This window comes from Scomber japonicus, chromosome 5 (assembly GCF_027409825.1).
Source record: "Scomber japonicus isolate fScoJap1 chromosome 5, fScoJap1.pri, whole genome shotgun sequence".
NCBI classification, from domain to species: domain Eukaryota; kingdom Metazoa; phylum Chordata; class Actinopteri; order Scombriformes; family Scombridae; genus Scomber; species Scomber japonicus.
In genome coordinates this window covers 13,013,276-13,157,454 of record NC_070582.1, presented here as the reverse complement: position 1 = coordinate 13,157,454, position 144,179 = coordinate 13,013,276, and the positions used below count along the sequence as shown (strand labels likewise).

Here is a 144,179-nt window from a genome sequence, read left to right as displayed (position 1 = left end):
GCCAACAGGAGATGCCAGCAAATGTCGACTCACAGGTAGGGAAACCAAAACGGTCCTAATAAATATAAATATTATTACAGATTGTAGTTGTATCTTTTTATTTATATACTGTATATTCACTGTCATGCTCTTTTACTTGCCAGTATCTATTGGAGGACATGGCATGTGTAAGTAACCAAGCCAACCATTTCTATTTCCATGTTATATTCCTAGAAAATCTTCCAAGAATCCATGCATTTATGTAGCACTAATTACTCTTTGCCCTTCCTCTACCTCCTTTGTGCTTAACAGCAAGCCTTCAGAAGCTGCAGACCTCTGAGGATACAGTCATCACTGTGGATGCCAAAGCTGCTGGGAAAGGCAAGGTGACCTGCAAGGTGCTTACTCCACAGGGGATGGAGGTGGACATGGATGTGGTGGAGAATCACGATGGGACCTTTGACATTTACTACACAGCCCCTGAACCTGGGAAATATGTTATTACCATTCGCTTTGGGGGGCAGAACATCCCTAAGAGCCCCTTCCATGTGATGGTGAGTAGATGAGTATAAAAATAACTGTTACAGTTGAAAGTGTGTACTTAACTATGTGTGTTATATTTGTTGTGACAACTACTTCTATAGAACAAAATATGTTTCTGCTTTGACAGGCCACAAATGAGCCAGTTGCTCCCTGCGATACTGTGGATCCTCTCTTCCGTCCCGTTAACTTCCTCGTCCCCTTCATGCCCCAGCAAGGAGAAATTACAGGTGCGACAAACACCACTCATAGAAAAACAAAATCATGTGCATACACACATACACCTCTCAACAAAACCTCAAAAACCTCTTTTTTGGGTCACTTACATTTAACCACACTGTTGTCATTTCTAGGTGAGGTGCGGATGCCTTCAGGCAAGACTGCTCGCCCACACATTACTGACAATAAGGATGGTACCATCACAATCAAATACCAGCCCACAGAGAGAGGCCTGCATGAGATGGACATCAAATATGAAGGCAACCACATTCCAGGTCAGCAACACACCACTTTATACAGATGGGGAAGTGTTAAAAAACATGTCTTTATCTGATATATTCCTAGATGTTAGTGATGCAGTCTGAAGAATGTCTACCCTTTTCTGTTGATTTTACCCACTGTTCTTTAAAAATGACCCTACATGACTTTGAACTCATTTCTGTTTGTAAATGATTATTTCCTACAGGAAGTCCACTGCAGTTCTTTGTGGATGCTGTGAACAGTGGAGTGGTGACTGCTTATGGTCCAGGCTTGAGTTACGGCATGGTGAACAAAGCTGCCACTTTCACTGTGGTTACCAAGAATGCAGGAGAAGGTACAATAGCCTATTTTTTCCTGGGATAGTTGGACACAGTGGATTTGTTTTAATACAGGTAACCTTTATAAACTGCAGAAAAGTAAGAAGCTTGGACTTTTTTCTCCTGCTCAGGTGGTCTATCGCTGGCAGTGGAGGGTCCCTCTAAGGCTGAGATCACCTGTAAAGACAACAAAGATGGTACCTGCACTGTGTCCTACCTGCCCACAGCACCTGGAGACTACAACATCATTGTCAAGTTTGACAACAAGCACATTCCTGGCAGTCCCTTTACTGCTAAGATCACTGGTGAGGAAAACAATCACTTCTCCCATAGAAACCCTGAATCAGGTTTTAAGGGTCGACATACATCTAAACCGCCTTTTTTTCGTGTTCAGGGGATGACACCATAACCAGGACATCCCAGCTGAATGTTGGTACAGCAGCTGACGTGTCCCTGAAGATTGCAGAGACTGATCTGAGCTCCCTGACTGCCAGTATCAGAGCTCCTTCAGGCAATGAGGAGCCCTGTCTGCTAAAGAGACTGCCCAACAGACATCTTGGTGAGATTTCACCTGCCACATACACAAAATCACAGAAATTCAATAATAATGATAAGACCTTGGATTCATCTAATGCATTTAAATTTTCTGTGCTTGGTTTTTTTTCTTATGTACTTTTCCCTGTTATTTTTTTTCCCTCAGGTATCTCTTTCACCCCTAAGGAAGTCGGTGAGCATGAAGTGAGCGTGAGGAAGAATGGCGTGCACGTGGCAAACAGCCCTTTCAAAATTATGGTTGGCCAGTCGGAGATTGGTGAGGCCAGCAGAGTCAAGGCATTTGGTAAAGGCCTGGTGGAGGCACGCACTTTTGAAATGGCTGAATTCTTTGTGGATACAAGGAATGCAGGTAGGCTTCAGAAACAGGTTTCATGGTTTACGGCTAGATTTGTTGAAAAAAGCAACAAATATTTTTCCAACTTCTATCTGCTTCTCTCTTCCCTTTAGGCTATGGAGGTCTTGCATTGTCAATTGAGGGTCCAAGCAAAGTGGATATCAACTGTGAAGATATGGAAGATGGAACATGCAGGGTAACCTACTGTCCAACAGAACCTGGAAGTTACACCGTTAACATCAAGTTTGCTGAAAAGCACATCCCAGGTTAGAATCTTTAGCTTGGAAAATGTTTGAAGTCTTAAATAAATTACTTGATGTTTACTGAATATGCATTTGTGCCCTGCAGGAAGTCCTTTCACAGTGAAGGTCACTGGAGAAGGAAGGATCAAAGAGAGCATTACCAGGAAGAGGCAGGCATCTTCGATCGCTTCAGTGGGCAGCACATGTGGCCTTAATCTTAAGATCCCAGGTCAGTACAGAAGCCAGACAGAAGTAGTTACAGAATGGTCAAACAATTTTCCCTGTAATCTCACTGGTATTGTCCTTCCTGGCTACAGGAAACTGGTTTCAGATGGTTTCTGCTCAGGAGAGGCTGACCAGGACATTCACACGCAGCAGCCACACATACACCCGCACTGAGCGCACAGAGATCAGCAAAACCCGTGGTGGAGAGACCAAGAGGGAGGTACGAGTGGAGGAGAGCACCCAGGTCGGTGGAGGCGGAAGCCCCTTCAGAGATGTTTTTGGAGACTTTCTGGGTAGAGAGAGCCTCAGCAACTTTGCTGGCATCACTGCCAGACCTGAGGGTGAGAGTCCAACTTTGAACAACCCTTTTGATTTGTAAAAACCTGTACACATAAAACCTAATGTCATTGCAGTATTTCATTTTTGTAATCAACAATATCTGTTACTTGTCTTGAAAAAATGTCTTAATTGTATATAATTTGCTCTGTCTCACCAGTTGAGAGTGGCTCTCAGGCCATGACGGCTCAGGTTACCAGCCCCGGTGGGAAAACAGTGGATGCTGACCTAGTGGATGGAGGAAGCAGCACCTACAGTGTGCGCTTCATCCCTCATGAAATTGGACCACACACTGTCAACGTTAAGTACAGAGGCCAACATGTTCCCGGAAGTCCCTTCCAGTTTACTGTGGGACCCATGGGGGAGGGAGGGGCACACAAGGTCCGCGCAGGAGGTCCGGGCCTGGAGAGAGGTGTGGCTGGAGCACCAAGTAAGTTCATAAAAGTTAATAAAATATTTTGTGAATTGTTGATTCTCAAGATGAACCCTATGTAAAACCCACTTCCCATCCAATCTAATCTTTGTTTGAACTCCCCTAGGTGAATTTAGTATCTGGACCAGAGAGGCAGGTGCTGGTGGCCTGTCCATCGCTGTAGAGGGGCCAAGCAAGGCTGAAATCTCCTTTGAGGACAGGAAGGATGGTTCCTGTGGGGTCTCCTACATAGTGAAAGAACCAGGTAAAACCTCTTCCTAATTTGTATATTTCAGCAGAGCGTGTCCTTGCAGTCTATTTGTCTCTTATCTGTTCAATAATTTAGTGATTTTTCAACACTTCTTCAGTTCATTTGATGGTAAAAGGAAATAACATGTCTGTTTACCCAGGTGACTATGAGGTGTCAATCAAGTTCAACAACGAGCACATCCCTGACAGCCCATTCATCGTTCCGATTGCTACACTGTCAGACGAGGCCCGCAGGCTCACTGTCACAAGCGTTCAGGTAAGATAAGACACACACACACACACACACACACATAGAGTTGACAAAAGCCACATTCATTTGTTGCACAAAATTACCTAAGAAATAACAAATTCACTGTCACAAAATATCAGGGTTGAATAATACACTGCAATATACTGTATAGTGTATGAGCGGTTGTAGATATTTCCCTCTAATATCACTTTGCCCTTGAAGCGTAATTGAATACCAGTGTTGGAGCACTACCCAGAACTATAATACTGTGATGCTGGCCACTGATGAAGGGCTGGATTAACTGTCCCATGCTAATGTGGGGCAACACAAGCTGTGCTATGTGTGGGCTGTGTCAGTTAGTCTATGTAATTGTATTTTTGTCTGAGTGAAAGAAAGAAAGAAAGAATAGAGTGAGTGGAAGATAAAGACCCTTTAAAAGATACCTGTGACATCTTACAATATTGGCATCCCCACTTCACAGAGGCTTGTTTTATTTGCTTTCACAGTTTCTATTGCCAACAATACTAAAAGTATGTATTTTTAGTTAAGTGAGATGCCACTTCAGGGTCCTTGTCTACCACTAGAAGCAAGGTGTAGTGTAATATCAAACCAACATCTAAAATGTCACACTATCTCTTATGTCTGGTAGGACTGCTGTCCGCCTATAGGGCAAAAACACTAAACGCCTCGCAATAAACTCTGACCTTTTCTGCCTCTCACACACAACCGCTCAATCTATTCTCGTTCAGGCATGATGAGTCACACACTTTGTGTCCCCCGAGGCTCTGTCACACTCTCACACACACACTCACACACACACACAATGCACATACACACATATTCATATGTTTCTCTATCTTTTGTAGGAGAAGGATTTGAAGGTAAACCAAGAAGCCTCCTTCATGGTGCAGCGAAATGGGGCTCGAGGTGTGGTAGATGCCAAAGTCCACACCCCATCCGGCTCTTCTGAGGAATGCTATGTGACTGAGCTGGACAGCGGTATGCACCAACCTCACCTTTGTGGCACAAAGTGGAATTCAGAGGACAGTGCAATATTCAGAAAGTTCAAAGAAAGTAACATGTCTATTTATGTTTTCAGACAAAAGTGCAATCCGCTTCATTCCACGGGAGAATGGAGTTCACTCAATAGATGTTAAGTTCAATGGATGCCACATTCCTGGAAGCCCCTTTAATGTGAGAGTGGGAGACCCAGGGCTGATTGGGGACCCAGGCATGGTGACTGCACATGGCCCTGGACTGCAGGGAGGAATCACAGGTAGATATCACCCCACTGAATATTACTATTTTAGTTTAATTTCTGTTTTTAAACTTGAATTCAAAAGATGTCCTTTCATCATCTCTGTCCATTTTTTCACTGTCCCTTTTTCAACAGGTGCACCCTCAGACTTTGTGGTCAACACCTGTAATGCAGGCTCTGGGACCTTATCAGTCAACATTGACGGGCCATCCAAAGTCAAGATGGATTGTTGCGAGTGTCCCGAAGGCTACAAAATCATCTATACACCCATGGCACCTGGCAACTATCTCATCACCATTAAATACGGCGGGCCACAGCACATCGTGGGCAGCCCATTCAAAGCTAAAGTGACAGGTCTGGTTGACAGTCATTTTTGCATCTAGTGTCTTGATTATGAAACAAATGTTCCTCAGAAAGTGTTGAGGTCAAGAAAATGTTATGTCATCCTCACTCGTGCTGCTCAGTGTACATCTTACATAAAACTCTTTCTCTGGCAGTACAGGAGTAAATTCCCATCTCCACTTGCTGCCTACAAATGCCTTCTTTATATTAATGTAATATAGAAATGCTTTCAAGATTTGAAAGAACTCTCAGGAGTCCTGGAAGTTCACTTTATTTGAAAATGGCATGAAATATTTTCAAATTTGAGCTCAGGCACTAGTGCACTTCCTTGCACTTTTCTGAGGAGGGAAACTCTCCCCCTGAGCAGCAGCATCTTTGCCTCTCTCATCTTTGTCAATACTTAGTGTGTTATGTAATGTCTGGACTGAGCCATGATGACATAAGATAACCTTACTTTCTATCTATCTCTCTCTGCTGCAGGCACCAGGCTGTCAGGGGGACACAGCCTCCATGAGACATCTTCAGTCTTGGTTGAAACAGTTACCAAAACCTCCAAGTTGGGCGGTGCCTACAGCTCGTCCTCTTCTTCCACCACCTCGACCAAACTGACATCTGATGCCAGCAAGGTGGTTTGTCGTGGAACGGGGCTGTCCAAGGCTTTGGTGGGACAGAAAAACAATTTTACAGTTGACTGCAGCAAAGCAGGTGAGATCATCACCCACATAACAAAGTACACAGACAGATGTTATATTCATAGAGTACAACCATAAATCACACAAACATAATTTCTTCAAACGCTGTAGTTAAAGCACTATGAAATTGATATTTTTTATTTGTTGCTTGGGGGTCAATGGACCAAGCTGTAAATGCAACGTTGACATGTTACCACCTTATAAAAATTTTGTGACAAACGACTTTGTGAACAGTACCAGTTTACCTATCCAACAGCCAATAAGAAAATGAAGAATTAACTGGACATGTTTCTAGCCATCTGGCAGATGTAAATCTAATATTAACTCATCTTTTATCTCTATTTGGACTCTACAAACTACTAAGGGAAATATCTGGCAATTTATGTGCTAATTGCTCCATCAGTTCACCAGCTAATCACTAACGGCAAACATTAAGTAACCATTAACGTTACTTATATAACCACAGCAATGAGCCAATGGATGCAAAAGATTTTGCACTGCTGAGAACTAGAGGTTAAAATTCTTTGTGCGTTTGTCATTACAAGCGACCCCTTTCACATCACATATTGTCATTTAATGCTTTGTTAATGTGAACATTTTTATTATCTAAGCCTACACAACCACACACCTGTACAACCTTTGTACACCATGATCATAAAATTCCGCTCTCACTGTCCTCATCCAGGTACCAACATGCTGATGGTGGGCGTGCATGGACCACATACTCCCTGTGAGGAGGTGTACGTCAAGCACATGGGTAACAAGCTCTATAACGTCACCTACACCGTCAAGGACAAGGGCAGCTACACCGTCATCGTTAAATGGGGTGATGACAATGTCCCTGGGAGCCCCTACAAAGTGGCTGTACCCTAAAATAAACTGCACCAATGCCCGGTTCTCCTCCACTGGCCTACCACCTTTTTCTCACCACGTACACACATCAACCAAACTCCCGTCCTTCCTTTTTGCTGCTGCTCCTCGCTCTTCAACATGCACTAAAACCTGCAAAGACATTTGCTTTCAGTTTTCTTCATGACTGGTGTCTTGATGACAGAGTATCGATTGTGCCAAAGTTTTGTATTAACTACCAAAATTACATCTACAAGAATGGATTCACTTTCAGAGTGATGAAAGTGTAGATTATGAGTTTTTGAGTGACATTGGTTAAATGTTTTGCTCAGTAAAATTTCCCTTCTCCTCTCTGTTGTGTAGTAATCGAATAGTGTAATATGTGAAGCGATGTCAGAGTAATCAACAGTATTAAACAGTATTAAAGTGTGATACAACATGGTTTTGTATGGAATGAGAAATTTACTTTTTTGTTATATTAACCTATTTTTGGTAAGTCTTTGCAGACCTAATAAAGATTTTATTGCTAACTTTCCAGATGAAAGTGACTGAATTTATTGGATTCCTCACAATGCTGGAAGACACTAGACACTTGTTCAGCAGGAGGCATTTCTTACTTTCTAGATTTTCATAGTTTCATCATGCAGCTATTTATCGACTAATGCTGGTTCTTCCCTTTGAGCAACTGTGGATATTTTCAGTTGATCACAGATTGCCTTAGCTGAGAATCTGATCAGTATCAAATACTTCGTTAGATTTAAGGGCTTTCAATAGTTTGGTTTATAGGTTCAGATATTGAATCAACTATTGTCCTATTCCTTGAAATATATAAGACATTTACCATTGACATCAATTTAACATTACTGTATTGAGAAAATAGTCCGGGATACCCTCTCTGTGTGCTCATTTACATCTGTACTTGTCTAGATGCAATCACAAGATGGCAGCATAGTCAAGCTCTCTATATCCACGTCTCAAGCATATACGCCATAACAACATCTCCATTGTTCCCAGTGAAGATTAACTACACCATCCTCAACACAGGGGAGCCTGTGGAGCATTGAAACCAGAGGCATCAACTTCCATTGTATGTGTAATTAATCCTGCTGAATCAGAGATGGAACACAAGTGGTTTCTGTTGTGGCATCCATGGGTGGGGGGGTGGGGGGGTGGGGGCAGACCCTGCTGAGGCACAAATCAACCAGAAAGAGGGGAGGTTCAGCGTTTTGCTTATATGTGTTCTCATGCACACATAAATGGTCCCATGGTGAGTCAACCATCTAGCCTCCACAAGCTGACACACACTACCAGCACCACTACCATTCTTCACAGAGAGGAGCCTATAATTAGGTGCTAATTTTCTCTGGTTCCACTGTGACATGATGCTGGGGGCCATGGCGAGGCAAGACAGAGGGAGCGGGTGCATTTGATGAACAGTGGCGAGAACTCGACTTCGGACCATCTGGCCAAGTGGCTGGTGTTGCTCGCTGCTGCCCATGCTGACGTTGGGACCAGGGCAAGGGCCCACCCACGTCAGTCTGTCCTCCCCTTCCTGCTCCTCCAGACCGGGACCCAGGCGTCTGTCCACCACAACATGTTTATCTCGAGTGGCTGCCAAGTGAATCACAACTGTGTTCAGGATACAGCTCCTCTCAATGCAGACAGCAGTGATCAAGCAAGCAGAGAGAAAGAGAGAGAGGGAGGATAAAGAAGGGAGCAGGGGCAAAGAGAGGAGAAGAGAGTGTAGGAGGAAGAGAGGGAGAAAGATGGATTAGAGGAAGAGAATGGGATTAAAAGAATCCAGATGGAAGAATGGGAGACAGACAGGCACACAAACAAACAAAAAAACCCAGACAGACAAGCAAAAGTACATTTGAGACAACCTTAAAAACACACACTGCATATGAATTAATGGCTGCTCTAAATTCATTTAAAGCAGGCTAATACAGTGTATATCTCGCCTTTCAAAGCAATCATAAATGTTGGACTTTGTGAAATGGGTGATGAGTTATTAATTCTCTTCTAAAGGGGATCAATGGAGGGGTGGGGGGTTGCCACGGAGATGCCTCTGTTTCTCTTACATCTCTCTCAGCCCAATCCTCATTCACTGCCTCATTCTCTCTCACAAACACACACACACACACACAGACACAGACACAGACACACACACACACACACACACACACAAATCTGGATTATGTTAAGAGTAAAATTGTGTAGAGGCATGCCCCCAAAAGCTTTTGAAGTTGGTGCTCGCAGGGCAAAAATCTCATTCTCTGGCGTGCCCCATATCATGCTGACTCCTGCTCTGTTCTCTCTCTCAGTCTCCATCTATTCTGTATCCAGCCTCCCCCCACCTCCCTCCCTTACCCCAATTTAATTTTTCCTCCCTCCCTCTAAATTCCAATCAATCTAAGCCTCTGCAGATCCAGTGGTTTATTTCTCCTCTCACTTCTTCTGTCACCATGATCCTTGTCCCTAGTGCCTGTTTCTACCTTTGACCTTTATTTATAAATGCAGTCAGTCTCTTCAACTCACATGGAAATCCCAGCAGATTTGGGTCACAAGACACTGACATCTCTTAAAAGAGACATAAAAAAAACAAAACAAAAAATTCCATGGCTGAGTGAACAGACAAACAAACAGCTAAATGAATATTTGCACAAACAAATGGCCGCCCAGCTGGATTAATGAATGGACATGTAGAAAGAGTGGAGGGAGGGATTGTTGTAGAAATTCATCCATTCGCTTTCCATCCAAGCCTCTAGGCCCTGGTATGTAATTGCTTCATGCATAGTTGATACACTGCATAATCAACCAAATACACTAGATTTTCCTTGTGTTTATGCAAAAGAATGCACTTGCATTTGCAGGCCATTGGTGAAGTTTAGATTGCATGGGAGGTGTCTGATAATAGAAATACCCATTCATATCGGAGTGCTCATCTCTCTCCTTCAGAATGAACGGATACACATGGGACTGGTCAAAGGTATGCTGTTCTGTGGTTGAATCAGGACTATGTTGTGTTTTATTCATATAGAATAAATATGAAATATTCATACCAGTGTGTTGTTGCTATGTTTTCTTCTGTGTCTTTTACCTCTCATGTATACAATTACTGATTAGAAATCAGACGGACTACAGCCACAAATTGGTTCCCGTTGTGTAAGAGAGTAAAAACAATGCAAATGAATGAAAGGAGTTCCCACCGGACAACAGCGAAATGTGTTCATGCAGCATGCAAATGCATGAAGCATGAAGCTGGTCCAGCCTATCTCAACCCAGTACAGGCACGCTGAGCATGCTGCACTATAGAGATGGATGGATTTCTGTTGATGGAAGCCTCGAACGAGAGATGCATGCCAAAGACCACCCCAAGATAGTGTTTTCACACAGATGCCAAAAAAAGCAAGCAAACACACACAGGATCACACACATATTCTCCCATAGATATATACACACATAAGCTGGACCAGCCATTCATGCGCATTACAGGCACACACCGAGGCAGCACCACACACATGAAAAGAAACAGCATGATGAAAATGATTTGGCTTCATGAGGTGAATGAACAGCAACAGCCCAAGGCAAGTGAAATGACAGGGAAGGAAAGCCTTTTATTGTCAGTTTTAAATAACCGCCTAAATGCTATAAAAAATGTATGGCAGATCATTTATTGGAGCTAAATACAGAATAAACAGATGTCCTTATCTATGCCCCTCCTTGTCTTGCTCTGATAAGGGCTGGTCTTGGGTCTCTTACCTTGTTGGTTAAACCCATCATAACAAATCTGGGTGTCATTATGGACCAGGTGGTGTTGGTTGATCCTCAAGTGAAGCTTAAAACTAAAGAGACTGTGTTTTTATGGTTGTGGCTCCTAAGCTTTGGAATTTCCTCCCTTTGGATTTAAGATCTGTGGACTCTGTGTACACCTTTAAAAAGCATCTCAAGACCTATTTCTGCCAACATGCCTTTGTGTAATCTTTCTATTTTTATTGCGTTTTATGTCTATGTATATATGCTTTATTTCTTCTGTGAAGCCCTTTTTTGACGCCTCTGCTCTCGAAAGGTGCTTTATAAATAAAGGGACTTACTTAGGCTACATTATATCTTTCCTTTTGTATGTTTTAGTGATAGTTTTATTTATTTATTATTATTATTATCTATTTATTTATTTAGTTTTATTTCTGTGTCATGCCAAACATTTGGCCCATCCCACTGGGGGTTACTTGGATATTGCAACATGTGGAAAACTAAAACCAAAATAAAACACAAACAAGATAAACAATTAAACCAAACTAAATCCCAGATTAACTGTTCACATAAAGAACTGTTACATATCAACAGATAATCTCGATAAAGAGGTTTTTTCCATTTCTTGTCTGAAAAGTGTGTTAAACCTGCACTGCTGCACTATTTCTAATGGCCAACAGGGGGCGACTCCACTGGTTGTAAAAAGAAGTCTGAATGTATGGAAGTCAATGAGAAAATGACCCTACTTCTTACTTGATTTATTACCTCTGTAAACATTTTCCTAATGAGTTTTTGGTTTCAATCGCTAGTTTCAAGTAATCTTCAATACAGCACAATGTTAATGTTGTAAGTTATCCATTTAGAGTAAAATAGAGGATAAAGCAGGTTATGATTTGGGGCGTGGCTACCTTGAGATTGACAAGTCTACCACGTAACGTAAACATGGCGTAACCACAGATGCCATTGTATAGGCAAAGCTGTAGCTATGTCACAGTGTTTTCAGTTCGTGAAAGTTAATTGCAATGTTTTGGGCACCTAAAAAAAGTCTTGCTTGGCGTTTGGTTGTACGAGAGAACCTCCAAGGAGTTGGACTTTCAGTTTTCCCAGTAAGTACATTTTGTTTAAATGGTTTTAAGACTGTTAGACTGTTTAAGACTAATGCTAGCAGCAGGATAGCATTGGTAACATTACAATTAATCAACAGATTGTGAATGCCCCATGGTCAAACAACTTACATTGATGCCTCTGTACTCTTTGCTGTGGTTAACAAACGGAACAGATTGCATTTAGTCATAGTTGGAGTGCCTCTGGTCATAGGGTCCTCCCCTTGCTGTCTTCAAAATGTGGTCACTTCCGGCTCCAAAAAGCTAAACTGTCAATGTTCAAATTGCTAAACTTGAGTCTTCAAAACCCCTTTGGTTTAGCCCATATATTGTCAGCCCACTACATTTTGTGCTGGGAAAACAGATTCTCTAAACAAACCAATGTTCTTCATTATAAAAAAGCCTAATCAAAAAGATTAGAGTCACAGAACAATGTGCACACATCATTGGACCAAGAACCTACACATTTTTTAACATTGTTCTGTTTCTTACATACCAAGTAACCAATTCAAGAACAGCTAGCCTATACATATTATCCAACAAGCCTCACATGATTGTCATCCCATGTTCCCCTACTATAACTAACTTAGGTGCATATTTGTTCACACCCGTAACAATAGCACTGGTTTGCACTGATTTACATTTCTAATCCCCCCCCTAATAATTAAGCACAGGACCCACACAATCTTGAAAATTTTAAGGTATGTTTGGAAACTCATATCTTTCATATTTTTACTTATGCCAACGATTCCAACCGGAGTTCTTCTTGCTGATACAGCAAGAGCCTTAACACGTTTTATGAATCAATCAATCAATGTAGAAACTGAGATATTTATGAGTCTGCATAATTCAGCATATGTGATCCAACTTTAAACTGATAAGTGCTGCAAATAAATGAAGGACCTCAAAAGTCAATTATTTCAGTTTTCTTTTATTAATAAACAGTCTACATTTTTTACACCGTCCATTAGTGTATGAGAGCATCTGCTGCATTCTGTTTTTGGATGGCGATAGTACAGCTATGTTGTCTGCATACAGAAGAATATTCATCATTTACCTTCCAGACATTAGCCTACAGTTTAAATATTTAATTTATTTAGCCAAATCATTTATATAATTTTCAAACAATGTGGGGGTGGGGGTGGGGTGGGGGGAAAGCATCACCTTGTTTCAACCCTGATGAGGTTGGGAACCAATTTGCATGATACTCATTTAATCTTAGACAAGCTATGGGCTGACTATAGAGAGGTTTTGTAACATTTTCCATTCACTCATAGTCCGTAAGCTAAAAGATGCCCATTGATCTTATCAAAAGCCTTCTGAAAGTCAATAGCATTTGCATATTGACTTGTTTTCACTTATTTTTTGTTATAATTATAGACAATACAAAAATATTATCAAGACATGATGACCTTGACTTACAAAACTCATTTGAATAATTTTTCCCTTGATACAAGATGAGCCTCGCATTAAGTATGGAGGAATACAGCTTGTAAACTGTGCTCATTAGGCTGATCATTTGGGTCCTCATGTTGGGACTTTGGCATTGGATTTATAATAGATTTAAGCCACATTTTTGTGTTGAGAGATTCAAAACGTGTTTTCAATAATTCACACAAAATATCAAACAATTTGGGTTATTTAATATCTCATTTGGTACATTTTCAACTCCAGTTGCTTCTCCCAAGTTTGCTTTATTGATAGCCATTTGAACTTTAATTTTAGTAAGTCACTTATTAAGGTTGTCATTTACACAATATTCCTCTCTTAATATTTGGCTCTATATTATTACTTTTTCCTCAACCATACTATATGTCGTTATAATACTTACTATCAAAATCTTAAGTCTCACTGGAGAAGAGACCTTTAAGTGTCTCTCCCACTGATTAATTACTTCAGACAAACCAACCACATGATTGCCATCCCATCTTTCTTCAAGTTAACACCTGTGCTCTTTGAAAAGATTTTGAAATCTGCATCTTATGAATGATTATATTATCATAAAATGTGAACAATGATCTTAAATATGTATCTTATATAAAACGTGCACTGACTGTTTTTAAAGGCTTCTAAGAATTTCTTCCTTTCCATATGCTGACTTGAACTCAGAAACATATTTTCAGCTTTATGCAATGACTGCATTAATTCTTATTTCAGCAATGTTTCTTATTAACTAACTCCGTTTTAGGATAATGGTTATCTCCAGCCTTATTATCAACTTCCATTTCTTCTTTAATAAATTTGCAAAAGCTACTATACCAGTTATCTAGATGTTCTTGCTCTCTAAAATAGAATTATTAATCATTCTTCATTTTCAAAAAAGTTGATTGTCGTAAACCAGAAGATAAGAAGTTAGCTGGTCCTGCTGACTGCCTTTTTTTGTAGGAGAAATTATGAGACTGTCCTGAAGAGCTGCATAATGATGATATTCAGTCTTTATTTAACAACAGTAAAAAATGGTCTGCAACTCTACATGTTTCCCCAATTAGATCTATACAGTTTGCAAATTTAATTAATTGATATAGGGCTAATACTTCAAAGGAGTCACCAGTTTATAAGCATATATGTCATATGGTACAAGTACTGTATGTGGTCAAGCTCAGCGTTACACTTTCCAGATGTATTATTATCATTCCGAGGGCATAGCCTTCCATGAACAATTCATAACTTTGATTCTTTTAAAAATGCAATCATTGATTCTCCGTTCTTGTTTATAGAATCATCCAAGGAGGCTCTAGTGGGCCATCTTATCCACTTCTTTTAAGTAGTCATCAAAAGCACCTACCCTGCTGTTGAAATCTCCCTAGGCAAAAATTGCCCCCTAAACATAAATAAATTTCACTCAGGGGTGATTAAAGAAAAATTAAGCATCCTTTCACCATACTGACATTTCAAGTGACAGGTGGCAGGTAAAAACAAGCAGCATATATCCTAACTTTAAATGCAGAAATCTCAAACCCAGAATTGCGTCCATCTGTTTTTCTACGACATCAATTCTGTATTTCTCCTACAGATCATTCTTAACACAAGCCAACCTCCTTAAACCTTTGGGGCATTATGTTTTACTCTATTATAACTAAACTATTTATAACCTTCCAGGGTGATTACTTTGTCAGTAAAAGCAGATGCATCTCATTCAGCAAAGTTATGTCCAGTTTTAAATCATGTTGTACCGATCATCATCCTTTAGTTTCTGATTTCTTTTCAGTAATGCAACTTTATCTTGGACTGAGGCCAGCTGGATCTTGACCAGGCCTGGTTCATGACCTCTTGACCTCAGCCTCTCCACTGCATCCAGGCTTGGCATGGGGTCGCTCCATAGCTCCCTGAGAACAGTCTGGACACAGTCTTCTCCACCTGCTCCCTTTCCTCAAAAGACAGGCCAAAAAGCATTATGCTGGTTTCAAGACTGAAGTCTGTTGTAGCTGTTTTCCTTATGTTTTGTTCCATCTGCTCAATGTGAGCCTGATTGTCTTTTGACTCTGCGTTTTTGTTAGGGTTACTTTGCAATCTTCTCATTCATTGTTGCTTTGTAACTGCAGATTCTCCATCAAATGAATCATGCAGAGTAAAATTCTCCTTCTGAGAACTAATTTAATTGTATGAGAAAGGTGTGTTCACACTCCTTTTGTAGAGCAGCAGGGACATGTCAGGGGCAAAGTCCCCATGTCTCCATCTCTAATTGGAGCATATCCCTCTGCCCTGTCCCTATCACACTATGGGAGAGGTAGGATGCTGTGCTAATGGATAGCCCCCCTATGGAGTGCTTGTCCTTGATGTGCTGGGCTGACTGTGGCCCATGCTGAGGGTAGACTGCAGATTAGAGGCAAATCAGAAGATTTGTTTGTCCTCTCCAAGCAGGGCGGGACATTCAAGGAGAGAGACTAGCCATGTCTATGATGGAGTGGGTTGGACCGGTGCGACAGATGTGTGTTAGTGTGACTGATGTGTTCTGGGTGAGCAGGCTGCGCTGGGTCACCGACACCTGGAGAACGAACATAAGCCCGTCGAAGAAATGCCTTGGCATACTAATGCTGTGTTTGTTTCACTCAGAGTCCACATGGCAAAACGCTGAGCCAAAGGTAGCTTTTTGTGATAACACCTCTGGTGAAGATTTAGGAGAAGATAACGATGTTGTAATTACCTGTGCTAAATTGGAACTGTGGATGCTCAATGAGCTATAAACAAGGTTACGCTGGTCCCCTTGGGGTAATTGTTTCAAAAGCCTGCAACAGTCTGGTCCAGTGATGGCGAAATTGGAAGGGGTGGTATCCTGTAATTTCTCAGACCACTGAAGCATGTCCTGTGTGTGGGCTGAAACTCAGGCTGATTTGAAATGGCAGCATAACTTTTTGTTCCCTCTTACTGTAAGAATCAAAGTCACTGGTCTCAATCAGCTTTTAACCTATGATATGATAGGGGCCTGTGGGTCGTTGGGCATCACCTCCACTGCTTTTTACATTTCAGTGAATAGGCTGATTCCTATTACAGAATATTTCAACAGTCATGACCACAACGCCTCTATGAAAATCAGGTTGTATTAGAATTTGTGCACAGGTGGTTAAACTACGTTCCACCTCGTAGAAATAGCTCAGTTGAACAGAAACACATCCTATTTGATGCTCCTTGCAGATGGACCGTCTGTTAATATTAGCATAATGGCATTCAGAGCACACCCACAGAATTTCACTAATTCATTCCAGCATCGGGCCAAGCTAAATAATACTGCAACCCTTGAGCTTTGAAAGGGCGACATATTTCCAAATATTAAAGCAGATTGACTATTTACAACCAAAACAAGTGCTGGACTTAATTGTTGAATCTTAATACAAGCAGGCACAGCACTGGATGGCGAAATGTTATGTCCATCATGCAGGCTCGACCATAGGAAAGTCGTGGATTGATTGGTTAACCCTCTGATCTTGCTAGCTTACTCCTCAGCCCACATCACATCATGTAACTGAAATTCACAGCCATGGCCTTGCTTCTGTGATCTCTCTCCCTGATTAATCCTTCTCAGCATTTTGTCCTTTGTATCTAGCGGGGTAGCAGGGCTCACTGTAATGCATGCATCTCTGGAAGAGCCACAGCTAGTTTTATCAAAGTTTGATTATAATACAGTCTCCCTCTTTTGAATGTACCCACTGAACACTGGGCTGCCTCTAAGACTGAAAGATGAGAGGAATCATAATATACATGCTGCAGCAAATTGAGGCAGGGAATGTAATTTTTGACTGCTGTATGAGAAAATGGGATGGTATGTATCATTGCTGTGTGAGCAAAGTCACAAGATGCACTTAGATTAAAACACCCACACAGATGGACACACACACGTACATGTAGTTTTTTTTTTCCCACCAGGATTGCTTTAAAATGCATGCATTGCAGGCACTCTGTCTTCTCTGCCTGCTTGCAGCCATGATTAATAATGTGTTGCTTACATTATTTAGAATCTTTAAACTACACGCCTCTTTATTAACATGCATATTGCATTATCATATAGGTTCAGGCCACATTAGTGTCATGTTGGCCCATCACGGCTCCCGTGAATTTAATTAAGCATGTTGTCTTTTGTGTGTAGGAGATTGCTGCAGGCTGCTCATGAGGACATCGTGTCCAGGAATGTCATTAACGTTTTTTATGCATTGGACATCCTGCATCAGCTGTCATCACTCAAGGGTGGAAAGATAAAGATGAAGGGATGGAAAGATTGACTTATTGGAAAGTTCGGAAGACAGCCCGGCTGGCAGCAGTGATCACGACGGTGATTATTCCAAGATATCAATCCATGAACATTTAATGAAAGTCAGCTCTGTTCCATATCCAGGGTACTATAGTAACTGTATCAAATATCACATAGTGACATTTACATAGAGGATATAAGTTCATAGTGTGCTTATCGAAAACTTTAAATGCAATTTCTATGACCATATGAGTTAAAGGGACTTTCGCATAAAGAATATCTGATTGTGACTAAATTGTGAATAATCATTTTGTTTTTTGTTAACTGATCATAATTGAATGGCTTGGTAAATAAACCTTGACCTTTTAGATTTAGTCTGTCACTGCTGTTCAGCCTGGTACATCCATTGTCCAGCTAACATTGGTCATTGTGACCTTTGACACAATTGTACCAATAAAAGCGATGAATAGCTGATTGAGACATTGCTGATCATAGAAGAACAAAGGAACTAAGATTTCTTACCTTCATCAGTCAGCCACAGTGTAGAGTAAGATTTAATATGAGCTTTTTTCAGTACTCAGGTAATTACAGTACTAGTTTACAACTGGTTAATTTTTACTGCAAACCACTTAGTTTTGTACCCCCCTAGCCCCAGACATACACTCACACACACACACACTGATGTATATAACCACACCATTAGCTAGCCTGTATAGCTGTTACTGTTAAGGTAAAATAAGCCCTGTTATATTAGAACAAGAAGTGTTTCTTACCTGAATATTGTTGAGGTCAACCTCTGCGGTACAAAGTACTCCAAATTGCTCCAAATTGCCTTCACTGTGCTTATTTCAGCTGCAACAAGGTTATACTTGGATTTAGGCACTAATCATTTAACTAGATTTCACCTTTTATTTTGATCATTTAATTATTAATTAGGATACCAAACTTTTGGATGCATAATTTATGAGACTGAGTCAGTAAACTGGTTATATTTTTTAGGGTGGTGCCCTCGAGGTGGCTTCAGTCTGAATTCAATTCTTTTGTTCACATTAATTATGAATCATTTCTGATAACTAAAGTTAATCTGTATAAGCCTGTGATCTACATTAGTGTGAAGTTGCACTTTAACCTAATCCATCAAAAAAAACATTGATCGTTTTGATTCAGCTGTCAGTCTGTGTTTAAAAGGTTTGTTGATCAATGAAAGAGTCAGAGCAGTTTTATCAATCTGTGTTTTAAATTTCAGTGATGGACTAATCCTGTTTGGTTTCTGGATACTTTCAGATAGTGGATTGTATCTTTAAGGCTGCAAATTAAAAGTAAAATCTTATTTTAAAGATCTGTAATTGAACTAATTATTTTCCTAGGAATATTTTTGCTATTTTGACACCAATTATAGAAAAAATAGACAAGTTATGTTCAGTTGTCTGTGTTGAGCTTATGAGCAGTTCTTGACTTTATTTAAATACTATTAAATACTGTTTCTACCCAAATATTTATCCATCATTCATTTATTATAGGGAACATTAGTTTCCACTTGCCCATTAGCAAACTTTTGACCAACACTTTTGCAAGTTTAGCCCACTAGCTGTACAATCACTAAAGACTAAATGTTATTCTCGATATTAATTAACTGAAAGTGTAACACTGGAACACTTTCTCCATTTCCACTAATAAAAAAATAAATACAAATTTCAAAGTTCTTTCAAAGGACCTCCCAATGAATTCACAGTTACAGACCAGTTCCTTTCTATGAGACCCTGTAAAATGAAATGCTACCAAATTAACAATGGATCAGATGAGCACGTTTCATTTGAAAGGTGTCACAGACAGTTTTTCTGAGCTTCACATACGGTTTTAGAGCCTTTACAGCACAATACGTTATTACTACTGCTTGCTACATGCCTAGCACAGTACAACAAACAGGCCAAGCTCACAAAACAGATGAACATAGTGGAGCATCTAGAAGCTCAAAAGACAAAAAACTCCAATTAGAGTTGAATGAAATATTAGAATTACATTTGCCAGGTTGTCTTTAATGTGTCTTCAAATGGTTGTTAAGGTTTCTGTGTCTGCTGAATGTGTAAATAGGCAACAGTTTTCCATACATGATAATATATCAGTAATTTGTTTACAGCTCGTTCCATTGCCTCCAAGCAGACAAAAAAACTATAAATATTACCTCATCAATTATAATTCAGTTTCAGAATGGAGATAAGATGTTTTGTCCTACCAATGCCACTTACTCTTGTTTATCCTGTCATGGTAGCCGACTTTATAAGCCATAATAGCATGGATTAATTTGGTAATGTGATGTGGATCAACCTTGAAATTCACTTACAGCATCAGAAGCCTCATTATCATATATTGGCCCTATAACCAGTATTGTTTTGGGTTTTTTTTTACTTGATAGAGGAGGGGTTAGGGAGAGCTTACAATTATGCTATTATTCCCATTGTGTCCTGTTAGGCTAAATACTTCAAATCCAGCAGAAAAGACATGAATTAATCTGGTTCATTTGAATGGGATAATAAACCCTGTGTAATAAGCATTATATGGAAGTGAGTGGCAGCTTGTCTCTTGGCCTCTAGGTGTGTGTTAAAGAGAGAGAGAGAGAGAAGGGGAACATATGTGCTTTTGTATTGATGTGTATGCCCATGTGTGCGTGTGTTATGTTTATGCGTTTATGGATTTGTAACTCCAACGGGGGGGGGGGCGGAGGGGGGGTTACAATTTTGTCTGTTGTGATCCAGTCCCAGCTGTGTCTCATTAACTGCTGTCATTTTAATCCTCTTAGTCAAATCCCATAATTTCGTCCATCAACAAAAACATAAGCAACAGGGCAATGATTAAGCTACCCAGTTTCAGCCATTCACTATGGAGGAAGTGTAGATGGAGTCAGCACTAGTTCAGTAACGTCCACCCTGGTGTTATGTAAAACAATCGGGAGGCCTTTCCTTTAAATTTTCATTGACTACTTGGTGCAAAGCTACTGTTAATCTGGTTTGGACTCTGCAGAATTCTGGGAGCTGAAAGGATTTGTTGTTTATAGCTTTACTGTTCATCTGCGGATTCTCTGGGGAGGATGAGCAGTTCGGTTACATTACGTACACTCTGAATTCCTGCAGTCAAATTCTACTTTACCCATGTGAATTTATTTGAAAATGTATGACTGATTCAGTCTCTGCCTCCCTGTGGCCCGACAGTCCTCTCCCCTCTGTGATGAAAGCTATTTTCTTCTCTTTCCCCACACTGACAGCTGGTGTGTGCTCTTCACCAGCAACACTTCAGCTCAGACCAGCTCTAAGTATAGATCGCAGTCATCGAAAAAACCTATTTCTATGCTCTTGCTGCTATGTATATATATGTGCGACATTCTGCCGTGCTTTCTTTTTCCCCCCCGATGCAATTGCCTCTTTCTCTCCAAATGAGTCCGATAATGCTGCAATGCGCAAGCTCTTCAGGGTACATAAAATCCAACTTCTTTCGTGATGAGAAACTCGACATGATTGTCCAAATGTCAAGCTGCCCCCCGAGAGGCATTGTAATGTACACAGAGCTTGTGGTTGGTTTTAATTGTGACATTTATGAGATGTGGGAGAGTAACATTTGTGCTCCCTTTCTCCTGTGCCAAAGCTACCCAGAGGATCCTTTTTTTCCATGAGATTGAATCGACCATTAATTGTGGGTACAACTGGTGAATCCATCTGTCAGGTAGTATTTTCCCAAGCTGCAAATTAGCTTCCCTGGAAGCTGTTAGACTAGCTACGAGAGAGTTGCAGTATGTCTCTGCCCAGTGTATGGTAATACCACATTGTGTTGCCATAGTTTCCCATGATGCCTATAAAGTTCAAATCAACACATTGCAATTACCATCTATTCCTCGGTGTACGGCCGCCTGTAGTGGCTGCTTCCATCAGGAGAGTTAGGACAAGCTTCACTGCTTTATTCTCCCGTATGTCATCCCGGGCTGAAAAAGAAGATTAAATTGGTTCTGCTCAACTATTTGCTGTCAGCTAAAAGTATATGGTTCAGCCTCTGAGCCTCAGAGAAAAAGGTATCTTGCAAATCTGCAACCAAACACTCACTCAAAACAGAAAAAGGTGGTGTACGAGCACACATGCACGCTGATGCAGATTGTCACACACTACCTCGCAAAGACGTTCAATGGCAGATTCAGAAATGCATTTAAAAAAAGCAGTCATGAGATGCTTGCAGTTACTCATACACCAACATGAATACACACACACACAGTAAACAAGTACACAGTAAAACGCACAGACCACACAGTTAAGCATTAGTGGCTTGTCAGAAGTCTGTCATTTCTTGTTTGGAAGATGTGAGGGCGTAGGCCGGATTTGTGACCTTTGTTGTGTCTGTGAGGCGTGTTTCTCCCTCTTTGGAGAGGATGATTAATTTCTGTTATTTACATTACTGCCCTGAAGGCTCCTCAATAGGCCTCACACATTTGTCATTTCCACTGCACTGTTTTTCAAATGGAAATGAAATAGAATGTACAGCCTCCTGGGTCCGCCTCGCCAAGACTCTTTTAAGCAGAGAAGGTGCAGGAAAAAACTGTATTTGCTAATAATAAAACAGCCGTGTCAACATGGCGCTGCAGCAGTCACACAGTGCAAAGTCTTTTGGCTCGAGTAAACAACAATATAGTCTTGAGGTCTATGAGATGCTATGCTCTCAGTATTCCCACACGGCTTGCTTAATTAGAGCTCTGATTGGATGTGTACAGTCCATAAACCAGCCATAACACTGGTTTAATCCAGCTACAGATCTGCACTGCTTTTTTAACATTTGTTTTATAGACTGCGGGAACCATGACATCCGCAGATGTCTGTCTGTGTATAACCACTCATGCAGCAAGCACACACAGATCTTAGTGAAACACCTCGTGAATTTATGTTCACCCTGTTCTCACTTCCTCTTCTTCGTCTCTTCCAACAGTTCAGGGCTTATTTCTTTCACCTCCTGGGAGTGTGGCGATGGAGTAACAGAAAAGTGAGAGGAAGAAACAGCAAGTTAAAGGGAAGGTGAGAAAGACTTGAAGGTGTCCTGAGAGCATCGTTGCTTTATGGAAAACGCTGCTGCTAATCCTCCGAGTGTCACTGCTCTCTGCATCCTAAATAAGAACCTTCTTTATACGGTAAGTACAGACACTTCCCAAGATGTGACAATCTCTGTCCCTCCCTCCCTCTGCTCACACAGACTTGGAAGAACAACAAAAAGAAACAACTAAGAATCAGCTGCATGAGCCTTGCTTCATCATGACCACCATAAGCATTCGCCAGCTCAATTAGATGTTTCTATTACAAGGAAAAACAGAAGCACAAAATCACAGTTTTCATCATTAGTGCTGCTGAATTTCATTGAAATTATCTGATTGCAAAACAGCAGCCTCTGATGAACCATAACTGAGTCATGGTCATTTATGCTAATCAAACTACACACTACACACACCTCGTTCTGTGTTAAACAAACACTTTATTTTCCCAATGAGAAGGGCTGGCATTTGTTCCCGGGGGTTGTATTACTACAGCTGGCCTACAGCTATGATCATAACTTAACGTCTCCATAATGGGCTTGGCCCTCTGAGCAAGCTGACCTGTTAGGCTTGGGACTGCTTGACGGCTGTAATTACACATTTGAGCCATTTAAATGACCATGATTAGCCAGTAACAAGCTGAAAGAGTGAAAGGAGGTGATTAGACAACTGTGTGCTGATTCATCTGCCAGTGGGACAAACCCAACCACCACAGGTGAATATTTGTGTTACTTTACACAGTAATTGTTGCTCTAATGATGTTTATACTTGGCGTGCCTTACCATAATGACAATCTGAAATTCTAATAAACAGTAGCTTTACTACACTAATTTGGAGAGAAGGCACACCAAGGCACAGTGAAATGGAAGTACTTTCATGTTGCTCTGCTTGTTCAGGCAATCCAGAAAGTCGAAATCTATTTAATACCAGTGGTTCAGTTTGGGTCTGTCACCTTGAGTTTATTTCAGTCTCTTGTTTAATTTAACCACACGCTTGTGTTGTCAACGTAGCCCCTGAGCTACGCTCAAAGTCCTAGCACTGCCCTCTGGCATTTTTCTCCCTTTGCAGATAAAGAAACACATGGCTTAGCATATCAAAATATTTCACTTTAATGTGGCAGGTTTATTTATAGAACGGAGGATTTATAATTATTTTAGCATCAAAAGACGCAGTGGATTGTGTCATTCTAAAGCTCGTATGTGCTGCTTGCCATCATAATTTCTGACAAGCAGCTCCAGGCGCTTCACTGTATACTGTGAGCAAGAGTCCAGTTCTGGCTGTGTTTGGTGAGATTTCAGTGATGCTCTCGCTCTCCATACTTTTCTTTCGCTTTCTTATTCATGAGTGTAAACAAACAAACATACCTTTTGCAATCACTTTTACAGCTGCCGCAGTTTCCCCTGCGGATGCACAAATCTTTAATTACTCATGAAACATACATTAAAACTTTTATGGATTAACTTTTAACAAGCATTCCTCTGATCATTTTAAAGATAAATGAATATTGTACACTAACAGGGGCCAAGAAAAAAGAGATGCAGGAAAAACAGCCACATGACATCCATCTTGAATGCTTTGGGTTACTGATCCGCACTCGACACAACGTGCACCACTGGATGCGACTGCTCCATTCTCTTGCAGGCAACCGAATATGATCAAATGTTACATTAAGTAGAACATGACATCAAATTAGACTCAGTGATTAGTGGCCTTAGTATAGGTCAGTAATAAAGCAGGACACATCTTCAGTAAATGCTCACAAATGCACATAGCCATGCCCAAACACACGTTCGATAATGATCCTTCACTCAACTTGAAAAACTTGTACAGCAGCAGGCCAGTTCCAGCAGCCATTGCCATTAATAACATATTAACGATGTATGTCTGCTTTGAAATTATAATATTTTTGCAGGGGCTCAATTTGAAATCCATCACGAGTGTGGGGGGCTCATTACTAGTAGCCTATGCAGCCGAGGAATTATTGGAACAAGGCCCTTCGCTCCCTGTCTGCCATTACAACACTGTCAAATGCGCTTTGGCTAGGGGGACTGTTAAAGGGAGCACGGGGACTTATCTGCTCAGCTGTAAAATGATTTTCTGTCTCTTCAAGAGATACCGGGAGTGTGTGTGGTGGGGTATCAGTGATCTGAGAGTAATTAAGATATGGGCTCACATCACACAAGGGCTTTGCACGTGAGAGACGAGCAGATAAAATTGAACGTGAAATAGTTGAGTTTAAAGGGGGACTTTGATTAATTACAAAACTCTCAAAGGACGGTCCACCCCCTCTTAAATTGAACTGCCATCCAACAGCAGCTGCTCTAGAGCTGATGACCTCAACACCTCCCCTTTATCTTTAATAGGCAGGTTATCTCGTTATTTATTGCAGCTCACCCGTTAATTTGCTATATTGCTCTTTCTGCAAGACTGAAATACATCATTATCTTTGTATCAAGCTGTTCCATGTAAAGATTTTCTTAAAAGGGTAAGACAATTGGATGCTCAGTGGAATTTCAATTGAGTTTATGACACATAGCCTATCTATACCTGTCTTTTCACTTTCAGGGTGTATACTTTCACAGCTAAAGGTGCTGATTACAGGTTTTTCTTGTTAATATATTACCCTGAAAATAGCTGCTGATGTCATTCGAATACCTCAATATGGTAGTTTGTTATTTTGATCAAACATGCTGGCGGGTAGTTTGATGAGAAGATCGATACCACTATCATCTTGTTAAATATCAAACTATAGCCAGCAGCTGGTTAACTTAGCTTGGAACAAACACTGGAAACAGGAAACAGCTAGCCTTCATGCGTCCAACAGTAACAAAATCAGCCTATCTAAAGATCACCAATCATATCTGGTTTGTCTAATCCATACAAAAACTGAAATCGTAAAAATGACCATTCATTCTTTGATAGGGTTATGTTGGACTGTTTTTGGCTCTGAACAATTGCAACCAGTAGATGCTTCAGGAAGTTACTGCTCCCAGCCAAAACATACTGTAGTCCTGTATGCAAATTGTTGTTTTTGCACATTTTGTAAAGATTAAACAAATGAGATATAATAATCTCATTAGTGCGCTTTAGAGGTATTATCTTATCTTGGAAAAAGGCAGGCTACCTGTTACCCCATTTCCAGTCTAATGGGCTAAGATAAGCTAACCGGCTGAGCTAACAGACAAATTTAACAGTGTTGTCAATCTAATCATCCAGCTCCATCTCATCTAACTCTCTGTAAGAGTAAATTTATTTCTCTGAATGTCAAACTATTCCTTAAACTGTCGCACACTTGACCCTTAAGTGATGCAGTGTGCATTCATTGGTCTTGTTCAGAATTTCTTGGGTTCAATTTCCTGTGGAAAATAATTGTTCATTTATTTTGTGGTGAGTTACACAGCAAAAGCAGTGGGAGGTGAATGTGGAAATAATGAAATATGCTAAAAGAAGCAGCTTGCAGATTGAGCACCATGTCCATGGCCTGTCATTGCCTCTCTGTCCTTATAATTTTCTGTGACTGTGTTGTGTGGTTTCTAGTAAGGCAGAAATGATCTTACAAAAGCAGCTCAAAGGAGCTTTAGATTAAAGTGCTGATGCTTATCTCTGTCTACTGATATAATGTATTTAGAGAAAGCCCTCCTTCATTTAGACTTCCTCCAAGCTGCGATGCTTATGATTGATAAAACTTTCAAAGGGAGAAAATTGATTTGCCTCCCTCTAGCAGGGTTAAGGGGCCACACTTATATACACCCCACAAAGTGTTCAGTTTTCCTTTCAACCCTTGTCTCCCTGGCTTTTTGGACTACATCACAAGATATGTGGTTCAATGACAAATCTCAGCTCACTGGTTGTTCCACTGAATACTATTCACAGTTGACTGACGATTCCTTCAAATGGGACGAAAGCGTGGATACAACCAAAAAAAGACTCACATGTGACAGTGAGCAAAAGGGAAACAAATTTTGCAGCCTAGATAAAGAGGAGGTGGAAGAGCTGTGTGCTGTGCCTTCTTGATGATATTTCACTGAACAAACAAGCTGAGCCGCACAGAGAGGGGAAAGGATCGATCTACCTGGCTCCAATCATAATACATCCACTTTTCCCCAAGTTTACTTTCTGGCATTCTATCAGGACTTTATAAATTATTTTGGGTGACAAATCGATCTGTTGCTTTGCCCCTCTGTCTCTGCTGAGTTGATTGTGAGCAGTGTGTGTGTGTGTGTGTGTGTGTGTGCGTGTGTGTGTGTGTATGTGTGCGTGCTTATGTAAATGTCCGCTTATCTGTGCGTGCCTCTGTGTGTGGATGCACTCGCATGGGTGTTTGTGTGTCGTCTGCTTTGGAGGCATCATCTGCCATCTGGCCTCAAAGTACAGGGGCCACATGGTGGGAAAGCAAATGTCACTGGTCAGGCTAGCCAATGCCAAGTCCCGACAAATGACGTAAGGAGAAACCCACACTGTCACTGCCCAAACAAACAACCCTGCCACCAGGCCGATTCGCTCCTGACCTCTTGCCTCACTGTCAGTTGCTGGTAATGATGGCGGTGGAGATCTAGGAATTAAAGCTTATCCCAGTGTAGCACTCAGTGACAGTCCCTCTGGAGATGAGCTGCATGACTAAAAACAAGTATAATATATCTTTAGGGATTAGACAGAATTTTAGGTAATGTGAAGAAAACACTCATGACCTAAACTTAAGAGTATTTAGTGACCCTAGTAGGGTTCATATACTAAGAAACAACAAAAAGCAGATCCCAAAATAAAGATTAAATATCTACATCTGTGCCAGCTGAGAGATTTAAGTATCAATCAGCTGAAGTGCCAATAAAATTCTGACCACAATCCAGTGAAACATTACCTCACGCCTGCCAAACAAATATGATTTCAATGTTGAAGCTGATTAGATCATATTTTTTCTCTCTTGGATGCAATTCCATGTGCCCCTACATAACCTTCATACAGATGTCTGCGTAGAAATGATGGGCAATGAACTCTGAATGTGCCGGTTAATATCAGATCTGATCCTGGGCTGAATACTATGGCTAATTTCAATCTTTTCTTGGCCATCACTTCAGTGCACAGAAGCAGCTGGAACATAAAGGTTTCAACACTTGCCACAGCTGAAAATAAAAGCTTAATTTCAATTTGGGGCTGTGTCCGCACAGACAGTGTGAACCTGTTAAATGTTCCACACAGCGTCTGATCAGCACCTCTGCAATGGGTATTGTGTTCAACAGATGAGGTGGGTAAACAATGCAATGCCCTTGGAAAAGAATTACTATTTCAGTGAGGGTTTGTTAGTCGGGCGCCATGCTGTCTTTGGTTTTTAATTACACACCGTGAGACAAACTCACATCTGTATTTTTCTGCACTGCTTCAAGGCCAAAAGAAATACTACAAGTTTGAACTGGCAGGGCAAGGTGAGGGATGGTGTAGCTCAGTTTCACTTTCATGGCCGCGTTTTACATTTTCCAGTTGATGTGCCCCTCTGCAGTGGTAGTTAGGGGACTTGTGGCTGATCGTGCAGTGATGTACTGTACTCGAGGAGTTCTCAAAGCCCCAGATACAAGCTGCAGTGTATGTGCTTTAGCTATAGGCACAAGCACTCACAGTGACAGACGCCTCCCTTTCTTTTCTAATCCCTTCTACACCTCTTCACCAGATGACAAGAGCTACTTTCCCTATAGACACAGTGAGAAGAAGCTAAGCGAAAAACAATTTAAAATGTGCTAGTGGGTGGAGCCCTTATCTCTCCATCTTATTATTTCCCATCGAGAACTTTCTGCATATAAATAATATAATTTAACGAGTAAGGCCATATTTTAAAAGCTATTTTGTGTTTTTGCCAGCCTGCAATGGCAGTAGTTACATAGGCTTTGTCTTTAGTGGCAGCAGAGAATGAAGTAACAAAAATAAAAATGCTTTTAATGCTAAAATAACAGGTAACATTATGACTGCTGTGAACCACACATACCCATATGGCCTATTTGTAGCTTTCCGACAACCAGCAGTTGTTAAATTACAGATTATCCCAGAAATTCTGACAGGGATAGTCATACTGTCCTCAAGCACAAACATTAGCCTCCCACTCCCAGCAACTCCCCTCCCTGCAGTACATAGCACAAAAACATGAACACACATATAAATAGCTTCACACATGAGTGCATGCTTGTGTACGCATTCACACACGGACACAGAGACGCAGACACAAACACACCAGCTGCCATATGCAATAAAGAACCAAGAAGACCTACTCTATTTTACACATCCGCAGGGGGTCAATAACTCATTAGAGCTGAGGAAAGGCAGAGGCAGCTGAGGGAGATGACGTGGTGGGAGATGGGCTGTGTGGCTGCAGGCTGCTCACCTGAGGATATCAGCATGTCATTGTGCCCAGAGGTCATGAGGACGATTCATGACTTCATTAGCAGCATGTCATAAAACATGCCAAGGTGTTTCCAGGCCTGAAATAGGGTACTATGTGTAATTTGCCTGTTTTATTCATTCTATAACCTTTTTCTCCCTTTCTTGGATTTTTACTGCTCATCCTATTGGCTTTTTATTTATTACCCTTTTATCGTTTGTCATGAACTTTGCATCTCGTTGAAATGCTCCATAAAAATAAAGTTTATTATGAGGTTAAAATAGACCACTGTCCCTCTACTAACCCAGCGGCGTTGTATGCATTGAAGCAAATATTTGTACTGTAGATGATTCATTCTGTTCTCTCGTTATTTCTGGCTTAAACTTACGAAATTGCTTCAGTAGTTTCAAATATTTTAAATCTCTCTATTGATGACCCGAATCAAATGGCGGCTGCCCCTTCACTTCTTCCTTAACAAGCCCTGGCATGTCTCCAGTGAAGGGGACTCATCTGTTTAATCATCTCAATCATTGAGCTAGACCTGACTAAATATAGAATACAGAAAGAACTGGCTGCACCAGTTTAATACACTGGACAGACATAGTGCCAATGGATCAAATGCAAAAAACAATGTATACGTGTGTGTGTGCGTCTTGATAAATGTCTAAAGTTTTATCAGTCAGTGAGTGTGTTTGTTTTGGATGGCTGCCTTTGCATTACAACAGTGAGCACACGTAAGGACCTGTTTACAAAATTTATCCTGTTACACAACCTAATCCCAAAGGCTTCAGCGTCACTTCAGTAGTATAAGTTCAAAATGTCAGCAAGCAGTCTCTGCCCTCCCTGGGCAGGACAAGCTCCTGATTATGTATTATCATTACTGGGAGCCACTGAAAGCCATAATTATTTAAATTTACTGTAGAACAAAATCAGTGGTTTCCATATTAAAGTGATGTCCATGCAAAATACCACTAAAAATATCACAATGAGTTGTTCAACCTTGTTAAGGACACATGCTAATTACTTGATCCAAAGAGTAAACCCATAAACACGCAGACAATGTAATTAAATCATGTGCACAGTTCTGTGTCAACAGTAATCATCTGAAATGACCTTGGAACTTCTTGGAATAGAGCGCGTTCATACAAGTGTGGCGGCACCTTGGATGATGTCATTCTGACCATCCTACCACACCACAGGCCAACACCAAAATGTGACAGAATTCACAGCCTTGTAGCCCAAATATTACTGCACATGCCACATAATTGCAACATCCCTGGTTCAATTCCAGCCAGGGAGCTTTGTTGCATGTTATGTGCATGTTTCTTACCTGCCACTCCGCTGCTCACTTTCAAATAAAGGCAGAAATGTAAATATATATATATATATATATATATATATATCTCTTACAAAATTAAAAAAAGACCTATACAAAATGCCCAGTTGTCTATAATCTGTCAGTATAATCGAAAGAAAAACATTGGGGAGAACTCTGGCTTCACTTGCTGATAGATTGTACAACGATTTAGAAGACAGATCAACCAAAGGTTAATGGATATATGAGGAATGGAAGTCTAAAAACTGCCAAATATTTTTCACTTCCTCACACACCCATTCTCATTTTATAAAGTGTTTTTTTAAAGAAATATCAGAAGTGCAGAACACTTTGGACAAATTGCTTAACCTTGCTTAAAGTAGCGGATATGTAAATGCTAAAGAACCACTTTGACTCTTTTAAATTAAAACACTGTGGCTATCTATGCTCTGACAAGCTTGCAGCTAGTCTGGCTTCCAGCTCCACTGGGATGCCTGTGTTTGGTGCCATTTGGCAACCACTGGAATATGTAAATGCCCTGATGAATACATAGCCCCAGGGCCTGACTGCTCAAACTGAACACTGAGTGTGCTCTGACATGCTCAGCATACACTAATAGGACTTCTGACAGTCCTGTGCATTCATCCTACAAAAACTCGGCATTGTGCCAGAGGGGGGCAGAGGCTGAGTGTGAATGTAATGCACTGGCTGAAGATCTGGAAAGCAAAAGGCCACAGGTCTGACTGGTGCAACATCTAATGTGTCCATCAGCACCCACTTATATTCAGACTGTCCTTGAGCAAGACACTGAGCCCATTCCTACTCACTTGTTGCAAATTATAGTACTTTGAATAAGAGCAACAGCTGCAGCGCATTTACAAAAGAGAATGACTCTGCACCTCATTTCGGGTTGGGACCAGGAGTCTGGGTTAATGGTCAGAGACACCATCCATTTTCTAGAAGCTCAGCAGCTGTGTGTACTTAAGCATGACTCTGAACCTCTGTGTGCTCAGCTGAAGCTGGACAGCTAAGTGACTACAGTGTAAAAAATGCCAGGAAGCAGTAACCTGCAGGCACCCAGAGACACGAGAAGCTGATGTCTGCAAAGACGTTGGAAGCTCGGGTGCTGTCCATGGTGCTGAACAACAAAAATGCTTAAAATGCGGGTTGAATCGTGGTAAACGCGCAGTTGGAGTACTCTCTTTAGCGTCACTCCATGTCCTGATGCGTGGATCTGAAACTAAATATGGTCCACACCGCAACACATGCTTCACACTGGACTCAGCTGTCTCGAATCTCCTCAGAGACGCCAGTGTTGTGTTATGGAGCACAAGAGACATTTCATTGATTATGGTTATTTTGGAAAATGTCAGTAGAGCAGAGCAGACCAATGATGTTGACCTTTTGAGATGTGTAACTCTGTTGAACAGCTTCAAAAAACGACGCAATTCAGGAAACAATAGCCTATTGATCACGATTTGCTGCAGATTAGAAATTCGTATAGTCATTTCCGACAAAAACTAATGAGCCTAAAAATATCAAAACACATCGACAGTAAAGTATGCACATGGTAGCCTGTAGTAAACGTGTTAAACATTACGCAAACAACGATTCGCTCTAAACTCCCGCGAAATGAATGTTATCAGCCTGTGTACTCTATATTAAGGATACAAAAGGGAGGTGAGTGAAAGAAGAAAAAAAAAAGACTTCAAAGCACTTCGCGCCATAATGTAGTGAAAACCCCAAATTCGTTACAAGCGACTCCACTGAAAACAAACCACCGTATTAAACATATTCCATAATATACATTTTTGGGGAATGTTATAGTTGAGGTTTCGTGGTGTGCAACGCGAGGAAAACACATCAACATCAACGTTAACTTGAGGTTTTGGAGATGCCGCCTACTTGGACTACCATTACGCATTGATTAGTTCCCCCCACAAAGAAGCAGCAGAGGAATTTTTGGGTGCAGATAGGACCACTCCTCTCTCTGCATATGATTTTCTCTCCTCTCTCCACAGTCGGAGCTTGGTGGTGAGAAGGGGGGAGGGTGGTCTTGCAGTCGACGGGAGGAACAGGAGTTTATTGAGGAGTAGCTGCAACGGGGAGGAAAAAAAACGCACGCTACTGAGCACCGTTGCCTTGCGGATGGTAGGAAGGAAGGAAGGAGAGGAACAGAGAATAACGCGCTCGGACGCATTACCACTTTGTGCTGGGAAACTGCCGCTTGAATTGTTTAACTTGTTGATGCGACGTTACTGTTTTTTCCTCTATCGTCTGGCTGCAGTAACAGATAAATGGGTGGCGGAATTGCAAGTATTCTCTTCCGAGGATAGCTTCTTTTTTCTTTTTTTAAATTAAACTCTCCGTGGATGCAGTTTTAAGAGCAGTCTTCTCTAAGGTGGGTGGTTTTCTTTTACTAAGATTTTCATTGAAAAAAAGCCCACACATTCTTGCTGATTGGTGACGTTTTCGAAATCCTATTCATATTCTGCCGCAAAGTAGGCTACCATAACTGAACAATTACACTGTGGATAAGGCTTGAGAGTGATACTCAACAGTGCTATGCGCAGTATCAGTACAAGTAAATAGGTTTGTGTGTTTTCTTATCACATTCTCTGAAGCCTGTGTGCTTCGGGAGCCTCTAACCATCAGTGTCTCTATCTGCTGTTCTTCCTGCAGATGCAATTCATCTCTGAGCCGTAGCACTGTGATAACCGGAGCAGGGTCGTATTAAACATTATAGGTCAGCATGGCAGCAGGTGTAGCGGCATGGCTCCCTTTCGCCCGAGCTGCGGCCATAGGATGGATGCCCGTAGCGAGCACCCCGATGCCCATCCCTCCCCAAGACAAGAGGAAAGCCCAGGAAGGACTCATCATCCTCAACGTGAGTGGGACCAAGTTTCAGACGTGGCGAACCACTTTGGAGAGGTACCCGGACACTTTGCTGGGGAGCACGGAGAGAGACTTCTTTTTCCACGAGGAGACAAATGAGTACTTTTTCGACCGTGACCCTGACATCTTTAGACATATCCTCAATTTTTACCGAACGGGGAAACTACACTATCCGCGTCAAGAATGCATATCCGCGTACGATGAGGAGCTCGCTTTTTTTGGTATAATCCCCGAGATCATCGGGGACTGCTGCTATGAGGAGTACAAGGACCGGAGGCGCGAAAATGCAGAGAGGCTTCAAGACGACGAGGAGATGGACATGAGCAATGACGTCACACCGGTGAACCTGACACCCCGGGAGTACCTGTGGCGGGCCTTTGAAAACCCTCACACCAGCACCTTAGCGCTGGTCTTCTACTATGTCACAGGCTTCTTCATCGCCATATCAGTGATGGCCAACGTGGTGGAGACGGTTCCATGTGGGACTTTGCCCAACAGGTCAAAGGAGATGTCCTGTGGAGACCGTTACGCACTGGCCTTCTTTTGTTTAGACACTGCGTGCGTCATGATATTCACTGTTGAGTATCTCCTCCGTTTAATCGCAGCTCCCAGCCGCTACAAGTTCATGAAAAGTGTGATGAGCGTCATTGACGTGGTCGCCATCATGCCTTACTACATCGGCTTGGTCATGACCGACAATGACCAGGTGAGCGGTGCTTTCGTCACGCTGAGAGTCTTCCGTGTCTTTCGGATTTTCAAGTTCTCCCGGCACTCCGCGGGGCTGCGCATCCTGGGCTACACCTTGAAGAGCTGCGCCTCCGAGCTGGGCTTCCTACTATTCTCCCTCACTATGGCCATCATTATCTTTGCAACGGTCATGTTTTATGCAGAGAAAGGCTCCACAGCCAGCAAGTTCACCAGTATCCCCGCAGCGTTTTGGTACACCATTGTCACCATGACAACACTGGGGTAGGTGGCTGCACATAAGTCTATAAAGCCTCAAAGCTTTACTACCACACCATTTATCACCGTCCGAACTCATTTGCATAATCTGTGAAACGTGCAAATGTAGTAAAATCTCCTCAATTTACTTGGTCACGGTATTGCCTTCTGCTAATCAATTCGCCTTTTTTCTGAAGGAATAGTTAAATTAGTCTTAGTTGCCGAGAGACACAGGGCCTAATAAGCACAGATTTCCGGCCAGTGATTGAACTAATTGTCGTGCGGCCACAGGTGTGCATTTATTTTGCTTATTAACGGCCCCGAGCGCTGCTGAGCCCATCAGAGGGCTGCGGCGAGCTGTTTTATGGAGGCATCAGTGCGCCGTTCACAGCCTATCAATGAGCACAGCACTTCACAAGCAGCCCTTTACTGAAGGTTAGGCCTCGCTTGTGTGCTGTTTTGGAAAAGGTGAAAGCACGCAATCTGGCCAATTAACAGGCATTTATTTTATATTCAACCTTAACAACAAGTGAGCTCTTAGGATAAAAACAGGGTGCAGGAAAAATCCAGATCCTGCATGTCGCATAAACAGGCCAAACTGAGGCACTAGTGCAGCGATTAAGTTAAAGACAAAGTGGTTAACAGAATTACACACACACACACTCACACACTCACTCACTCACTCACACACACACACACACACACACACACACTCTCTCTCTCTCTCTCTCTCTCTCGCTACACTCACGCTGTCCCTCATTCTTTCTCTAAGCCCCCCCCCCCCCCACTTCTCTTTCAACGAGGTACAGTAAATATTTGAATGCTAATTTCATGCTCATGAACCACCTCAGCTGTACTATGTGCTGATGCAGCATAAAATAATTAAACGCGGTTAAGACGATTACATCAAATTAATTTGTATTGATGAGTGCACTCAGCCGCTCAGCTGCTTGACGTGGGTTATTATTGTTATTGTTATTATTACCATTAGCTCAGCATTTTGCGGGTGCTGCGCTTTCCACGGTGCTGAAAAGTTGTCAGTGAGGCATCTGGTTGTCATTTGGTTTCTAACTGTTTAAATTGATACACTGGATGCGGTGTTTGGCTGCCTGGCTGCGAGTTGTGCAGCAGTAAAAAAAAAAAAAAAAAAAGGGAAGAAAAGTAATAATAATCAGACCGTTCTTAATATGTGTGTAAAAATATCCTGGTGGCCTTTTGACTCACTGCTGCAAGTATGTGGTTTAAATAAGCCACTGGGCAAACCCATGTTAGTCCTCCTCTACTGTGATGACACAGAAATGAGGTCCTATTGAAATGATGTTGTCTTTTAATTTCAAAGTCACCAGATCAAACATTGCTCAATAAATTGCTGCTGGCTCTAGCTGGCTAACACACAAACACACACTCTCTCTCTCTCTCTCTCTCTCTCTCTCTCTCTCTCTCTCTCTCTCTCTCTCTCTCTCTCTCTCTCTCTCTCTCTGTGTGTGTTGGTGTGTACATGTGTAGAGATAAAAACAAGATTCATTGTTTGACTTTTCATGTGTTTGGTATTAATGCCGTTTGTCTTTATCTGCCCTTTTACCTGCATTGATGCAGCCACTCTGCATATGGATACTTTTTTGGTCTATAGTCAACATTTAGTGCAATAAATACTGTGATTAGAAATATAAACAGCCTCTATGCTAACCTCTCTCTATCTGCTCTCATGCTGTGATGACACTGAGTTAGTGGATTTCCTGCTTTCTTAACATCAAACAAAGCTTCCCCTGCGCTCACTCAATACCAGTCGAAACCCCCCCCCCCCCCCCTCCCCTCCCGCCTCAAAATGACCAATGAGAGCGTATTTAGTGACATGCACGATCCGGTGATTGAAGCTGCCACCTCAGACATAATGCTGCATCGACCATGCTTTCCATTCAGATTCAAAGTGCAGATGAAAGATGAGTTGTGTAAGAGGGTGCATTATTTATCTTTGGGGAGCAACAAAGATATTGCTGCATTCATCTCGGAATCCCCTTTGTGTTGCTTGAGATGGATTTGAAAAAGATGTTCTGTCGTGCAAGAACAAAACTGAAATGTCCTCGGTAATGGGGACATTTCTGTCACTCCATTGTGAACCATGACAGCCGGGCTGACAGATTTGCAACCTGAACTGAAGCCTTGCAGTGGTGCAGAATGCTGCATAGTGGACCACCGGTGGAGAGGCTAAGTACACCTTACTGAAAGACAAAGTCGGCTCGTTCTCATGATCCATCATTGTCTCCTGGTGTGCCTTTAAAAAGCATATCTCATACAGCCCTGAAGGAGAGTTGAATCGTGGTTGTCATTGTCTGCTGAATACACTGAAATGAGGAAAATATCTGTTGTTGTATTCTCCTCCAGTAACCTTCAATTCCTTATCTGATCAGAGGAAATGAGATATTCTGATGGTTTGTTTCAGAGCCCAGCATGCAGAAAAATTGATCAACATCTAACAAATAGTTATTTAAGTCAGATATGAATAGGGCACTGTAGTCTTTTTATTTGGTGGCAAATAAGCTCTTTAAAGACTAGCAGGGGTGCTACTAGCTGGAACCTCCATTTGGAGCTTTTGAAAGCATTTGATTTCATTCTGATAGCCGATGATTCTTTATGCCTACACGCTATCATGATGCCTTTCCACTACATATATTTTCAATTTCCCTGACTCACAGCCTCTGCAAGTAAAGACAGTGGCATGTGTTCTCTCCCCTGCTGATGGCCCATTGATTGTGCTTAAGCAGACGTGCAGACATTGGGTGAGCAGGGGCTCCTGTTCAGAGCCACTTGGCAGGCAGCCTGAATGAAAAGGAAGGGTGCCTGGAGACCAACGGAGAATCAATAGCACTGTGCAGCTGTGTGTCACGCCTCTGTGTGTCTACTGCTCTGTGCCACCAAACACAGGACAAGACCCACTTATCCCTCCTTATTTATTGAGCATAATCTCTGTGGCTTCTCTCGGATACCCAACAAAGGGGAATCTGCTTCTGTCGGAGTGCTCTTGTCAAGATCTTCAAGAATTGGTTGACTGAGTGTAAAACATGAGATTTTTATCTGTGGTATTATGTTTTGCAATATCTTGGAAAACTGCACTAAAGTCTGAGAGTATAATTTTGTGGCTAGATTTAATATAGTCCATTTAAGCAAGCAATAGATTCCAATATAAAGATAGCGTTGCACTTTATTAGACTGGAATCAGATGGTGCAGTGTTTGCTTGCTCATGTTTTCTCAAGATGATCCACACAGTCAGGGTGAATTAGCTGCAGAGGGAGTTTTTGGTGCTTCAGATCTTTTAAGTGATTTAAGGTGTAATGGAGTGCACTGCCGAGAGCAGCTGTGAAAACGCTGGAAGTCAAGCGCAACCCACAAGGGAAGAGGAGTGGGGAGGACAGGGTTTAGTCTGGCATAGAGGTACACGCGTTCCTCTGGACACAAACAGACATCACCTTCGATAGAAATAAGAAGCCCTCGTTTCCGACACAGGCACACTACTTTTAAACACACACACACACACACACACACACACACACACACACACACTTTTCTCCCGATCCTCATATTGATATCCTTCCTCCAGCCGCTGCCTGCAGAAAATGCTGAGAGGAACGATCATCCTAATTACTGATTAGTTGTAACATTTACTACAGTATGCGCATTGTCCTACAGTGCAACGAATGCAGTTGAACATTGTAGTCACTCAACAGATGCAGAATTTATCACCATGTCGTTTGTCTGTGGTACAGCTCCACCCACCAAATACGATTGGAAAGGCTTGACAAGTGAGCCCTATAAACCTTTCAGGGCAGGATTTATAAGACAGAAGAGGCAAGGTTAACAGACACGAGGGTCACTGTAGGGCCCATAAACCACCAGAAGTATAACCAATATCATGCTTGCCAGTTTGACACCTTGGCCCCATGGCAATCACAGCCTACATGCAGAGTGTTAACTTCATGGTTCAATGTGGTGCAGAGCAAAGCTTTTTGAAGTCCAAACTCTTCACTGCATGTCAAACGTAATTGAAATATACAGGAACAATCTGGAGGGCCTTTCTCTGTATCTGCACCCAAGAGATAACAAATGCATTCATGATAATGTAGTACTCATGTGGCGGGATAAGTTACCATGCCCCTGGCAGGCAATGCAGAGGATTTTCACTCTTTTTTCTCTCTTTTTCAACTGAACACGACAGTCAGCGAGAGCATTTGGTGTGTTTGATTATGTACTGCGATGGGTGTAATTTTTGTGTTCAGTAGAATACATTACACGACTGTATGTTATGCACATTATGAAAATCAGCAATCCATTATGAGCGTTGTGATGTATTACTGCGTAAAGCAGAAGTGGCTGATGTGAGATGTGTAGGCTGTCATTAGCCTGTAGGCTCACTGTGCCCCTCCAGGTGCTTTATTGGGGAGGAGAGGTGATGCTAGTATGCGGCTGATATAATGGTACTGAAGTGACAGGTGACTTAATGAGAGGAACCTGGCACTGAAATGTGTTCTGTGCAAGCTCCTTTCTGCCCATGCAAATGACTGCGAAATGGAGGACTGAGAGTGAGGGGCGGGAACAGACTGCCTTCTTTAGGGGAGATTAAGATCATTGTGAAAGACAGAATCTGTGGAGAGGAAAAAAAACAAACAAAAGAACGAGATGCTCTTTTTTCTGCTAAATTGAGAATACACAAGCCTCTGCTTTTTCTTTATTCTCTTTGTTATCATCACTGAACTGGTTTTACTCTGCCAGTTTAAGAGGGTGTTATGGAGGTGTGAGCTGAATGATTGATTAACATTTTATAGGCATTCATATATTCCAGATTTATTACATTGTATTTATATACTATATAGGTAGATACTTATTTTCATTTGCACCTCAAATTACTGTATGTATTTATTTTTTCACTAGATAATTCAATGTCAAAACCAAATGTATTTGTGGTCACTGAACCCTGAACTGAAAAACAGATTATGGCCAGCTGGTTGGTTGATGGGAGGATATGGTGTGTGTGAACTGACTCTAAAAGCAGGCATGCGTCACTGCAGACGGTCAGATTGATAAATAATCTATATGGCAAGGACAAAATGGGTGTCCTTCCATTTGATTCGATTTCTTTGACACCCCGTCTTCGAGGCAGCTCCAATAACACGCATTCCACGCAGGGGGTTTTCATTAATTCACTTTGAATGTGCTGCATTAAACAGAGAAATAGACTAGCATGTTTTGCACTTGGGCCCGGTAACGAAGTGTGAGGACATAAAATATGGCACCAGTGTTTTTTTCCACTACTCAGCATTTTCCCTGTCTTCTTTTGTATTGCGAGCAACGTCAAAGATTAATGGAATTTTCCAGTACAAGATTAAAGTTACTCTGAATGAATGCAGCATCACTGCATTAGGAAATAAGGAGATATGTGAGAAAAAACACATCACCTCGATTTCATTGTTGTTACAGTAGAAAGCATTTGCTCTGCCTGGCTCCACTTCCTTTCAATCTAACAGGCCAGAAAACCCCCCGACCCTGCTCGAGTAAATGAATAAAATAAGGAAATATTGCCTATTATGCAGAGGTATCCTATATTGAAAGTTGATATGTTGTAAAATATACTAGATGTAAAGTGTATGCCAAAAGATCAGTGGATCAAATAGTGTGCAAATGATAAACCCAAGCCCAACAGCTATCTCCTCCTCTGGTGCTGCGTGGCTTATTTACATACTCAGCATTTACATACAGATGAAAATGGCTTGTCTGGTCATGGAGATTGGTATGCAGACACACATAATGCCTCCTCAACACTTTGTTGAAACGTACAACAGTGTTCTAAGTGGATTCTGTTTAGTTTAGTGTTTTGGTTCACATTTTGCTGAGTATTAGATTCATTAGATCCGGTTATCATGCCCGGATCGTGATAAACATGTTCTACAAAAAATAATACAAGACTTTGGGATTGTCAGGGTCTATGTAGAGCTCATTCTTCCAAACACTGAACCTGTAAGGCAATTGACAAAGGCAGCTGTTTCAGTCGTTTAGAGAAGCTATCCTACTGTGGCCATGAGTGCTCAAGTCATTAGGGATGGCCCACAAATTTTCATTTCAGTCTGATACAAAATAATACCCGGGCCACAATCACCAATATCAATACGGATACCTCTTATTAACTGACCCATTATAATGTCATGTAGGGGAGAAAAATGTGTGTACTTCTACCAGACATCAAGAATTTCTCTTTACTATTCTGGTAAAGACAAAATGAGTCAGTTACTGAATCATATACAAAAAGAAGAAGACAGTTTTCATGCGTAAATAGTATAAATGTCAATTCTGAGAACCAATGAAGTGATTGTTGTGAATCCACACACGAAGATATTTTTTTTATTATTAGTATTAATATCCAAAACAAGACATCCATCAACCCCTGCACAAAGTCAAAGTTTCAGAACATCTGTAAAAATGCTGCACTCAAGTCAAAAGCCAGGGCTTCAGTCTCCTCTTAATGCGCCATCTGCAAAGTTACCTCTACTTCCTCATGAAAATGACTCACATATGTGAAATTTGCTCAACCTGAGAGCTCTGTATTGGTGTTGGGGATATTAACTGACAATATTTATTGTAGTTTAAATACTTACATTATTATAATTTTATCAGCAATATTTGCAACGCAGCTAGCTTTAAACCTTTTCGTATAATTATCAATAATGAGTTTTTAGTTGGCTCAGTTTGTTTGTTTGTTGTTTTGTGTACAACCTGTATTGTAGTATTTGCTTTTGTTTCTCCATTTGCAGAGTTTTTTTTATGTGTGAAATTGGTGAATTAGTTTTTTTTTATTTGATTTTGGTTTGGTTTATTTTCCCCCTTAATGCCATTACATTGAAAAACATTCCACTCACACATTCAGTTTCAACATTGTAGTAACTTGCCAAACATTTGTCTCATTTTTATGAGACAAAACATAAATAAGCCAGCATTACATTGTTAGCAAAACATACTGTGTGTGCTTTTGCTATTTCTAGTATATAAACGTAATTACTAGGAGACAAGGTTGCCTGTCATCATCACGTTAAGCCGAGAAGTAGTTCAACACATAGACAAAGCCATGTTTTTACACTTCAATTTTTGTATAGATTATACTACAAGAACAGTCAATAAATAACCTTGGTGAGGTATTGTCCCTTGTTTAAATTTTCATGGGCAAGGTTTCACTGTAAGGTCAACAAACTAATTATCAACTCAGTGAGAGAGTATCTAACGTTGATATAACAGAGAAATGAATGTATTCTACTGTTATTCTATTCCCGCACGGTCACATTAGTTGTATGAAAAAAAAGTCATTGTAATAAACTGTAGCGTTGAACATAAAGTATGTAAATCACTGGCCTTGCACTTGTTACTTTTGTGTAATTCTTGAGCTAATCAGCATACAAAGCACAAGCTGGGGTTTGTTTTCATGCAGAGTTGTTACATTTTTTTAATGTCTGCTATGCCGGTCTGAACATTACACTACACCCCGCATTGGCATGTAATGAGCGCTGGTTGTGGGAGAAACAGTTGTTCTTTTATTTTTAGATGCCACTGTCACTATGGCAAACATTGAACTAGCACTCATTATACTGCATTTCCAACACCCAAACCAGTGTTTTTGCCCCTCTCCTGACCTCAAAATCCAGCTTTGCAGCATAGATGTAGGAGCAAGGAGTTGGGAGCAAGGTGATGATAGTTCCCTATGTCACTGTGAAGGATTTGGGGGGAGGTGTTTTGCTCTTTGCACCGATTATTTCTCTCAGACACATGGGGACAGCATAGCAAACACAATCTCTTGAAATGGTGCCAGCTTTCATAATGCCAGAGTGTGAGTATCCCTCCCACTGACATTTGTCTCTTCATCAAAAACACCCCTCAGCCAACAAACCAACATCTGTGATCAGTAGAGATTCAGAGATTATAGCTAACAGCAATCATCAGGCAGCTGTATGAACGAAACAGAAAATTCAAAGAGTGATGTAACTCTCCCCGTCTGACACCTAATTTCAGGAGTGATTGGATGTAATTGTAGATAAGATTTAAAAAAAGAAGGTTGTGCTGTTTTTTTAAGGCCTCTCAGTAAAACATTAAGTCCAGTGGAATGAGAGAAATCCATTATTTTGACAGTTACCCTCGTTTTTAAAGTACCTACACTTAAATGCTGTGTAGCACACATTTATTTCATGGTGATACACTTGCATTGTATTATAGTGTGTAATGTTACCACCTTGTATCCTGTAAGCTGGTTGAAATCAAGACTTTCATTTAACACACTAACACAAGGCGTACTTTCTCATCAGTTTCAGAGAGCTGTAAAACTTTGACGCTAACACATTAATTGAAACTTGATTTTACAACCCATTCATAATAACCAATCGTGAGCAGTTTCATAGCGAAGACATGAGTATTGATTCAGCCCTTTTGTCAGCTTAAAGCTCTGTTTCACTGTTCATGAACCGTCTCATTTTCTGTCAGAGCTGAGGAATCTCGTGCCAGTTTTCGGCGCCAGGATACCACAATAAAAAGTCCTTATGATCAATACTGATCCTACTGGAATGAAATCCACAGTGTTCACAGTAAAGGCAGAATACAGATCTCTTTAAAGTGCACACGTGTGGCTTTGAATCTGGCTGCCCATTCTAGCCACTGTTAACCCAGTTTCATTGTTGAGCCTTTGCCACAGGCTCCATAGATTATTAGTTTCTGTATGAAGTATGAATGATAAGAGGCTCTGTCCCATTTCAGTTTAGGTATAAAGAGCTTCCTCCTGTCTGCCTGGCAGGGAGGTCCTGCTGAGATGAGGGATGTCAGCCTGTCACCCTGACGCATGGCAGCTGTTTCCTGCCTGCCCCAGCTTCTATAAATAGCTAAATATATCACCTAATGTAGGCCATTTGGTCAAACAGAAACTAAACAGGGCATGTGCACTGAGGCAATATTTTTCCTCTCTCACCTCAAACTAATTTCTCATGTATAGGTGTGTCAGTGACACCAACACAGTCTTAATATTTTCCTCTTCTCTGACTGTCTCCATGCATCCCCTGATGGATTGATGACATAGTAAGTGGCGATCATGTAGCGCCATTATTTCATGTCACCTTCAGACCTCCAGACACCTTCAGCTGATCTTTTCAGCTGCTCTAATGCACATGCAATTGATTTTATAGATAAAAATGATAAATATCCTGTCATTATTCTACCATGTCATGAAAACGTAAAGATAACCACCTATTATAGGCTACTCTATATGTGGTGGACATGATAATACAACCATTCCATTAGAATAGCCCTGAAATAACTACTGTAGCTTGTGAAAATGGCACTGTTTTTTTGTGTGAGAAAGGGGTCAGTTCCTGTAGACTCGGTGGTCAAAATATCAATCATACATAAACAACATGATGTAATTGAATCGGCACAAAGTACAGTCTTAAAAAATGACCACCGTTCTAAATCAGCACGTCACTGCCGCAGTGCCTCAACAAGGTTTGAGCATTAAATCTTCACAAAGGGGAAATGGTGACGATGCTTTCATTGTGCCCAAACCCCTGTAAATTCAGGGCGGTCACCCGACAGGTGGAAGGCAGCACATATCAGTTTCTGTCTTTTGGGTGTATTTCAGGATAATTTATAGTCCACTGCTGTAAATCAGAAGTAGTATTTTTTCACAAGTCTCTGCATAAACACCAAGTACGGGTGAATGGGAATGGTCTTTTTTTCCCGTTTGTGCAGTGAGGCTTGTGTGTGGCCAACAAATTCTTGACGTTTACAGAGATTTTACATTACTGGTTCCTCTGTAGGTTTACTGGTTATCATATGAATAATTTAAATCTTCTTGTCGTTCTGCTAAGCTTTATTCTGCATACCCAGGGTTAATGCCCATGTGTTACCTCTGACAAGATGCTGCAGGGGGAAGAACGGGGTCAGGACAGTTAGTTGTAAACTCTGCTGTGGCTTCAAATTAGCTCATTTACTTATCTGTCATGTAGCCAGATCCCATGGTGCAAAGTGACTTTGTATATTTGCTGAAGAATTGTACATGACTACAATTTTGAGCTACTTTATGCCTCAACTCTGCAACATTTCAGAAGGGATTTCACAGCTATAATAACCAGCATAACCCCCCACTAGCAAAGTTTAAATATATGCATATATTATTGGACCTTAATTATTGATTTGTTCACATGAATGCATCAATAATTTGCATCTAACAATAATTGCATATATTAATATAAACTATGAAATGGCCTTTTCTGGCTTAGAAATGCATTGACCTTTGTCACTAAGTACATTTTTTGGCTAGTACTTCTGCACATTTATTTAAGTCAAATCTTGAATGCAGGACTTATGCTCACTTTTAACATTTTTCATTAAAGTATTGCTGTTTTACTTCCATCTGAGTGCGTCTTCCACCACTGGCCAGAGCCTGAAAATATGAAAATACAAAGTCAGCATAACAAAGATTTATTTGTGATGTACTCAGTTTATTTAACCTACATGCATGTCGTGAATACACATTCTTGGGGGAAATGTAGGCGACCAACAAGGTCAAACCAGGTAAGCATATTAAAGTAAAGTAAAAAAAGCAAAATAACAAATCCTAATCCTATCCCATCAGTTCTCTCTGATGCTGTACAGGTTGGATTTCATTGACTTAAAAATGGCAGCAATTTAAAAGTCTTTATTTAGAACAGGATAGATGATAGCTAGTGAAGATTGATACATTTGTCTAGGTGTTATTGAAGTGCAGGTTCAGCTCACAGCTAGAGGATTTACTGCCTGTGTGTATCTCCACAGGAGTATCTCAACTGCTTAAGGATTGTGTTTCCATACGGGGATATTTGCTGCTTTTTCAAGGTATTAGTGGAAAACCGTAAACAGTTGATTATTATTTGTATTTTTCCCCTTAGCCAATTGTCCGTAATCCCTGTGGAGGAGCTTAAGAGTTAGATTTCTGGCACGCATGGCCTTATCTTTACATAACGGCCCCAGATAAATGGAGTGTGTCTGGTTTTGACTAAGCCAAATTTGGGCCGAAAGGCAAAGTCAAGCAAGTTCAGTAGAGAAGAAAGCGGTAAGACAGTAAGCATTAATAAAGCCAGACACTGCAATCAATTTCAGATTTAGTTGCACAGACACACTCTCACCTGCATGGAAACACACACAACACACAATCATTTACATTCCTGATGTATCTGCTGGTAGCCCATGTGGTGATGTTGGATCCTCTGGTCGTCAGCTGTCCTCTGGAGGTCACAGGGGAATCATGGCTGAGCGTCCTGGGAGACAAGATCCAGTGTCAGCTTCTGTAATGTGACATTCAATTACCTCCAAAGGTGGAGTGGTCTCGTTTGGATCCAAAAATCAATTTTTGCATGGACTTTGCTACAGTTTACTCCTCCAGGCTCTTCCCCACAATTTTGTGTACACATGTTGGTGACAGAAAACAAGCTGTGCCTCTGTCGTTCCAACTCCCATCGTCTTTTCTATGAAATGGCATCTATCAAAGTTAATGGGCTGTAATCATCACCACAAATACACTGTCACACGTCCCACTGCTTGCTCCTGAGTATTCAACTCCCAGTCAATGGGATGTAAAGACTGACAAGCGTAAGGAACACAATTTCCCATGTCATTAACAACTCCGAGTGAGAATTGGAAGAGAATCCCTAAACTTCATCCACAAAAACAAAAAGATGTTCTTAAGAGTTTGAAAATCTAATGTATTCAAGCAACATATTTCAGAACTGCAGAGGAGAAACATTTATTTCATATGCATGTGACAGAGAGTCAATACTAGTGACACTGTGTCTCGGGCACCCATCAACATAGTCATCTTATGAAATAACTCTTATTAAAGTATGTCACTTGCTAGCGACAGATCTGCTAGATACATTTTCCAGGTAGCCAGTCCTGCCAGCTTCATATCAGAGTTCAGTGGATACTGTGTATCTACTTATCTCAAAGCTGTATGCTGCTGGACTTCTGATTATACAGGCACACATGCACACACGCACTCACACATGCACACTACACTGGTATGGCAGCACTCCAAGAAAGCTGTCCCTGATGTATTCGTGTGTTTGATAGGATGTTTTAGCCATAGCATTCCCAGAAGACAATTTGTAGACCTCAACAGATGGAGAAGTCCAATTAGAAAGCGGGCGAATGAATGGGAGAAATGGGAGACGAATGTTCCAACTGTTTCTTTCTCCCCCAGGACAGACAGCTAATCTTAGAGTACAGGTACAAAACTAACATCGCTGCTGTTTTCATTAAAACATTACTTTAAAAAAAAAGAAAAAAAAAAAGATAAATAAAAGATAAAAAAACAAGGCGGGAAAAAAAAGCCTGTGATTTGATTTCTTAACACTACACAGTCAAAGAAGAAGGCGTTGAATTTTATACAGCTCGTTCTCACTCCACATCTACAGTAAGTATAAATATCTCCTTCTGTTGTCTGATTCTTCAAGGGCAGACGTCCCACAAAGCAATTGCCTTGCCATCAGCCAAGACCAAAAAAAGGAGAAGAAATGAAAAAGTGCTTAAATATAGCAACCCCCTGGGATAGTGGGAGGGAGGGTGTGCTGTAGTGTGATTAAAATGAATAACCTTCATTCAGTCACGATTGTTAACGGTACATTCGAATGTGCCGTCTGTGGTGAAGCTGTGCTTTTACTCTGCTTGTCTTCTGACTGTTAACATCATTATTCATCGGGCTTGTCCTCTGCAGTGACAAAGATGTTGAAGTTATAAATAATGGGAGTTGTGTCATTAAGTACTCATACTTTCTCCCTTAGGCCCAGGGTCAGTTTAATCCAGGCATCAGCCACCCCTGCTGTGAGAGCAGACGTAGCAATAAACCCGTTGATGACTGATAGATTGTGTGGATGCAAGAGCAATTTTCATCAGCAAAATGACCTTTCAGTTGTGTTGTTGTTGTTCTGCCCATGGCCCCGAGTTATTATTTTTCATGTCATTTTTTGATTTGACAGGAGAAGTCTCGTGGAGTGAAATGGAAAAAGTAATGATGTCCCCATGCGCTTGAAGTAACACAGTGCAGGTTCCGGAGATGGGGGATATGGCACCAGCTAGCAGCACTACTCTGCCCCAGGGGCCAGTCAGCAGCTGTTACAGGAGATGAAGCTCTTCCCAATACTTCCCCACAGGTTCTTGCTGGTTCCTGGTACTTGCTGTTATCTGGGCCTGCTGCTGTCGCCAGCCTGGCTGCTGTCCACATGCTCCGAGAGAGCGCTCAGTACATTTTTACGCTTCACCACTCTTTCTGTCTCATCCCAACCTCCGCTATTCCCCTCAGTTTCGCTGATTTGAAGTGTTCGTTTGAACTTGTAGCTGTTTTTTGGGGGGTTTTTTTTAAACGGCTGGATTTTCTACCTTGATGTTTGTTATAAAGACACTCTCTGAGGAATTTTAAATACATCTTTTACTAGTATGACAAACAATCTGATGCAATTTCTATATTAAGTTCTATATCTTCAAATCATACCCTATATGAGCAGCATATGCATAGTTTGGCATGTAAAAGAAGTAAACTGAGGGGCTGCAGCTGTTTGCTGTAAAAAGAAAAAAAAAAGCTGATACAGACAGTTTAAAGTTGCAGCTCAAACAGAATGTGAAACATTTCTGGTCTTTGGGATGAGGAAAATCAATCTTTTTCCCTAACATGTATTATCCCGAGACTCTCCTTTTCTCCAAATTCTACAAATACATTTCGCCTGCTAGACATTAATCTATGTGCTTCCCTTTTATCTGCCTCTACATATTTTGAAGGAAAAGTTCTTTCACATTTCACAAAACAATCTCAATACAAGATCCACTTTTCACAATTTTTCCAGCACTTTCAACTGTATCACATGGTCTTCCTTTGCAGTTTTAATGTCTCTCTCTGTCACAATCAACTTTTGACTTTGCTCAGGTGTCATGGGGATGTTGGCATGCAAGCAGAGTGGCTTTATTTCATCCATACCAAGTGTAGGGCTTTTTGTCCTCTAAAAAAGTAAAGAATGAAACTTAATTATTGACCTTATAAATAGTGGTTTGGCCAAATTGAACAAAATTAGGTGATTTTTCGCTCAGTTGATTGGCAGAAAAATGAATCAACCCCAACTTTTCAAAAACAAAAAAAATCTAGTTATTTTTTCAAGCAAAAATGCAAAACATTCACTGGGTTAAGAATCTTAAATGAAGATACATTTTTGCTTTTCTCTGTCTTTTACAACTCAAAATCAGTTATGGGTTTTGAAAAACCTTCACTTTGATTACTTCACATTCAGCTTTGGCAAACTGTGATGGGAATTTTTATGTAATAGATTAATCAAAAGAAAGTCATCAATAGGTAAATTGAGTACTTGCAGGCCTGTAACAGACAGAACAATAAAATCAACCATATAAATCTCCCTTTATGATGGACATAATATACCAGCAACACAAGTACACAGAGCTCCAAATCTGGTGACGCTGTTGCTTGCCATTAAAAAAGCAGATTTTTAGATACTGCAGCTTGTGCATGCACTACTGCAAACTCACTGTTAAGGGGCCATTTGGTGAAGGGAGCTGATATCCAGCGGCTGCTCAGAGCGGAATCGCACATCAAAGTTAATCTTGCACCGTCTGCTCTGGCGCCGCAGAGCACTAATCTGCTGTCAGTGTGATGAGGCTCCTGGACCAGTTCCCCTTTCCAACACACACCCACTAATCCGCAAGACCTTTCACGTTTTTCACTCTTCTCCATCACCTGACCACACAAGAAAGGTCACCGGGGTCACGTTCAAATCCCGCCTAGACAGTATAGTTGAGCATAGGTCTTTATGTACAGTATGTTTCAGTGCGGTCTTTTCTGTGCTTGTGAGCAGCATCCTGATTGTGCTTCGTCACGTGAGAATACGCTGAAACACTGCTATTACTAATGCTACTGCTGTTGCCAGTACACTATTTTTCCTGTTAATTGGTCATCTCTAAATTTCTGTATTTTCACCTTTAACCCCACTTTAGGCCTTCATATGCCAGAGGTGAGGTAATTCGCTCCCTGCTTGATCAAAGCCTTCTGTGTTCAAGAAAAAGGCCACCACTCTCTTGCCTGCATGCCGATTAACCTATGATGAATACAGAATGAGTTCATTAGCATAATCGCTTGAGTGTCTGATGATTTCATTTTATTATCACGTTCTCTCATAATCCATAGCTCTGTCGCCCCTTCGTGCTTCGTACCCCTCTTTCATGTTCCTTTGCCCTCCCTATTCAGCCACGAAGCGGTGTAATTGCATTATCAAAGTATTATACTGACGTGGGAATATATTTTTAGCCTCTGGCTTTCCAAAGAAATGTAGGGAGGATGGGCGGAAATCTAAACATGGAGTGACAAATTGGACTTTGAGCCATGGTTGAGTCAGTTTACCAAGGTTTCATCATGCCAAGACTGATCGAGGACTTGCATCATTAGACCTCCCTCTGTCACATACAAATTATTATTGTCACATTTGCATTTTTGCAGGACGGCGTGATATTTTATGGGTCTATGTGGATACTTAACCCTCGTAAAACTTCTATTAATACAGAACGGCCGTTCATCTAGTAATTAAAAGAAATTGCCACAAGGAATCGGTCGTAATCATGAGGATGAAGAGCTGAAGTAGAGGTGACTTGGCATATAATAGCAGTGGAATGGCGTCTCTTTTTTTTGCATAGGACAGCAGTTGTTTCTCAAGTGTCAGCAGGTGTAGACTGAGCGACTGGAGAACAGCAGAAGAAAAGAAAAATGTCAAGCATGGCTGTGCTAGCGCTGCATTATAATAGAAAAGGAGGAGAAAAAGAAAGGGAATGAAGCGTTTCATCTCCAACTCATAGTTAGAGGCAGGCAGGTCCAGGCAAAGGAAGGGTGAGTCAAAGTCAGGAACGAAAGAGCGGTAGAGAGGAAAGCTTTTTATCATCCCTGACTCTTAAGAAGATCTCCCAAATGAGAGAGGGCGTGCATGCTAATGTCAAAGCCGTAGTGATAACTAGCCGCCTGGTTTCGTGGGGTGAGGGTTAAGCTGGGATTTGGAGGGCTGAGGGAATACATGTTTGATATGTGAGCGAGAGAGAGCTGAGGTGCCTTTGCCGGAGCCATATATGTGGAGGATTATTCTATATGGTTTATCTATGTCGGCATGGCTAAAAGAGAAAATTCACTGGCCTTTATTGGCATCTGTGTAGTTACTGAGACTCCAGGGTGAATGTTCAGCTGGAAGATCAAAACCGCATTGACATTGCTGCATCACAACATCTTCATTTACAATGCATTAACACCAACTGTCAGTTAGCCATGCATAGTGTGGCTGTTCCATTGAACTTCACATGCTAACCTTAAACTCTGCTCACAAATCTGCAGAGATTAGATCTCAACTGCATTGTGGAGAGAATATAAAAAAAAGATCTCTCACGTTTGCTTCACATTCAATTTTACTGCATTTCGACATCCTGTCAGGACAATGTTGTCTTTGCATTTTTGCCCACAGAGCTGGTGATGCTTACCTATCTCAAACTTGTCCTTCCCTGTAGCTATTGTTCGCGGTTACTCATACTGGAGCGCTCTGTTTTTCCTACCACACGCATTACACCAGGCAGTGCGGTCCTCTGGTTCTATCCAGAGGACCGCTTTATCTCTGCTTTCCCATCTCCCCATTATGTTGTGTAGTTCTGCCAGCCTCCCCTTCTCTCCCTTATCACCTGCAGTGAAAATCTAGCGGGCTAATCCCAGTGCCTGTGGGATTCCCCCCTCTATAATGATGTATATCTGAGGGATAGCATCAGAGCAGAGTCCTATCAGCCCACACACTCTTAATCCCATCAGTCTTTGGTGTCCAAACCCAAGAGAGGCAGCATTTTGGATGTTGTGCTCCCGGGCTGCAGCCAGAGATGCAGTGCAGAGCACCAGGAATGATATGTGGTGTTTAGGGATCAAGTTAGAGATCATGTTCATTTATTGTGCTTCTGATTTGTGAAACCTAGTGTTGTATCTCCCTGAGGATTGCAGTGCAGCACCACATACTGTAGATACACCACTGCAATGAGAAATTCTTACAGGATGTTTGCCACTGGTTATGCTTCCAGTCTCTGGCATCACAAAAATGTTATTCGCTCTGTTTGTATTGGTAATAGATAAATACGGAATGCGATTAATATTTTAACATGCTGACTAACAAAAACACAAAACAGATTTACGTTTGGTTCATCAATTATAAAAATATTTAGCACACATTATTCGACTAGCTTCACCTGCACTTGTTTATCTGTAAATCTCTGTTGGCTGCATTCATCTTTTCTTACACAGTGGTTAGTTTCACATGCCTGTTGGCGCAGAAAAGAACGATCATATAGCTTTTCCTTTCTTGTTTTTACGAACTGAATTTTTTATGAGGGCTCTTAATATGACATAACCACCCTCAAGACCTCTCCTGCAGTACTCCATAAATCTTGTGGCCTCACAAGCTACACACCAGAAAATGTGTATCTCCTGTCACCCATGTTAGTATGACATGCAGGCAGTATAATCTATTTTCTTGAGATTCTGAATTCATACTTGTATGAGCATGATGGAGTTCAGGAGGAAAATTACATTTTTTTGGTACATCTATTATTTAACTGTCAGCAAGAATGAATATTGTGCTCTTTCAGCCTTGTGGAGAAGGTATAGAGAATCGCATTGTCGTGGAGCATTGCTCCATTTGCTCCTTGTCATGACTTGTAAAAAATATAGCCTTTCTCGGTTGGTCAGTGCAAGGCTTCATCACTTCTATGTCAAGTCCTCAGATAAGATTTTAATGTTGTGTCCGCTCTTGACACTCTTTGATCCTCTGTGGTAGCTTTACATTTCACATCACGCCCTCAGGAGATGTAGCCACTTTAAGAGTATGTGATACTCTCTGACCTTGCCGCTATCCCGTTGTCCCAGCTCTGCCTCTCTCCGTCATTATCAACTTTTGATTGGTACAGTCAGTGACAGTATCGGAATTTCAGGATAATTGACGGGTTTTGGTCTCACAGGTTCGGAGGGCTTGTCTGTACTGCAGTGGCCATTGAACTGTGAAACTGAGCGAGCGAATTACCCCAGGAAGCACTGATAGGGAGCTCAGTGTGCGATGGGATGTTTGGTGAAGGTCAAAAAGAAAATCATGCATTCAGAGAATTATTAAAGACATGCTGAGAAGACTCTTTGCTGAAAGCTTGTTTGGACTTTACCAAACTTATCTTTTTGGAATGATTAAAAAAAAGCTGATATCGTGTCAGACTAAAAGTGGTTGACCTTGACATGTTATTTTCTCAATAAAGTTCTTCTTCAAATGAACACTTTGTTGTAGCATCTCAAAGAGCATCTCATAGTGAGTTCACTATGACTGAACACGCACAGCTGAAGCCAATGTCTCTGGACGATTTTCTCCTGCTTTCAGATAATAAGAGACGATCACTGAGTGGAATACAAAGTTAAACCAATCTAATGGAGAAAGGTAGGATTGAAATTAATTTAATTCATATTATCAAGACTGCAGCCCCCCACCCCACCCCCCAATCCCCCCACACACCCCCCCAGTAATTATTGGCATGAAACAACTTGGAAAGATGGTGCACGAGATTGGACAGTGTGCTTAATTCATCTTGATTCTAATCAGCTGATGAATCAAAATGCTTAATGTATTAATCAAATTAGTTTCATTCAATTGCTTCTCACTGAAATATCAAAGTGGAGTAGATCAAAGTGCAGTTTGATGAAATAGAGATTTACTGTCTTTGCCATGACAGATTTAATAGGATGCCACCTTACAGTCCAGAACCTTTAGTAGCTTCATCACAGGATTTTTCTGCATTTTCAACACCTTGACCTTGATCGCTCACATCAGTGGAACTGAATATCATCAGGCTGTTTAAGTGTCATTCATTCCCTTTGCTTTTATGAATTCACTAAGGGCGCTTTTAAAGGCGGCGAGTTAGTTTCACGGTAAAACTCAGGGAACGGAAGCTAGACGTACCATGACAGAGGTGCAAGTGGATGATTGGATTTTAACGCTGTTGACAAAAGCCCCCCAACCCCTACCCCCTAGTTGAAAGATCTGCCACAATCCTTCTTGGATCCTAATTGTCAGGACCGTTAAGCTGTTTGAGATGATCTCAACTGGTGTGTTAGTTGAAAGTAGGGCTTACTTTAGACCTCTATGATTACATTAGAAATTTGAGACTGTGCTCACTTAAGAGGGTGCATGTGCATAAGTGTTGCCTTTCTTCTGCCAACCCCCCCAAACATCTTCCGTAAAAACAGGTTGGCTGATTTGTGTGCTGCAGACACAGCAGATCAAATGACCAGAAAAGATCAGATTTTTACAATCGGGACTTCTTATTTCACCTGACAAGATTCCTTTTCATTTTGTTTGATTTTAGAAACAAAAACAAAGAACAAAAAAAAAAGCCCTGTCTCTGAGAGGAGAAATAAACAGATGACGTATCTGTGGAGTCATTCAGATATCTCGTAGTTGTTTTTTTTTCTTCTCACTTCCCACTTACCAGATGGCAGTCAGATTTCAGACACAGGGCTCTGGAAGACAATCAAGGAACAAGATTGCTTTTTTAGGAAGGAGGATTGGTTTAACTAGATGTCAAATTAAAGGCCTTTTCACACACATACGCACATGCAGGCACGTGCACACACACACACACACACACACACACACACACACATAAACAAGTACGTGTTCTCATGATTTAATGTGTGAGTGTGAGTGTGACTGTGTGTGTGTTTGTGTGTGTGCGTGTTCCTGTGTGTCCAGGCGTGTCCATGTCTTGGGTGTCGACGCTCGCTGTAAGGCAGTGAGGTCATGTACAGAAATCTGTCTCAGAGCACCCCCTGATGGAATACCGCACTGGTTTTAAGGTCAACGGCACAAACTCTGGCACGCAGGTTGATACAGGGACTCATGAATGTTTGATTGGTCTATTATCCAAGCCGGGTGGGGACATTCATACCCCAGTTTTGGAATTCAAATATTCCTTTTAGTCTGACAAAGCTCCTACACGGTCTGAGGCGAACCCCCTGGCTTCACTCTCTCTCACTGTGCCAGGCTTCATCTGCAATGCTGTCATCTCACTGTAGGACAATTGTACAGAATATGCTGTTTTTAACACCAGCGCGAGTACAACACAGTATGGTTTCAGGTGGTTGGAACTGGGGAATTGATACTCAGTCATTCCGACACTCTTCTTCCTCCTTTGCAGGGTGGATAAGAATCTGGCCATCCATCTTCGTGTCTCACCCATGTCAGCTCAGGGTAGGAAACGTGGGTACCTGGTAGTCAGAGACAACAAGAACAAAGCAGGAACATTACTTTAATCTTTCGCTGCTGTTAATTCCTACCTCTACCATCATCCAGGAGGCAGAGCTTTGTGTATCTCAGCTTCCCCCTTATGAACAATCCATCACTGTTAGTGTTTTCCTCCAGAGTGCGCTTGCTCCTTTCATTTTTTTTCACCTGCTCACTACTATGCTTTGCTTTCAAAAGAATGTTCTCCCTGAAAGGACCACAATACATTGTATTCCACAGTTGATTGTTGAGACTTGTTTTTCTAGCAGCATCGTGCCATTCCTCCCACTGGAATGAAACTCGTGCGAGCTGTCACATTTATGTGCAGGAATGCTATGCTGCATTTTTTATGCGGATCTCTTAATAGGCTTTCAACAGTACATACGGAATCCATAATTGACACCTGCTGTCAAGCTTTGTCAGTGATTACATAGGAGAATGACTTGACCTGTAATGAACTGTAAAACTAATGACATCTGTGTGAGATTACTCAACTTGAAAGCAAACTGTTGTACATGAAGTCCCATCAAGCGTGATATTAAAATGTCCACTTTTACATCTTTCCAGCCAAGCTCTGTAAAAGCCCAGGCTGCTGGGCCCAATGTGATGGAAACCTGAGGCTAATGACTGTAGCAGACGGCCGTGGGCATTAGACAACTTCATTTATGAAATAGTCAACCTCCCGTGTAGCGATACATTCACATTACCCTGCCTCACTTGAGAGACGCACGGCTGTCACAGCCACTGAGCAATGCTGATGTCCTTTCCTACCTGCATTCATCTTACTCTCAGGAGGTAATGGTCTTCTCAGGTCATTTGCGCATTAGGGTCTCGATCATTCATCTCACCTACCTGCAATCCTGTGGATTGCTGGTCCTCTGCAGCACGTATGAGAAGGAAGGTTTAGAGCACATGGGACACACACGCTCAGGCAAAACACACGCTCTGAATCATTCATTTGCACTTTTATTTCTAAACCTCAGAGTTGCCTGTGGCCTAACGTGTCTGCAGAGGGTTAGTCATGACCATGCAGGTTATGTTCAAATTATTTGTGTTTATTATTTGCAGGTTTATGCCTCACGCTATGAATTACCTCAGAGAAATTGGGGTTTGTTCCTAATTGTTTAATGTTGCTGAATAATAATCACCTCTGTGTGGCAACAGAATGTTACTGTGTTTGCGGCTAAATGCTTAGTTTGTTAGTCTTGGTTGTTTTGGCTTGTGAGTGGAACTGAGGCTATTGGCTTAATGTAAAGAAAATGAGATCATGAAGACAGTTTGATTTTAGCTTTACCTTGAGCAAAGGCAGGTCCGCCTGCCTCATAGAAGACAGGCACATTTATCTCTTTAATGAGGATGATTCGGTCCCATCTGACATATGTACAACCATTAATCTGCTCATGCTGAATGTAGTCTGTAACATTTGTATAATGCTGAAAAATGACATGCTTATGCTTAACTGCAGTACCGGTGTTGCGCATGATAACGATTTCCAAAGAGCTGCTTTTTTTTCTGTCTCAAGTATGACTTGTTTTAATGTTGTTTTACTACAGAACAAAACACACAAGTGGCCGTTGCAGAGGCACACACACTTAAGAAATCTCTCCAGGGTTTGTCATCACACTGTTCCCTTCCCCTTTTGCTTTTACTCGATGTGATACTACTCCCTGTATCTTTCACAAGCTGTTTGGCTAACCGAGGTCACAGGGGATATGTAGCACGTTTGGTCACGATGTGAAAGCATTAGCTGGTACCAGCAGGTGTGTAATTATATATGAAACAGATTTTTTAAAGAGGAACATCATGATGGCATGTCGAAAGTAGGCCAGGAAGAAGAGACATCAGAAAAGTCCTATTTATTCCTCACCCACTTCAAATGTGTGACTCTCTTTTTGAAGTCATGAAATAATCCAAGGTCACTGTTACTATTTCAAGATGATTTAAAAATAACACAAAGCAGCTGCACATGATAAAACAAACCAATGTTAATGCTTTTAAATTAATATTTATTTTCTTATTTTTCCACTCATCTTATTCACTGTTGTCTGTTTTTCTGTGCTCCAGGTACGGTGACATGGTGCCAAAAACCATCGTGGGGAAGGTGTTTGGGTCCATATGCTCTCTGAGTGGGGTGCTGGTCATCGCCTTGCCTGTCCCTGTCATAGTGTCAAACTTCAGCCGTATCTACCACCAAAGCCAGCGGGCAGAGAAACGACGAGCCCAGAGGGTACTGACTTTCCCCCTCCTTGTGTCTTTCTCATTCTCTCTCCCCCTTTCTCTCTATCTCTCTTTATTTTGCTTCTATCTGCCTTTTTCCTCTGTCCCCGTCTTATCCGCACATAACAGAATGACAGGCCAAACATTATCTTCCAGAATATTAATCTTTTATTGTGTTTCTGTGTATGTGTGTATTGGGTGTCTAAACTTGCTTCACTATATTTCAATGGGGGAGAGAAATAAGAGAAAGAATGACAATGACCGAACAAATGATCTTCAGAATACACTGTCAGCAGTTTTTCAATAGCAATATGTGCATTTCCCCTTAAAAGTGTTTGCTAAGGCAGAATTTCCTAATCGTAGATTTAAGCATAACCTCTTCCTACTAAATACTGTGGCTGCCAGAGGAAGACAGAGCCAATTAGTGTGACAGACAAACCGTCAGAGGCTAAAACAGAGGTCTGTTTGTTCAAACAGAAAACTCGTCTTGCTAGAATCCGTGCTGTGAAGATTCGAGGCACTAATGCTTATATGCGCTACAAACAAAACGGGCTCCTGATCGACTCACTGGAGGAGGTAACGGGGCCAAGCAGCGGCTTGGGGGCTGACTGACCGGGGCCTCACTGATGCTTGCATGCCGCTCTGCTCGGGGGCCATGCTACCACACACAGGGAGGGGGGCGGGCTTCTCATGCTGTAACAGGGGCTGCTGTCATTTCAGTGCTTCCGTGTGATCGTCCACTCTCTCCACATCACACCTCTCAGCTACAGCATTGACATGCTTCGTCAACACTCTCTCTCTGTCCGTACAGCAGGAGGGCCAGGCAGGCACACTTGCTTTCTGGTGGAGTACAGCCATTACAGTCACACTGACTCATGAACAAGCTCTGCATGTTTGTCCAACAGGGTTTGGAGGGGAAGGAGGGGAAGGAGGGAACCAAGGGCTTACTGGACAGTAGCTCGCCTATGGAGGCTGACTGCTCAGCCTGCATCTCCTCTAAACTCTGTTTTTGATCTGCTGTGTGTTCTATGTGTTATTTCCAGAGCATCCAGGTTGTAGTGAGGACTAACACAACATACCTTCCATCCCAGAGCCGTGCAGAGCTTCATCAAAGTGTAGTGTTGTTGTGGTTCAGAATCTGTGCTGTGTTTGGTGCAATCTGTTCGATCTGTGTCTAGGTGTGCCACTGCTGTTGCACTGAAATGAATTCAGCTCTGATTTGACCTTTCTGGTCCTTCTCACCAAATCAGCGTAAGAATGGCAAAATAAATTCTATCAGTGAAATATGTTGTAATCAGCCACTGTCTCTATGCATCTCTAAAACATCCCTATCTCACTATAGGTTCTCAGTAGATTGGCTGCCGTGCTACAGATCAGCATTTTCAACCTTCTATGCTTTGCATACTCTCCACTACATCACCAAGCTAGCTTTTGCCTGAGACTCTTTTTCTATCCACAGTCTGAACATGTTCAACTTCACTGTTTTCTTTTTTTACTTTCTGTGTTCGAAGGCCTCCAAGGAGGCAGGACAAGCCCTGGTGGGTAAGGCCGCTACCCCTCCTTTTGAGAGCCAACATAATCACCTGCTGCACTGCCTGGAGAAGACCACGGTAAAATCCCATTTTTCTTTCTAAACAATAAAAAGCACTACCCACTGGAAAACAGTCTATCACTCTGGCATCTTTTGTTTTAACTATTCTCGTAACAGATTTTACACAGTTTAAAACTGTTCTCTGTGAAGACGTCGCCTTTTATGTAAAGTTACATCACTTCCACAGTCCGCGCTGCATCATCATAGCACCAGCCTGTTACAGAGTGTTACAAATAGAAACAAAGTGAGTTTTTTCATTCATGCACAAACTGTGGAATCTATTTCATATGCAGCATGAGTTAAAAATAGCTGTAAATGGGGCTGGGAAATGTGGAGTCCCCTCGCCAACAACATGCTAAAGATAACATGACTCTGCCAGCCAGAAACATTATTCCCTCCAAACAAACCAGCATACTTGATTTTACACAATCTATAATTTAGAGATGTAAGAGCCTCTTTAATGCTTTCTGTGACATTAGTTTTACACTTACAGCTTCAAACCCTATACAGCGACATAGACAGGCAGTAAATCAGTGTTCTTCTTAATAGATGATCCTCCCACCCCCCACTCCCTATAAAAGGCTTGCCGGTCATCTGGGAAAAGCTGCATAAAGGCTTCATGCCATTCAGATGCCAGTGAACATGTTTATATCAAGCCTCTCATTCTGTGCATTATACATGGCAGAAAATAGAGCAGGAGTGACAGAAGGAAGACAGGAGGTATGATTCAGACCATGGCATCAGATCGTGCATGTTGTCATTGTGCCACCTGCTGGCAGAACCTGAAATGTACTTTGAGCCTGACCTTCAAGTCATGCTCATTTGTCACAGGGATAACAGTTGTGAATGTTTTCGCAGATGGCACTTAATGTGGACATCTGGGCCAATATATTTCTATTCCCTTGATGATTAATTTTCCAATTATTAAACAATTTTGCCGTGGATTCTGTTCAGTCTGTTTAGTCTTTACTGTGAAACATCTTTACTCATTATTTAGAACAGCCAATCATTGATGTAATAGAGTGATTCATGAGCAACACTGAATCCAAATTTCCACTATGTTCCTCTCCAGAATCACGAGTTTGTGGATGAGCAAACGTTTCAGGCCAACTGCATGGAGATCTCCATCATGAACAAGTCAGGCTCACGTACTTCCTCGCTGTCCTCCTCGCCGCACGGCCTCGGCTCGTGCTGCTCTCGACGCCACCGGAAGAAGAGTAGCTTCAGCTTGCCCAGCACAAACAACCAGGAGCTCAGCACCATACAGATAAGAGAGAGGCCAGTGGCCAACAGGTAGTGAGTCTTTCTTGCTCTTTTGTCTCTCACTTCCTCTCTGTCTCGCCCGACACACACACAAAAAAAGCAAAAAGCTGATCCTGTATTATATGATAATAAAGCATAAACTGCTGTATTTACAGTACCAGTCAAAAGTTTGGAGACACTTTAGTAAAAATCCACTCTCTCTAGCTGTTAGTTGAAAACAATGCAGATCCAGAAATATGATTCTCTTGTATCTCTAAAAACCCCTCTAAAATGTCATTGCAAAGCTGTGTTTCTTTTTTGGTGAAACAATGACGTTTGGGAAAAGTTTTTTTTACACCTCACATGGTTTGGTCACACAAAAACAGACATTTTCCCATTATACTCTGGTGATATGCAGATAGTTTCACTTGTGTTGAAGTTTGGAAGTACTGTCACAGTCCCTTTGATAATGGCATTTTGTTTGCAGTGCTCAAAGCATTGAAAATGTGCAAAACAACAATATGTCCTTTTCAGAAACAGTGTTGTTGCTTATTTAGATGAATAAAAGATCTCTGTGTGAAAATCTTTAAGTTGAACCACTTTTAACTGAAGAAATAGCTGCTGCTCCCTGTGAAACCTGTTGACAGCTTGTTCTGTGGATTGCTCTGGGTAACAGGGGCGTTGTTTCTGGAAGACACTTTTAAAATCTAGTTTTTCTGTGCTGTAAGCACCACAAATGAGATTTCATTCAACTCCATTACACAGCAGAATACTCTCAAAGATAGATAAGATATCTCATGGGCAAGTAAAACCAAAACTGTCTGCATATCCAGATAGCACAAGGAGTAAGTGAGAAAACAAGTTATTTCATAAATTGGGTGAACTGATCCATTAATTTTGGCGTGAAAATATTAATTTACACAGTAGGTGAGAATCTCAAATTATTTTCCTTGAGTGTGTCTGCATGTGGTAATGTTAATTTCATGTGTAAACTTAATTTCACATGCAATAAGATAGTCAATACTGTGCACACAGATTTAACAAACACACGTAATGCTGTATGAGGATAGTATAAATTTGTATAGGATGGACTTCATATTAAAAAGAGGATATGCAATAGTTCCTCTTGACTCTTGGCTTTACATACACTGTCTTCTTATACATTAAATTCTTCATGTTCTCTGACAAGGGTTATAGATGGTCACACTGAAAATCAAGATATACCTTTCTGAATACCTTGAACCAATTATACTCTACATATCTACTGCACAAAGAATGTGAATATGCCTTAAAATGTTTTTTTTATAGTTTGAGAATGTACAAAAGGACACTGTGTAATACAGGCTTTGTGTAATACATCCACAAGGTCAGTCCTCTCATCCTCTCTCATCCTGTGTTTTCTCTCGCAGCCGCTCCAGCCTGAATGCCAAACTCGATGAGACTGTGCCCTTGAAATGTAACGAACCTTACATCACTCCCTCCATGGTCAGCCTATCTGCCCCAGTGGTGACCTCCTCAGACAGGGATGGCTCCACTACCACCACCACATACTCTCAGAGCAACATTGTGCGAGTATCTGCCTTGTAGATGTCATGCCTATCTGATCAGCTAACTGGTCTCAAGAAGCACCAGCTGCTGAGGAGAGGGACCACCGAGCATCAACCTGCCATAATCTAGAGGGATTATAAGATTAGCAGAGGTCGGGGGTTTTTTCAAGTAGTGATCTCATCTGATGTCAAACTCTGCATGGTATTAGAGTGATGTGGACGGCTGCCTTGGAAGAAGAGCGACCAGCAGATCTTGCTCCATTAAGCACAGCAGAGCAAGGAAGTGTTGGGATTGCATTATTGTTGTTGCCTAAAAATACTGAGAAAAACTTTATTTTTGAATATGTAATGTAGTCGTATTTGTTGTCTTCTGATTCAAAGGATGAAAGGCAGATCTTTAAAGGTCATTCTTGATGGCCTCTGATGACAAAGCACACATATTCATTAAGTTGGGACCATCTCTGTGAATATTACATCCGTCTATTTACACATTAGAACCATTCACTTCACCCACCACCCACCCAATTAAATAGATTGTTTTGAAACCCCTCAGTTAACTGGTCTCTAATAGTCCCCCTCACTGTTGTAAATTCAGAAAAACATGCATCCACTGGAATGGATAACTGTTGTGAATATTCATTAACTGATTCATTAACTGGTTGGTGTCATCGCTTGATGAGTAAAATATACTACGCATCATGACATGTTTGTGAAATGTGCAAGTGAAAGTCAAAAAGACAAAGTATGTGTTAGCTTACATTTGACATTCTGATACGGATCTATGTGAAAGCCACGTTCATTAAATAACAATTGGCGTTGAGAAATATACAGGGTACATATTAGTTAGGTCACAAAGTAGAAATATAAGTGAATGTTCTCAGCAACACTTAACTAATAACAACCCTAATTTGGACACATAGTATTGACCTGAACTATAAAAGTGTTAAGCATCCATTCCATTGAGTTCTTCTTAAATTATAATATTCCAAAATGAGACTTTGTAGATTTCACTGTGTTCAAGGGCCATTTTGTACATTTTTCATATTGTAAATATCTCGTTTAGAACTTTATCAACCGCATTTGAAGTCCTCTTATTTCTAGATTTAGTTGACAGTCGTTGACATACTATTTCTGTCTGTTAGCTGGTTGAATTAAGGATTTGCATGCTGTCATTGCAGAATTATGTTTTATTAAAGTACGTCTCTGCTTCCTGTTGGAGGTTTGTCAGTAAAAATGGGATTGATGAAAGGAAACACAACAAGGCTGGTGTATGTTATAATGTAAATTCTGCAACACTGCTTTTAATGAAATACAAATCTTGTCATGGACTACATATATAAAAGGAAAGGAAGAGGGACAAATAATCACACATTGTGCATTTGATGCAGTGGATAAAATAAATACAGTAGCTCTACTAAACATCCATTAAATGACCCATGTCTTTTTTTTCTAAGATAAAGAGACAATTAGTTGGATTTCATAAGGTTTTGCCTGATTACACAGAGTATCCCTAATAACAGTATGGAAATATAATAATTAGGTGCTGCTGGAGGACAAGTGAGGACCTGACTGGCTCAGTGGTGGGTCCTGGCTGCAGGGTCTCTGGAGACAGACTCAGAGCTCAAGAGTGTCCCCCTGCTAGGCTGATTATGTTGGTCCAGGCTGTTTCTCACAGCATGCATCACTCTGATCTGCAGTGTTTAGAAACCACTGAGAAGTCAATCTTCATAAAATCTAAGATAGCACAGCGGCATGTGGAATTATAAGTCTTCTATACGCAAAATGAAAATTCACACTTGAACATGTGGGGTTTAATTTAGTTAATATTTGAACATTGACTAGATAAATGTTAAACATTTTAATGTAAAAGTAATATTGAATAATAATAAATGAATCAGTGAATATTGAATGTGGTCATTTGGTCTAGTGTCACTCAGTGGTAGACAAAAGTGGAAACCTTATCATTTCTTGTTGAATATGGATTTAATCCTGTTCTTGAGCCTGTAAAACTCTGTCCGAAACTGAGGGTTGACTGCGGCGTATATTATTGGGTCACTCAGTGATGTGATGCAGGCAACAGACACTGACAGGATCTCCACGTCCCGCACGATTGTCATCTGAAAATAAATACATTTAAAAAAGAATGTGTAAAAGAATGTTAAACAAACTTTGTGTTGGGGTCTCAAGGTCAGGACATTTCTATGGCTAATATATACAGTACATATATTTGTTTGATACATTTTAACATAACAAATTTGGAGCTCCCTCTGCTCTTAACAATAAAACATAAAAACATGTCAAACCCAAATCTGTATCTTGACATCTTGACAATTGTATATTTGATGGGTTCATTAAACAAGCCTAAACTTAAGCAGCCACAATTCAGACAAGATTCAGCATCCTTACCTCCACAAACACTTACCTGTATATTTTTGTTTATGGAAACTACAAAATTCAACAGGATGGTCGTGATTAAAGGTAGCCAGAATAAGATGAAGGTTATAATAATGTAGCCAGCACGCTTGGCCATTTTGCTTTCCTTCTTTTTGCTTGCTCTTTCTCTACTGGCTTTTGAAGGCATCATGCAAACAGCACCTTGCACTTCCACATTTTGTTTCGCAGCTTCTTCTTCAGGAACATTATTTGACACTGGAGGTAATGAAGACACTTGTTCCACTGTTGCAACAGCCAGTGCTTCCCCATTACTGTTCTTCTTTTTTGGTTCAATCAGCAAAACAGAAGTGGATTCAGGATTGTCTAACTGTGCAGAGAGAACTTGAAGACTTGTTTCTTTCATTTCAGAGAGTGCTTTGTCAATTTTCACTCTGTCTTTGGATTGCTTTTTTGTGTCGAAATTGCCTGGCACCTTCTCCAGCTTTGCAGTTGAGCTCGGAACACTAGCATTTGATGATTTTGATCCAACTTTCATGGCAGACGGGTTAGATTGCTCTGTTTTTAAAGGTCTCTCATCAGTCGGCACTGTAGGATGATGATGTTCTGTTCCCAACTCAGTTATCTCCACTCTAATTGTTAATACTTTCTTATTCTCTGAATCGATGGAGAGATTTTGTGGCGCTATTGTTGAGGTCAGTAGAGTATCTGCTGAATCTTTCTTGGATGAATTTGGTTCAGCTTTTGTCACCAGCTTCTCTTGAGCAACACTGTTCTCCAAAGTCTGGGTTTGCTCTGACTTTCCTTGTCCATTTTCCACAGCCACAGATTTTTCTGTCTTCTGTTTATCCTCTGTTTTTTCTTTTTCAGAGAGAGGAAAACTACCTTTGTCAAATACTTTGCGATTGTGTGATCTCACAAGGATGAATATGCGAGTATAGAATCCAATGATTACACTAAAGCAAGCCGCCCACAGTGGGAACAACATGTAAAGTCCAAAGCTGTCATAGGAGGATAATGTTTCTCCTTGTGATCCTCTGCACCTAACATGCACCGGTGAGTCCTTCACAAATATCAGACAAAAACCAGCCACTAAAATAGCTAAGGTCCATATGAGAGGAATCAATACCATAATCCGTCTTCTCCTTTGAGTAGTTTTGAAAGGTTGTGCAATGGCTTGGTATCTCTCTGCACTTATACAAGCCAATGTTAACAACTGAATGCAACAGCTGAAAGAGAAAGAAGCCACTTGTGTATCACAGATCAACTCGTCCACATGTCCTCTTAGATACACAATCAGAACGATGGTCAGAAGAATGGGGCAGTCGATTACACACCGAAGGATGTCAATAACTGCAAGATTCACCACTAGTGCATTATTCCATGTTTGCAGTGATTTTTGGTTATAGACTGCCAGTATGACAAAAATATTTGCTGCAATACCTACAAGAGAAGTGATCAATAGAATCAAGCCGTTTGCCACAATAAAAGAGATGTCGATGTATTTCTCCCAAATGGTGTTGTTCCCAGAGTCCCATGCAGGTACAGGCTCGCCTCTCATCTCCAGGCTCAAAGAATCAGCATGTTTAGTTCTGTATCTTCAGTCTTTCTACACTGACCACAGCTACATTAAGGTTGCTTCTCTTGTCCGCATGTGATTTTCCAATGAATGATATTCAATATTGAACCTGTAGCTTGGACAAGTTAAACCAAAACATCCATCCGTTCATTATCACTCCACAGCACCAGCAAGTCACCTGGGAGTCCTCACTATTCACATTCATTAAAAACTGTGCTGTGTATTCACAGCAGAGACAACTGGGAGAAAAAAGGATAGCTGTTAATTGAAAGCTAGTTACGTCACTATAGTCTCAATCCTTACTTCCAACCTTAAATGACATGTCACTATTATGCAAAATACTTACATATGTGTGTGAAGTGAGCAGCTGTCCATTTCATTTAAACCAGTATCTCACAAAGGTTAAAAGCTTTGCATTAACTGTGCCAGATGGGTGACTTGGGAGTTCTTGAATTGGCTCAGAAAATAAAAGGAAGCCATGCTGCTGGATTATAGCATGACATTGTGTAATCCTGTTTGCAGATAAAGTGTGAAATGCTCTTTGCTTCAAATGTGCAAGCTTATGGACTATGCCAAATCTGGGATTAGATCAACACAATATATTTCCCTCCTGACCATCATGTTATTAGACAAATTCCCCTTAAAAATGATACAGCTGCATAATGGAAGAGAAAACACCAACAAACTACACCAAAGCTTTCATAAAACCTGCTGCTTACTGCTGCGAACATATCATTTCAACGTGAACTGAGGCAAAGCGTAAACCAACTTGTTTAAATACAGTAGAAATGATGAGGCAAAAGAATAGTTACAAATCAGAAACACTTTATTTCGAATCACATTTCCATTCACAATATTTACATTAAGGGTGCCGAACAAGTCAGAAAAAACAGGACAAAACTGGTGGTACCAAAATAAAAAAAAACTAAGTTCACCCTGACTATTCTCACATACAAAACCAAACCAATCAAAAGATCCTAATATATCTACAAATAGATTATTCCAAATCAGTGCAATAGGGGTACCCTTCACTAACCTGGTGTATACAAATCACCTCTATGTGCACAGTATAATGAGCAGACTAATCGTAATTGCAGATCTGTTAAACCACATGATTGTTCTACACAGCACAGAATAGACAAGCAAAAGGGAGAATTAATGCTCCATTCATGTTAATAGTCTTTTTATTGTGCCTCCATGCTGGGGATTGGACTGTTAGATTTCAATCTGACCAATGAGAGATCAATCTGGTGTTCAGTGGTGTGATAGACCTGCTGATAATACTTGGGAGGGTTAGAGTAAGCAAGAAACAGACATATAATGTACAAAAGAAAAAAATTGTTCCACTTTACTTGCACATAAGATACAATCCTGTTTTAGTATTTTTTGGAAAACTAAAAATAGGTCCATTGATATTGTATAGGTAATTTTCATTAAAGGTAATTAATTTAATCTGAGTGGTTGAATAAGTCTAGTCACACCATTGGCCAAAGCAAACTCAAAAACATGTCAATGAATAAAATAAAATAAACTACTGTACACCAATAGAAAAACCCCTCTTGAATCAAGTGAAGCATATTAAACAGCAACCCAGCAGTTAAATTTCCCCCCAAATATGTCCTCTTACTTCATCTTTATTCAGTAATACATATTAATCTTCATGCTGGGGACTCATGGGGCTGGGGCCGGTGCCATGTGAGACACGACATGATGCATTTGCATGACCCAGACCCCAGAGACTTTGTCATTATGTCATCTTTTCTCTGAACTGTACAAAGATTAAAAAACCACAGAACATTTTTTTTTTCATGTGAAAACCTGGCAGACCACAGAGAGTGTTAGCCAAGAAGATTGAACATCTTTCACTGCATCACTGACTCCCCTCATTCAGCATTATAATATGCACTAGGTGAGGCAGGATTGCATTACGAGTGCATCCACATTTTTCATGCAATGCTGTGAGTATTGCAGCACTGATTTGAATATATATGCATTATGTTACTCTGATGTATTGGGTCAGCTGCACAGTCTGAGGGTGAGCATTTTATGTTGCCTTTGCTGTTTTCCTGCAACTAATAAATATTTCTCCTGAGTAAACTGTGTTTGGACGTCTGAGAAATGTGAGAGTTGGCAAAAGGCAAGACTTGAATACAGAATAATCCACAATAAATATAATTACTTGGCCTGGCTGTCAGTGTTGATTAGATGATGTAGCTCGGTAATGATATTATGTTGAAGAGTTGCAGTGCAGTAGGTGTTTAACTTGCATAAAATCGGAGTATTTGTTCCCAGGAAAATGCCTTGTAAGGTAAGAAGTGTTGCACAGTCTACTTAGTATGAATCAATATCCACACAAAATGCATTCCCCAATTTCCTGAAAATGTTAAGCTTCTAACTGACTTTTAGAGCGGAAGAATTTCTTTTCTTACACCACATGAAAACAGGTCCAGTGCATTTTATTTATGAACAAAAATCCAGAGGTGAAAAGGTCTCACTTCCTCAAAGGCTCTCTGTGAAAAATGTATACAAATGGAAAATTACAAATAGAAACTACATTTCTCACAAAACATTCATTTCAGTGAGTGTTTTCTGTCCTTTTAAGATCTCTTTCTTTCTTTCTTTCTTGGTTTTTTCTTTTCTTGGCTAGTTTTCCACATGCACACACACCTGTACGCATCAATATGAAAAAGGTAATAGTTTATTGATCTAAACACACAGAAATGAAGCCATCTTACTGAATGCACTCATTGTTCTAGGGAAAAAATGTGATGGACAAATACAACATGAACACCCTGCAATATGATGCAATTCAATAAAATGCCAAAAGGAAGGAAAAGAGATTAATCATCTCTACTTGGACACAGTCTTAACAAAAAAAAAAGAATAATATAAGCACTCTTTTGGGTGGTATTGTATTGGTTTGCATTAGGATTCCTATTTTGTCCACCTTCTGTTTATCAGCTGTCAGTCCCTGAGCCGATTCTGTTCTCGCTGGGCTACAGTGAAGAGCTCTCTGAAAGACATGGGCCTGTACATGTGCAGGTCTGTGTCCTTGATGAGGCACCGATAAGCACTGACAACCATGGCAGCTTCTTGTATTTGCTGGAGAAAGTCACAGGGGCAACACCTTGCTGTGTGTGTTGACGTTCCTGCTTAGGGAAGTCAACAGGCTCCTCTTGTTCAAGGAGCGCATGTTGATGCTGACACCAGTGGGCCCGTGGGGAATGTAGCGGCCACATGACATCACCTCCAGGGCAGCATCACGAAACTGTTGGACAAGTAAATACATAAACACACTGTCAGGTAATATAACAAATAACATTGCCATTCAAATATGTTTTCCTTGTGCTTCCTATATTTGTTCACACTCAGACTTTGCATCTCAATTTTAGAGCAGCCGTACAAATGAGCTGTTTACCTGTTTGTTGGAAAGGAAGTAGATGATGGGGTTATACACGGGACTAGTCTTGGCAAAATACATGGGCATGGTGGCAATCAGTGGAGGGATGTAGAGTTCTGGATCCAAAACTATCACCATCGACAGGACCGTGTAGGGCAGCCAGCAAACAAAAAAAGCTATGAGCATAGCCAGGACCATACTAATAGCATGATCATTCTCTTTCTGGCTGGAACGCCCACCCTGAAGCTCCACACTCCTGTTCAGCTATGAGTAGAAAGCAAATGTCACTCCCATTATAGTCTAATAACTTGTTTTAGTCTGTAGGTGGTAGATTGCAAATAGAGGGGGATTTTAATTTTGCTCTAATGGTGTACACATGGGATAAACATGTAGAAGGCATTATTAACCTACCGTATTCATGGATTTCAGCACTTTAGTGTAGCAGTAGATGATGACTACAACAGGGATAATAAAGCAGAGGAGTGTGTAGAGGATGAGATAGCTGTAGTTGCTCCATGACCTCTCCTCCCAAGCCAGTGAGCAGGAGGTCTGGACTCCCTCGGGACCATAAGAGCTCCAACCAAATAAGGGTGCCACAGCCCAAAACAAACAGAAGACCCAGACAATTACTAGCCCGATGATGCTTCTCCGCATGCTCAGCTTTAAACCAGCTCTAGGCTTACACACAACGTTGTATCGCTCATAGGCAAGTAGAGTCAGGGTGCAGAGAGACACCAGACCTACGAGAGAGAAACAAATGAACAAACTTGACAAAAACTTCTCATCTTTTTTCATCCCCAAAGCTTTCATCTCAAATAAGATGCTCAGATGTTATGGAGAACATTTCCCATAGATATCCATGATCCATGACAACTGAGAAAACTCCATTCACTGAGATGAGGCTGAAAGCTCTGGAAAAAGCTAATGAGTAGACCTTACAATATATAAAGATACATTTAATAAGACATAAAAGACCTTTAAAATGAACATTTTTGCAAATTAGAAGTCACTCAGACATGAAATGAAGAAACCATTTTTGTTTTTACCTTAATTATTTTGTTTATGCAGTTTCACAGTGACAGACCTCCAGCCACTGGCCTTTAATTGCTGTAAAACACACACACACACACACACACACACACACACACACACACACACACAACACACTGTCTCACAGTTCAACTTACCGAAATAATTGACAGCAAATCCTTGAAACACACAGGCTGCGTGACCAATAAAGAAAGAGCCTTGGTAGTTGGTGATGGTGACGACCAGGGAGCCACACAGGCCTATCATGAGGTCAGACACGGCGAGGCTGAGGATGAACACGTTCATGGGGTGGAGGAGAGACGGATTTCTCAGCATCACGGTTATTACCAGACCATTATTAAAAACGGATAATACTGTGTTGATGAACATGAGGAAGGAAATTATGCTGTAGCCCACTCGTGGGAAGATAGTGGGCACCACAGTCACGAACTCGTTGTGAAGTGATGGAGGATGCGAGTCGGAGTTCCACGGCGTGCTGTTGCTGTCCATGGTGCCTACACGAAGTCCAGCTTTGGTGAAACTGTGAGACTGAGCCCACAGAGACTCTTGCTCACCTCCGGACCCAGGACTCATCGATCTTATCATTTCTGATCCCTGTCTAACATCTCGGCTTTTCTTATTTTCCCGAGATCTCAGATTGTGCATCTGTCTGATAGGGAAAGCCCCAAATGTAATATAGGATATTGGTCGGTAACACGATTTGGAGGGATTAAACCCAATAAACCAGCTGCTATAATGGTAATTGGAAAGTTGAGGGTCAGATAGCCTTTACATTTATTTTTCAAATTTAGAAGTATGTCCTGTTGTTGTTTATACAGCTAATAGCAAAGGTAAATGAGAGCATGATACACAAGTAGACTACACTTTAATTAAACAAACACCTGCTAATTAAATCTAATTACAGTACAATTATCCCAACTCAAACAAGTTACTTTAAATAAATGACAAACACTTGGCTTAGGATCATAACACCATTTACATTTTAATAAATAGTGAAATAAAAATACACTCCATCAAAAGCAAAAAGAAGTTAACAGGAACTGAAAGCTACAGAAACACAAATAAAACATGAGGTCTGGGTTGTGGCCACTGTTTAAGAATTCCCTTTTTCCAAATGATTACACACTCCAGTTTTTTTCATCAAATATATCAATTTCAATCCATCAATCCGGCACATGTTGAAACATTTCACACATTTTATGCAGAAGTGTTAAACTCATAATGACAGAACTCAGTGCTGCCTTCACAGATCAAATAACACTTGTGCTAAACATAGCAAAGATGTTCTATTTTTTTTTTCTTCTGACATTTTCTATCTGCTAAAAAGAGACATACTGGCTGTGTTGTGTAAAAACAGTTAAAACAATTCAACATCTCAGGTCATCAATGTGCAATACATAACGACATTGACTAAATTGTTGTCTGGCAACATTTGAAAAGGTTGATTATCATAAATTACTATTAAGCCATTACAAAAATATACATTGCAGTAATGAGAATAAGATAATAACGTTAAGGCAACTGAGTTTATAATGTAAATGTAACATCTGAATATATCCATTCAACCAGCACTTTCTTACAGTTTTATAGATGCAAATGAATAAAAGGAAAAGGCGATCTTTAAAACAGGATGTACAATCAATACTATAGTACAGATACGCCATAATAGACTTAATGTGTGACTGCCCCTTACTGCTTAGACTGTGTAAATGCATCATATTTGTATCATTTCTCCCAATCCCTCTCTCTCTCCCTCTCTCTCTCTTTCTCATACATACAAAAACACACATACCCAAACCTAAACAATCAGTACAATTCAGTTTTCCAAAATCTGTGCCAATATTAACAATTTAAAATACAATCCACAATATCCAGTTTTTAAATTAAAAAGTAACTCTGTTGTACGCGTCATTTGGCTTGACCATAGTTATTTTAACGGATATACATTACTAATTAGTTTAAAGCTTAATAAATAAAGCGAACATCAACATTTTACATGATTGTTACCGGTTGTACATAAGTTAAAATATTGCGTGCATCTTCTAAAATGCTGTACCACAAAACTTGGAAAAACCCCCCACCCACCTATGTTTAAAGCAACAACAGAGATCATTCAATTCTTCCATCACTCTAATCGGACTCTGCTTTGGTCCTGTGGAGCTGTGAGGAGACGCTCAGGCCGTGAGGAGTGTTCTCAGGCGAGAAAGGGGACTCGTGCTGCAGAGGAGTGCGGCGAGGGAAGAAGGTGTGCTGGAAGTCATAGTTGAGCAGGCAGCTAATGGAGGCCATGTAGATATCAGCAAAGCGCGAGAGTCGGCGGGAGAAGTAAGTGGGGTTCTGGTACGTCCGGAAGAGACTCCCGAACTGAGCGTTGAAGATGTCCTTTGTCTGTGGCCTGCAGAAAAAAAAAAACACGAGGTTAGATTAGTTTTACAAGAATCATTTATCAAAAGCAACTTCCTAAGTAATAACCGTATTTACCTCATGGCGTCTCTTTCTCTGATCCACTCTTCAACGACAGCTTCAGATTCTGGATCCCTGTGTACCTATTTGGGAGAAGTGCAAAGTAGTTAAGCACATAATTCTGACAAGAGAGAAAGAAAAATGAAAAATCAGCACATGGAAAAACACACACACATCGATTTCCACTGTCTTCCTACCTGCATCTGCTCAATGAGTCCAGTCAGTGCCTGTAACCAGGCCATCATGTGAACATATTCTTCCGTGTTCATGATCTTGATCTCCTTTCTCAGCTCAGGGATGATGGCCCCTGTCCTCCAGCCATGCCTCAGCGTCAAATCCTGAAAAGTAAATGACCCGTTTTGATAACTGCAACACTGAAGCAATTAGGGATTCACTTGTTTGGGCTTAAGAGTCATGTTTCCAGCAATAATAAACCCAAGGGAGTGCTATAAATAGATTGTTAGGGGCTTGAGGTACATATTATACTGTTTGAGTGCTATTATTGTTATTACCCTGGACATGACATTGATATTTTTTCATTGACAATTGAAACAATTAAGAATCATCTATCATGGTCATGTGGTGAAAATAGCACGCCAGAAGCACAACACAGTGTCACAGTGTATTCACTTCCTAATATTGTGTACTTATAGGCATTTTGATAGCGCTGATTCAGTACAGAATCAATGCAGTTATACATGTGAGATAAAAAACAATAGACTTGATGCATCAGTCAAGAGTGTTCATTCACTGTTACACGGCTGTACATGTGATGGAAGAGTAATCATTTCAGCTTAAATGGATAGATGAATTATTTGGAATTTTTAACAAAACTGCAAAAAGGAGAGATAAAATATTCCTCCATCCACTTCTCCCTCAGGCATGATCTCCTCCTACTGTTAGAGACTGTAAGATGCGGTTGGTGTAAACCATGCAGGCCATCTTCCATCTTTGCAAATAAGCAAGATGACATGTTTGACAGCTGGCTGCCAGCCACCAGAAGCCATTATGCCAAAGAAGTAAGCGTTCATTAACACCACTTAAAGTTGATGTGACAAACATTCACATCTTCATGTTGTTATAATTCACTGACACAGCAGAATACTAATGCTAGTAAGTTTGTCAGTTGAAAGGCAGCTGTTGGTCAGCTGTCACAGGTTTCAGGTATAAAAACAAATAAAGTGCAATGATTCTCACTACTGTAGATGTTGCAGGAGTTATATATCAAGAGACAGTCTCTCATTAAAATGACTGTCACCCAAACCCAATGCAGAGCTACTGTAACTGTGCACAATTATATTCTCCACTAAGTTATCCTAGTGGCACTGTTCTCTTTTACACATTCAGTCAGTATCTCACTATCTGCATCCTCTCACACACACACTCACTGATTATAACTCAGCCATTCAAGTCCAGTAAAATCACAGTTAAGTCTAAGAGCATTTTAACACCAGTTCAACTGAATTGTACTCGAACGTGTTTTCCCCCTTGGTGCACTTCATTTGGGCACAGCAGTAATCGCAAGTCGAGTGCAGACCGACCAAAACAACTAGGCTGAGACCTTGTAGAAGGGGTGGTCTCTGTCTGGTTATAAATTAACTCTGGTACGGTCCATTTGTCGTATGAATGTGATCTGACCTCAATTCGACCAAACTGCAGGAAACACTGCACGATTTGTTAGATGAAAAAAGGAACTCAGCAAAATCTCCTTCTCCTCTATCTCTGCCCTAATACCACTGGTTACAAAATACTTTATATATAAGTAGTAGAGGTCCAGGTATGTCAGCAGGGTGGATTTGGATTGTGTTACATCTTGTATTTTGAATCAGATTTTGTTGAATGTAACAACCAACACAACAAAATATGAGTCCCCCTCAGGCTGTCCACTGTTGCCACTAATGACAAACAAGATCCAGATATGTCTGCAAAAAGATTTATTTTGTGAATTGTTCAAAATAGCCTAAAAGAGGACTTGAATTTTGTTCAGTAAACTGGTGAAATGAAACAAAGTAAAAATGAAATCTCCCATAAATCCCATCTCCCTCTTGATTTACTATTCTTTCATAATTAATTTTCCTGCAGTAAGCCGAAGATAATAAGACTGCTTTCAGTTCACATATTTAAACAGAAGCAGAGACTACAAGTAGCTTGTAGTGTGAAGTGTGTGCGTGTTCATGTGGAGGGGTGTCAGATTCTGTGGGCGAGTGGGGAACACCAGTCCATTTTGGAAAGCTATGCCGGAAGATAAACAGCTTCCTCCGCCTGCCAGATTTCTGACCAATGAACGGGTTGACCGCTCCCTCGTGGGTTTTCCTGATAAATTTTGGTTTGCTTGAAATTTTGCCTCTGTGACACCAAACTGACCCAAAGGCAAACTGCAACAAAGAAGCGACTCATCCACTGGTTCAGAACAAAGCAAACAAACTACAAGTGTGAAACTGCCCTAAAATAAGATCTTAGATGTAGAGTGATCAATCCAATGTTGCCCTCTATCATAGTCTGTCATGCTTCTAATATGTGTGCATTATTATAGGGAGTCTTTTGTTGTAAATATGTGTTGTTGCTGCTTACCGCCAAGTCACTGTAGATGTGATCGCCAAAGTAGAGCACTTTGGATCCTCTCCAGCCGGTGAGTCTCAGGAACTCATAAAGGTTTCCCTTCAATGATCAAACACAGACACATAAAAAATTAATTATATATTCTTTAAAGTGTATCCAGGAGTAATTGGTCAGAAATATTTAACACATTTTGGTAATTCTCCAGCACAACACCTGTACCTGTTTGTAGATTTGTCCTTTTTCCAATTTGTGAATCCTGTCCCACAGCAACGCACCTTTGTCTGTCACTCGCCTGAAAGGTCTGGAGCAAAAATACACAAAGACAGACTTTATTCACCTATAATACTGGCAACTCCTGAACAAACATGCATCAATCCACATTTTGTGTCCAAGGTCTCCTGGCGAGTAAGTCTATTGGCAGTGTGGCTGTACTGTATATGCTCATGAGACCTCTGCTGGCATAAATGAGGCATGACATGGACACAGTATGATCAACAGCACAGACACACAAACACACTTACTTCCTCCTGTCGTTGAAGAAACCAGGCTTGTCTGCCTGAACAATAACAACATCAAAGAGGTCCCTCCAGTCCTTCCCCACAATGTAGTTCATTCCCCGGTCCCTGAGAAGGACAGAGATTCAAGACGTTACCTTTTATACTTTTTTCTGCAACATTTTAGAGCTCATCATGAGGATACTATAACAAGCATCAGAGCTCAGGGTATGGCGCAGAGATATAGTGATGCAAACATTCGCAACTCTACTGTCCGTCCATTCTGCACTATTTTCCCAAGTACAAGTAGTGACTTTTTACTTATAATCCTACACAACACAAACAAAATATTAAATCAAGGACATAAGTTGAATGTTTTTCTGCTCTGAGAAGCTCTTTAACATGGGATACGGGTAGGTGGTCATTTTGGGCAATCAACCCTGACATGAAAAGAGGCTCATAGTCAATAATTTACAATTTAAGTACTTGTGTGCAGAGAGCCCTTAGTACGCTCGCTTATATCTGACTATTTTAATTAGCTGTCTCAACAAAGAATTGCACCCTGTTTGGGCATACTTACACAAAGTCAAAGGGGCTATTGGTAATGAGGAACATCTTCTTTCCATGCTCTGACAGCTTTTTCAGCACAGCGTGGCTTTGCTCACCATAGCAAATATATTTCCCTGGAAAATAGGAAAACAGAGAGCGAGAGGCAGAGAGAAATACAGGGTTACAGGGAGGGCTTGGCCATGGGGGGTGTTCTGATGTAATTTGTGCAAACAAAACAGTTTTTTTCCATATCACAGTCTCTTTGATTCTGAATTAATTTTTTATGTCTTGGCAGATGTGGCCGTATAATTGATTTTGTATTAGCTCAAACAAAGTCATATGAATCAAAGAACATTACCAATATCTGCCTCCACGGCTCGGTACATAATGCCCTTGACGTGAACATCTCTAATGGCTTCCTGCAAAGAAGAAAAAGTAAACAGCTCTCAGCCAGGAAGTCCTGACTTCAGTGACACAATGTTAACATTCAGCTCCAATAGCAACACTTTGCTGTGTGTATAAAGGGCTGACTTGAAAGCACACAGAAAGCGCATCTCTGAATACAAATTAAATATGAAGAAAGCCAGCCCTAGAGTTTGAGAGAAAGTTTCCAACACATTTTCAATAGTGAAACGTGCCTTTGAACTGGTGAATGAGTGAAAAGGCTCTCCCTTGCAAGGTTGCACATTTAAGGGCAAACTTAAAGGAAGTTTATCATATGCAAAGATTATTTGATGTGAACACAAGTCAAAGGTAAATAAGGTTGAAAAATAACGGGGTTAATACTGAATAATAAATCAGGCTCGGTGCCCTTGAAAAGATATGAGAGGTGCTCGTGGAACAGAGAGGGTGTGTGCGGGCTTTTAATGACAGCGATCTGTCAAAAACACTGCAGCGTCACAGTAGACACAACCAGCACGACAGCTGCCCTCAAAGGGAGAACACAACGCTGATTTCTGGCCCCTCTTTCTCTGAAGTGGCAGAGCCACCGGAGAACAAGCGCAGATGGCTGGAGGCAGGCTTGCTCAACTAAAATTAGACACCGGGTCTTCAGAGCTAAAATTAAGATGGCATTGACTGGCTGGAGTATCACAGCACAATTATGTAGTACATGTGGCTGGATTTGATGTCTTTGCTCATACTGGCTCCTGAGAGCTATAATCAGGGTGCTGAAACATCTGATCAGATTATTGCAATCATTTTATGCACTTTCCCAAAATACTGATCAAAGAGGACAAGATAGTTCACCTTTACGTCTTTGTAGAGATGGACTGGCTCATAGTCGATGTTGTGCCTCATGAAGAAGTCATTGACGCAGGACAGGAGGTTCATCTCTGGCAGGGAGAATATGTCCATGAACTGTTTCATGGTGTGGCCATGAGAACTCTGCAAGACAGCGGTTAACATTATTATATTGTGTTGTTCTTAGCTTTGTGGAACCTGTGATAATACAGACAGATGTGGAAGTGATCTTACCTTGCCATAGAAATCACTCATGATCTCTAGAGGTATGTGACATCCTTCATACATGGCGATGACTTCCTCATCTGTAACTGGATGAAGACCCCTGTGGAAAGAACACAAAATATCACAAAGATAATATACTGATAATAATAGAAGTCATGGTAATTCATGTGCAGCATGGACAAAAAAAAAGAAAGAAACACCAATACTATTGTTTACTCTTATATTTTATTAACCAGAAGAAAGAAACTTCTACTTTCATTGGTGTATTATTCATTACCCATTACCATGATGTGAGAAGTATAATGTTACAGATACCTGTATACAGTTCCCAGCTGGATGTAATGAAAAGCATCAATCTTCATCAGCAGTGCCTATCAAAATTCAATGAATATTTGACAAAAATATGAATTTGTACTTCCAGTCTTTATGCAGTGTTTTAAAAAAAAGCTGCCAGTGTCATTAGATTGACGAATCTATTCCTACCTTCTGAACATCATAGTGAAGTCCTCTTACAGCAAAGTTAGGAATATACTCATACTTTCGCAGATCCTCTGGATACTAGTCCGCAAAAAGAATCAGAAATTGATAACAAGACATTTGATTAGAGTAAACCACAATGTTAATCCACAATCCACCTACAGTATGCAGCTAAAACAATGCCTGGTGCTGTAAGACATTCATAAGCTGTTTAAAAACCTTATAGGTCATGTAAATATAAAGTTTCTACTATTGATCTCTTCAAATGACACCTAATCAGATTTTCATTGACATCATTTTAAAGACATGGATTGTTGCATATTATCCTGTTCTAACACTTGATCTGTTACAAAGCTGATAAACCAGTTTCAGCCAAGATTTATTATTCTGTCAGTATCTGGAGCAGAGGTCCTGTATGTTTCATGTGCTAGGTTTTAGAGAAGACACATACACATACACACACATACATACACACCCTGTGTTTAGTGATTAGGATGTCCCGTGCTATGTTGAAGATGAGGGTGTGGAGGTGGCTGGAGTAAAAGGCCAGGGTGTAATCATAGTCGAAGCCATAGATCTCTATGTCTCGGAGGCTCATCTCGTTGTTGGCAAAGATGGTGTCGGGGTTGACTGAGTTTGTGGACATGATCGGGATCATTTCTGAGAGGAGAGAAACAAGTGAGGTTATCTTGTTAAAAAAAATACTACTACAAAACTTTTGCAGGAGCCTTCCACTTGAGAATAGTAGGGTAACGTCTGTTATGCTGTAGGCTGTGATAACAAAGTATAACAAGGTTTCTTGAAGATTGTGGATGTGTTGCTTTTGATTTGGTGTTCAGAGTCACACTCAAATTAGGCCACTGATATTACTATGCATTACTCACTACCCCCACTTTCTATTAAGTGGTTGTACGCATGGTCTAATTATTGTAAGTGTCAGGGAAAATGAGCCTGTTTCCTGTTCAAACATGAAGTGAGAGGAGGCGGCTGAGTGAGGTCCAACGCGTCCTAATTAAGATGGAAAGCTTCGACCTCCAAAATATTCTGCTGATGAATGCTTTGAGCTCTAGTTCAGGGTTGGATGAGATAATAGTAACATAACACATTACCTACATTATCAATTGATCCAGCACAAAACCACCACAATTTACAACTTGTCATAATAAAATCTCCAAAGATGAATCAACCCCCTCGGACATATTCTCAGCTGAAGTGAAACATTTTAGGCTAGACAAAGTATTACCGCAAAGTTTGATTAAGCAAATCTGCAAATCTGGAGATCATGGTTTTGTGTTGAGCCTGTTAAGATTTGGAGATGACCAACTTTCATGAGCAAAGATGTAAAATTTTTGATTTGATAATGAGGAGATGAGCAAAGTCACCACCTACATATATCTAAAATTAAACAAAATTAGGATTTCATGAGCTTCATAAATGTAGCCTTTACTGAACTGGCTGGTGCTCATATAACTACATTTTGTCCAAAACCATTTATTTGTACAAGAAATTAACAAATATTAGAGTTTATAGCTACCATATACATCATGTCTACATCAGCAGTATTGGTTTATTGCTTGAAAAGCTGCTAAAGTGAGACTCTGACAGACAGTGTGGCGATGGAAATAGTTGCATTAGCTGCTGGAGACACTCATTCCTAATAATGTGGAAGATGTGAATGTATGAATGCTCTCTATGCTGTAAGTTCATACCTTCAGTCTGCCTTTTGGTCTCATTGTAAACAGACCACAGCCTCTCTGTCATATCCTGGCCGTCTGCAGAGCTGCTACACAGAGATGCTGCGTAGTTTTTAGCTCTGGGCTGATTTGACAGAAGTTGACCGACTCCAAGGGAAACCGCACCGAAATTCCGTTTCCACAAACGAGACCTGAATGTCCGGTGCTGTAAACCCTGTAGGACATTATAGAAAATATTGACCTTCTGCAGACAGTCCTTGTGCTTCAGAAGAGACGACATCGGGAGTGACATGGGCGCCATGGCTGTGATCTATGCGTGACAGCCCGTGTTGTAGGTCGAGGTGGGCTCTCGGAAGACTGCATGCGGTGTTCTCTCCTGTAAATACCGAAAGTGTCCCTGGATGGTAGTTTAGTACGTCACTTCCGTGTTTGGGAAGGTCCCCAGCGGTCCCAGCCAACCAGCGAGCTAGTGCGCCTCCCACTAACCATGGCACCAGATGCGATATGTCATCATCCATGTATGTCACCAGAGGCATTAAATATGCATAATCCACAAAATGATTCAGAGATAATGTCATGAACAATCCAGCATGACTTTCTCCTTCTCAAGCCGCATATGGACTGTAGATCAAACATATTACTTCAGACACACAACTTTAATATGAGAGCCAAAAATAGACAAAATGTCAAGAATGAAAAGTCATAAAGTCAGACTTATTGGATAGTAAATCATGATTTAGACTTTTTCGAATAAAACATATTTTATTTATTTGTTTAACCTTTATTTAACCAGGAAGTCACACTGAGATTAAAAACCCTTTTGCAAGTGGGACCTGGCCAAGACAGCATCACATACAACAGGACAACAACAACAGCAACAAAAACAGAATAACACAAATATAAAGTGTGAAACAAAATGTAAAGTGAGAAATACAAATTATAACAAAGGCAGCAAAACAACTGCAACTAGAAGTTGAGCGTCTCGTATCCTATGTTTAAAATCATATATCAAATAATCAATCAGTTATGAGACACATATTGAACTCAGTACATTTATGAACTCATTCTTGTGACTACTTACATCTCATGATTTTGATTTACCACATGTATTTTTATTTTCTGTCCTGTCCTGCTGGAAATGGGCTTCAATAATTCAAGGACAGGTTCGCAAATGTTCACGTCTGTCTTAAATAAATAGTTTTTTCTTTCTATAATGCTGTTATCTAGGTGATGGGAGCCAAAAACCACAAGCCTCCTTTGGTGCAAAATTAGTTAAAAGTTTATGTGAAGCTAATATGAAGCCTCAGATGTCCAAATGAGTCAAGATATCTTTCAAAATTACAATCAGTGCCAAAGTCCCTCTTTTTATTACTATATTCCACCACAGGGAAACAGGAAAACAATGTCCAAGGAAACACAAAGAAGGAATTTGATGTTAAAGAGACTGTAAATGTGACAGATATCCACCAGATATGACTAACTCAGAGTCCTGAAGCCGCCTCATATAAGTTTCACATCAACTTTTATTATTCAAATTGACCCACAATGTCATTGGCCCCTATCAAGTGCCTTTGAAACCAGTGTGAACAAGTGGAAGCGAGGAAAACCTCCTTCTGTGATCATATGGGCACCAATAAGGACACTTCCAGTCAGCATAACCTCCTCTCAAACATACAAACTTATTATTACATGCACCTCTCCCCTCCACACCCATAACTGCTATCTGACACATATAGCCTGATGAAATACCCACACGGTGCTCACCCAGCAGTATCATAATGAGCACATTTGTGTAATAATTGTATGTAATTATAATTTTATTTTGGTGGTTACAGCAAAATCAAATTCTTCTGAAAATTGTGCTTTTTATGTTTTCTATAGCACATCAATAATTTAAATCCACTAGAGATTAATAGTGCCATCTTGTGGACCCATTTAATTATTATCCACTCATTCAATGTTTAATCTAATCTTTCATTTGCACTCTATGTCCTTTTAATGATTTTAAAGCGAATGTATTATTTTATGCTGCAATCTTATATTTAATGCTCTATTCTAGCATTTTATTTATGTATGTCTATTTTTCTGTACTTTGTTTTTATTATGGGGTGAGGTGGGGGGGGGGGGGGGTTAATTGTATGTTTTAATGTTTCTCAAATTACATGTTTTTCTGTTTCATGTAAAGCACATTGAGTTGCCATTGTGTATGAAATACTCTATATAAATAAAACTGCCTTGCCTTGCCTTGCCTAATGTCTGCAGCAGGATATCTAATTACAATGAAGTCACATCATTTTAGAAAGTACAATGCAGATAGGCTTTAAACAACACCACTCATCTAGGTACCTTTACACTCTCCTTAGTTAGTCTTACACCACACTAAACTAAATGCTCCAATGGTAGTCGCGCGCGCCACAAACTAAAAACGTGTCTTTAATACCATTACGCGTCAGTGTGTCACTTGACCGTCAAATCAAAGTTTAACTAACGTGTTGACAGAGATATTTTTTTCCCTTTCTCTCTCTCTAAGAGCTTGAGCTTGAGAGGTACATTTTTAGGAAGTGATGTGCTGATTATTCATTCTTGGCCAATGGTTACCAGCCACGATTTGCGGGTATTGACTTATGTAGAAGAAGCTGATTGGGCCTCGTGTGCCGTAAACTGCTCTGTGATTCGTCTGAGCTTGTGCGTGGTGCGCTGTCATTGGCCGGTTGTCACGGGTTTAATAGAGTGGGCTCTTTCGGTGGCAGAGGTGTCTTGTCAGTCTCTCTTGTAAAAGCAGTGCTGCATGCACTCATCCCCGGCTTTTGTCTCAGGAGCTCCGGACTCATATCGTCTATCAAGCAGTATCTCAAAATGAAACGTGTTTGGGTGATAGGTCTCCTCTTCGCACTTTTAGCCTTTGGTGAGTAGCTAAAAGATTGACTCTCTCATAACACTCTTGTTTTCTTTTAAATCATTGGTTAACGTTTTAGCTAACATTAGCCAGTAAGCTAGCGTTAACTTGCTTCTTTCGTTTGCTGCTCATTAATGACTAAGAGTCGAGACCTGATACTTAGCGTTTTTATTTGCTTCATTTTGGTATTTTTGTGAGCGATAAATAGCATTGTTGGTATGGCTTTAACACGTTTCTCAGAGGGTGGCTAGTACCGTTATCGGTTATTCCCAACTTACTTCCCTTTCCAGAAGTTTCTATTAGAAAATGTTATGTTATAGCTACCTGAAGACAGCTAATATCACCCAGGAGAAATCTTACTGCTGCATGTATAGATCCATGTCCATATCCTGGCTTTAAAATAGCTGGTCGAACAGCTAACCTGAAAACATGAATATGAAAGCATTTGGAGATTTTCATTGTGCCATTGCAGAGCCCCATTCTTGATTATATAATCTCTAATGCTTAATATTTCTGCAGATAAACACCCAGTAAGCCAGTAGATTTTTTTTAAAAATCTAACAACTTTTCCTTCATTTGCAGCTTCTGTAAAGGCAGAGGATGAAGTTGACGTGGATGGGACAGTGGAGGAAGATCTGGGTAAAAGCAGGGATGGCTCCAAAACGGATGATGAGGTGATTCAGAGGTAGGTGACGCTTTGAATATCTTTTTCAGTTTCAGTCTGTTGAGTGATCTTAGTTGTCCCTATCTAGAAAGGGCGACTGAACCTTTAGTTAAGAGCACAAGGTCAACATGACCAAGCTTGTGCACACAAACGCGTTGCACTGGTGGCAAAGCCTCGCCGTGTTTTCATTTACTGCACATCCCTCATTAAGACCTGCACCTCATGTGTCTTTGGCTTCAATCTGGATATTGATCCCTCGAGAGGAGAACAGCTCTGCATGTTTTGTTTGATAGTTACAATTTGTTGGTGTGCAATTCCCTGATCTCACCTGTGTGTGTGTCTGTCTATCCTCAGAGAGGAGGAGGCTATCCAATTGGATGGGTTGAATGCAGCTCAGATTAAGGAAATCAGAGAAAAGTCGGAGAAACATGTTTTCCAGGCTGAAGTCAATCGTATGATGAAGCTGATCATTAACTCCCTCTACAAGAACAAGGAGGTGAGCAGGATTACATATCATATGTTTTATATTTTTCTATTCTCATTATTTTTAGGCATTTACTTGCACAGTATGTCTTGCAGAAGTCATCATAGAGGGCTGAGGTAATGAACTATTTTTGTTCCGTGTCAGATCTTCCTTAGGGAGCTGATTTCCAATGCCTCAGATGCCCTGGACAAGATCCGCTTAATGTCACTCACCCATGAAGATGCAATGGCCACCAACGAAGAGTTGACCATCAAAATCAAAGTATGCACAAGAGAAATGCACGTTTCAGTCTTAACTGGTAATGTTAATAGTTGTTATCCCGTTTGTAATATACCTGTGTTGTTCCTCTCTACAGTCTGATAAGGAGAAGAACATGCTCCACATCACTGACACTGGTCTTGGAATGACCAAAGAGGACCTGGTGAAGAACTTGGGCACCATTGCCAAGTCTGGCACCAGTGAGTTCCTCAACAAGATGACAGATATGCAGAATGAGGATCAGTCTACTTCAGAGTTGATCGGCCAGTTCGGTGTGGGTTTCTACTCTGCTTTCCTCGTCGCCGACAAGGTCATTGTGACATCCAAGCACAACAACGACACCCAGCACATTTGGGAGTCTGACTCTAACCAGTTCTCTGTCATTGAGGACCCTCGTGGCGACACACTGGGCAGAGGAACCACCATCACGTAAGTTTTACATTTTATTCAGATAAAAGTTACACATAGAAAATAGTATTATGTATACAAAATAATATTGTCAGAGAAATACAATTAAATCTTCTCCCTCCTCTTTTTTTTTTCAGACTGGTCATGAAGGAGGAGGCCTCAGACTATCTGGAGCTGGAGACCATCAAGAACCTTGTCAAGAAGTACTCTCAATTCATCAACTTCCCCATTTACGTTTGGGCCAGCAAGGTGATTACTCAAGACTCTTCCTTCCACACTGGGACTCAGACTTAATCCCAGCATAGTGATGTTATGAAACTGACGCACATTGTAGTTAACACATGGACATTGCATAATTTTTTCCCTTTGACACAACAGACTGAGACCGTTGAGGAGCCCATAGAGGAAGATGCTGAGGCAGCAGAAGAACCAGAGAAAGAGGTTGCCGAAGAAGAGGCTGAGGTGGAGGAAGAGGAGGAGGACAAAGACAAGCCCAAGACAAAGAAGGTAGGATGTCATTGTAGGATTGGTCGACATAGACAATATAAATATTTGAATGATTATCTCAATAGTATTTTAATTCTTGGAAGCGTTGGAGAAGTACATGTTTTTAAGATCTGTAAAGTTTCCTTTTATATATGCATGAGTTTTTAACCATTAGAGTATTGAGAACAAGTTGATATGGAGAGGTGATGAGTAATATTGGTATTACTCAGCCCTTTAGTTCTAAACCAGTTGGCTTATTTTCTCTTACAAAAGGAATATTTTTTTTGGCCATTTTTGATGTGTGATTGTGTTTATAGGTTGAGAAGACTGTGTGGGACTGGGAACTGATGAATGATATCAAGCCCATCTGGCAGAGACCAGCAAAGGAGGTTGAGGAGGATGAATATACGGCTTTCTACAAGACCTTCTCTAAGGTAGGCACTTCAGCAGTAACATTACATCAAACTGCAGTGCTGAGTGTGTGATTTAAGCACTATCTGTAGGCCCAGCCAGTAAAAGTTTTTGTCACTGTTTTTCAACAGGACAGCGACGATCCTCTGGCTCACATCCACTTCACCGCTGAGGGTGAGGTTACCTTCAAGTCCATCCTGTTTGTGCCCAAAGCAGCTCCCCGTGGCCTGTTTGACGAATATGGCTCCAAGAAGAATGACTTCATCAAGGTATGTTAAGCAGTATTTAGTTACCATTTTAGGTGTATTTTCTTCTAATGTGGTATTCAGGAAATCCTGCTGCTCAGTTTCTAAATCGATGTCTCTTTTTGTCACAGCTGTTTGTCAGGAGAGTTTTCATCACAGATGACTTCAACGATATGATGCCCAAGTACCTGAACTTTGTCAAGGGAGTGGTGAGTTTTTTTTTTGTTTGTTTTTTCAAACTGCAGCCATATGATAAAATACACTATAGAAACTAGCTTGTTTCTTCTTTAATATCACCTGCACTGTGATTAATGTAAATTTATTTTGTTAGGTTGACTCTGATGACCTTCCCCTCAATGTGTCCAGAGAGACTCTGCAGCAACACAAACTGCTCAAGGTGAGCTTTGCATCTAAAACAGGCACAGCAATGATTCTGCAGTTTCACATTTGAATTAAATGCAGCAAGATTATAGATGAGGGAAAAGTAAAGGCTTAATAAAAGGGAAAATGACAAGTCACTATTTTGTACGTCCTTCAGGTTATCCGTAAGAAGCTGGTGCGTAAGACTTTGGACATGATCAAGAAGATTGCAGAGGAACAGTACAACGAGAAGTTCTGGAAGGAGTTTGGAACCAACATCAAGCTGGGCGTCATTGAGGACCACTCCAACAGGACCCGTCTGGCTAAGCTGCTCCGCTTCCAGACCTCCAACAGCGACAAAGAAGTTGCCAGCCTGGAGCAGTATGTGGAGCGCATGAAGGAGAAGCAGGACAAGATCTACTTTATGGCTGGTACCAGCAGGAAGGAGGTGAGAGGATACAAAAAAGGAAAAAAAAAATCTGTATTGTATTGTATTTTACCTATTTATTTACCAATTTATACAAAACAAAGATGTCTTATTTAACACCCAGAGATAATCATGGCATTGATCATCTAACTTAATTTCCCTCTGTAGGCCGAAGTTTCTCCCTTCGTTGAGAGGCTGCTGAAGAAGGGTTATGAGGTGATCTACCTGACAGAGCCTGTGGATGAGTACTGCATCCAAGCACTCCCCGAGTTTGATGGAAAACGCTTCCAGAACGTGGCAAAGGAGGGTGTCAAATTTGACGAGAGTGAGAAGGCCAAGGAGAAGAGGGAGGCATTGGAGAAGGACTACGAACCACTCACCACGTGGCTGAAGGACAAGGCCCTGAAGGACAAGGTAGACCACTGATAATTTTGTAATAATCAGTGCCTCTGTGGCTATTATTTCTTATGTGTTGAAGTTTTGTTGCAGCTGTCATGTCTATTCCATCATTTACATTATTTCATACTTTGATGTTTTCCCACAGATTGAGAAGGCCGTCCTCTCTCAGAGGCTAACCAACTCACCCTGTGCTTTAGTTGCCAGTCAGTACGGTTGGTCAGGAAACATGGAGAGGATCATGAAGGCACAAGCTTATCAGACAGGAAAAGACATTTCCACAAAGTGAGCAGTGGTGATACTATATTTTCTAAGAATGTTATTCGTCATTATTACAGAGAAAAATACTAACATTGAACATGATGTGACATGTCTGACTTTTAATCATTGCATTTTTCTTCTTTCAGTTATTACGCCAGCCAGAAGAAAACATTAGAAATCAACCCCAAACATCCTCTCATTAAGCAGATGCTTAAGAAAGTCAATGTAAGTTTTAACATTATTATTGTCTACATATGTGTGCTGCACTATGTACTTAAAATGCCTTATTGCTTTTATAAGAAGGCAGATTTAATTTTATTGTTTTCATTTATATCAAACTGCAGTCAGCTGTTAAACTAATAACTGCTAAGGAACACCGAGTAGCTGTATTCATTATCATTTATAATGTAAACTGTAAGACAGTCAGATGAGCGTTTAATGAAGCAGAGAACTGAAGTCTCTGTGTTCATGTTTTTCAGGATGACACTGAGGACCAGTACGCGTCAGATATGGCTGTGATTCTGTTTGAGACGGCCACGCTGCGCTCAGGCTACCAGCTGGCCGACACAAAGGAGTATGGAGACAGGATAGAGCGCATGCTCCGACTCAGCATGGACGTACCTCTGGACGAACAGGCAAGTGTTTGTCAGCTGTCATGTGTTCCTGTGGGAACATTTGAATGGCAAATGTTTTCAGTTTCATTGTGCATGTGTCGAGTCATATCTGCTCTGCCACAGCCGGCCGACTCTTAATCTTATTTTTATGAATAGATTAAACTGTTCATTTTGCATTTGAAATACAGTGGTTCCACTCCCCTAATATTTACAGTATTTTGTGACTTCAGGTGTTTTTTAAACATCTTTAGATTGCCTAGTTTGGTGACTATGCTAGCACTGTGATGTGTTGGGTGTTATGTTAAGAATTATGTTACTGTTGTGCAGATTGAAGAAGAGCCAGAGGAAGAACCAGAAGAGCCTGCTGAGGAAGACTCTGAAGATAAAGAGGAAATCGTAGATGAGGATGATGATGAAGAATCTGTAAGAACAGATGCTGCGCTATTTTAAGAATCTGAAAATATTCAAATGTTGAGTATGTACTCTTCTGGCTTTTTTTAATTCATACCTTGAATTTTGTTTCCTTGCAGACAACAACAGACAAAGATGAACTGTGAAACACTGAAAAGAAGAACATTTAACAATGAAGCTGGAAACCAGATTTGAGTTCCAGCACCACCGTGGTTGATGTTATCCTGGGTGGGGTCCCTGGGTTGGGGTTTTTTAAGGCGAGCATTGTTTGTTTTTTGTTTTTTTTTATTACATTCCTCATGACTGTAAATTTGTTAATATTTAACTGACCTGTTTATGGAAAGATGCGATCCTGTCTCTTGATCAAATAAATGTTTCCTGAAAAAAGGGACACTTAATGTTTTGTGTGATGTTTTAAAGGCGGGGATCAACTATGTATTGTGGGTTTCATAAAGTCACAGCAGATTGTGGTTATGTGAATAACAATGACAAAAGGATTTTAATTAACTCAGACTTGACTGCCAGTCAGACACTCGCCCATCTACAAAGTGCTGTTTCTGACAGTGCTTTCAGTTTTAAAAGGAAACCTGATGTAACTAGTCTCTAGAGGCTGAATCATCTGTGCTCAGATTGCAGATCCACTGGTCAAAAAATACAGCGAAATGATTTAAAATGCTGAAGGGAAATGGCTAAATGCTGTCAAACAGAAAGGAAGCAGTTGTGCCTTTTCTGTTACAGAGTCTTTCCTACAAGTTCTTACTTCAATTACTCTTAAAGTACCACTAAAAATGGTTTGAGAAATTACATTTGTTGCTCAATGTCATGTTTTTCACATAAATCCTACAAGGTTAAAAAAAAAAAAAATCTACATTCCTACAGGTTTTTCCAGAGTTTAATAGAAACATTAAAATGGAAATATTCTTGGAAGCTTCAAACTACAAAACACAAATGCTCAATAGTTAAACTCATCTAGCAGTGTTGCAGCCATGGTGAGAGACCCCTTCGCCACTTTAGTCAACTACTCCCCACATCCTCTAACAGAGCACATTCAGCCTTGATGTCTCACATGTGGTTCATTATTACCCATGATGCCTTGTTACTACTGGTTTACCGGCCTGTCTGTTGGATTACTGCTGCATTATTGCTCTCTGTGCTTGCTGCTAACATGGGCCAGAGGAATAAAAGAGCTGTAGGTGTGTAAACTATTTCTTAATCTTATTGTGAGGATTACTAATAATGATGATAAATGAATTCATACTGCTGATTTCAGGAATCAGAGATCAAACTTTAAAAAAAAAAGTTTTGGCAGTATTGATCTCCATCCCATTTTTGTTTTGCTGTGAGTGTTTTCCTTCTGACTGTTCTGTTTCACAGCATTGAAGATCCAGGTTAGAGTACATCACATCTTTGAAGACTGTGAAATCCCCCACACTTGTAGGCAACTGAACAATGCTGAGTAAGCGCCTGTGGTTTCTTTACAGCACCTTCAAAGAAAGACATCCTACTGGTAAGGCCTGATTTAGTGGATGCATTTTCTAAGTGTCTTTATTGGTCTGTTTTACTGAACTTGAAGAGTCACTTGACTATTAGGAGAATCTAACCAGCCCCTAACTGTGAGAACAAGCACTAATTACAGACTAGAGGTGAAGGAAAGGGTGTGGCCTCAGAGAATCTAAAAATCAGCCTTTATAGTATAAACACATCAGTTTATCAGTTGTTTTGGTGCTGCATGAACAGAAAGGTATTATGTATATCTAAAAATAATTTTCCAATCAATAACTGCCATTAAAAATGAGGCAAATGAGTGAAGTTTCTCTTAACTCACAGTCTTAAGCTGCCATCAGGTAAATGTCAAGACTTCAATGGAAACTGCAGGGTCGACTCTTCTTATCAGCGACGTCTGTGTGTATTTTAGTAACAACACTTAAATCTGATATGAGCAAATTGAATGGGCTTATCTCAACATCTAAGAGTAACTGCTGTGGAAACTTAAAAAGGCCTAAACAAACCTTAGCAGAGCCTGGGTTTATAGTGGCTTAAAAAGTTTCTGTGAACCTGGAGGCATCTTAAAATATATACATAAATCTCTGTGTTAAAAAAACAATACAAACTACATCTGTTGTAGCTACAGTTATACTTTTCCATATTTATTATCCTCTATGTGTCATAAATGTCCACGCCCTCTACTTTGTGACAACTGGTGATATTGGCCCTTTTTCTCCTGCACTGATCTAATGAATATCTTTTTTCACACCATGACCCAATTTCACTTTCCTTATGTTCTCAAATGTCTCTCTTTGTACAACATGTTATGTCCCTTCCAGCACACTGGCATTAGGCTGCAGCAAATTAATCATGAAGATATTTTTTAAAGGAGGATCTGACTAAACACCAGAATGATTCATCAGACTTTATTATGCAAAGAGATAATGTACTGTATTTATTTTAAACATTGCATTACTATGTCAAACAATGTCCAGCAGGGGGCACAGTCACCCACCTCTTGAATGACACGTTTTTCCTCCCAAAGAAAGGAGACACTGTGTTAGTACAATATTTTTTGGACTCATTGGTAGATGTTTCATTTTTCAATGTATGAGCTCACAAAACACCTACAACACCTACATCTTCTCAAAGGCTAATACATGGCTGACAAAGTGACAATATTTAGCTATTTAGCTTTTCATCTGTATTGTTTTTTTACACGCACACACACAGACAGACATATATGGAAGAATCTGTATTATCAGTTTAGTCATGAGAAAACTCTTACCATAATTAAGAATTTTTAAACATAGAGATTGCATAATACATACATTACACCTGCTCTTATGACAGAGCTAAGAAATGATCTTGCCTTAATCAGACCTCACGTGCAACACTTTCTGGTCATAACATTAAAAAGCTATAAGGAAAGATAATAGCAGATATGAGTTTAAGGTTTAAGGCTTTAATGATTAGTATGCTCAGTAACCATTCCAGCTCCAATTCATTCTTGTGCTTCTTCTTTATAATATAATTTATGTCATTATAAAATTGGTGGTTACATTTCTGCCATAATGAGAGAAATTCATTACACAGTAAAGCTAATTATGTAAAGGTCAGTCTGACTGCTACAGTAGGATTTTACCATAAACAATTAAAAAAACCCCACTTTAAATCATTAAAGAGCCCCTGACGACTAGACCTACGTGAGGTGGAAGCATTCACCTCTTCACTGTCTTTGCCATCATAAACCACAGTTACAGAAGCTACATATTTTGGTTTTATAACAGATATTAACTGTTGATATAGGAGTGACTATAACTGTATAGCTATAAATCTAGTGAAGTAAAAGTACTATATTTCCCTATGAAATGTAGTGGGGAGCCAGTATAAAGTGGCATAAAATGGACTTGTAGTAAGTAACATACAAGTACCTCAAAAAGTACAGTACTTTAATAATGTATGTGTTGATGTGTTTTATATGATATTGACCCTGAATAGAATCTTAATCTTAGTCTTGTCTTTTTTGCAAATTTTGAATACACTATTACACTTCAATAGTTTTGGTATTAATATGGGAGAGCCATTAACGCAGGGTACAATATCTATATTAAAAAAAGCCAATTTAATTTGTATTGCTTCATCTCACACCATTTGTTTTTAAGTGCAGATGGCAGCATGAAGTTTTTAATGTTTAGCCCTGTTTGAGCCTGTTTTAGAGAGATGTTGAGTCGACTTTATGTTCATTATAAGGCTGAAGTGTGGTGCTGTTGATCTGTATTGTGTTATACTAGTGTTTGTTTACCCTGTTGCTGTCAGAGAGGTTGGGCAAAATATTAATAAAAATAGAACCTGAACAATATAACCTTTGTGAAGGTAGGGTTTATTGCAGGGCTGTTGTATAATATAACAATAGTTTTAGCTAGATGGAGCTAATAAACTGTTTTATCTGTCATCAGCATCTCTCAGCCAATTCCAAATACAGAAGATTAACAGCCTCCTGTTTGTTCTGTTTAAATAAGGAGTCTTATTCCAAATGTCAACAGAGCTTTCTTGCTTGTATGTAAACCACCTTGCAAGTTTTTTCATTTCTAGTCAGAAACACTTTACATTTGGAATTGTAGTAATTCAACAGCTGTGAGCTCTGTTGGTCTGCTGGGGAGCATTAAGCAGAAACAATCTTCAGGATCTACGGTTCAGAGAGCAGGGTGGATGCACACAGTTTGTTGTCTACCAACAACTGCCTCTGATGTCTTCTTACAACAGGATGGGGTTGCAGTGCACACATCCAAATAAAATCCCTCACCCGGCTCACAGTTGAAAGCTGCAAGTCTCCAATGGTGAGTTGAAGAGCTCAGCTGAGCAGCAACAGTGCAGCATTACAGGCCACTCTATAGACTTGCTCCCATATGTTCGCGTGAGTGAGAAAATGTTGTGGCTTCTTAATAAAGGGTGACAGATATGGGCCACAGCAGGGGGAGGGGTCTCTTAGTGGAGCCACAGAGGACTGATAACTGTGGCATATAGTAGCTGTGCTCTCTTGGTAGAGATTTCTATTTCCTTCTGCTGATAATCTGGATTATTGTTTATTCATTGCACTTTGCCCTCTGCTCCCCAAATACCAACACAACATGATAATCCATGTTGCACACACAAACACGTGGCAGTCTCATTTTCCCCCCATATAATAGCATTTACTCCACCAAGTCTACCAATCAAAACACTATAACGTCAGATCCCCTGACCACAGCCACCTGACTGTCTCTAAATCATGGTCTAAATACCATACTGACATGTCTGTCTGTTGCTCCAAAACTATGAAACCCCCTTCTTCCTGTAGCAGGCGTCTTCTACTCATCAATGCTTTCAAGATTTACACTTCTGCTTATTGGCTTTTAAACCCATCCTGCTGTATTTATTCTAAAGCTGTATATCATTTAATTCTCTCTGTAGGAGTTTAATGTCTTGTGCTCGTTGTCATAAGCAAATTATTTTTTTATTTTATCTTTTTTGTCCTCCAATTTTTCCCTCTATTCCTGCCTGTGTTGTGAAGCACTTTGGATGCTATTCCCATTAAATAACACTTGAGTTCAGTTGAGCTGAGTAACCTGAGAACTCAAAATTTAAGAGCAGAGACCGAGGGAGTTTCTGGTTTTACAGGTTTTTTGAGCACATTTGGATTAGTTTTCTTCTATTGTGAGAAAATGGAAAGGAAAGGAAAGTATAGCCGATGTTCACTAATCAGTAGTTTTAAAACCCAGATGACTGCATCACTTGTCGTAGCTTCTCAATGTGAAGGCTCACTGTAGATGTCTAGACCACCAACATTTCTGTCACAGTAGTTTTGTTATAAATACTTTGTCTATAGTTTAAAGAATGAGAAACTATCTGCCTGTCAGTCACAAAGCTCTGAAAGGTCCCGTGGCATTAAAATAATCATCAGATTTATTAATTTCTCTCCCTCTGGTACAAAGAATTGAGTCCAAATTCTTGCTGCTATTAAAGGAATAATGAGCCTTTGTCTTAAGGCTATTCATTAGTTCATAATCTTAATTAATTAATTGGAATTTGAGTTTTTTCCTCATTGCTCTTCTTCTACATTACTATTTCAAGTTTTAGCAGTTTGATCCCAATGTAAATCAGTAATTATCAAACCCCTCCCCATTTATCAATCTATGACATCATGTTTTCTAATCTTTTGTTTGCTATTATTGCTTGATCCTTTTTATTATTATTACTAGACTTTATATTATGGCGATTTTTTAAATTTTATATTTCAAATGGTCATTAAAAAAATCATTGGCTTATAAAATATTTACCGTCTGTGTGATTTCAGAATAGTCATAGAAAAACATGTCCATAAAAACAAAACCTGGACTAAAGACATAATGTGGACATCTGCCATCTCATCTCTCTATCGATATCTGACAGAGACAATCGTCCTGTTTCTCTCTCCCATCATTTGTATTTTGCGACTGACTGCAGTTCCTGCGCTGCTGCTGCTGCTGCTCATACGCAATCCCTGGATAGGTGGTTGCCATGGATTCCTGGGTCACATGCGTGGGTTTCCTGTAGCCAGAAGCAGCAGAAGATGCTTGGATCAAAAATCCAGAGCCATTTTCACTCAAGAAAAAGAGCGGATCCGCTGTGGATGGATTGCTGACTGGGTGACCTGACTACACCCGTCTGCTAATTTGGCTTTTTAAAAAAACAACAACAAATCTCAGCTGTGTGCTTTTGATTACTTCAAATTCACAGCAAACCGGTTTTGTCCACATCCATAGACTGATAATAGGAATGAGTATAGAAATTCCTGAAGGACTGACGGAGCTGTTACAGAGCTTTACCGTGGAAGTGTTGAGGAATCAGCCCAGGGATCTGCTCGAGTTTGCATTACAGTACTTCACCCAGCTGAAGGACAGTGAGACCAAAGAGGCCTCATTTGGCAATGACCAAAATTCGGCCCCAAGACCTGGAAAAGCGGTCAATTTCATTGACGAAGCCATGCAGATCGATTCTGAAAACGGAGAGGAGGAGGACGACGATGACGAGGAATTCGTAGGTAGGTTAACAGATGTCAGGCAGATATATGAATGTGGATAACCTTTGTTTATTTTGAATGATGAGCATGTAGCCAGTCTGTTCTGGCCGAGGGGGAAATAAGAAACACACTGAGCGCAGTGATGCTCCAGCGCCAGCCACCTTGCATCCACCATGGTTCTGTCATTTGCCATATATGGTCATGGAGGCTGAATGATGGTTTAATGAACGTGCCCTGCTCTTCATCTGTGCAGACACATTTTTGTGATGAGGACATCTGTAAGCTACAGAAAAAGGGGATTAGGTGTGTGTTTTTAGGGGGACCCTGCACCTCTAGGTCATTTGAATATTTTCAGTTTTAGGTGCAGGCCTGATGGGCCTACCCTGATTATGTGTCATATATATGACAAATCAGATCATGTAGAAAACTGAATGATGATGCAAGATGATACAAAATGGCAAATACTGCCCTAGATTAATTTTTGCTGCAGAAACCGGGGCTCATATTTAACACAATGGCCGGTGCACGATTGCCATAAGGTGCAGCAAGTAGCATAGCAACCCAGAGCTCTGACACAGCATCCCAATGAGTGGTGGGGTCTGCAAGGCTGGCTGCAATGGTTACATAAGGACAAATACACTATATTTAATCATTAAACTAACTGTTGTGGTGTTTCGGGGTCATAGCTAATAAATGACACCACTGGTATTGTGTTTCACTGATATTCCAATGAGCTCGCTGGGACAACGCTGGCTGCCAGGCTATTAATGGATGAGACCTCCTATCTAATGTATATTTCATACCAAGCCATTGTGTCTGAGCTTGGCACTTTTTTTTACTATGTTTTACATTTGAATTTTTCTCTCATTTGAATTTGATTCAAAGAGGCAGACGCACTTCAAAGCAGCTGTCCTTATTCAGCTTTTATCCAAATGAATATGGATCTCTAATGAGCACAGGGCTTGGTATTCTCTAATACACATGTAGTGCTGTGGATGTTGTACAACAGTGCATTCATCCAACCCTTTCCATTGATAATTCAGTTACTGTAAGATAGATTTACTTTATCATGAAATCTAACACGTTAATGTATATTTTATGCTTTTGCAGCCCCGGTTATAAACAGATTCATCAGAAGAGCATCAGGTGAGTTGTCATTTGCTGCCTGTTTTATCTTGCTGTTAAAAGCCTGCTCTGTCAAGAGGAGCACTCTGGACAGTGTCGGTGCGGGAAATACATAAAAGTTCTTTGACACATAAGTCTGGATCAGATTTGCTCCAGTACAAACGATATGGAAGGATTTTTCCATCTGTCTTTTCTCACTGTCTTCAGCATATTGTGTTGATTTATTAGAGTTTCGTCTCGAGTTTGGTTAAAAATGTCAATGGATGACGTGGGTGGGGAGTTCAGGACAGGTGCTGCTACTAATAATATTCCTTGCTTATGATAAGAATGAGGTTGTAGCTTCACAAGAGTAACTTTGCTGTTTGACAGTCTGAATGGCCACAAGTATGAGTAAGTGAATGTACTCTATCTCACTTCCTGAAGCATATTTTTTACCATTTATTGCTTAAAATGGGAAATAAACATCCTCAACATACATTAAGATGCTACATTAGCAGCAGACTAAAAATAAAACAGAAGAAAATGTATTGTAAAATTAAATTAGATTAAATATCAATTTCCTGCATTTGTGAAACATTGAGCATTTTTCAACTTGTGTCTTGTAAGATGCTAGCTTCATTCAAGTAAAAGATTTGAAAACTGTATCTTACTGTTTAAAATACAGGAAGGAAATATGAAATGCTGCCACCATTTGCCCCAAAGCGTCACTTTAGATGAGAAAAGTAGTGTTGCAGAAGTTGCATGAAGTGGTGCTGAATCATCCCAGTGGTCTGGCTTTTGTTTTTATTGGAGTGAGGACTGTGTGCACTTTAGTGTTTGGGTTAAAATGTTGTTATGAAGGACTGGTCAGAAAGTTTTAGTTGAATTTGTAGTGTTTAGTTCATTCATTTGTTGGTCTCTGTCATGCAGTGTGTGCTGAAGCGTTCAATCCTGATGAAGATGATGATGAGGATAAAGAGCCATGGGTAAACTTATTTGTTTGTCTGGTTTGATTTTACTTGAACAGTATGAATTGTAGCTTTGAGTCTAAATAAAACAGTCTTCAGTATGTAGTCTTATGTGTAGGCTGCTATGAGGCAAATAAAACAGGACTGATTTAATTCACAGGTCACCCACCCAAAAACAGATGAGCAGAGACAGAGACTACAGGAAGCATGTAGGGACATTCTCCTCTTCAAGAATTTGGATCCGGTGAGTAGATTACTCCATAAACCCTCAGTGCTTCTCTGGCTTATGCTCTTCCATCTCTTAAATTACACAAAGGACATGCAGAACCTGGAGGTTTTTGCCACAACTCAGTACACCATGCATGCATTTTAAAGATGGTCATATTTGAAATAGCACGCTAGGTAGATTCTGGGTGATTGTTTCCACACATAAATTTTAAAAATACTTGGCTGTCGTTTTTGTTAAACATTGCTACCTCATACCATCACAGGAGGAGATGTCTCAGGTGCTGGATGCCATTTTTGAGAAGTTCTGCACAGAAGGGGAGCACATCATTGATCAAGATGATGATGGGGACAACTTCTATGTTATTGAAAGGTGATCTCTCAAGTCATGCTTAGTCTGTGGTTACTTCTGAATCAGATTACAATTGTCAAATGTGTTAGGAAATTCAGGAAAAACCAATATGGTTGATGTGTCTTCATATTTTCTCTGCTTGTCTGTTTTCCTTCTTTTTTTTTCAGTGGGACGTATAACATTTTTGTAATGGTTGATGGTGCGGAGAAGCTGGTAGGCAGCTATGACAACCGAGGCAGCTTCGGAGAATTGGCGTTGATGTACAACACCCCCAGAGCAGCCACAATAATTGCCACCTCACCTGGAGCCCTTTGGTGCCTAGTGAGTAAACCATGAAATCCTAGTGTAAAAGCACAGTCCGCTCTGTAGTTATAATGCTGTCAGTCCTCATTATTTACGGTAAATATCCATGTGTGGAACTGATTGTCCTGGTACTACAGGTGAGATCATGCCATCTCATTGAGATAACATACGAAATCCAGTGAGTGCAACTAAGAATGGGAGAGCCCTAATCTTGCCACAGGGCATTACTTTACATGTTCATTAATGCAAATATTAAAATGAATGAATGTGCAAACTGGATATGAAACATGATACCCAATAATGATAATACAGGTCCATTCAAAGAGCTCAACTAGCAGATCAGTTCAGACAATCAAGGCTAAACTTGTCTATTTTAGCAAGTCTGCACCTCAGATCAATTTTAATTTATAGCATCTCAAGTAGCTAAATACTTGAGATGTTATAAATTATCAAAATCTGAAAACCAGGGCTGCCAAATCCATCATGAAGTACAAATAAGTAGTATTCTCTGAATGGCTTCATTTGAATGGTATTTTAGTTCAACGACATCCAACTATTTTCTATATTGCAGCCAGAACAGCTGTTTTGAATATTCCGTTGCTACTCAATCCTGTTTCTGTGATGCAGTATGTATATTAATGACTCAGTGGGAGTTGTGTCCTTAAACTGTGGGTAACAGCTTCGTTATGTCATCTGTATGCAGACGAGGCAGGTTGCAGCTGTATCCTCTGTTGACCTGGGTACTTGTAGTGTGTGTTTGAGTCTGTGAACAAGCAGCCAAGTGGAACAGTGTGCAGCATTTTGTGTCAGCTAAGTCCACCCATCAAGCCCCTGAGGTTGAGCAGGGACAGTGCTGCTAAGGGGCTTCTGAGTAAACTGTAGACAATAGTAGCAAATCGTATCTGAGTCTGACTTAGGACTGACTTTACTGACCACCCTAAGCAGCTGCCAACATTACTTACAGTACAGAGTAACCACCTAACCACTGTCAGCAGCATGTCGTGTAACATGCTGCTGGCATTCATTTCTTTCCGTCTTCACCCGTGGGCCTTCAGGCTGATAAATCTTCAGTTTCAAGTGCAATATTCAGTCTATCAAGTGCAATAGTTTTTTTTCTTACACTATTTATTCCCCCATTGTTTGATTGTTTATTTTGTCTGTCTAATTAATTCATCTTTATTGTTTGTTTTTATTGACTACCCAGCCTTTGTTTTAGATGTAGCACTGCTTATCTCACTGTATATTCTTGTACAATGATAATAAAATGAAATTTAAGGGTTTACAATCAAAAGCAGCAGAATGACTTGAGCGCACGGGTGCTGCAGTTTATCTTGGGTGCTGTTATGGTTTGCAAGGGATCTGCATACTTAAAATCTGGTTTACAGCGACCCCTACTGTGAAATGTTATTCCATATATGAGATATTGTTTTGTGAACCAGTGCCAGAAATATGTGGAACTGTAAGGAAAATGAGTACCCAGCTGTCCTGAATTCTAGAGAGTTCAGGGACAAGTGCATAATTAAAAAATATATGTTACATGCTCTTAGACTTACTGTGCACCATGGATTATTTCTCAAGTGGTTTGTTAACATGAACCTGAATGTTTTCCCTCTGAATCTCTCTTTCAGGATCGTCTTACATTCAGGAGGATCATAGTGAAAAACAATGCCAAGAAGAGAAGGCTGTATGAGGCATTCATTGAAACGCTACCGCTGCTTACGTCATTAGAGGTTAAGATTAGTTTTATCCTCCGGCATTAAGTAGGTGCAGTGTGCATTTACAGTAAAGCCATGGTCAACTAAATTTCCTTTCATCCACAGCTCTCAGAGAGGATGAAGGTAGTAGATGTCATATCTACCAGGGTGTACACTGATTCACAGCAGATTATTGCTCAGGTGAGTAATCTCTTGGTATTATCTGTACCTGGATTGGACTGTTCAGCATTTATAAACACACTGTCTTTTTCTGTGCTCATTTACAATTCCATTAATGCTTTGTATTACAGGGGGATCTGGCTGATTGCTTCTACATCGTTGAGTCTGGCCAAGTTAGAATCAACATGAAAAGAAGCAGGGTATGTTTGACAGCAGTCTACTTCTTATTATAGTCATACAGTTTATACTTGAATATTTTTTGTTTGGTATCTTATGGTATGCATGTTTTATTCTTTTCAGACGAAAAAAGACCAGGAGGAAGAGGAGATGGAAATCGCAACATGCTCCAGGGGCCAGTATTTTGGAGAATTGGCACTTGTCACAAACAAGCCAAGAGCTGCATCAGCCTATGCTGTGGGAAGCGTCAAATGCTTGGGTACATTTTGTACAATTTTATGACAATACATACATTGTTTCTAGCCATTCACCCCCCCCCCCCCCCCCCATTTTAGATGTATCTTTTTTAATACTGAATATAAATAAGATTTAAGGCAGATCTTCTTTTGTTGCATTACTCTCCTTAAGCTGCACCTGTCTGACTCTTCTCTTCTTTTATTTGCCAGTCATGGACGTTAAAGCCTTTGAGAGATTGCTGGGCCCATGCATGGACATCATGAAGAGAAACATTGCTAACTATGAGGAGCAACTAGTGGCCCTGTTTGGAAGTAGCACTGAGATTGAGCAACAAAGTGCATGAGACGGCTCCAATGGACCATGAATTGGTTGATGGAAAAAAAAGAGGCTTATACGGATGTTTTTCCCCCATAACCACTTAAACAGCTTTTCTTACAAGAAATGTGAATATACACTACAACATTTGTGTGTCAGATAGATAAAACAGACTACGTCAGTTTCCCATGTGAGACATTTTAACAGTTTGCCACAGAGTGTTATGAGAAAAATAATGTAAGCCAAAGCAGAGTTGCTTAAAGCTTGTTTAAATTAGATTTCTCACGACTCTTTAAAAACGTAAGTGTACATTTTACCTGTCTGTGTCAGATTTGTTTATATATATTGAACACTTTTGTTAAGGCTCACCTTTTTTTCACAGTGTTATAGTTACACCTACAGCATTAATATCCTTTGTAAATTTCTAAACATTGTTTGTTAAAATCAGATGCCAAAGCTAATTTCTTACTGGGTAATTGTGAGCGGTTATGTCACACTCTCTTGTCATTTTTGACAAGAGCACTAACACTTGCAACATGAGGCGCACCTGTACAAGAGTGCCCCAACATGAGAAAGGGTAAACAACATTTGTACAGGAATTGATTTGATTCTGTGTTTGAATAACATCTTTCGCACTTTTGATCAATACAGAATGTAGATTTGGCAGTACTTAAACATTTTTACAGAATACATTTCTGTTTATCATAAGATTTAATCCCTTGAATACATGTTCATAAACTGTATATCATTGTTGGTAAGTGTTTGTGGCTGTTAGCCTAATACTATGCTTTTGCAACAAAAAAAACTTCAGAGAGATAGCTGATAGTTTTGTATGAATATACAAACACATTGCTGTACAATTTGAAACTGAGTATTTACTGCTATTATATAGGCCCACCTTTAATTGAATAAGTTGCCCCACTAGACTGTAGTCATTATAATCAATGTGTCGAGACAATTCATTTTCTTGTGTTTTAATGTAAAGTCACAATGTTTTCGTGTCAGTGAAACATACATTATGATTATGACATCCATTATTGCTGTCTACCTCTGCCAACAACTAATGCTGTTTGGAAACATGTACTCTAATGTTCCCTTTCAACAGGAAACTACAGTGGGTCCCCCTTCCCCCCTCTCTCTTCTTCTCTCTCTTTTTAAAATGAATAATTGAAGTCTTCTGTATTTTGTCTGTGGTTTACTGCAGCTTAAATTGTTTAAAGCTGGTTTAACATTTAAACATTATACTTTTATTTTCTCCCTTGTGCAGGTAGTTCTGGTAATTTTTTGAAGGCAAACCCATTATACTGGCTGGAAGTACTGTATGTTTCACTTTTCATGTCAATAAAGAACATTTTTATATTAGTGTGTCACGTTATAATTTGTCACAATGAAGGGATGGCACATTTTCAAACCTATTCAATCAGCAATTATTCACCATTCATTTATTCATTCATTCCTGTCTTCATGGTCATTCATGCATTCATTCATTGGTTCATGCAGTCAATAGTTGAAGCAATGATGGTTTTACAAGAGACATAAAAGTAATAGTAGACAAAGCAATGTGAGCTTTTACTTCTTGCTGTAGTTGCAACACTGCAGATAAAAAAAAAACATAACCATGTATTGTTCCTGTTATTGCCAATCAGCTGTTACTGGGTGGTAACAGGCGTGTACTTTCATCCAATCAAACGATGATAAACAAACTAGGCCACGCCCTTTGTATTTTTCCCAACTGCATGAGCCAATAGAAACCTTAGATTCTTATGATTGACGATCTTCTCCACCAATAGGAGGCCTTCTCTGGACACATTCATTCCCACCCGTCGACTGAATGCCAGAGAGTTTTTTGATGGCGACAGATCTGGTAAGTGGGGAAGTTGTCTACTTTTTTTCGATGAATTAAAAGGTTTAAACAAATTTTCAAAGCGAACAACGTGTGATCCGCGTCTTTGTAATTCTAACACGATGTTTTAGCAAGGTTGTCAAGCGTTTATTTAACGTCAAAATGACAGGTTCTGTGTGCTTGACTAATTTCAACCCCCCCCCCCCCCCCTCCGTTGTGACGCTTGTTGTTTTGGCCATTACAAAAAAAAAAAAAAAAATCCGACAGCAGTTTATTATTAGTTTCACAACTATTCATTCAATCGATAAAAAATCTGCTTTTAGGAGTGTGAAAACGTCGTCGAAAGGTCTCTGTAGGTTTTCGTGTCATTCATTTTGATCAGGGCAGAGAGGTTGCGTCATGCCTCAACTTGTTGACATTCTTTTGTTTACAGTGTTAGACCCGACAGCCTCCGTGTTTGAGCTGAGGACACTGCAGCTGCTTTTAAGAGCAGAGAAACAGCAGGACAGGCCCTTAAATAGCCTTTTTTGGAAAGATGACAATAATATAGCATCGTTTTATTAGCTGACATTAATTGACTAATGTTGTCAGTGACGTTATATCCGCGTTCACGAAGTTGGTTCTTCATTGTAAAGCTGAATTATTTGAGCCTCTTTTGTATTTTAAACACAATTTATGTCCCTGTCGCCTTAAGCCAAACAATTAAAAAATAACCTCTGCATAGAATATTTTTTATAATTCAATCGATGACTTCTTTCTTGACATATACTTTATCAAACGCAGCGTTTTCGAGTATCTATTACGCCACTTTTTTAAGACGAAATGCAGCTTTTTATCACTTTTGCTACGCAGTTATGAATGAATGAGCTCTGCTGCGCATGCGTCAACCCCCCCTTTTAAATTTATAAACAAGGCCTCCACGCAGTGGGTCACATGACCAGCCAGCCAGTCAGTCACTGAGGTTTACTGTGTCGATTCAGAAACAAAGGACTCCTTAAAGGCAGTCTACCCTTTTCTATTATATTGACTTGCAATGATTACATGCTGTTTTACCATTATTATTATTGACTGAGTATTATGGAATCTTTGGTAGTTTTAAGTTTTATGTTTTGTTTTTGTTTTTTAAATCTGTGGATGTTTTCCACTAATGAAACCATAACATTGGCACCACAAATCCACATAACAACTTTCAAACGTATTTGTGGAATTACAGATAGACAGATTTAGTTTTTTTCCTACAGTTGTGAATGGTTGTTGCTAATTGAAATAGCACAGTGCAGCTGTTTCCTTTTGTTAGTGAAACCTCTAAATTTGACTTTTGGTTTTGCCTGAAACCAGCTGACGTGGCAGAATATGATGATGGAAGCTGAGTAAATTGACCTGCAGCCTGTTAACAAAGAGGAAGCAGCAGATCATTGTGAGAATGGATGAATCCTTTGATCCACTTAAGTGTAACGAGGACCTGCCCTCCTCACCTGGATGCCACATGGATTATGGTAAAATGCTAAAATAGCAATACATCACATTCCACATTTAAGCAAAATGAACTCTTGCACATATTAATTCTGGGTATTATTGGTGACCTCTCTTAAGATGACATGCCAGAGCTGCAAGAGGTGGAGGAGGACCAGAGGTCTCCAGGATTGTTTCAGGTTGGAGCAGGAGTGTCTCACCAGGAGCTCAGCTGCTCCCCCAGCACCAACTGGCTTGCTGAGCTGGCTAATATTGCCACCAGTCCTCAGAGCCCACTGCTGAAAGATGCCCCACATAAGAGGTTTGTACGAATGTTTACCAGCATTTATTATGATTTTATCAGGCACTGGTGTTTTATAATGCTGCTGCCTTATTGTCTTGTGATTAGTTATTTGTTCTGTTTTCTCTTGCACTTTGGTGTGGAGAAAAGCAATTTTGATCCGCTATATGTATTTAATAGATATGGTTGGAATGTCAAATAAATAAGCTTGAAAATCAGTTAAGTCCAATAAATGCATATGTGTGACACAAACACAATGAGAAGTTGGCAACACATGTTGTAACATACATACACACCAGTACACCTGGGGGTATTCCTCAAAGCAGGATTAACAAGTTTGCCATATAGCTGTGATGAAATGTCTTCTGAGATTTTGCAGATTTTTAGCAACCATTGACCTAAATTGCTTATTATATTAACATCAGAATAACCAGGATATTGCAAAAAATAATTTTCATAATAAGCCTGGCTAACTACTTTTGTGTTGTTGAATACTTGATTTCATTCATTTGTTAGATATCACAAAAAAATCAGTATCACCAATATGTTCACTTATGTTATTATTATCATTATTATTAATATTGTTATTATTGTTGTTGTTGTTATTATTATTTTTTTTCAGATCTTCTCCGGTCCACATCTTTGGCAACAGTAATAGTTTACATTCCTATGCCCGGCCCCCATTAGCCAGTAGCGCACCCAACCCCTCCAGAGGCCACCTCAGGGAGCGTAGGCGTGTCAGGGTAACTTTTCACGTCTAAAACACATCCATGTAAATTCTGTATCAGCGTATAGCATTGTTTATTAAATACGTTGTGTATTAAATATATTGCATTCTTACATGTTTTTCATTATTATACACAACAGGCCAGCAGTGAATCAGAGTCTGGAGTTTTCTCGATGTCTTCATCATTTTCTGATGATGAAGACATGGCCTGGTCTCACACTTGGCCCTCCACTGCCTGGCATTGTTTCCTTAAAGGTACGGACATGCCCTACCCACTCATGTTCAGTCTTACCATGATCTTTTACAAGAATTAGAAAAGTCTTGAGAATTAGGCCTCATGACTAAAAGTATAATAATAGGTAATGTGGCCCAGTCACAAAATGTACCCGGATGCAACATGCTATTAAATGGATCGACAAGTCTTCTAATAACACTACAAAACGACAAAATCATTCATTACATTTTTTTAAAAGTTGTTAAAAAGTTTGTACATCACTATTTGTGAAATTGACCTATATTGTAATGTATAATAGACCCATATTTTCTATTATGATCAGTTTCCATCAATAAGTCAAACATTTCAATATTATATGTCAATATGTCTGCAATTGATGTGGTAAACATTACTAATTGTCATCATCACACTCTAACAGCAGTGCAGTTAATGGCCCAGACAGTAATCTGTTTGCTGAGAGGATTATTCATTTACAATAATTTTCAACCAAGAAAAACATTAATTAAAATATTTACAGAGAAAGTCTTCCCTCTGGTGTCGAAACAGCAACATTGCATCCGTTTTCCAGCATTCTTTTATCCGCCCCAACAACATACATCATTTTACATTGTTGTGTTGATATTCAGGAACTCGCCTGCGTTTTCATCGGGGTCCTAATGTGGAGTGGCAGGAAGCGGATGAACTTGGGGATTCTGATGACGACTCAGATGATGAGACTATGATGCCATCTTCCTCCTCTCTCAAGGTAGGCAACAAATAGTGATAGTGGAGTCTCTTTAAAATGATCCAAAATATTCTGCTGAACTCGCATATACTTTATGGCTGTGTAAATCTGAAATCTTGTATTACTGCCTTTCTTGTTAGAGGACTTGCATTTTTATTTTCAGTGTGATTTCTGTAGACAAATCCTTTGAATGGCCACAAGGTGGCGGATTGACTCAGAATAACAGTGATTGAGTGCATGAAAGTCCTCAAACTCATTACATCCTTGGTGATTTGCAGTGGTCTAATATAGTATCACAGAGACCAGATTTTCAGATAATTGGGCACCAAGTGATTTTTACACCAATTCTTATTTGGCTGTGATTTCAATTAGTCTGTGTTGCTGATGAGTAAATATTCCTCTGATTGGCCTCACGTTTCATTCACAGAGATTTGGTGCAGAGGGGCTTAAATTGGTGAGTCACGAAGAAACCGTATCTTTTAGCCAGGCAGTTCTTAAACTGACCTTTGACCCAGGCTCACCTGATGACGGCCTTTTGACAGCTGAATGCCGATTGGATCACCCATTTTTTGTCAGAAATAAAGGTAAAATAAAGTACCTTTTTTAGAACAATTTTCTTATATCTTGTTTGCTGTGTTTAGACCATGAGATGCATGCCAGCTTTGTTGGCAAGAGGAGAGCAAAATTATATCAAAAACAGATTTTTAAAGCAATGAGTAATGAGTCTTTGCCTCATGAGCTTTGCCTTGAATGACCAAATGTTGTTTGCAAATGCAAACTATTAAAATGATTGACTGAATAAACAGCTTTGAGATGAAAGTAATCTGTAATTTACCATCTGTGTTTTTCAGGGTGGGCCTCCTTTTATCCGAGCCTTACTGTGGTGCACCATGGGATCCCTTGCTATGAGATGCAACTGGGCGACGTGTGCCTGCCACCAAACCACCCAGATGCCATTAACTGTGATGACTCTGTCGTCTTTGATACTTTCAGAAGGTACACGACTACTACTACCGGGTCTTTACTTTTATGAGAATCATTTGTGTCTACAGTACCTGTGTGAACAACTGTTCTGTTTATACTGGTTGAAGAAAGTCTAATTCACACACATAGTTGAGCTTTTGCACACACATCAAAGACAAATGCAAATTGTCATGATATCTCATCCTATTTCTTTTCAGGTCAGAAATGTTTGAACTTTAATATATCTATAAATCCCATCCATCATCTATATATTGGTAATTGGTATTGTACATATGTTGCACAATTCATAGACTTTATTGTGACTTACTGCTTGCAGAAGAAAATATACTGCATAGACAAAGTGTGATTATTCTTCTATTTAAACTTTGAATAAATACCAGAACAAACACAAGAGTCACAAATATATTTGTGCACTAAAAACAAAATAATGAATTCATAAATGTTTTTCTGTTCACATATTACATTGAATGTGTGTCTACAATAGATCAAAATGATTTGTAGATTCAAGAATAATGACATTTTAAAAAAGGGCTTAAAACATTTTTTTAACATGTTTTGTACATACACAAAAACCAAATTACAGATACATTATGACTGATTAGAGAAATATTATACTAATATCAGTATCTCTTTTCCCTCCTGTCTGCCACAGTTATGACTTCACCCCACTAGATTCCTCAGCAGTGTATGTTCTCAGCAGCATGGCTCGTCAGCGCAGAACTTCCCTGTCCAGCAGTGGTGCTGTCAGTCCAGACTGTGATAAACTTGAGCGCTCCAGCTCCCCACAATCCTCCAGTAGCAAATCAAACAGGGGCCACGCCTCAGGGACAGCCAGTAGTGCCACACCTACAAAATGCAAGCGGCCAATGAATGCCTTCATGCTCTTTGCCAAGAAGTACAGAGTGGAGTACACACAGATGTATCCTGGGAAGGACAACAGGTGAGATATATAGATTTAGTGCACTTATTCACACTATCATACATCGCTTTGTTTGTACAGGAGAAAGACGTAATTGAGGTTAATGAATGTCCCTGGTCCCTGTCACTGTGTCATATCTTTAGGTTTGGTCACGTTAGGCCTTCCAACCAGCACAATTTCCTCCATGCTGATGACATGGTCCAGTGTTAGAAATATATAGAGCAGAGCAAACCGTAAACAACCTATGAGTGCATTGTTACAGTTTGTAGTCTGGTAATGTGATAGTTGAAGGCTAATGCTATGCCTCATGAACCCTGAAGACCCTAAAGCTACTAGTGTGCTTCATCAGGTGTTCATTCTGAAAGTTAGATGACTTTATCCAACAGTACACATGCACACCTCACACAGTGGTTAGCCAGGAGGGTTTGAAGATTTTTTCTTTTCATTGTTACACAATCATTTCTGTCACTTTCATGTGTTGAAACAAGTGCAACATTATGAATGCCTTCTCCCTTTTTATGATAATTAGCTTTTCACCATACATTCAATTGTTGCCCCTCAAAACAGCAATGAACACTTTTGTCTTAGCAAAATCTGAAGTAAGTAAAAAAATCATGTGCCAGGGAGTCTCTTGATCATTCAAGAGAAATGACCATTACACTGCCAGTTTAAATACTTGGACCAGCCGTGAAGATGTGTTAGCAAAACTGAATAAATAACATTCTCTCCTCCTTCAAGTATCGCCACTAAAGAGCTCATGAGAAGTGCACTTATCTCACAACCAGAGTCACAACCAGAGTTTGCCTGATAATTTATTTAGCTAATCATTTCCCATTTCATTTCAGTTGGCTTACCAAATTTAAGTTATTAAATCAGGATCTCCTTGTATACTGTTAATTCACCATTTAATACTTGGGGTCTAAAAAAAGTATTCAATTTAAAGAGCTGTCATTTCAGATCTTGAAAGAATGCACAAAGGCTTAGGTCATTTTCTCTGGACATAAAAGTAGAAAGAGAGAAAAAAAGTTTCACAGATCATTTCAAGACAATAATACTCTGAAAAAGGTGAGCCCTTGATCATCTGACTCTAACCTTTTATTCCAGAGCCATTAGTGTCATCCTGGGTGACAAGTGGAAGAAGATGAAGAGTGAGGAGAGGAGGATGTACACCATGGAGGCCAAGGCTCTGGCTGAGGAGCAGAAACGGCTTAATCCAGACTGCTGGAAACGCAAAAGAACCAACTCAGTAAGGAGCAATTTCTGTACCGCTCAGTAGCTTGTTAAATTATATTTATCCAGTCTTTGGTTTTTAATCATGTGTCCGCCACATGCCTACCACTTACCGTGTTTTATCTTTCAACAGGGCTCTCAGCAGACCTAGATAATCTTCCAGAACCCACAGCTGCTGGTGCTTGGCATGGAGAGGTGCTGGACAGAGTCTGATAGACCGCTTGATGCCTCTTTGCTCTCCTGTATTCTTGAGACTCAACTGTGATGCTGAATTCACTTGCTTTTTTTTATAACCGTGAAACATTATAAAGACAAACCAGTAAGAAGAAAACAAGAATTATGAACTATAAAGGAAGCATGTAATCTAGTCACTAACAGTGCATATATTTTCTTATATCTTTAATGTCAAAGATGTCTTATTCCCCTGAGATAAGAATGAATCTTCTCATTTATTTCAGGTTATTTCATACTCAAGGTTGAAAAAAATAATAAGAGCCTGTGGTGCTATGATTCAGTGTAGAAGAAGCAGTAAACAAGTGTCTATTTATAATTGTAAAAAAAAGGGGGGGGGGGGGATTTTAGATAACTTTCTCACAACTGTTGATACTGGTTATATTTGTAAGATTCGATATATTGCACAGATTGGTTACCCTTTATACATTTTGTAATACAGTATATATTCTGCCACTGAACTCTGGCCAACAGTTTGTGATAATGCCCTGCCAAGTCTTTAGATTGTTCTTTCCCAACCACCTGGCCATATGATGAGACGGCCTCAGCATGTGGTGGTTTACACTCAGTCACGAAGGACCTCAGGCCTTCACTGTAAGTGTTTATTTCTATTGCACTTTATATAAATATGTAATCTAATCCTATACAGCCATTGTATACTAGTGGAAACCATTTGTATAATACAGCTAGTATCTTGACAGTTAGCCGTTTGACACAATCATGGCCTAATTAGCCATGTTCGGCTTTCAGGTTACCATTGAATTTCAAGTGCTTTGTTCATAATGTACAGGTTTCACAACCCCATCAACCTCACAAAATATCCTTGTATCATATTATAAATAATTTTTTTTAAACTTGCATCTTATTCAAGTGTTTGGCTCTTTTTCATAAACTATAGTTTTGTAATCACAGCCTGCTTGGATGCTTGGCTTTGTTTTTTGAATACATGTTAACCAGTTGTATCTGTCTTTTGAATAATCAGCTTCCTCTTTTGAGCGAGTGTGTCCTTGAATGACGTGCTGAACCAGGCAAATTATCTAAAGCTTTAAGAGCCCTCAATATCCGTGAATGTAAATGTCCAACAACTAAAGCCTGATGTGTGTTTTATTCTCCTATTCACAGCTGGCTATATCAAAACCACCACGCACAGACACTAACAAAGCCTCCCAAGTAGCAATTTTACTGCAGCAGGATTATTCACTCTTGGACTGAATGAGGACAATAGTTAAAGGTTTTAATTGAATCTTATACTTACAGGAACCATGGCCTCCTCCCCTGGAGATGAAAAAGAATCTGAAAGGAAATGAAAATGAAAGAACACATTATCATACGCTTTTAACTGGTGACAATGTTCTGCAGGAAGATGCAGCTTTTTTACAGGACTTAATAAAAAACATCCTGTGATGATGTTAGATGTGCAAGATAAGCTTAATTGGCCTTGCTGAGTAATGTTTATGCAGGCATAAAGACATTATAGAAAGAATTGGTAATAATATAAATACAAGATTATTACCAGTTTTAAGATAACATTTGCATTCTTAGAGCCAGAGGGCGCCAACTCTCCATTTTTGTTCATGCTGCACTTCCTTCTCAGTTTCTCTATCATTTGTTAAAGATAATGTGGTTACAATATCAAGATAGAGATTATGTATGGTTTAAGAAACTATAACAAGTTGCAGTTGTCTTGTGAGTACCATGAAAAATAGCACAGAAATAATTTACTTTTTTTAAAAATTAAAAAACAACAAAAAAAAGAGCCCTCAAATGATGTATGAACAATGGGAAGTCGTTATTTTCATATTTCTAAATATCTCGAGGGCCCTGCTTGTCTGCAAGTAGAGAATAGGTCTTGTGAAAGGATGAGATTCATAGCGCTGCATGCCTCATGAAATAACAATGATCAACACCCCGCAAGCCTTTCAAGCATAGGAATCTAATTATAGCATACCCATAACAGAGCACTCCAAAATGATCTGGGTTCAATACTTTATGGAGTATTTGAAGAAATGGAAAATTGCGCTCAATACTATTAAGTACAAAAAGGTGGACTAAAAAATATAGTAGTTATTGCGATCATAAATGAAACACATTTTTCCAGATCTTGTCACATTTTAGTAGATTAAAACATTGTGTCAGTGTCATGAGAGGAAGCAAAGATGTCTGTTTTTGAACATTACTTTGTGGCGAGTGGGAACATGGCACTTTGCTGTAAAACCACACGTGTCATTTTCTGATTGTTACCATCTAATTTTTCATATTAAATGATGGCTTTAGGACATGTCATTGTAACTTGTGCCCAAGTGTCGGCTGGCTTTAGCTATCACTCAGAAGAAATCCGCACTCTTTAATAAATACTGTGTTTATAAAGCTTTTCTAGGAAAACAGTCTCTTCTGCAGTGTTGTAAACAGAGCTTGGCCAAAGGTCTTTAAATGTCTTGTTTCCCTCAGTTGGAATAAACTGCAGCATGATTGGAAGCCTCATTGTTTTTGGCTTATTGAAAATCTTCCACCATTATCAAGACTTGTTTCTGCAAAGGTTACATCTGAGTAGACTGCTGTGGTTGACGACGGTTGTCTTTAAATTATTTATTGCTGGTTTGATGTCTTTGTTATTCTTTTATCTTTTTATCCTTAAATTTTATTTTCAGTTTTGTAAGTCTAAATGCATGTTTTTGCTTTGCTTTAATTGTCCTGTGTGCAGAGGGCGCCCATGCAAAAAAGACTGAACTGCTGTTATCGGACCATTCTGTATGAATAAAGGTTGAATGAGTGAATGAATTGCTGCTGTACTGAGGTTTGATTGATGATGACATATAAAGTCTTACCTAGAAGATACCACAGCCAGTATCACAAGGGACAAAAGAATATAGCAGTATCAAAACCACATAAAGAAATGGGTAATCTAAACTGTGTCAAGACATATGTAAAGTAGCATGACTTGATTTAATCAAGTAGGACATGTTCCTGGATCAGCATCCCACATTACGTTCCTGGACCAATCACAGTGTTCAGACAGCATCAGTGTTCTGCTCCTGTGCTTCTTTCAAAATTCCTTTGTTCTTCTTCAGTATTCAATACAATTGAACGAACTCCCCATTAAAACTGAACAAAATCCTTAACTGCATGTCTTTAAGTCATTAATATTTAACATATTTAGACCACACTAATTAAAATTCTCCAGGACTCAGAGGATGAAAAAGTCTGGAAGAAAAAGCAGAAGGCACACTCAGGCACAAAGACATAATCTGGATCATATGCCAGGGCTGAAAGGGGCCAGGACTGCTGAAAGAAGAGCCCTCCTGCAGAGAGAGATCAGAGCAAGGGAAGAGGAGCTGCGTCAGTCCAGAGCTGTAGGCCTGGGCTGCCAGGGCACGTGGACGAGATGGCGGACAGAAAGTCAAACCCTCACATGGACTGATATCTCGAGGTATCAATCACTGTAGCTCCAGTTCCTCCTCTGATCCATCTATCATACCCTCCCATCTCCAATAAACCTCCAGATGATGTAGAAAGAAGGATACTCTGGAACATGTATTGACATCTTGCAAAGTAGCCCTCACCCAAGAGAGAGATACTTGGAGGCATGATCAAGCCCTCAGATATCTTGCAGTCATGCTGGAGGTGGAACACAAGAGGAAGGGCTTGGCAACCAATCAGAAGCCTATGTCCATGGTCTTGTGTTTGTGAGGGAGGGAGGCACAAACCAGGGAAGCAGCTGGAAGTGAACATGTGGGTCATGTGACAGACTGGAGAATGGCTGCTGATTTGGACAAACTGCACACACTCCCAGACATGATACCAATGGCACAGAGACCTAACATCATCCTATGGTCATCCAAGATCAAGAAGATCATCATGACAGAACTCACTGTACCTTAGGAAAAGGGGTATGACGAAGCCCATAAGAGGAAGAGCCAAGTATGACATCTTGATGGCCAACTGCCGACAACAAGGCTGGCAAAGATGGCTATTCCCAGACGATGTGATGTTGAGACTTTCTGGCACAGCCTGCATGGTAGACGTTTACCGCTTTAGGGGTGACAGGGCAAACAACAGAACAGCAGTGCAAAAGATCTCTGGGGCTGCAGAACGTGCATCCTGTTGGGTGTGGATGAGGAAAGAGGCTGGTAGCTGGAGACCCACCAACAACATGCAGTGAATGATCAACACTGTGGACCTCCTATCTTGAGAGTGTACCGAGCAAACACTTGAAGACATATGGCCTCAGCTGAGGATGTCGGTGAAGCAGCTTAAAACCTGATGGTGTTTATAACATACTTTACAGTCTAGTATCTACATAGAGCTATAGCTATATGAGCTAGTGTAGGGTTAACCAATTAGCTTGCTAACTAGGTAGGCTAACTAGATAGGTTTGGAATATTGTTCACTCACATTAAGGGGTGAAGAGGATATAAGTGACTAATCTAGCAAACAATGGTTTTGGATAGACTATTTTAAAGGAGGGAAAATGTGGTAATTGCATATCTTTGTGTGAGCCACAATGGTATTAAAGGATAAGTCTGGTGTTTTTATACTTGTGCTGTCCTCATTATATGGTCAGAATATAACTCGGCAGTAAGATAAACACCTTCCGTTCATCAAAACTCTGGAGGCAGTGATCATACTTTTATCAGAAATCAAATTACTCCCTTTTAAACTTTTTAACTCAATCATGCTTACATATGAATTGCCTATTTATTTCTTTACTCTATCAATAAAGTACCTAACTGTTGAGTTTAAATGTGTTGCCACTACACATACTATTTTACTGTCCTATAAACATAGCATGAATTGTAAATTAATCTGCGAATTAGCTAGGTAGCCCTTTTACGTACAAAACATCCACAGAAATAATATTATCCTCAAATTCACAAACAACTCTTTAAAACAACAAATAATGCGACTATAATTGAACGAAAGGACACATGATAAGATTACACACCGACGATGCTTCATAAGGTATTTGTTTCTCTTATGAATAAGTATGTTTCAGCTCGCCACCACCAAAGTTAGTGCACATCATTGGTTATTTCCACAAAAACTACAATGCTTCTGTTCATTTTAATGAATTATGCTAACGAAAGTACAAATGGGGCTATATTAGGTCTACTTACTTTAATTTGGAAAACATAGGTTAACTCTGAAGAAGCACGAAGGAATTTTGAGTGAGGCACAGGAGCAATGCAAAGTGGGGTGTTGATCTAGGTAGGAGCTTGTCCTACTTGGCTAAATCCCACAGTGCATTTAAAGTAATTGAAGCAATTTTTTAACAAGTTGTATATTGTGAACTAGAGTACATGAAAAATAAAGATAACCTTTTATTAAATTGAGTTCACAGAGTTGCAATCATTCAGTAAGTCATTCAAGAAAAGCATTTTTTGCACAAATTTAATGCATTTAATCATAAGGTCCTACGACAGGAACAATTAAAATACACATAAATACTAAAACGGACAATTTAAATGGAGAAAAACTGAGACAGATCATCACTGCTGGCTCCCTCTTAAATCAGAAGCTGCACCTTAATCAAGGCTTTATAATTAAGGGCAATTAGCTGTAGTGATTCACAGTGGGATGGCAGACTCTCTGTGTCTGTTGGAGCAAAGTGTTTGTGTCTGGCAGAGCATTTTGTTATGGATACATGATTTAGTTTTTATATAGTTTTGAACACTGAGCATAAATCTTACACAATCTGTTAAAACAAAACTAGAGCATGATTTATGCAGTAGCTGTCATGTCACATTTGTTTTATTAGTAGATTATCAATCACTTCAATAAATGTAGCATGAAGTACTTTAAGGATGCATGTTCATGCTCATTTGTCACTTGTCTGGAATCAATGTGCAAGATAGCGTGTCCATTTAAAACAAGGAGTGAACAATAAGATGACGACTGCAGGTGAAAAGATGTGTGCGTCTCTTTTCTCTGCTTCTCAGCCATCGCTGACAGCTCATTGGTGCCCTGATTTCAAGAGAGCTCAACATTTCTGCAAGTTCAAAGAATTGCCAAAACTGACAGAGGTGAAGTATGTGGCAAAAGAATGTGCAACAAAAGGACTTCTTATGCCTTTCATATCCTGACTGCCTTGAACAGTTCCCAAAGTTTTTGATGATTCAGTTCTTTGCTGGCTCCCTATTCTTCACTTCTAAATCTATTGGAATATATACTTTTGTCTGTGTATGATCAATAATATTTGCATCAGTGCTCTGCCACTTTTATGCCACAACCTAAAAATAAGTCATGAACCCACAGAGATTTCTCATCTCTACAACAGCATATTTCAAAACTAAAAAATATTTCACATTTGTTGAACCTGTTAAGAGGCCAACAACACTTTTCATCACAAAACCTACTGCAGGAGCAAAAGGTGCAGGGGTCCTGCCCATCAAAGCTGCAGGGGGGCGATGCTGAGCAACATTCAAACATAAATCTAAGCTCAGCGACTGTCTGATGGTGATGTGTAGATCACTCAGATAAAGCTGCAGCAAATATTCTGATGCCGTAAGGACACTTATCTTTTCCTATTTGGACCAAATTCATGCTACATGTTTTCATGTCGAGCCCGACACACTTGACATTACCACTGAACATTGTCGAAAACATGCAGTAGACATTCTCTTTATTAGGCACACATTTCTTTGTACTGCTTTTGCAGCCAGAAAAGCGGAAATAATTTGTGGCCTGGATCCAACAAGGTGCTGGACACATTCCTTTGAGATTCTGGTCCATTGTTGACATACTGGCATTACACCTTATTGAAAAGGTGCTGTATTCGATTAAGATCTGGTGACTTTGGACTGGTCTCTAAAGACTCTGGAGGACAGTAGAGTACAATGACATTTTTGTCATGTTTGTGGTACTCACTTGAGTTGATGTGTGCTTTGTGGCATGGTGCGTTATCCTGCTGGAAGTAGCCATGAAAGGAGTCACACAGCTAGCAATAAGACTTTGTAGTTCTTGGCATTTAAACAATGCTCAGCTGGGAATAATGTGTGCAGAGAAAATATTCCCCACACTATTACACCACCACTTTTGACACAAGGCAGGGTGGATTGATGGACTCATAATGTTTAAACCAGATTTTGACCCTACCAACTGCATGTCACAGCAGAAATGAAGACCATCATCAGACCAGGTCACATTTTCAAAAACAAAAAAGGTCTGTTCCTGCTCTTAACTGACAGAAGTGGAAGCTGGTGTGGTCTTCTACTGCTGTGACCAATTGACTTGCATTCAGAAATGCTCTTCTACACACTGCTGTCGTAATGAGATGTCATTTGTGTTACTATCAACTTTCTGTCAGTTTGAACCAGTCCAACCTCTCTTTTCGTCCACAGAACTGCAGCTTAGTGGATGTTTTCAGTTTTTCGCAGTATTCCCTGAAAACTCTGGAGACTTATGTGAGCAAATCTTCTGCTTCTGAGATAATGAAACCACCTCGTCCAGAACCAAAAATCATTCCACGGTCAGTCACTTTGATCACACTTAATCCCCATCCTGATGTTTAGTCTGAACAACAAGTGAACCTCCCAACCATCACTGCATGCTTTATGTATCGAGCTGCTGCCACATGATTGATTGATTAGATATTTTCTGAGTGTATAATGAAAATGACTGCTGGTAGAGTGCTTTCCCTTCCTTCCAAACAGTAATTTTAATCCATGTCATAGATAGAAACTTGAGCTATAATACATATATTACAGTACACATTTCTCATTTTATTTTGTCTATTGTTACCTTAATATTCAGTCTCTGAAATCAGTGATCACAATGCATAAATTCAGGTTAACAATGCATATACTGTATAAAAGCCAATATGATAATATTTTAAGGTATCATAATGCCCTCCTCTTATGTCTCTCTTTCTCCTCCTCTACTCTATAACCAGTCACACTATCGTTCTTTTTTTGTGCTGTTATCCTGCTCACATCTCTGCCTGCCTATTGCTCCCTCCCTTGTGTTTCGGTGCCCTAATTGGATGGTGTGTGAACACTGTGAAAGGGGGAAAATCATTCCATTTTCTTGGTCCACGGGTTTCTGGCAACGGCGAACTGAATTGGATAAACCCCTGCTGATAGAATTTGCACTTTGGTCTGACAGCCGAACAACAGAACAGCCAAGAGGACAGAAATCACATCAGAATGAAGAAAGCTCAAGAGAAGCCGGGGACACAACCAGTGCGTAGCATACTAATCCACACTAATGCTCATAGCTGCAGCCTCGGATTACGTAGCCATTAATGTAGACAGACACAAGCATGGCCACGTCTGGGCCGAGTCTCTTTCCAGGTGACTGGAACTGCGTGATACAACTTTTTAATACAATATAAAGTAGTGCTGACAGTAGTAATTAGTTATCCACACAACATTAACAGACATCAAAAATGTCACTCATTTGCTTTTTCATTGTTCCCCAAACTAAGATGATGCGGTCAAATGTCCTCTTTCGTGCTGACCTATAGTCCTCAACTCAAAGATATTCGGTTTACCATCAAACTAGAAAATATTCATATTTGAGAAGTCCAAGAATTCCCAAATCAATAATATAATAATCAAAAAAGTTGCAGATTAATTAAATAGTTGTAATTATTTAGTTTTGTCAAGCTGATTGTGATATCTGCCCTTCAGTCAATATATGGTAAAAACTCAGGCTGCGAGGGGCAGTTGTGGGTCAATGTGTCATCCTCAAAGTGTCCTTGGGCAAAGTAGTGAACCCCTAATTGCTCCTGTTGTTCCATCAGAGTGTGTGTGTGCTAACATCCTCCTGATGAGCAGGTTGGCACTTTGCATGGCAGCCTCTGCTATCAATGTATGAATGTGTGAGTGATTGGGTGAATGTGTCATGTGCTCTAAAGCGCTTTGAGTGGTCAGAAGACTAGAAAACTGCTATATAAATGCAGCCTATTTACCATTTACTTGAGCAGAAGTTGATGCATTATAATGATGCAACTTCATAAACTGCCTAGAACAATATGATGTAAACATTTCACAAGCCTGAAAAGTATGATGCATGAACAGCCTCATTTTTGTGAAGAAGTGGTGTGAAGTCACTGCATCATGTTAGTGTACATCATATTGATCCCAAACAGCTTCACGCAGTAAAGTTGACAGATTTTTAATTTAGAGAGAGGATTGATATAGCTAGGATAGCTACATGGCAGATATCTAGAATTTGGGTAGCAGAAAATGTGATGAGTTTACACTGAACAATCCATCAAAAAATGTATTGCCAGATTACTTAATAATGTTAATAATAACAATAATTGTTAGTTGCAGCCCTAATATAATAACAAAACTATCCCTTATGTGAAAAGCATGGCCATAAAATGAGACACAAGAAGCTTTTATTACTTCCCGCACAGTAATCGATTAATATTTTCAGAGGAATTATACTCAGGGTTCAGACAGAGGCTCAACCCAGCACGTGACTGAAAACAGTAAACATAATCAGCCTCAGATCCTCATTTCCTGTGTTCACTATATCGAAAGATACGACTCAAACTTTGATAACATAATTAACGTGTCCCAGAGATCAATAACCCTAGAGCACGCAGCTAATGAGACATCAAGACATGATAGAGAGAGGAGAGACAGACAGAGACATACACCTGATTCTGCTCATATTATGGTCCAGTGATCTGCTGAAGGCTTAATAAAAATATTCCTTTCTATAGGGTCTCATAAAATGCTTGTTAGTGAGATCCCAAAAGGGGATTGATTGTTGACACATTTTAGGGTGAATGAAAAAACAATTAGATCATCATTCATCATTACATACTAATCTAATATTATTGCCTCCTTATATGCTCATGAGCTTCTGAAAAGTCGGAGTTGTTTGCCTAAAGTGAGCTGCAGTTGTATCAGGAGACCGCAAATACATCTGAAATCATGCAGCCGACTAATTCATCCAAACACTGAAGCCACCAGATCTTATATTACATGCACTGCAGCAGAACAGCTGTTGGGGGGCTATGAGATGCTGTTATGATCATTACATGGAGTTAGGAGTGGGCATACTTGTATTTCAGAGATGTTTTACATAATAATGCTGTCATGGACTGCTTAACAAGCTACTGACAGACTGTCACCATTTCTCTATGGAGATCCACAGCACAGTGTTTATAATTTTAGGAAAGTAGGGCTAGTGTGAGTATGACTAAAACAAAGTCACAAAGACTCAAAGATTATTATTATTTTTTTTTTATAAGTGCTAACACTGATTCTTGAAGTACCATCTCTAAAGCCATTCACACTTGTAGCCAAAGCATTTACTTAGTGTGCCAAAGTTGTAAACATTGGACTCTACATTGCTACACTATTTCGCCAATTGCCTTTCCTCATTGACAGTTTTAGTGAATTAATTCACTTAAAAATCAGAGCTTGAGCACTATAAATGGGCCACAGGTACAACAATGGAGGCAATATTGGACACAGAAAAAAAACGAATAATACAGTAAAGTTTTTTCTCTTATTTGTATTGACAGTATGTTCACAATACACATTCATACATTAACATTTGGATGCCTGCCTGTATGTGTGTTTACTACATTTATGACAAAACTTTATTGCAAACGGCTATGTCGTGCACACATTTTTATATATATACTATCAGTGCATATTTAGTGCTTCATGTGCTCATTCAAATGTTGGCTTGTATGTATGTATTGTATTGACATAAAAACACAATTTTTAGAAGTGTTTAGAAGTGGACAAGTTTTCCAAAAATTGTTTGTTTTGCTAGAGATGTATTATGTTTTGCAAAAATAGCCTCTTGCTTCAAACACAGTGCTTAGATAGAATTGTGACTATGATGTAAATGGTAACAAACTCACCAAGGTTCAATAACACACAATTTATGATCTTTTCTTTGATTAATAATTAAACTCAATCTGCTATTTAATTATTATACATTTTGACTTAATCAGGTTTTAGTATTTTACATACGACTTAAAAAGAGTGGCTTTGTCAGCTGGCACATGACTATGTGCATTTATGGAGATGTTAATATGTTTTATGAAAATGTTCAAAGTAACGATATTGTGATATAGTACTGGTTCTGAAAATGTGTTGAAAAACTGTTAAAGGCTAAGTCTGTCATAATAAAAGATTGACATGCCAATATGTACACAGGAATGGGTCTTGATCGCTGTCACAGTTGCTGCTCTCCACATTGACAGTGAAGTTATTCTCTTGGAACAGGACTAACTACACTTTGAGGAACGGGAAACAAAGTCCACAAGGGTTCTAAGGGTTCTAAAATGAAGATAAATATGGAGTTTGCAAGGCTCTGTAGAAGTGAGAAAAAAACACAGTTGCACCATCTCCAGTTGAGCTGACAACAGTTGAAAAGGGATCACTTATAAATGAAAATTGACTGATTGATTGATTGAGTGAGTGATTGAGTGATTGATAGGTCATAGCTGGTTCTGGCAACAAATCTACAGATGATTACTATGTTTCCTTTCGTAGCAGCTTAGCAAGGAGCTTTCTGGAGAAACAAAAAGAGGGAAGTTCATTTTAAACAGGCAGCAACTTTGGAAGATACCAAATCATTTTAGCTAACTCAGACTGCTGAAGCATCATATTAGCGTCAGCTGAACTTTGGAACACATTTTTTCACAGAGCGAGGGCTGCAGATTTTGTCCAACATTTCTTACATTGTAGTCGTGTTCCAGGAGGACAGCTTTAAGGCCAGTGAGATATCTAGGAATTATTACAGCGACCAAGACCCACGTACACACTGGCACATCAGTATTGTATGGAGACAGACTTGAGAAAACCCCAACCTATCCTTTAAGGGGACAGATATCACAGCATAAATAATATAGCAAAATCTCTGACTGTTGACAAACTATCAGATATTTTACCACACTCACACACACAAAAGTCTAAGGTGAATACTGTAACCTGGCAGACAACTTGTGCTTCACACCATAAATATGCAACTGTGAGTGAGAATTAGTCTGTGCCAAGGACACAGAAGAAGGGAAGCAAGCACTGCTTTGGATCTGGGTGCTGTATCTTTTATTGAATCTTTGGAGACATCAATGAAAATCTAATAGCCTGCTTCTCTAAGCCTGCCTGTGGTATGGACAAATCCTTGATATCCATACTGCCCATCACATTTGTATTTTTACATCTAACATTGTTCCCCTGAAGCACTGGCTACAGTCTGTTCCCAATTAAGGTTTTTTTTTCATTTGCAATTTCAGACAGTAAAATAAAAAAAGGTAAACTAGCTCTACTGAGGACTACAGAATTTAGAGTCACCCTCAACACAGAGACATTCATGCCTTCATAACCTTCTAATATTCACAATGATATATGGTCCTATAGATTTATATGTCCTATAAAGCCACCATAGTATGCTGTGCTGTGCTGTACCTGCGTATGATTTCTCAGCATTTTAGCACAACAGGACTACATCATCAAATCCTGACTAATCAACTACTTAAAGATGGAATATAGAAGAAGATATTTGATATTGTAAGCTGCTGAAGATCCCTATCAATAACAAATGATTGAGTCTTGCAGGCAATCATCAAAATGACCCCAAAAGAGGCAGAAGCATGATTGATTTACAGTATCATGTTAATGCTGGCATGTCTGGTCTACATCCCCTCTGCTCTCCATCTCCAGTGCAATAACAGACAGGGAGAAGAGCTTTTGCAGACCCTAGATTATCATCACTCAAATGTCATCTCCCTCTTAAACTAACGCTCACTCTTTGATGATATCGCACTTCTACTTTCAAACATTAATATTTGCTATCCTAGTTATTAAATATTTTATACCATGGACAGCCATTTCATTTTATTACTCCATTTGTCAAGGAGTGGTGGCTGTGGACATGAGAGAGGAATCATCATTTTGAATGTGACAAATTGTACTTGTTATATTAATATTAAAAGCAACACTTGTATAATGTTATGCAATCGAAAACTTTAAAAATTGTATTAAATATTACAAAAAAAGGTGTAGTGCAGGTAATGTCTCTGTCTGTATTATAGCTGTACTTAACTGCATTACTTTCCCTACACAAACTAATTATGGTGAATATACTTTATAATGCAATACAACAAAACCAAAAACTACAGTATGGTCTCAAATATGGTCAGGGTTGAATCACAATTTGTTATAAAGTCTCAACAAAACATATAACCGGTTTAACACAAAACAAATGGTTTTAATGTAGGGCAGCTCAGGTGTCACTTTTATAGTGTTTACCACATGCTAACGGAATAATGTTTTGTTAGTAGTTAGCTTGGTTACTTGACTGATAATGAGTCTACAGTCACACTAGCAGCTCTATGATATTAAGGCAGTGCCTTAAAGGCACAGCTGTGTTTTGAGCTGAATGTGAATGTCAGCATGCTAACAAGCTCAAAATGACAAATGTTGACTTCAGCAGGTATAATGTTTACCATGGTCACCATCTTAGTTCAGTATGTTAGCATGCTAACAATTCCTAATTAGCACCAAACACAAAGTGATTTGACAAATTAAAATTTAGATTAGATTAAATGGTTGATTAGATTAACGGTGGCTTTAGATGAAAAGTCAGGGAATCACCTAATGACAATTCATCGAGACATGAATCAATTAGTAAACTATTTTTATATGAATTTTCCAAGCAAAAATGCTAAATGTTATTTGTTTCCAGCATCTTGGGGGTTTTAACAGTTAAACTGTTAAAATAACAGCTGCAACTAGCTTTTGTTGTTAGTTAAACTGCTGCTGATGGTATAAAATGTCAGTTTAGTCTATAAAATGTCAAAATACTAAAAATTGTTTAGCACAGTTTCCCAGAGATTTTCCAAACTCAAAGACATTCAATTTATGATGATATAAAACAAAGAAAAGCTGTAAATCCTAACATATTGGAGAATCCAGAACCATAGATTGTAAGACATTTTTAACTTTGAATCTATTTTTAAAAATTGATGATTAATTCCGTTATTTAGTAAATGTTGAATATATAAAAGACATCCCTGTAAAAGTATCTTTAGTCAATGTGATTAGACTAATTAGACTATGAAAGCAGATAAAAGCAACTGCAGCCAAAACTCACAAAAATCTCCTGAGTGACAGGACTGTAAATAATCTGCCACAGACCTGGAAGTTAATGTCAATCTAGCAAAAAATTGGATTTTATTTGCAGAGATGGAGCACAAACAGACTAGTCGTTTTATGTGCAACAATGCCCTGTGAACTGCAGCAGACTGAAGTGGACAGGACTTGTCACACTGACACTTTGTAAAAAGATGACAGCTGAGACACTGTGCTGCAGCTGCTGTTACCTGAAGGCCATAGCCCATGTAGGCAGAGTCCATGACCTGATCTGACCATGATGGATGGAGTTGTCAGACCATCAGGACCACCCTCAACTTATGCACACACACACACACACACACACACACACACACACACACACACACACACACACACACACACACACACACACACACACACACACACACACACACACACACACACCATGTATGTAGGGTAAAAGCATCCTTACATAGAAACTTGAAGGAAGAGATAATGCACATCGGAGGGGACAATGACGGAGAGAAACACTGAAAGTAGGTGATAAAGAAATGGAGAAAAAAAAGGTGAGAAGAAAAGAGACACACAGAGAGCTGTCATGGCAACATTCTAAATATGGCACCGCAACAGTTAATTACCACCTCCACCCACAGGTAGGATGCATACATAATAGGGAAGGTGAGAGGACACCTGCTACAAAACCTCAGTTAGTTATCACCTGCAGATATTTCTGGAGCGCCGCGTGCCAGGAGGCTAGCCCAGTTTCTTAGAGACACATAAGGAAAATGTGAAAGTGTGAAGGAAATACCCAGAGATCCGATGTACTAACTGTCAAAGACTCATTTCAACATGTGGTCTCTGCAGGGTTGGCCAGAGAGAAAATTAGGGGGTTGCTGGTTGCACTAGCATCACTTTCTGGGTGATTACGTTCAACATGTAGGATATTTCAGTATACCCCTAAAGACCCTTGCAACCTGATGAAGTGGAAAAGATGACATCCAGCTGTTTTAATGATATCAATGGACTGTAGTACTGTTTCCCACTGCATGTATATTATTATCATTCTGTTTCTAGGTAGCAACTATGTTGGTTGTCAAACCAGGTGTGCTGTGATCCACTTGCTGAAACACTTGGCCATTTAAATTGGTCTATTTCTCAGTATTATTTATCAGTTTCATTTCAAGTCAGTTAATATACAGCAAAACTGTATCAAAGATGGTTGATAGGTCTAGTTTAATTGAGAGTACCTGTAAGTGAAAATTAATTCAACTAGGCATCCATAATTTAATGCAATAAAAAATGGATTTAAGTTTGATGTAAAAATAAACATTTCTGATGTGATTACATTCATTTTTCTCATGCAGTACAGGAATAAAATGATGTGTAATAGATAACCGAAAGGGTTGTAATCACAAGTTCATTAGATCATTGTATTTTCACGTTTCTGATCCAAACTGATGTTTTCCATTATAGTACAACTACAACAAATTTCATTGTCAGTGACCTGAAGCTAGCAAAGTGCATACAGAGCAATCCATGCCATCTGCAGCAAAAAAAAAAGGGGGGGGGGGGGGGGGGGGCATATGTTGAAAATGTCCTGAACATGAGTAAATACAATACTTTTTAGACAATTTGGGGAGATTAGGAATGAATACACAGGGTCAAGGCAGGCAGATGCAACTGATCATACACACTATAATACAGCATGCATGTGGTTTGGTGTACGGGCATGGGTATGGTTTGGTATCTTAATGTTAAAAACAAACAAACAAAAACATGGTCATTCAGATTTAAGAGGAAGGTCTCATGCACACTTATCCCATTCATGTAAGAGGTCTCACTCGCATAAAGCTCTGGAGGTCAGGGATGAAGCATTTCTGAAGAAAACCGATTTTGTAATTCATATTTTTATAACTATGGGGTGAAGTCGTCTCCTACATAGCTCCTCCATCAATGGTCCAGACCAGTGCAAGAAATGTGTTGCTGTACATTATTTATATGATAAAATGTTGCCCTTTCAGTGATGCCATGTTGCTAAAAATGAGAAAACTCACCCACCAGTGCTGGATTACAACACCTACTTTATCATATTCTGGCTCAGAGGTTGAGACTGACCACTGGCTATGAGCAGCATTTTACATAAAGAGGGATTTCCACATGTCTGCCAGCAGATGAGTGGAGTGCGTCTTCAATCAAGGAAACTTCAGCGAGTAGAGAGGACAGAAACACCCTGCAGGCCACACTGTCTGTGATTATGATGAAGAAACAGTACTGTCAAAACATTTACAGCCTTTACTTGTGTAAATGAATAATTGTAGTTGTGTCCTTTCTCTTCTCTGGTGCATTTTACATATCATGCAAATAAGTTAGAGTGTTATGCAACAATCTGTTGGACTGTTCTGCTGTTCTGTCCTCCTTCAGCCGTCCACACAAAGGATGATATTTGGAAGACCTCCATGCAAAAAAGGTGACTACTAAGCTATTGAATATTTATTTGTTCATTTTGATCAGTAATAATTAACAGAGAGAATAATGCTTGTAGCTTCAGTACCAAAGCAGCTATGCTTCAAATATGGTGAAATTCTTCAGATACTCCATATATGTCTTTTATTTATATATCATTGCCCTACTACAAAAAATATTTGTGTCAATCCTTACACGTATTTGTATTCACTATGAATGAATGCTTTGCTGCTTTTTCACATTCCAGGACACAGAAAATAACAAGGTGAATAATGAAATACAAAGCTACTGTTCATAATCGCCCAAAGAGAAAACTTTATAAAACTGTGCCCACTTAATATGCTAGTAGAGGTCAAAATTATAGATCTCTCCCTTATCACCATTTCTTTTTAAGGTTGTCCAGTTCAGAGCTGCACAGAAGAATGAAAGATGAAACACCAATAAAGCCTGTACTTGGGGAAAGAAAATCTTCTGAGCCAAGAAACTGAGCTTGGACCACGGACGATGGCTACACTCTGGGGACGAGAGAGACGGTAAAAGTTAGAGGGATGAGACACAGACAAGGAGACTGTATTGGCGCCTTGCTTGTTATCTGATTCTTTCCACTGCTATTATCACTGTCAAACAAACAGGACTGCTGTTATTTCTGGAGAAACTGGGTTTGGTCTGCTGAAAGTGAATTGTAAGTGTTCAGGGGGGGTGAGGACATTGTTGTTGTTTTTAAAAAGGGACATGCAGTACTCTAGTCTATCCTCACCACACATAAATCCTTGGTGCTTAATGGTTCATCTTTGAACACATGGCTTTTTGGAGAGCGTAAGCGGCGATAAGAACACCAACACAAACTAATAATCACTGTTCCCTCTCAACAGATGGAGCGACATCTCTGGACTTTCACACTTACAATAGGTGATGATCTAACTATCAGCCATAAGGGGGAACTTTAGAAACTCACTAGTTGCAGATTGTCAAGTGCTTTCATGCATTGTAATGGCACAGTGAAAAGCTAACAGCTCTCATCAGGATCACAAAGGAGGCCTCCCCAGATGTTTGTACTTCAAAGATTAATCTTCATAAATAAGTGATGGCATTGTCCTCATGCAGTTTAAAATTTAAGCTAGAGATAAAAGGAGGACAGGTAAAATATAGTGCCATCTGCATTTCCTACAATAAAATCCACTCTGTAAATCTGAGCAAGAAAACACAAATTCGTCACTCCCTGTGTTCAGGAGCTTTACTGTCTTGCTGCAAGTTCCTCATGAGAGACTAATGGCGCTTTTCCACTATACAGTTTTAGCACTACTCGGCTCGACTCGACTCAATGTGGGCGGGTCGTCATAGCAAGTCACAGAAGCTATGCTGTGACTTCGTTTTATACGCATAAACACATAAACAATGGAGGACATGGAGGCGATGGTGTATGTGGCTTTTTGTCACACACAAAGCAAGAATATTGAGTCGTATGGCTTTAACGCTGTTGCCGGTATTTAAAAATGCCCAGTGTGATTCTTGTGTGGGACGGCAAATGACTCTTCCAGTGAAGACTCTCTGACCAATCAGTGGCCGGCAGTCTGTTGACGTCATATATCGGCTCAACTCGCTTGGAACCTCACCAGAGCAGGTACTAAAAAAGTACCAGGTACCAGGTACTATCCCAAATGGAAACACAAAAAAAACAAGTAGAGTCAAGTTGAGTCGAACCGAGTAGTGCTAGAACTGTATAGTGGAAAAGCACCATAAAGATCCTCTCAAGTTGTACAACTCCATCCAAAAGGCCACAAAAAGGCCATGTAGGACATTTTCTGAATACCATTAGAATTAGCTGGAAAGAAGGGATATACTTCGGTTTCTGTTCTTGCTGTCTGTACTGTTCTGTAACATTTGATAAAACTGTTAATATATTGAAGCATTTTTACTATAAATGCCACTCAGCAGGTTTCACTGGTAAAGGACATAAATGAACTGTTCTCTAAACTATTCCATGATGATTTAATCATAGCTAACACAGGGTCTGTCAAGATTCGATTTTCCTAAATGCCAAAAAGAGTGGAGTGTATTTTGGCCTTTCCAAAACCAAACGATGGGAGCAAAATCATGAGAAATGTATTTAACAGTATGTTTCTCTCCTCAAATATAAGATATAATATATAAATGTTTCCTTATACTGTAATAATACTCTTAGGACTACTAGCAAATAACAACAATGATGCTCCTTTATTTCCAGTCTTCTGCATGAAATAGATTTTGCCTAGGACACACAGCTCTATTCTCAGTCCTTCAGCATGATATCAAGTATATCAACCATCAAGTACATATTAAAGACCCATTTTCAGAAGTTTTGTTTAAAAACAACTGGAAACATTAAAAGTCAGTTCAACCAATTTATGGAGCTAATGTTAGCTTGCTTAACTCACATATTCCTGATAAAATGCCATCAACAGCTGTCCCTTCAGCCAGTAAAAAATGACAAAAACCTTGACAGGATAAAAGCAACAGAATCTAAAACATGTGTTGGTGGTCAAGTATAAAGTTTGACAGTCTTTTGAAGCTATTCTGTGAGAATGTCATTTGATATACTGTTGAGTTGAATATCAAGTCAATATCAAGTTAAATGATAAATACTGCCCATGTCACACTAATTTGTATTAATGAGGAAGCCTCTGTGTGACAGCATGATGATGCCACCAAGGAGTCCTGGCAGTGCCACTCAACACACTGTTCATTCTGGAAGATGTGGTGTGCTAAATTGTCTTTCTGTGGAGATTCACGGTCACCCTGACAGCAAGTGGCACAAATAAACACACTCAGTGTCATTCATAATAACTATCAGGGCTTTACTGCATTTGAGAAAATACAAAATGAGCTAACACAGGTAAGCTTTCCAAGGCGTCGAGGGAGCAATAAAGACAATGGCAAAATAAATGGGGAAACCAAACAATGGAGAGCTTACCATCTAAAACAACTGGAATGTGAATGAAAGTTTAATTACCTGTTTTATAACATACAGCTGTGCACGCTTTACCACATTTCTGTTATCTTCACAGTGTCAAACATAGATCCTCATGCTCTTTCTCTGAACCTAGCCTCATGAACTTCCTTCTTTTGAAAACGTCACTGATCACAGACATATTTTCTCCATCACACCATTTTTCATTATTTCTTAGCAATCACTTTGTCAGTGATGTGTGTAAGAGTAATGGGTTATGACATATAGTTCAGTATGTAGTCACTGCAAATTTACAGAATTGAAAAATGAGTGCCAATGCACCAAAAATCTAAAGGGAAATGAGGTTAGTCAAGTCTGAAAAAACAAAAAGTGCCAAACCCAACAGATCCAAATAAAGAGAGAACACCAACACTGGCAGCAGCATGATGTGCCAAAAACAAGCAAGCAGCTGTAGTCAACAAGAGTAGGTATACGTGTTATTTTTCCTGAACTTGACTCTCAGTCTTGTGGCTCTGTCTCCAACGATGATTAAGACACACCAAGAGTTCAGAGCAAATAGTCCATTGTGTGTCAATATGTCTACTCAAGTTGGGAAACGACCCATGAATCATGGCAGTACAGGACCTTATCTGTATCTGATTAGACTCATTTACTCTGGAGGTAATGGACTAAATATAATTTGACCCAACCCAACGCAGTTCTAAGATGGGTCTTGATAATAAATAATGGCACTCCATTACTTGTAAAGACTTACTACTATAGCATATTGTAGTAGTGTACGCAGGAAGATATAGGCCCATTAGTCACAAATGACTTTATGTATTATTTTCAACACTGGTGCAATCAGTGCTCACAATTGTAAATTATCTCAACACAAAGCCTTATGTACTCACATTTCTTTGATGGTAAATGAAAGTTTTTTTTTTTTAACACTAAAAGAAATTCACACCTAAAATTGGAAAGCAACCAGGAAAACAACTGTGTGTTCCCTCTGAAAAAGAGTGACACTGGACCTAGATGCTATCTTTATGTACTCTACAGACTTTCAGCTTTTCTTGCACTGGTCTATCTCCTAAAAGATAAATGTAAAGCCATACCTCAGAACATGTTCATAACAAAAATGCAGTCGTCAAATACTTGCAAACCGTTTCCCATCAGCATCAATGAAAATAGCTATTGTAAGATGGATGATGTTTTAGCTGAACTATTGGATTATTGCAGTGATTAGCCCATGCAGGAGGTCTGTTGCTCCCTTTTATAATGTGTCATCAATTGCCACTGCGTCCCTGTACCTATTTGGAGCAAGAACTCTGTGGGTTCATTGTCAGTTGTGTCCCACTTCTCTCCTCTCTCTTCCCCCACCAAGCTGTATGCAGCGGCAGTTATTAATGAGGGGTGCAGAGCAATGCATCAACACGGAGTGAAGATGGAGGTGTGGGTTTGTAATGGGTCGTAGAAACACTGCGCTGAAACCAGAATTAATGACGACAACAGCCTCAAACCTGGGGCACAGCAGGTTACCATAATACACTGTTTGCTCCATGAAAAATAAGGCATGCAGCTGCCTCGGAGTGGATCTGGGTCCTACAGGACTAGCTCACTGTGCATCCTAGAGAAATGAAATCTCATTGGGAAGATTGGGGACTGTTATGTATTTACATTACATTAGATGGCAGTTTTATAGCCTTGAGCCCGAAGAAAATAGATATCATTAAGCATCCTGTAGCCCTGATTAGGTGAACAGAGTTCAGGCAGCGTTCAAAGAGATGCAGAACTGCCTAAGGTTAATCACATAACCAGGAAGTGCAGTGTCACACCCTGAAGTGGGGACACCACTAATTGTCAACAGAGGAAAACGTACACTATTGAGCTCAGCATAAACAGCTCAGCAGAAAACATAAACCATGGACTATTTATATCCATACTTATGGCTTCACTTTACAGGATCTGTGCATACATTCTCACTCGTAAAGATGGATGGCGCACCATCAGCATCATTTTATGTAGTATATCTATCGAGATCATGAATCATTTGCAACATAGAATCATTTCACACTTTGACATGAGAGAAAATCATTTAGCTTCCAAGATGTAGGAGCAACGAATGATAAACCCACGTATGGCTTTGGTTGTGGCCAAAGACAATCATGGATTCTTGCAGTAGAAACACAGTTCAATTTCCTGTTCTGAGCAAAATCTACAAAAGTGCTAATTTGGTCTTGTATAATTCCACATCTTTCCTCTCAACTGACACCAGTGGGTAACGTGTAAATGTAACAGACCAGAGGATGATAAAATAATTCATACTCACACCAGTAGCTGCTGTACTTGGTTGCTGCTGCTTGAAAGTGAGCTTTAAATTTAGCTTTAAATAAGTCATTTGCAAATTTGGGAGAACTTTGCAAGATAACTAACTGGTTTATAAGAAATGCTGAATCACATTTACTCTTTAGCACATACATCAAAATATCACACAACTGTGTGCATACTGAAAGTCTTGTAAACATAAATCTTGTTGTTTCTTTCATGTTTGCTTGTTGCATTTACTTTGAACTACTTGGTAACTTTTGCTTTGATAAATACATCTTTACTCACGTTTTAATCAATCAATATCTGTATCCGCCTCAAAATTCAAGTATCTGTAAAGGTCTAGTCAGTCTGCATATTAATAGCTGTTTATTATGATGGTATAAAATGACTCAGTTTCTAAAAGTCTCAGTTGGATTGAGATCATTGCCCTTTTGATTAATGTACACCTTTTTAAAGATTAATCATCACTACAGCTTTTGCACAGGCTTAATTACAATAAATATTCAAAATCCAGGCCAACAGACTCTGCAGTCAATTCAGTTCGGCAAAATACATTTGGATAAACAAAGGGACATAGGTGGGCAGATTAATAGCCGTGTGCCTGATGATGAAGGGAAGGACGCCACTAGACCATCACCATAAGCCATCTGGGAAATGGAATTTATATCTAAGGAGGCAACAGGTGCAAAATGTTACAATATAGTTGAAGGACTTGACTTCTTCATCACAGATAACGTTATTAAAGCTGCATTAAACACAAAAGCATCACATTCCTGTATCAAACACAAACCCCACTTTGGGGTCCATGTGCTGGGACTCCAGAGTCATGGCAAGAACCAATAATGGGTCCCACTCTGAGGGAATCTCATTCACTAATGGCTGACCCCCATGACATTTCCGCTTGCTTGTATTTTTAACTCCTCTGACACTCCTCTCAACGACGTCCTTACATTGACCATCTTGACTTACTTCATGCTACACAGACGGGATGCCCAGAGGAGAGGCTTGTTTTTTCCACAATCATAATACATGTGAAAAATGATCTATGACAAAAGTAAAACATATAAAGACACACCAAACAAATGAAAATCTAGGGAGTAGAATAAAAGACAGTCAAGACAATGGATATTGTAATTAAAAAGGATTTCATTTTTGTAAAAGACGTGGTAAAATATTCTTTAAGTCAGAGCAGGAAAACAGAAAAAGGAATTTATCTTGAGTCTATGGTGCATAACTCCACAGTGCTGTTTATAGACACTGTCATCCATTTCCACAGAGCACTGAAGCAGAGGGCACCAAAAAAAAAAACTTGGTCTGCGTGCAAAACAGGCCGATACAAAGACTGCTCAGACAGGCAGTACAGCGTATGAATAGGCAGAAGCTGAAGCCCTTCTCAAAGCTTTTTCATGAAAAATAACACTTTTGAAGACAGTCCACAGTCCATCACAGATACATTTTACTTTGTCTATAGCAAATTATATATGTTTTCAGCATATACTATAACTGTATAATGATAATATAACTGAATGTCTACCTAAATGTCCAAATATTGCCATAAAATAAATTTAAATAACTAGGGTGCTGCAAAATCTTCAGATATGGTAATTTATGGTAACCTATGAAAATGACCCAGCTTAACATATTGTAATGTCTCAAAACAAGCTGACACATATAAATTCCTCAATACAGACACAAACCATTCACAGTATTATGCAGATATAAAATATGCTAGATGAATATGGATGATGGTATCAAAGGTAGAAGATGTAAACAGATGAATGTTGGTTGATAACTGAATGGAACTAGAAATACAGCCCTGCAATTTTATGCCTCCACCAACCAGTCAAACTGCAATTTACGTCCATGTCTGGCCAGACTCATATAATATTTGTAATGAAGACTTTGAAGGAATTTAATATAAAAAGGTATTACGTGTATTTTCCTTCTATGCATTCACGTTTGGCCAATACATCTGATTCTGATTGAACACAAAGTTGTTGCCATGACAATAGATGATGCTTTGGATAAGAATGTTGCTGCAAAGAAGCTACAAAGTCTAAAATGTGAATGCTTCACACACATCTTCAACCTAACTACAAAGGAAATCTTTATGATCACTACAGTTTCAAGGTGGGTACCCAAGATAAGTGTCACCAAGTCAGTATGTCTGAGAACATGTGACATAGTTAACAATCTCCCCTTCTGCTCACATGGACTATGTCTGAAATCACTCATTCACTACTCCCTGTATAATAAACACTAAATATTTCACTCAAGAGTCATGTCATGATTTTATCCTATTAGAAATTTGTGTGAAGCTTTGTCACGATTAGCAAATTAATTGTGTTTAAATGTGTTTTGTGAGGTCATGGAAAATCTAATCAGTTCATCCTTGAGTCCAAGCGGACGTCTGTGCCAAATTTGAAGAAATTCCTGCATGGCGTTCAGGAGAATGGTACGGATGGACAGACCATGCCTTGTCTAAAGATGTTGTGCGCATAATAATAAAGTACAAATATGACTGTAAAGATTTGCAGCTGAGTGTTTTGCCGTTGTTTTGTATCTGATCGTAATTATGCATGTAGTAAGGTTTAAATGTTGTGCTGCTAAGTACACAGCAGGCAGGATAATGGCAGAGAGAAAAAGAAAAATGAAAGTTTCAAACCAATAAGATACAAGTGAAGACCAACAAGATGCAGAGACATTCCTCAAAACTTCATGCACGAAATTTAAACGTGACAGAGAGAAACTGTATTTGGGATTTAATTTATTTATTTGTTTAGTTTTTCCCCTTAGTTTTTTTTTCACTCATTAGTGTTTCATTCATTTTTTCCTCATGTAGTTGTCAGTTGTCATTGCATCAAAAAACCTAGCCTAAATTATTTATTTATTTTTTGGCTCTTGTGTGAGAGGATACAGCTGTCAATGACTCTGAGACCATTTATAAATGCAGATCAGTTACCACCAACTCTCTGAAGACACCAATAATTTCACTCTAACTGCATGTGGCTGTTAGGGCTAGTCTTTGTAAATTGGACTGTTTTTGCAATGAGATATATTTGCATAGAAAGAGGACCATTTTAATGCATATTACCTTATTTAGATATGTGAAAATAACAAAAGTCCACCGGGATGTTATTTGCTTGGCAGTTAGGGGTGTGTTTCACCTTTTGCAGGTGCTTTATGAATTACACGGTTTCTTTTTGTCTTATTTGTGCAGCTTTAGCAGCTGCACAAGCCTCTGAGGGTTCATGCTAATATTACTGTTGTATTTTTATTTGATTAATTTTTAGAAGGTTTAGAATTTTTGTGACGGATGAAAATGATAAAATTCAAATCTGTAAATATCTGTATGATGCAAAAAGGAAAGATCAGAGTTTCTGTGGGTTGTTGTATCTGTTTGTTGTTTGTCTTAATCAGTATTTGATAAAAAGGAATACACTAGTAAAGTGTGAAATTGGGTTTGTTTTGATGTGTGAAAATACAAATATCATGTGAAATGAAATGCTTCCAGTGCACCTGCTCCGTTTGAATTCTTTCTTATTAATGACTAAGCACAATCCCGCAAGGCGAGAGTTGGACCATTTAGTATTTTTTGGACATGAACTACAATGTACATAGTCCACAGTATTACAAAGTAGACATTTAGTTATTTAATGAAGAAAAAGTACATAGTATTCACACAAAGTAATGCACTAAATGCAACTTTTTGCCATAATTATGATACAACAATCATAATGAAAAATTACAGACTCTCCAAAATTACCACGACAAAATCTAGATGAACTAAGATGAACTTCTTGACAAATGTTGTTCATCATACATTCATTAAAAGGAATGTTTTTTTCTTTGCAAAATAAAATCATTATTATGACTGAATAATTAAATTATATTACTATTGATAACTGCTCGACTGACAGATTTTTGAGGGCCATACCAATGTCAATATTTGAGAGTGAAAACAAATTTGATATCTAAATATAGTCTGATCATTTATCTTATAATAAACACATGATATAGTTATTTTATGATTCCCTTTAATTAGGTTATTATAGAATTGTGTCAAGGATGTATGGAGAAGTACATTTTACAGTTGAAAAATTAACTTATCTAGATGACTTGAAGACCTCAAACATTTATTTTGAGTTTATGTGCTGCTATTTTTTGTTAATTATAGCCATACATAATATCAACATTAATATATCTAATTGGTGAGGGCTCTATTTGTTAAACTGAAATTGGTCTGAAGAGATATTAATTTTCATGTAACTAATTAACACAAGGTGTAAAATATATAATACCTATATAATATTGATCAATAATTATGATTTTGTGAACGATAGTGGTCGTAAAGTTCCCCATAGTACAACAAGTAATTCAGAGACAATCAGCAGCATCTAGACACAGTTTAAAAGTTATTACTGCCAAGTTCAGTTCAATATGTGACGTGAGACAGGAGCAGCAACCCAAACAAGTTGTGTGTTTAAATGTTTCCTTCGCCTGGTGGAGGAGAAACAGGGGAGGACATCAAGGACTGGAGGACAAGTGCGGGAATCGATTGTTACATTGGAAGCTGTAATCCCAGCTGTACAGATCAAGAGGGCATGCTAAAACAGCTCCACCGCTACGAGTACACAAAACAATCTGTCCCTTTGACACAAATGTGTTACCACTGGGACATGCTCACACTGAGAGCTTTATTGCTGCATAGATCAGATTGTTTTTGAATGACTTGGTTTTTTTTAGGATAACAAAAGCACAACATTGCAGCATTGAGCCATGATAACATTTTCTACCTGCTTTCCTGGATAGCATTTTATTAGTGAATATAATGTCACACTTATTGATGACTGTTTCAAATCATATTTAAAGGATAGAACTGGCTCAACTCACAGTCTTTAGAGAGTAGTGAATTCCGACTAGGGATGGGAATTGAGAACCGCCTCCAAATTGTCTGATCCATCTGAATTGTATGCCTCCGAGCTTATCAATTTCTCTTATCAATGCCCAGGAACAGAAAAGGCGGAACTCATCTGTGAGGGCAGTGCAGCCTCCGGACTGTCTACAGCAGAACACATGCCAAAGTTATCTTCAGCTATCTTGTAGTTCATCTTCAATAACGGCAGCAGTTGCAAGCATGTTTTGATTTAATGACTAAATGACTAAATAATTACATATATACTTATCTGTGAGTGCTGATGACTCCATTTGTTATCTTTCAAATCTTTCAAACACAACTCAGTTTTACTAGGACTGTCAAAGTACCAATTTGCTTCTGATGTAATTTATTAAACAAGTTTGATGTATTAAGAGATGCTGACTCACACCAACACAACAGATTTCCATTTTCCATTCCAACTTTTTTGAAGAAACTCTCTAATTATTTTTACATACCGCCTATCACAGATCTTTTGGGTTCTTTTCTTTTTCAATTCTCCTACACACGTGTGGTGGTTATCAACAGCCCACACTCATATTTGAGAGATGAGATGCTGCTTGGAAGTGAGGAAAATACACTCAATACACAATAGTTAAAAAATGCTTTGTCTTTATATGTAATTTAGACTAAAAAAGATGTGGCATTTTTACAAAAGTGACACAAAAGTGAGAATAAAGTTTCATATAAATTTAGTTTGCTGATAATAATTTTAAATGTGGGTACATCCTAAATTTAAGTAGTTTCAGTGGACTAATTGCCCCTGAATCCAAGGCTGCTCACAGGTTTGTGCTGCTCACATTCAGATTTGTATCTCATATAGGGGTAAAATTATGTAAATCTGGACACATTCATATAGTATGAACAAAAAATTGCTGCTGAACAAAAGATGTGATGGAGTTCGCTGTTAGGGTAGCTGTATTTGCTCATATTTTAAATTATAATGCAGCACAGTACCAGAAATGTCAAAAGTTGCACCGTCAGGCCAGCAGCTCTGCGTCCCAGCAGCCCTACAGTGCCTGCTGTCACTCCTCTAAATAACACCCTAAAGGGGTTTAGCAGCACAGCATAGCATAAAGGATTTAAATATGTAATGAGTTTTGAAGTCGGCACAAAATCAGGCGCTTGTACAACTTGCCACTTGAAGCCAATAGTGTTTAATTCCCCCTGTACCTTAAAAACTGAACACTATAAATGTAAGTGAAAAATGAGGGAGCCTCATGTAATCACTGACAGCTTAAGAACAATAGCTATGGAGCACCAGACGAGACCAGATAAACATGCATACAATAACAAACTATATTAACTGCATATTAAGAAGATCAACAAGAGTATGCAGCGGGCCCAAAACAGCTGGTTGGTGTGCATCCAGACTGAAGTGTCTGTGAAGTGTCTATTCAGTAATCTGAAAGGCAGCGGAGCATCTGTACAGGGGCAGAGCAGACTCCTCCAGGAGCACAGACAGAATGCTAATGCCGTTAGGCTCACCTCTGTCCGCTCTCCTCGCTGAAACATACAAGGGCAATGCTGCATTAATCACCAATTCACATCCCCCCTCCTTCACTCTCACCTCCCTCAAAACACACAAACACACACACACACACACACACACACACACAACCACTGTCTCTGGTTCCTGTTTCCATCACAATCACGATCACCCTCCCTTCCATCATGTGCAACATCATTAAAGAGTCTGTTTAACAGACTGTAAAAATTTAAATGTCACTTAAGCTGACAAGCATGAGATTTTCAAATCGATGTAATTAGACTGTCCACTGCTAATAAATAAACTCAATGTCCTGAAACACGAGAGAAAATACTGGACAATTCATACGCACATGAACTCACGTATCTCTTAAACAACACCCACTCCAAACACGCACAAGTACGTACACCCACACAGACACAGACACACACACACAGACACACTGACACAGACACACAATACAATACAGTGCACTCCCATTTTCTGCTCCACTGCTTTGAGCAAAATGAGTGGGAAAGAGATACAATAGCACACAGTTGTATCTGTGAATTCCATTTTCAAAAACCACTCCAGGAGAAAAATTATCAAATACACATAACGGTCAAAACGCCATGCAGGAAAATACGTGTTGTGTTTCAGATATTCAAAGCATTTTTTTTCATTGCAGGATGCAGGTCCTGCATATCAGGTTCACATAATGTAACAAAAAGGTGCCAACAGCCCAAAGGACAGAATGAAGGTGCAATATTATGAGCAATGACACTATGAAATCTCATTTTATTCATGATTAACAGATGTTACAGGGGGAGACCATTAACATTAACCAAAAACATTAAAACTCACAGACCTGGTTCATTTTCAAACAGCACAAATCATGTGCAATAAACAATATACTTCCTGGAAATAATATAATATATAGTTGGGGGTTATAATCTGAGGGGGGAGTTCAACTTAAAACATCAGCGGGCACGCACAACATTAAAAAGTTTGTGTTTCTGTTTGTGGAGTGAGGTTGTGGAACAGATTGGGTGTGGAGCTCAAGCAATGTCCAAGCATGACCCAGTTTAAAAAGCGGTACAAACACATGGTTTTCACGAGGTACAGGGAGGAAGAAGGGCTTTAACAATCAGGTGTTTTCATACATCATCTCGTCTTCTTCCGCTTATCCAGGTTCGGTTCGCGGGGGCAGCAGCCTAAGCAGGGAAGCCCAGACTTCCCTCTCCCCAGCCACATTGTCCAGCTCTTCCCGGGGGATCCCAAGGCGTTCCCAGGCCAGCCGAGAGACATAGTCTCTCCAGCGTGTCCTGGGTCTTCCCCGGGGTCTCCTACCGGTGGGACGTGCCCTGAACACCTCACCAGGGAGGCGTCCGGGAGGCATCCTAACTAGATGCCTGAGCCTCCTCATCTGACTCCTCTCAACGTGGAGGAGCAGCGGGTCTACTCCGAGCTCCTCCCGGATGACCAAGCTTCTCACCCTATCTCTAAGGGAGAGCCCAGCCACCCTATGGAGGAAGCTCATTTCGGCCGCTTGCACCCGCGATCTTGTTCTTTTGGTCACTACCCAAAGCTCATGACCATAGGTCAGGCCGGGTAGGAACGAAGACCGACCTGTAAATCGAGAGCTTTGCCTTTCAGCTCAGCTCCCTCTTCACCACGATGGATCTGTGCAGAGTCCACATTACTGCAGACACTGCACCGATCCGCCTGTCGATCTCACGCTCCATCCTTCCCTCACTCGTGAACAAGACCCCTAGGTACTTGTACTTGAACTCCTCCACTTGGGGCAGGATCTCATCCCCGACCCGGAGAGTGCACTCCACCCTTTTCCGGCTGAGGACCATGGACTCGGATTTAGAGGTGCTGATTCTCATCCCGGCCGCTTCACACTCGGCGGCGAACCGATCCAGTGAGAGTAAGAGGTCACGGTCTGATGAAGCCACTAGGTGGTGATCAGTTGACAGCTCTGCCCCTCTCTTCGCACAAGTGTCCAAGACATGTGGCCGCAAGTCCCACGACACGACTGTAAAGTCAATCATTGAACTGCAGCCTAGGGTGTCCTGGTGCCAAGTGTACATATGGACACCCTTATGCTTGAACATGGTGTTCGTTATGGACAATCTGTGACGAGCACAGAAGTCCAATAACAAAACATGACTCGGGTTCAGATCGGGGGGGGGCGTTCCTCCCAATCACACCCTTCCAGGTCTCACTGTCGCTGCCGACGTGAGCGTTGAAGTCCCCCAACAGAACGAGGGAATCCTCAGAGGGATCACTTTCCAGCACCCCTCCAAGGAGTCCAGAAAGGGTGGATACTCTGAACTGTTGTTTGGACCATAGGCACAAACAACAGTCAGGATCCGTCCCCCCACCCGAAGGTGGAGGGAGGCTACCATTTCATCCACTGGGGTAAACTCCAACATACAGGCACCAAGCCGGGGTACAATAAGTATTGCCACCCCTGCCCGGCGCCTCTCATCAGCGGCAACTCCAGAGTGGACGAGAGTCCAACACCTCTCGTGAAGACTAGTTCCAGAGCCCTTGCTATGCGCCGAGGTGAGGCCGAACCTCACGCACTAGTTCAGGCTCCTTCCCCACCAGAGAGGTGACGTTCCACGTCCCTAGAGCTAGCTTCTGCAACCGAGGGTTGGACCGCCAAGGTCCCCGCTTTTGGCTGCCGCCCAGCTCGCATTTCGCCTGACCCCTTTGGCCCCTCCTGCGGGTGGTGGGTCTACTGGATGTTTTCATAAATAATTTATGTATTTGTTCACTTATTTTTTTATTTTCTATGTTTTTGTAAATATGTAAATATATATGGGAAGACTGATTGTTAATTGAGTAGTGGAGAAGGGGTAGGTTTAAATAAGCATACGCTTCATCCTACTCCTTTTCAGACATGTTGGGTTCACATTATTATTGTTGTTTTGACTATTGTCTTGTTTTGATTATTCTCATTGGTTTTGTTTGTTTGTTTGTTTCTCAGATTACTTTTTTGGGTTACTCATACATACTTCAAATGATCTCATGGGCAACAATTAAACAGGGTTGTTTTGGGAATTTGATTGATCTCATTTGAATGCTTGTCCTATCTTCAGATGTCAAAGATCAGGATCAGGTGCATAACAGCATTACTGTGGCCTTCTGAGTTTTGTCAGATGATGAACTCCCTTCAAATACAATGTTAATATGTTCATTCATGGTCATATTTTTTTATAATTAGCATTGTGGTACACTAGGAGCAGACGTTAAAGGTAATATTGAAGCAACACGTCATCTCAGACACTATCGGGCAACAACAGGCTACACATACACAAACAAAATAGGCAGCTGTCAGATGAGCAGTGTGATCAATAGCCCGTTATTGCTTTACAGGGCTGAGAGCAAGAGTCCATGTTTAGGCACTAATGCACTGCACACCCTAATCAATACAAAGAGCGCCTGATTTGGATAAAGGGCTGAGACAACAGATTTGATACTTTTATTTTAGGTCTTTTGCAGCAGTGCGACTTAACTGAAGCATCTGTGCAGTTTTTACTGTGCTCACGTAATGCTAATAATGATAGGACAACTATAATATGAACATGATTGAGAAAATTATGATATTGAAAATGTCGCTGCTGTCCTTCAGTCTGGTGAGAGAAAAAAAGAAAGACTTTTTAAAAGGGCATGTATAGATGGACTTGGAGAATAAAAGTGGTCTCCAGAAAGAGAGCTCTGTGAGGGAATGATAATGGAAAGTGGAAAATGGACCTTAGGAGAGGGATATTGGAAAGAAGATTGAAGCTGGGTAAGAGGCTAGGCAAAATGCAGGGTGTAGAGAACTGTGTGGTGTGGAGGAGTGAGAGGCTTTAAGAGAAATGAAAGAAGGACGACTGGTGGTGCAAGAGCAAAGGGACTGTGAATGCACTGATGTAGTTTCACTATGTAAAATGTACCCACATACACACAAAATCCAAACTGACACTCTTGATTTTAATTTTAATTTTGGTCTATGTCAAATAGTCTTTCATGTTGTTTATTTTGTACTTAATTATACACAAATTATAATGCAAAGCCAGAAATGTGCTTACAAAATCCTTAATACTATGTCACTTGGAATCAAAATATTGTGCAAAAATCAGTGTACATATTGTGTGATGATGATTTTTTTCCTTTTTTTTGTTCACAAATACTCAGACAGATGAGATGCATTGATCAGCATGACACAGCATGCTGGATGTGGAGCAGTGGGATCAAAAACAGAGACAAAGGATGACACTTACGGACCGAGGACAAAGCTTCCTGCTGCTCACTGTGACAAAAATGACAAAAACAACAGCATAGCAGAGTCCAGTGACCTGCCCCGTTTAACCTCCACAAACAGGTACACTACCTGTGGAGACTCAATTAGAAAGCCATTAGCCGCTGACAGACTGAGGGCTAATTGCTGCCTCAGGGGAATTCAGAAATGGGATGATTCAATGTACAAGGACAAGAACACACCGCGAAATCCATCAACCACCAACATACATACTTTACAAGGACAGGAAGTGGTGTTATATTTCACTGAACAGCCTTTTCTGGCTAAGTGGAAGACATGGAGTAAACCATGGACATTTGACCAGTGTATTTCGTATCTAATCAGCTAATAAGTAGTGATGGAAAATACCAAAAATTGCATTCAAGAGGCTTTCACAGACAACAGCAATTTGTAAGATTATAGTGTTTATCATCAGTGGAAGTGTCGACTGAATACGACCACCAAATTAATGAAATGCGATGAATTTCTCTCTATGCTCCATGCCAGAGGCCAGGCAGCTCTGCAATCAAACAGTATGGCTACTTAAAGAACAGATGAGCACATTCAAGCAGGATAATTAGTTGCCCCAGGAATTCACAATCTAGAGATGAGAAGGATTGACACAATTTATGATCATCGTTGCATTATCTGCAATTAAAATGAATAAATAAATAAATAAATGAACAGAAAAACTGGGATAATATTCTGCATAAAAATGAAGCAAAACAAATTCAAAACCACTTTTTCAGTAGTTTAAGCCTAAATCTTAACAATCCCACTTCCCTCTAACTTCAGCACTGAGGACTCACTTTCCCTGTGGTATTTTCTCTAGGCTATAAATCCCACCAACAAGCTGTGTGACTTATTTTCAAAAGCTAGCAAATCCAGTCAATTTGAGACCACAATAATCACAACAAAATCCTGCAAGATCCTCAAGAGACTGAATACTGGTAGTCTGTGTTCTTATCAAACAGTCCATAAAATAGAGGCTACTGCATTAGCTGTGTAAACAACTGTAACCTCCACATGGCCAGTGACTATTATTTAAAATCAAGTCTATTTCATTATGTTGTTACTAGACCAGTTAACAATTACCTGTGTATTACAGTGAAGGACACCGTAACCCTCTGGTTGTAACTTTATGTCAATACTGGAAGAATACATGTTATGAGCAAAAATGAGTTATCTTACTATTCTCTATCACTGAACCTTTAACATTTGTCAAATATTTTGCCACCCTAGCATTTTGAAATCATTAGCAAAGTTCAAAGTCCAGTAAACACAGAAACTTTAAATAGAACATGCTGCTGAGGTTGAACAAGGTTTTAGACTTCAAACAGCATCTTAGCACATTTCAGCATTCAGCATGGGCCTCCTAAAAATTTCAGCAAACATCTTCCCTTCATCCTGAAGTTGTCAGGCCTCCAGCGTTTTAGACAGTGACATCAGCAAAACGCAAGTAATCCTCCTAAAACTGGGTCATATTCAAATCTTTCTATGCAACTGGCAACAATTGCTGGATTTAAAGTAATAATTGTTGGAGATTTTGATGCAGTGGTCAATGTGTTTCAGCTGAATAAGAGATTCAGACTGCATGCATTTGGGCACTATAAATAATTTCCATTCATGCTGGTAGTTCAAAAGAAAAAAACAAACTGCACAAATCATCTTAAAAGCAGCAGCTCCCCTTTACCAACAAAAGTGAATTAAAACTATAATAATGTGTTACTGGTCATTATCTATCCTCTGTGTGTTCTCTGTGTGTAGATTAGAAATCTATTATCTTCTGATTTATCTGAATCTTGAAAAACTTATTTCCATATCATTATTAAAAAAAATTACAAACTCTAATAGAAACAGCTCCCCAATGACTGTCAAATTTCAATAAAAACTACTGGCTACGACCTCAAAATCAATTCATTAATTGATGTTGCTGCAACAAGGAGTCCTTAGGAAATACCAGTTGATTGCAGATACAATCAAATTGCTTTTTTCAGCAAGTAAGAAAAAGTTTTTAAAAAAAGGGTAGAATATTAAAGAAAAGTTCAAACAGAAATACAGCTCTGCCATGTTGTTTCTAGCTTTTCACTTTCCTATAAACTGCAGTGGGGTTACAATAGGGAGTCAGTCTATCTGTTGTTGACATGACAACATTTCAGTCAATGCCACCCAGGACGCCGCATGATGCCACGTGTGAGTGGGTGGGTGGGTTGTTCAAATTCAATACACAAAAATAAAACTCAGAACACAGAAATCAAACTCATTCAGCTAGTGGCAAACAACAAAATTAGTTACCATTCATGTCTACATAGCCTGTTTAAAATGGCTAATTTCCTGCCTGCTGAGATTAGTACACAATAAAGTATTATTAGTTTAAGGTGTGGTTGCTTTTAATGCTAGTCCTGTTCCCCCACGGCCCTGACAATCTGTCTCTCTCGAACACTCACACTTGTGCTGAAACACATTCCCCTCTGACTATGAGGAACCAAAACTTAATTTTTTATGCATTAAGCCTCTCTCCTCACATCCCCCTGCCTCCTTTCTCCTCTTACACAGGGATGTAATAGAAGCAAAGGGAGTGTCTGTACAGCCTGACAAGCCTAAAAGAAGAGTCTCTGCTTTGACAGTAATACTCATAGATCTTTAAAAAATATTTGTGAAAAACTATGTTCACTGAGAGATAAAATATGTATAAACAGGAGTCACCTTGACAATAAGGAGACAAGGTCAGTTCTATGATGTTTATGAAACAAAATGTCTGGCTCATCAGTTCTTTTTATGGTTAACACTAGAATTGCTAAGGGCTCATTTTTACCCCCCAGGCATTTTCAAATACATGTAAACTCTACATATCTCAACCAGTGAATAGTGGGGGGTGTGAGATAAAAAGAAGAAAAAAAGTTATGATAATTTATACATTTTACTTGAACTGCTGAGGGGTAAATTGTATCCCTAATAGAAACCACTGTATAATGCTATGCTCAACACTTGCACCACAACCTGTTGCTTAGCATTGTCCACTATCTACTTGAATCAAATGCTAAACGACAACTTCATGGCTGAAATCTGCTTACTGAGCAACACATGAATGAATGATCTACATTTAGGACTAAAGGGAAAAAACAAAACTGCCTTTGATCTGCTGGGAAAAAAGCACACATTCCAGGTCAAACTGAGTCTTTTCACAACTGACTTGAGCACAGGCAGGTTGCTGGATTTTTCTGAACCAAATGTATCGCATCACCAGCACAAATCACCGATCTGATGACAGATTTCACTGTGAGTTTGAAAGAGAACTTTGCTGATTTATTGGATTGGTCTGCCAACAGAGGTGATGGGCTTTACCAGAGACCCATTCACTGTTGTGACAGATGGGGACTTTTCCTCCAAAA

The 144,179-nt window shown here is 39.9% G+C and overlaps 7 protein-coding genes across 11 annotated transcripts in view; 4 read left to right on the top strand and 3 right to left on the bottom strand.

Moving 5' to 3' along the window:
• Positions 1–7,329, top strand: part of LOC128358494 (filamin-C-like) — a 22,076-nt gene extending 14,747 nt beyond the window's left edge. Inside the window, exons 27-46 of one of the 2 annotated variants that reach the window (XM_053318795.1) lie at positions 1–35; positions 144–171; positions 296–533; positions 650–749; positions 873–1,013; positions 1,205–1,333; positions 1,448–1,621; positions 1,711–1,875; positions 2,017–2,220; positions 2,319–2,471; positions 2,554–2,676; positions 2,765–3,013; positions 3,169–3,438; positions 3,548–3,685; positions 3,831–3,946; positions 4,786–4,918; positions 5,019–5,195; positions 5,313–5,531; positions 6,000–6,224; positions 6,897–7,329. The exon at positions 1–35 is cut by the window's left edge and continues 155 nt beyond it. In XM_053318795.1, coding sequence (XP_053174770.1) covers positions 1–35; positions 144–171; positions 296–533; positions 650–749; positions 873–1,013; positions 1,205–1,333; positions 1,448–1,621; positions 1,711–1,875; positions 2,017–2,220; positions 2,319–2,471; positions 2,554–2,676; positions 2,765–3,013; positions 3,169–3,438; positions 3,548–3,685; positions 3,831–3,946; positions 4,786–4,918; positions 5,019–5,195; positions 5,313–5,531; positions 6,000–6,224; positions 6,897–7,084 — 3,205 coding nt within the window. In that variant the 3' untranslated portion in view covers positions 7,085–7,329. Of the gene's footprint in view, positions 53–143; positions 172–295; positions 534–649; positions 750–872; positions 1,014–1,204; positions 1,334–1,447; positions 1,622–1,710; positions 1,876–2,016; positions 2,221–2,318; positions 2,472–2,553; positions 2,681–2,764; positions 3,014–3,168; positions 3,439–3,547; positions 3,686–3,830; positions 3,947–4,785; positions 4,919–5,018; positions 5,196–5,312; positions 5,532–5,999; positions 6,225–6,896 lie in introns of both variants that reach the window. The other variant, XM_053318796.1, reaches the window with a different exon arrangement.
• A 25,757-nt stretch (positions 7,330–33,086) lies between these two features.
• Positions 33,087–61,184, top strand: LOC128358860 (potassium voltage-gated channel subfamily D member 2-like). The gene is made up of 6 exons (XM_053319254.1): positions 33,087–34,198; positions 56,612–56,774; positions 57,242–57,340; positions 58,276–58,374; positions 59,428–59,648; positions 61,007–61,184. Exons 1-6 carry the CDS (start codon positions 33,087–33,089, stop codon positions 61,182–61,184), a joined length of 1,872 nt encoding a protein of 623 aa, XP_053175229.1.
• Positions 61,185–63,105: 1,921 nt separating this feature from the next.
• On the bottom strand, positions 63,106–65,096 carry LOC128359375 (dopamine D2-like receptor). The gene is made up of 2 exons (XM_053319868.1): positions 63,567–65,096; positions 63,106–63,261 (listed from the first exon to the last, which is right to left on the bottom strand). Exons 1-2 carry the CDS (start codon positions 65,094–65,096, stop codon positions 63,106–63,108), a joined length of 1,686 nt encoding a protein of 561 aa, XP_053175843.1.
• Positions 65,097–68,226: 3,130 nt separating this feature from the next.
• parietopsin lies at positions 68,227–70,053 on the bottom strand. Its single transcript, XM_053319620.1, has 4 exons — positions 69,702–70,053; positions 68,926–69,254; positions 68,533–68,778; positions 68,227–68,382 (listed from the first exon to the last, which is right to left on the bottom strand). Exons 1-4 carry the CDS (start codon positions 70,051–70,053, stop codon positions 68,227–68,229), a joined length of 1,083 nt encoding a protein of 360 aa, XP_053175595.1.
• Positions 70,054–71,659: 1,606 nt separating this feature from the next.
• nt5dc3 (5'-nucleotidase domain containing 3) lies at positions 71,660–79,630 on the bottom strand. Its single transcript, XM_053319173.1, has 14 exons — positions 79,283–79,630; positions 78,049–78,233; positions 77,580–77,654; positions 77,412–77,467; positions 77,106–77,196; positions 76,878–77,015; positions 75,988–76,048; positions 75,661–75,763; positions 75,108–75,209; positions 74,806–74,887; positions 74,599–74,685; positions 72,225–72,365; positions 72,046–72,110; positions 71,660–71,959 (listed from the first exon to the last, which is right to left on the bottom strand). The coding sequence occupies exons 1-14, from the start codon at positions 79,566–79,568 to the stop codon at positions 71,695–71,697; spliced, it is 1,737 nt and encodes a 578-aa protein (XP_053175148.1). The 5' UTR covers positions 79,569–79,630; the 3' UTR covers positions 71,660–71,694.
• Positions 79,631–82,015: 2,385 nt separating this feature from the next.
• On the top strand, positions 82,016–99,697 carry LOC128359199 (endoplasmin-like). 4 transcript variants are annotated; one of them, XM_053319635.1, is made up of 26 exons: positions 82,016–82,172; positions 82,746–82,848; positions 83,182–83,323; positions 83,456–83,572; positions 83,667–83,998; positions 84,115–84,226; positions 84,356–84,484; positions 84,781–84,897; positions 85,006–85,143; positions 85,251–85,328; positions 85,451–85,516; positions 85,658–85,927; positions 86,075–86,320; positions 86,451–86,587; positions 86,710–86,788; positions 87,043–87,202; positions 87,536–87,600; positions 93,832–94,135; positions 96,149–96,204; positions 96,347–96,430; positions 96,678–96,784; positions 96,931–97,084; positions 98,695–98,796; positions 98,887–98,961; positions 99,241–99,376; positions 99,564–99,697. In XM_053319635.1, exons 1-26 carry the CDS (start codon positions 82,124–82,126, stop codon positions 99,695–99,697), a joined length of 3,492 nt encoding a protein of 1,163 aa, XP_053175610.1. In that variant the 5' UTR covers positions 82,016–82,123. The 4 variants fall into 4 exon arrangements, with proteins under 4 accessions (XP_053175610.1, XP_053175611.1, XP_053175614.1 ...); XM_053319636.1 differs by lacking the exons at positions 93,832–94,135; positions 96,149–96,204; positions 96,347–96,430; ... (4 more) ...; positions 99,241–99,376; positions 99,564–99,697 and adding an exon at positions 87,708–87,986 and having other exon boundaries at positions 82,017–82,172; positions 87,043–87,198; positions 87,505–87,600; XM_053319639.1 differs by lacking the exons at positions 82,016–82,172; positions 82,746–82,848; positions 83,182–83,323; ... (12 more) ...; positions 87,043–87,202; positions 87,536–87,600 and adding exons at positions 95,213–95,260; positions 99,072–99,140 and having other exon boundaries at positions 93,871–94,093.
• Positions 99,698–101,503: 1,806 nt separating this feature from the next.
• Positions 101,504–109,275, top strand: hbp1 (HMG-box transcription factor 1). The gene is made up of 11 exons (XM_053319644.1): positions 101,504–101,533; positions 102,851–103,008; positions 103,106–103,286; positions 103,888–104,008; positions 104,133–104,247; positions 104,854–104,972; positions 105,379–105,535; positions 105,803–105,947; positions 106,588–106,875; positions 107,959–108,100; positions 108,218–109,275. Exons 2-11 carry the CDS (start codon positions 102,936–102,938, stop codon positions 108,233–108,235), a joined length of 1,359 nt encoding a protein of 452 aa, XP_053175619.1. The 5' UTR covers positions 101,504–101,533; positions 102,851–102,935; the 3' UTR covers positions 108,236–109,275.
• The last annotated feature ends 34,904 nt before the right edge of the window (positions 109,276–144,179 follow it).

What these genes read in the sequence shown, in the direction of transcription:
- hbp1 (XM_053319644.1), top strand. Translation starts at nt 102,936, where the DNA reads ATGGATGAATCCTTTGATCCACTTAAGTGTAACGAGGACCTGCCCTCC. An exon ending in AAAGATGCCCCACATAAGAG is followed by an intron (nt 103,287 to 103,887) that starts GTTTGTACGAAT and finishes ATTTTTTTTCAG; the next exon opens with ATCTTCTCCGGTCCACATCT. An exon ending in GGGAGCGTAGGCGTGTCAGG is followed by an intron (nt 104,009 to 104,132) that starts GTAACTTTTCAC and finishes TATACACAACAG; the next exon opens with GCCAGCAGTGAATCAGAGTC.
- parietopsin (XM_053319620.1), bottom strand. Translation starts at nt 70,053, where the DNA reads ATGGACAGCAACAGCACGCCGTGGAACTCCGACTCGCATCCTCCATCA. An exon ending in ATTTGCTGTCAATTATTTCG is followed by an intron (nt 69,255 to 69,701) that starts GTAAGTTGAACT and finishes TCTCTCTCGTAG; the next exon opens with GTCTGGTGTCTCTCTGCACC. An exon ending in TGCTGAAATCCATGAATACG is followed by an intron (nt 68,779 to 68,925) that starts GTAGGTTAATAA and finishes TTCTACTCATAG; the next exon opens with CTGAACAGGAGTGTGGAGCT.
- nt5dc3 (XM_053319173.1), bottom strand. Translation starts at nt 79,568, where the DNA reads ATGGCGCCCATGTCACTCCCGATGTCGTCTCTTCTGAAGCACAAGGAC. An exon ending in AATAGCCCCTTTGACTTTGT is followed by an intron (nt 75,210 to 75,660) that starts GTAAGTATGCCC and finishes TGTCCTTCTCAG; the next exon opens with GGACCGGGGAATGAACTACA. An exon ending in AGAGAAAGAGACGCCATGAG is followed by an intron (nt 71,960 to 72,045) that starts GTAAATACGGTT and finishes TTTTTTCTGCAG; the next exon opens with GCCACAGACAAAGGACATCT.
- LOC128358860 (XM_053319254.1), top strand. Translation starts at nt 33,087, where the DNA reads ATGGCAGCAGGTGTAGCGGCATGGCTCCCTTTCGCCCGAGCTGCGGCC. An exon ending in GTCACCATGACAACACTGGG is followed by an intron (nt 34,199 to 56,611) that starts GTAGGTGGCTGC and finishes TCTGTGCTCCAG; the next exon opens with GTACGGTGACATGGTGCCAA. An exon ending in AGAAACGACGAGCCCAGAGG is followed by an intron (nt 56,775 to 57,241) that starts GTACTGACTTTC and finishes TTGTTCAAACAG; the next exon opens with AAAACTCGTCTTGCTAGAAT.
- LOC128359199 (XM_053319635.1), top strand. Translation starts at nt 82,124, where the DNA reads ATGAAACGTGTTTGGGTGATAGGTCTCCTCTTCGCACTTTTAGCCTTT. An exon ending in TGAACTTTGTCAAGGGAGTG is followed by an intron (nt 85,329 to 85,450) that starts GTGAGTTTTTTT and finishes TTATTTTGTTAG; the next exon opens with GTTGACTCTGATGACCTTCC. An exon ending in CGCTGCTTACGTCATTAGAG is followed by an intron (nt 98,797 to 98,886) that starts GTTAAGATTAGT and finishes TTTCATCCACAG; the next exon opens with CTCTCAGAGAGGATGAAGGT.
- LOC128359375 (XM_053319868.1), bottom strand. Translation starts at nt 65,096, where the DNA reads ATGAGAGGCGAGCCTGTACCTGCATGGGACTCTGGGAACAACACCATT. An exon ending in CCATAAACAAAAATATACAG is followed by an intron (nt 63,262 to 63,566) that starts GTAAGTGTTTGT and finishes ATTTATTTTCAG; the next exon opens with ATGACAATCGTGCGGGACGT.